This window comes from Molothrus ater, chromosome 6, assembly GCF_012460135.2.
Source record: "Molothrus ater isolate BHLD 08-10-18 breed brown headed cowbird chromosome 6, BPBGC_Mater_1.1, whole genome shotgun sequence".
Taxonomy (NCBI): domain Eukaryota; kingdom Metazoa; phylum Chordata; class Aves; order Passeriformes; family Icteridae; genus Molothrus; species Molothrus ater.
Genome location: NC_050483.2, coordinates 47,050,582 through 47,193,682, shown reverse-complemented (window position 1 = coordinate 47,193,682; position 143,101 = coordinate 47,050,582). Strand labels below are relative to the sequence as shown.

Genomic DNA, 143,101 nt, shown 5'->3' with positions numbered 1-143,101 from the left:
GACACTTCCACTTACTCAGAACTATGAGTATTTTAGCTTAATTGTACACTGCAGCACATTACCATAATCACAAAGCATGTAAATGTTACAAAGTTTAGTTCAATACAAGATCTTCTGCCTTACCTGGAATGGCTGCTACTTGTGTTCCTATGGAAGAACAGGTTTCAGCCACTTACCCTTAGGAATATATGTGTTACCTGTGCTACTTATAGTCAGCTTAAAACCAGCTTTGGTGCATCTGCAAGAAATGCAAACCACTGATGGAGAGATACCATGAGAAGCATGGCAGGGAACCATCCTTCAATTCTGTTTCCACCTCCTGCTACCCTGCTGCCTTACCTTGGGCAAGCATTTCATGTTTGGTGCTCTCCATCTGTGGAATTACAGGAAGGAGTCTCTTGCCTTTCTTTGCAAAGGCCTCCACTGATGTGCACACACAGAACTCAGCATCACTCAGGGAGCCCTGAGTGGTACCAGGCAGGGTCACTGCTGTGAAATGACAAACCTACCAACCATTTTCACCAAACACCTTGGGCAGCTGTAGGAAGCTTGAGGGAAAAAAGCAGCTCTTGGAGCCAGAGCCCTGGGACTACTGGCTGCATTTATCAGCCCAGTTCTATCTGAACTGTGGCTGGTTTAGACTAATAAATAAACACCTTTGCAATTGATGAAGAGCATAAGCTCATTCATACCACACTAACAGCAATGCCTGCAATGACCTGGCTTCTCTCCTTTTCATCTTGCTTTTCTATGCACCACATTCCCCAGAGCTTCCAGTCCCAGGATTAAAGATTCATTTGCAATCAGTAAAGAGAGCTACATGAACACTGAAGTATTTTTAAATGCCTGTGAAATGTAATCATTAGTACTTTTAGGAAGAAATGCTTGAAGTGGACTGAAAATCAAAAAAAAAAGTATTTGCGAAAACCACTTAAATTTTAAGTAGTTCTTAAAGGTAAGTAGTTTCTAAAAATTCTCACCGCTTCAATATAAACATCCCCATATATCTGTTACCTCATTTCATCAAACACAATTGTCAGTGCTTTACTCACATCGCCCGAGTATGTATTATAACCAGGCAATCTTATTACTCATTGTCATAATTTAAGAGGACAAGTACAACAACTTAAATGTAATATCTTACTGATTTATTTAGCATTACTAGGTGACAGAAGGATGATGAAATCAAATACAGGACAAGCAGATACACGGAAATGTTCAAAGCTGATTTTTACAAAAAAAATTCTGCAAAATAGCCTTATTATTCCAAAGGATGCACCCACAGTGTGCAGGATCAAAACTCCTTGTCCAAGTGCCTTGCAGTTACTGGCATTGCTTTTTCTCTGGATTCCAGGAACGCAGGCACATATCCAACACTCATTCAAATCTGTGGGAAACTTTCCACATACACAACTGGGCTTTCACATCAGACTGTTCAACTAAATGACAAAGCTATCATTTCTCGGAAAAAAATAAGTCAGTATTTCTTTAAACAGGATGAATGTTTCCATTCTCATCTGAAAACTTCAGTCATGGTTACAAGGCCGAAGGGAATTCAAGCCATTTATCTGAAAATAATACTTTGGAAGTACAGCAAGTACAACACTTACACATTCACAGCCCTACTTTAGGAATCTGTTTTCATATTAGATATTACAAATGACTTAATGGAATTTTAAATTATATTCTGCTAATACTTAAGCATAACAAAAGGTTGATATTCTGTATTTTCTTGCAAGACAGACTTGAAATTTTTAGAAGACATTCTTTTATAACACATGTAACATGACATAACAAGTATTATTTACTGCACTTTTCTCAAATTTAGTCTAGACTTCAAAGTATTTATCATAGTGATTGCAAATAGCAATCGTGGAGAAACGTCTCAAAAATCTTAATCTAAAAACTGAAAATAAATTTAAATACCTGACAATCATGACCTGCAGAAAAACATTTATCCTGGTGGAAGAGGAACACACCAAAAGAACACATGTAAAGATTAAAGAGAAACTCTCAAGAAAATCGTCCTAAATTCTCAGAGGTTTAGTATGAGATGACGATAATTTTTTTTCTCTGTATATTTTCCCATTTATTTACTTTAAACTTTTGATGGTACCTGTATGTGCTGGTGCAGAAAGGATGCAGGAATAATGACAAAGCCATGGATGAAAGGCAAAGAGTAAACTCATTTTTGTAACCTCACCAACCAGAGAACCACCAAAGCAGCAGCCAGGAAAGGCACACAAATGTGACTGCACAGGTACTGCAAAGCTTGGTCCATGGTGGAGGATCAGCCAACCTGCTGCTTTTTCCTGTATTTCAGGGACTCACACAAGTATAATTTACCATTGTGCTTTAATCTTGCCCACAGGAGGGCAGGATTCTCAAGCATGTTTGGTAGGGTGCCTCTAAGTCTACCACAGGCCTGTGTTTCCTGGACACGGATGTTCTGCTGTCTAAAACACAAGGTCAAACAGCAATCAGGATGATGGATGTGGTTTTCAACAGCCAAACTGAAATACACTGGAGCATGTTTACAGTCCTCCTCCTCCTCCTCGCTCTTCCACTTCTCACAGGTCCCGATGGCAGATCCAGACTGGTCCAAGGCTGCAGGAGATGGCAGAGCAGACCTGCCACTATTTTGTATCATTTCGCCATTGTACATCCGGGTCCAGTTCTACAGTACCTGCAAAAGCTTTCTGGGACCTGGCCCATGGGATGGGTGACAGTGTGGGAACGGGGACTTTCAAGAGAGTCCAAGTTTGGAGTATTACAGTTTATTGGAGCCTTTAGATCTTAATTTTGAAGGGATGTTCTCTATTTCTTTTTATAGCCTGAAAGGTGGCAGAGAAACCATCCGGGTGGTCCAAGAACTGCCAGTGAAAATGCTGAGAATCCAATGATTGTCTCCTAAATTAAAGAAATAAGGTTAAATAAAGCTAAACAAATTGAAATGCTCCCAAACTGATATGTCCATTGCCAAGCAAATTATATGGTATTATTGAACTTCTGCAGCTAAAAATCCAGAGATGTGACAGGCTCTAAAGGAAAAATAATCCACAGAGGATTATTTTATGTGTTTGAACTAAAAGTACTAGCAATCTATGGCAGTTGGAAAGAAAAGTATCTTAGTCCATTCCATGCACCAACATGCTTATACAAGACACATTTAAAACAATAAAAGGAATATTAAAAGATGTTAGGCAAATGTCTTAGTTTCCTACAGATTCAGTACATTTTGTGCCTATTTCTTGAGTTTTTTATAAATAAAATCTTTATAGAAATAGTATTATTGGCTTAATAGTTACAGTAGCACAGTTTACCACTCCACTATTCAGATAGAGGAGCTTTGGGTATTTACCAACACTGGGAGTTGATACAATAATGCAGAGAGTTGCTGCTTAATTTTTAGTTAAATAAATTGAGTTGGTCTTCTATAATCACATGGTGGAATACTTGTGCTGGGGACTATAATCAAAGATTATAAAAGGCACCCCATAGAAATGGATTTTGTGACATGTCTCTGTAGGATGCTATGTCAGCATTCCCTTCCTCTCAGGCACAAATTTCCCTTCTAGGAAGTGGAAGGAGACAAACTTATTTGAGGAGTGGAGGGAGCTCCTGGGCAGAGCTGGCTTCTAGTTGGGAAGAAGAAAACAAATATTTTCTGTATGAAAAAGAACAGCAAGAGAAAGCTCTTCCAAGAAGATAGGCTTGCATGAGAGTAAAAAAAAAAAAAAAAAGGCTCAAACACAACTCACCAGCAGTCCCACTTTGTCCTCAGGTGGGGAGCTGTGGATCCAGCGAGTGCTCCAAGCGGCAGACCTGAAGCAGAAGAGCCGGGACCCAAAATGCTTTACAGGGCTCATTATTTTTATTTTAGCCCGAGGAGGAGAGAGCACAGCTGGGATATCCTGACTAACGAGTGACTACTGCTGCCGGGAATTTCTCAGCCCTCTGTTATCTTCTATTGCTCCAAGCCTGTAGAATGCTGAATCCCCTTCAATGAAGACTGCTTGCCAGTGAAGGCCTTCGTTTTTAAGCTGGGTGCAAGCGGCAGCACCGCAGTCCCTGGGTGATGAGCAGCAGGAGCGTGTCCGTGCCCGCTGCCGGGAGAGCAGCGCGGGGATGGATGGGGCAGCCGCCTCCCACGGCCCCATTGGGTTGTGCTGCTGAGCCCGGGCGCTGGGAGGAGTCTGTCTCTGCTGCTCATGCTGTGAGCAAAATGGAGAAAGCTGTCCGTCTTCCCATCTACAAAAACCTTAAAACTCTTTTTTCCCCCTGTCCGTATATGTCTACACGCAAATTGCTAGCACCCCAATTAAACACTCTCTGGAATTCCTGTTTGCAGATCATTTACTACTTTCATTCAAGAAACTGACCCATCAATGACCAGTACCTTGAATAAAATACTCCCCTGCTCCCACTGTATAGAATATGTCCTTCGTGCACACCCTACCCAAACCATCATTAATCCATGTGCACAGTGGAGCTGTGAGGCTTCCCTGCTGAGAAAGCAGCCTTCCACAGCAGGGAAATGTGAAGCTACCTGCCTGGGCTCTGGATCAAAGCAAAATGTGTGATAGGGTAACAGGCAAAGGCAGAAAAATGTTACCAGCATTTCTGGTAGGAGATGATTTAAGCACACAGTAGCTGGGCAGACACAGAGATGGACATGTCTGCTCCTCTGCATGCAGAACTGGAGCCACAGTGCCATGGCACTAAGCCCAAGCTTAGGAGCTGTTAGCCCAGGAACAAGCACTGTGCTAATTAAGCAACTCCTCTTGCAAACTGGGGCTGGTTTATGGCTAGTCAGCTGTCAGCCACAGCAATCAGACATCTGACACAGCAATCAGCAATCAGGCATCTGCATATCTGTTTAGGATGTGTTACTTGTGCACTCAGAGCTGGAGAGGCAGGGCAGTAAATAATCCTCCCCTCAGCTATGGACTGTGCCATTTCCAGGATGGACATTTCTCATAGATGAAATCTGTGCCCGTTATATGCAGACATGAAGATTTTTACTCAGCTGCAGCAAACAGGTAATTTATTCAATCCCCTACTCACTTCTAAATACATTTTATTAATTTTTGCTGTGCTTTCTCCTGCTTTTAATTATCAAATCCTGAATCAGATAACTATAGCATCCTCCTCTAGGCTATAAGTCAGAGTACACCCTTGAAGCTCACCTCCAAGACAGCTTGCAACACATTGATGGTGGGGAGAGCCTCAGCATAAGGAGCTTTTGACAACGTCCAGAATATGTTAGCAAGGTGTGGAGAGCAAAGAGTTAGAAGTCTACACAAACAAACAGTGCTGGATCAGTAATTAAACAGACATATCTGGCATGTTATCTGCCAGAGCTGTGGTTTGGTTATCTTGGTAAATTTAATTGCTTGATTTTATGGAGGATGAAACAAGGTTTTTTTCCTGTAAATTCTCCCCAAACACTAAATATCCTACCTCTCTGTAACAGATACAGAATTATCCAGAAATAAATATGTCTGAAAGATGTGTCTAAAGTAACCAGAAAGCAAAAGACTGATTTACATTCATCAGCTGAGGCAATAGCAGCTAAGGCACATGGTGGATAACCCTAAGCAACCAAACTTCCTGTGCCAGATCTTCTGACAGCAAGAGATTGTCTTACATACATGATATTTTAAAATAATAGGGTTTGAGTTGTGCTACTTGTTTTCAGGTATTTGCTTTTGTGTCTCATGTTCTCTACATTGACTTTCTTCTCTACAGCTGTGAGGATTGGAAACTTCATAAATTTATGCTGAGATTCTCCTTTCTATCTCCTGCTCAGACTACTTTAGCATTAATTCCTGTATTAAAATGAAATTAAGCACTGTCCTACAATAGCAACAGTGCCTCTAATTAATCTTGCCATGCTTGGCACTTATTTTTCAGCTTTCTGAACAGTCACTTGAAAAGGAGGTATAATCTTATTTTTTGCTCAAATCTTCCGTGGGGATGAAAGGGTTAAAAAGGGTTAAAAATGAAAGGGTTAAAAAAAGGGTTGAAAATGAGGTATAATCTCATTTTTCGATCAAATCTTCCATGGGGATGAAAGGGTTAAAGATGGAAGCTTGGCAAGGAGAGAGAAAAATAAGTTGTTTCTAACACGGGTTTTCACTCAAAGACCAAGCTAGCACCTGGGAGATACTTCTCTCAGTGTGAGAAAATTCATGTATTTGTGTTCAATTTGGGTTGTTTTCTGTCTGCTCTAGAAGAGCTTTCTCACTCAGATAACAAAGTGTTGTTAACAAACATAACAACATTCCTCAGACAGGCTGGCGGCCTTTTCGTAAGGGGGAAGGGAGATAAGAAGTTCAGAGATTGTAAAACACAGCCTGGGGAAGATTTGTGCAGGCCAAACCCCTTTTTTTTTCTGTAACACAGGACTCAGGCCTAGCCACACTTTGCCCCTGATAAAATGAGCATCGTATGTGTCTCTGTTAGATTTTGGAATCCTCCAGCCAGTGAGGTGCTGGAATAAATCTATTTTTTGCACTTCGGCTGTGAGCTGTGGTCATCTTGGTGTTTCCTGCATGTATTTGGTTCACACACCTTGCAGGAACTGTAAATCCAAAGCACTCTTCCCATCACCACAGCCCCTGCTCAGGACAGTGCTGGGCACTGACAGCCAGACCACTGCTATTTCCACATGGCACTGAACAATATTTGTCCAAAGGGTTCCCCAAAAGGCTCAGCTGCTCTTGGCTCAGCACTGGCCCTTTTGTTCATCCCTCTGTCTGTCTCATTCAGTGCCTGGGGATGCTCAGCCTGCTCCAGCCTCCTCCACACTTGCATTGCCAACCCTCCAGATAGCACTTATACACCACTCCTAAACACTAGGAGTTTTCTCACATTAAGTTTAGATTTGAAAAGCCTTTTGCTGTTCCTAGATTTCTTATTGGTCCCTTCAGAATGGCAGGAGGACTTCAAAGCTCTCCTGGCACAGCTTATCCAGGTACTTTCTTCTTATTGGCTGCCAAAAAAATACATTCTGTATTTTTCCCCACATATGTGGAATTTCCCCAAATCCCCCAGGGTGGTCCTTGCTCCTTCACTCTTTCAGAGCCCTGCTTTTAAGAGTATTTGCTCTTTAGACTGCTGTCATTGGAATAACTTGCTGTTGAATTGCTGAGGTCCCTTGTTCATTGGCTGGAACCATTTCCTCACACCTGAGCTGGGAGGGCAGGTCCTAGGGCAGCTTCTCTGATACAGGTAATAACATTCCATTAGTGCCAGTGCAAAGCACTTTCAATTAACATACAGAGACAGCACGACCCCCTGATTTGTAGCTCATTTTCTCCCTCATTTGCTCCTGAGGGAAGATTGTAGATAATAGTGTAAGGCTCTTTCAGCAGTTTGGTTTCTGTGTGAGGCCACTTGTTTATTTTATTTAAAAAGGTGAGTTGAGTGTGAAGGAAGATAATGCTGGGTTATATTTTCCATGGTACTTGGTTTCAGAATATCATCTGAGGAAACCAAGCCTACTGCACAGAGAATTGTTAACTTTCCCTGGACATAAACATTGAAATCCTTACTTTAAAAAGAACAGAACATACACATGTTGAAACTTCTCTAAAACTTATCATTCATTATCACGAATCTTCAGATCCACAGTCCTGATAAAATTACTCCAATGACATTATTGGAGAGAGAATTTTTTACCATTGGTGGTTTTGTGGGTTTTTTTCCCCTGTCTGTCTATAATAATATTCCCACAAATAAATCTCTTGATGTTATATTTGAAAGACTATTTGTGATTGTCTTTGCTTTTTCACAGAAGAAAGCATTTCAGTAGGAATGAACGAGTTTCTAACCTATCACTGCCTTAAAAGATTAAAGATGTATCAAGATACAGAAGAATTCAAAACATGATTCTTACAGCAATATAAATTTAGGACAATTGTACTGATGGTGGTATTTAACCTGTAGAACTATGGTGAAAAGTAAGAATTTAATTTGAAAATTAAGTAACTATAATTACCTTGAAGATTGTTGAAGGTTGGGGTTTATTTTCTTTTAATGAGAAATTTCTAACATTTTAACTTGCCCTGCATAAGTTTCCTATTTAGAAGAAAATAAATTCTATTTCTACTACTTGGACACATTTTTTAAAACTGCCTTCAATAAAATTAAATACATTTGACATCTATAAATGTGCCTGATATCAATAATATTTTCTCCATAAATTGCAACTCAATAATAATTACAGTAGAATAGAGAGGATTTGGTGGCAATTCTACCATGAGCTGCTTCTTTAGATACAGAACAACATGCTTTGCAATAGACACAATCTAGATGAGTTATTACATAAATTCATAACCTTTTCTTTCTGAACCTTAGTAGAACACTTGTTTAAGCTGTATGGAAAGCACCTTTGGAAGAAAAGGTTGGATAATTTTTTTAATGCATCAATGGGATTTGGCCAAGGTGAATGGACCCCCAGTGCAGGGGAACCTGTATGTCCCCGAGTGTAGGGGGATACAATATAAGAAAATAAAGGTAGTATAGAAAGTAATCTCAGCCCTTAAAGAGCTGCAGCTGAGCTAATTATTAGAGCTTGGGAACAGGCCTGAGATTAACAGGCTGCACCTGTAGCCAATAAGAAGAGTGTTATAAAAGAGAGGATTGGTTGGTTGAAGGAACTGGAGTCAGTTGGCTGCTGTGAGGCTAAGGAAGAGTCAGTGCCTAGAGGAGCTGCCTGCAGAGAAACGTCAAGGAGGTACAAAACTCTAGCAATATGGAACCCTTGCAATATAATAACAACACCCAAGCTGCCACCTGGGTGTTTGTGCCTCTCTGGGGAACACACCCCACGTGGGGATAGCAGAGCTCAGCCCCACACCTGTTTTGGAGAGCAAAAGCTTGAGTGGAGTTTCTCCTGAATTTCTGGACTCTATCAGAGAGAAGAATCAAATGCTGGGATCAGATGCTGCATGTTAATAATCTGGAATACGTATTGCTGAAGAGCATTGCCCAAGCGGCCTTAATAACACTGAAGTCATCACTGTGTTTTGAATAAACAAACCATTTACAAGCTAATTATAGATAGCATTTTGCCTTGAGCATTTACTGAGTATTTGATATTGTACAGGTTGCTTCTGAGAAAAACTGAAAGCAGATATTTCTTTAACATAATCCTTCTGAGAAAAACAGCTGATTAATTCTCATGTCCTTGAACACAGACATACAAGGCTTCTTGTTCACAATTCTACAGCTGTTTTGATTTTAAAGGAAAAGATATTAATAGTGTCCTTCCTTTCAGCTCCTGTCTCCAGGGAATTCATCTCCCAGATTTTATTGAGATATCAACGTTAGGAGTGTGGACACCATAAATTCTTCCTATCGTTGTTTTTGATTTCTTCAATTGTGTATATCTCCCTTTTCTAGCAGTGTGCACCTAAAATCTGAATCTACAATGCATATTGCCTTCTTCCTCTATTGACTTTAAGAGAGGCTGTGCTCCTAACAAAGACAACTTGGTTAAGTAGTGACATTTGGTGGCCTGAATCAATGCCTGACTAGTCCTGGGCTCAGAAAATCAAACAAGGTTTTCACAGTTGGTGTGGGCTCTCTGTGTGGATCTGTGAGTATCCATACTAATCAGTGAGAATGGGTATTTCTAAACACTTATGAATTTCCTGGAAAGAAATGGCTGATATATGATATTACTGCAAGTATTGCTTCAACATTTAATAAGTCTGCTATGCATAGTGTGTATAAAAAAAGGAGAAAGTATGTTCTTGAATTTGCCATGTATTACCCTGAGTACCACAGACATAATATCACTGGCATAAGAAAACAATGGATCTATGTGCAAAGACATATAAATACTGAGGGAAAATGGATGCAAAGAGGAAAGGAGAGAGAGGGGAGCAGTGAGGAAGGTTGTGAGGGACCTTGAGATCAGAGCCTGATTCCTCAGTTCCTATTCTCAAATCCATTTGATTTTAGAAATATCAGTTGTGGCAAATGAAGGAGTCAATCGCTATTGGTGATCTCTGGGTGACATTGTTAGAGGTTCCACTTAGGCACTGAGGTGCTGTAGAAATTGGGATGCTGCTCCTGCTTTCATAACCCAATTGCCAATTTGTGTAAGAGTTTAAGATAACTCTACATCCAATTGTCAGAAACTCATTCTCCATCCCAAATTTCATTTATGGCATGTAAAGGCTGAAGAGCAATCAGGCTCAGCCCTCTTGCTGTGAGACTGTTCAAGGGAAGAAAGAAGTGAATCATTCAGTTTATCAAAATAAAATCCCCTGTTTGGTTTACTGCCTGAACAGAGCACATAGGAGATAATGGAGACAACTTCCTAGGTGAATAGGTAAAGCCCAATCAAATGTTCATGTGCCTTGGTCAAGGGCACAGCACTCCAAAAGAGCAATATGCTCTTAGGTTTTGATTAACTACATTAACAAGGAAAAGGACACAATATGGAATTTACTGAGTTCAGAATCTGTCCTCCTGAAGTGTAGGTAAGTAATACCAATGACACCAGAGCACCCAGAGCAGGTTTGACAAACTATTGCATAAAGCTTATTAAGAAGGGCACCAGGTGACATTTTGTCATTTACTTCAAGCTCAGTTAGATCAACAACAGCAAAAATAAACAAGCTGAGAAAAGACATTCTAAACACATGAATACATTGATCTATGCTGGAATCAAGCATATTCAAAGGCAAAACTTTTATTAAACAACGTTAATTTTCTATTGCTATTTCAATACATAGCAAGGTTTTAATTTACTTTCTTCTGGCTTTTTAGCATGTCTTTATTTGTTTTTAAATTGTAAGGTAATTTTTTTGTGCATGCTGTTTTGCTTTGAGTGTAGTTTAAACCTCTGACAGCCTTCCATCTTCAAGACCCATTTCACACTGTAGATGGCACTAATTCATTGTGCAACACCAAGCAGGCACAGTTGGTTGGGTGTACAACGACTTTGCTCTGGTTTTGTTCTGAAGGATGAGATTTTTATCCACTTGTTAAGTAGCAGGAAAAACAATTAAAACTTGCTTGAAACCTGGGATAAAAGACATTCTCTGCTGTGGTTTTGGCTGCTGTATGCAGTATACAACGTTTTTGTTCTGTAAGCTCAAACAGTAGTCAATGGTGTAAGAGTTGGGATGCAGGGATTACTTAACATGACTAGGCTAAGATTTCTCCCACGGTTCTGGCACAGCTAAATCCAGTAAAGTCCCAGCTGAAAGTCTGAGCCTTTGAGTGGCACAGTGCTGTGTGATGGCTGCTCCTGGCTGTGCTGGGGGCTGACAGGCACTCTGACCCACCAGCCACTGCCAGGGGCTTCCTGGGAAGTGCTGGCACAGTAAGGAGGATGCTGCTTCCCATTCTGTTTCACATTCAATACAAAGCAACTGCTTGGAGAAAAACTGAGCATTTTGCAAGTTCTTCCAGCAGATATTTCTGTAGGTGCTTAAGACCCAAACTGGCTGCTGCTTTTATTTGCAATCACAAAAATAATCAATATATTGCTAACACTGGTAGAAGCAATGAAATGCTGAATTCCCCTGAAAGCTGTTTGACTTTCCTAAAGGGCCTTTATGACAATTTGAAGATTTATCCTTCATCCACCAGTCAGTGATAGTGTTGCTACCCATCAGCTTTTTGACCGTTTTCTTGAGACACCAAAATTCGAGTACTTTACCTTGAACAGTATTTAGCTTTTCTCTTCTGTTTAAATGTAATGTAGATGAGACTTTATTTTTTTTTTCCCTGTAAAGAGCAGTAAGAGAGCTAAGTACTATTTATATTTTCCCCTCAGAACCTGATGAATAAGCAAATCATAGTCAGGAGTCCCAGCTGGTATAAACTGGCACTCTACAACTGTGGACAGTGGCACTGGGCCAAGCCAGACAGAGGGAGAGACAACCCATGGTATGATTGTTCAACACACTGGATTTTGGACAATAAAAATTTTATCCCAAGAGCTGATTGTTATCAGCTAGAGGCTTGCAAAAGCAGGCTAGTCAGTACCTCCATTCATCCAATTTGCATATATGTACTGTGCCTACTTTAAAAGTCACCAGAAGTGATCTTTTTTCGTGACGTCTCAAGAAAACATAATCTTTTGGCCTTTTTTCTGCTGTTATGGGTAGGCATAACAAAGTAATTGCCATGTTCACCACTGGAGGATGCTGGAATCTTGGGTCCAGTTCAAAGCCAGGCCATCCATTTCAGTTGGTGGTCTTTGACATTTTTGTCTTCTGCTTGCAACACTGATTTTACAGTTTGCTTGCAGATAATTATCGACTGAATGTGAATACTACCTGTAAGAATCTAAGGGTACATCTCTGTGCAGCAAAGCAATGCCCAATACCTTGCTAAATATCTGTACTGCTCCTGGAATTAGGTTAATATCCCCAAGCAGTGATGTAAGAGCCTGGCTGCATTAGTTCCATTGCTCTAATAAAAGACTTGCTCACTGTGCCTAATCCTGGATTGGTGTCTCCAGAGCACAGGTGTAATTCAACAGGGTATGGATTCCCAGTAAATGTTATGTCACAAGGTTGGGTGCTATTCATACAGCAACACACAAACTACTGTAGGAGCTATGCTAGAATCTAAACAAGTCAAATAAAGCAACTCTTTAGAAAGTGAAGTAGGAGGAGAACCAGACACCTAGGGGAAAAATTTTCAAGATCTGACATGAATTCATTTTTTTCTTCCAATAAAATGAAAGGAATTGGTGGACTCACTGTCCCAACAAAGCCTCAGAGGCCTATCTTTACCCTAAAATACCATTTTCACGGCCAGATTATGCCTTGACATCCTCAGACAGCTGCAAAGGTCTACAGAAGCAGAACTGGTCTTACCAAGGTAATACCTTCTGGCACATTAAGCTCCTTTATTTTGAAAGTGGTGAGTAATGAGGTGAACACCACATGCAGCACAGCAAACAGTAGCAGCTTATCATTGCTTATAAGATTCATAGCAGAAATTAACTTTAAGGAGGGATTTAAAAAAACCTTTCACACAGATCTCCTCCCATATACATGGGATGGCCTAAGGCAGAGGATGAAAGTGCTTGGGAGAAAACAAAGATCACTCTGCAGTGAATGTTAACTTCAAAGGTAAAAAGGGAGACAGAGCCAAAATCTTGAAACGTAAGCAAAACCAGACTTTCAGCACATTATTAATTTAAATCACTGTGATGTGCTATCAATTTCAGTTTGCTGCATTCAGGGCTCACTTTATCTGCTAGGATCTGCACCTACACTCTGCATACAAAAACCCTTGAATCATCAGTCAACACAGAACTACATCTGACGCAGCTTAAACCTGCTTCTGTTTAAAAGGGGCTTCCAAAGCAATCATCTCATTCAGGCCATTGCTGTAACTCTGGCTATTAGCCCCAAGCTTTTCATGGGAGATAGGAGTACTACCCATTCCATATTGTGGGCAGGTAAAGCAAAATCCAATCCTTGGTTGTAATGTTCTAGGGATACCAGTGCATCATCTCCAGCAGTTATCCCATGAATACAATAGGATCCTACTATATTCATACAGGACCTCCTTATCTTAAATTCTTATTTAAAAGACTCATTAGAATCTTAGTGTCAGTATTTGTGTGATTTTCCATGCACTTTTCCTCTTGTAACAAGACACTGCTAACACTCTTAACGTTATCTCAGATTTCATGGTAGGAGTCATAGGTTTTCATTAACTGTTACTTCTGAACCAAAACCTGTCAATAACATTTAATTTATCTCTGAAATGCTTTGTGGCTTGGTGTGGAATTGCAAATCCCCCTGGCACCATCAGTACTATTATTGTCAGGAAGCAAAACAGGTTGGTCCCACCTGTGGAACAGCCAACACTTCTGTCTCACACACCTCTCAGTCTGAAAAGGCAAAATATCTTCAGCCAATGCTTCATGGCTTCTTTCTTCCCAGGACTTGGGTCTTCATGAGATGAGGAAGCCCCACCAGTTTAGTGATTATTTCCTCATGCTCTTCATCCATGTGAGTGCCAAGGATACTGCTATAAGAGAGACTGAAGGGACAGGTAGTACCTGTAAGGTGCAAGAGTGAGGGTGATGCAGCAGGGGAGTCACCTTGAACTCTTTTTTATTCTTCCAGTCGTGATTTAATGGCAAGACAGTGAGAAAGACATCTTGAAAATGAGCATTTGTCTACATAAGTTGTAGCAGCAGAAGAGCTTGGGTTCCTGAAACCTCATTCTACAAATTACTGGGCAGATGTTTAGTCCACCTTGTTAAGAAATAGAGATTGGTATCTTTGCTTTGTATTCATAAGGATCATAAGAAGAACAGTGAGTCAATTCCCTGAACATCCCAGATGTTTGTTTATTAATGCAAGAAACACAGGAAATAAACAAGAAATGCTGGGAATCTTAAATACAATGAACCAGCTACTACTGAAGTTGCACAACTGGGAGAGGAATAATCCATACTGTAATATTAACATAGGCATAATGACAAAGAAGGGAAATGCACAAGGGTGGTGTCACAGAAACACTCAACAGGGCAGATGATGCAGACAAGGCTTTTTGAGACCAGCTAGCAGAATCAGTCAAAGGTACAAATTTGTAAGCCATGGAGATTTAGCATCTGCATATTTATTAAGGAAAAAAATATACAGAACAGATTGTCCAGAAAACTCTTAGAAGATATTTAGCAATGTGCTTATTCTGAATAGGTAGAAGAAAGCTCACTTTCCATTTGATTGCAAGCAGTAGAGAGAAACTGGTTGAGAATGTAGAGAAAAGGTAGCTGAGACTAGGACGTAAGTGTTCTTCATTTTTGTGAGGAGGAACAGCAAAATAGAGACCATAAAGTGCTTTCCTTGCAAATCAGTGAACTCACAGGTCCTAAGGAAAATATGACCAAGAAGAAATGGAGTCTCAGAAAAGTTGTCCTTCCTTAGAAAAACACGAATGACACAGTTGCAGGGTAATGCAAAGTGGAGAAAGAACAGGAGGTGTGTGTAATGAAGCCAACTTGTCTCAGTCACAGGCAATGCAACAAGAACAAGGGAAAATTTAGACAAATCACAAAGGACAGAATATTCTGCACCCAGAATAACTGATCACACAAAATACAAGAAGGTAAAATATTGGGAATATCACCTGTGAAGCATTTGAAAGAGTCCCCTACAGCACATGCTACTGGTATAACCTGTACTGCAATCTGACATCTAGTTTGGGACCTGGCCTTCAAGAACTAATTATAAAGACAACAAAGAAGTGTAAGGAGAACAACCAAGAACCACAATATATCCACAAGGAAAAGCTGAAGAAGTTTGAATTATTTAGTCTAAGTACAGAAGGAGGGGAGAAGGTGACTGTCTTCCAGACTTGTGCAATAAAGGTATTTGAAAAGACCAAGAGAATAACCTGTTTCCTGTGTCTGCTGCTGACAGAACAAAAAGGAGTGAAGTTAAATTGCAGTAAGGAATATTTAGATTTGACATGAGGAAAATTTTTCTGGTTGAGAGCAGTCCATTACCATGCTCAGCTCTGTTTAGGGAGCTTAGATCTCCATCATGTTGACTACTTTCAAGGTTGCCTCCCCCTCTGACCACTGGCTACTCTGCCTGTTGCTCTTACTTGGCCCTCCAAAAACTTCTGGTTTCTTTTAGAAACCAGACTCATTCAGTCTGGTCCAGACATTACTCAGCTTGATAACAGGTTCATCACCCAGGTTTCTTTGTTGAGCCTGTAGAACAAGGATAGCAATAACATTACAAGATTTGTCCACTACTGATCAAGCAGCTTCTCAGGAGGCTTACCAGCACAGTTTAAGCACAAAGAACCAAGGAAGTGGTCACAGCCCAAGACTGACAGAGTTCAAGTAGCATCTGGACAACATTCTCAGGCACATGATGTGAGAATAAACAGGATAATTTAATGGATTATAATCTATTTCTGTTTATTTCTCATGGTGTGAGAAATAAAGAGAAATATGGCACATTCTCAGGGCTGTTCTGTGCAGGACCAGGACTCGGGCTTAGATGATCTGTGTGGATCCCTTCCAGCTCAGGATATTTCAGGATAAATTTCTTCACAGAGAGGGTTGCTAAGCATTGGAATGCCCTAGCGCCCAGGAAGGTGATGGAGTCACCATCCCTGGAAGTGTTGAAGAAATGACTGGACGTGTCACTTAGTGCTCTGGTCTAGTTGACAGAGTGGAGATCAGTCAAAGGTTGGAGTACATAATCTTCAACATAATTTCCAACTTAAGTGGTCCTCTGTGAGATTCTGTGTGTGAATTTCTTCACTGAAATGGTCATCCAGCATTGGAACAGGTTGCCCAGGGCAGTGGTGGAGTCACCATCCCTAGAGGGATTTAAAAGATGCCCAGATGTGGTGCTTAGGAATATGGTTTATTGTGAACTTGGCAGTGCTGAGTTAATAGTGGGACTCAATGATCTTAAAGGTCTTTTCCAACCTAATTGAGTCTATGACTCTATGAACAGGCTTTATATGTATATCATCAGTTCTTGTACCTCCCACTGATCATCTACTGTCATCTTTCTAGCATGAACTTCCCAATCAGTTTGTTATTTGATCCATACATTAAGTACATAGACAAACTCCAGTCAGTGCTACAAATTCAGCTGATGCTATGTAATCAAAAGCTGTACCTAAGTTCCAGTGAAAAACTATTTTTAACATCAGTAACTGCACTTTATGATATCCAGATTCAACTGGGTCACAGCAGGGTCTAAACAGAGAGATGATTTATAGGATGAACCTATTCTGGGTATAAATCAGGGATGCACATTAAAAAAAAAAATGTCCATATGTTAATCTTTGGTCAGCACGCTGCAGAACTTGGAAGGCACAGATGGCACGAGGCAGGAAATTTTAGGAAGAGAAATGACTGTATCCTAGCTAAGTGCTGTCCTGGGAATCCAACCTTGCCTCTGCCAAAGAATAACAGTGTAATAATCAGTTAGTACTTGAACTTCTCATAAGTTGTTGTTAGCTGTTTGTTCTTCATGTTCTGAGTTCTTGACTCGCAATCCTGGAGGCAAGCTTGCAGGAGGGCAGCTCACAGCTGCCACTGAACAGAACAAGACACAAACCCTGAGCACAGCAGGTGCTGCAGCACTGCCCAGAGCCCACAAGGGCCTGGAACCCAACTGAGCCCCCACACCAAGCAGGCTCTCCATCTGAATAATTCTGTGCCTCACATTGTCATCTACAGGGTGGCTATAGCAACTGCTTTTTGAAAATTCATCAGTGTTTGTGAAGGACTCAGGTGCCACAGGAAGGGCTTTAGGAAGGTAGCAACTCTGCATTTAGGCTGAAGTGTGCTGCAAAGTAGGCATAGTGTCACACTGAACTGTGAGGAGAGATCAACGCATTGAGTAACTGCTCATTCCACAAACATCTCACACACTGTGCACACTGCACACAGAAATGGGGGGAAAAAAGCACCATTTGATAAGTACTGCATGGTAGGAAAAGACCAGCAGGGCAGGTTTACACGACCAAGGCAAGCACTTGCCATCATCATCAGTGCTTTGGTTTTGGCATCTTTCTCTGTACTGAGGAATTAAAAAGAGCATTTACCAAGGAATGCAGCCACAGGATGAGTGATTATACCTCACCAAGACCATCAGTAACACTGTAGCACCAGTAACAACAACCAAGCCCCTTATGTACACATAACATATGTGTCCCCTCCTTTTAAGGGCCCAACTAAAGGTTAATCCAAGTGAAATTTGATTTTCAATAATGCATCACTGCTTTTAGGAAGTGCTTTGGTGATCAGAGCTACAGATATTCCCTGTGAATGTGCAGAAGTTAGCTACATAAAGGTTAGCTACACAATCAAGCCAATTAATTTTGTGTGCTTCAATTTGAGATCTTGATTAAACCTCCCAATGTAGGTTTGTCTAAATGTAATGATCATGGGCTGCCCAGAACTGCCAGCCCACAGACTTCAAAGGCCATTAATTCTGTAAGGTTTAACCTCCTGGCATAAATCACCACCAACTTTGTCTTCATTTCTTAAGGTGCTGGCTTGTTCCACAGACAGACACTTATCTCCAGGCCTCCACACTTACCTTGGAATCTGATGCTCCTTCTTTCCCCTGTGCTTCTTCAAAGGCCTCTGATGTACAGGTCTTTTCTGCCATGTGCTTGGGCCAGGGCACAGAAGTTTAACATCTTCAGAGTAATAGCTGGCACTTTTTCCTGCTGGATACAACTATCCCACCTCATTCAATTCACCAGACTCCCCAGAGTGGCTCTGTGCCCTTCAGCTTTCCCCTGCACATACTGAGAGGGAATGCTCTTCATCACAGGAGAGGCAGAGATCTCATAGCAGATCCCATCATGGCAGGCCCCATCACACACGTCCCCGGGCAGCTTCTTTCTCTTCTGCTTGCAGCAAACAAAACACTTTACCCTTACTTTCCCTCCTCAGTTCTCTTGCCAGAACACAGAGCTGTCTTTGTGTGAAGATCTGGTGATTGAAGGAATGAGCAAAACCAGGGCAGAAAGAGCATTTCTGTCACTGCTGTGCTTCCACAGCACCTATTTCACACAAGGAAGCACAGGTCTTGCTCTGCCATCACTGGGTACATAAAATCAATTACTGTGGCTTGCATGTCAGCTGCAGTCTGTTCTTTGAGGGTCTCCCAGCTGATGCATAGTGAGCAATGTGTACATGAGTATGGCAAATAACCATCTACAGAATTTTAAAGTAGGTTTAGACAGCAAGAAAAGCTCAGGTAGTAAGAAAGACAACAGACAAAGAATAAGATTACAGAGCTAGTTATGGTCCAGATCTACATATTCACAGAATCTCCTCAATACCACTGATAAAAATGAAGCCTGTTTAGAAAAATAAGCTTCAGTCTTCAATCTATTTTTCAGCCTTTGAGCATTCAGTTATTGTGGATCAGTTACCAATAAACATAATATTATAAATATTCTGAGCTTTTTTTTAGCCATTATATCCTTCCCTGAGTGCTGTAAAATTGAACAGAAATATACTAATAAAAAAATCAGGATAAACTGGACTTTAAGGATTTTTATCTTCAATGGCAGAAAGTCACACTCGAAATGGTCATGAATAAATGGTGTTATTTACAAGAACAGAACCGTGTTTTCTAGCTAATGAAATTGACATTATTTCTGTAGCAGGCGTGGTTCCTAGAGGTACCTTCTGCAACACATTGTGTGACCCAGCTCTCACTGAAAATTACACACATTTGGTTTTCTCGCTGGCTTGCAGGAGGTACCTTCCATGATCACACCTTCCAGTTAGCAGGTAAATTCTCTAGACCATGTACTGTAATCTGTGTTTGGCAGACCATCCAGCACAGAGGGACCCTGGGGTTGATTACAGCCTCCACAGAACACACCAATACATATGTTACCAATAATCCCAAACAGTACACATTTGGAATTAAAATCAAATGAAACATCTAAAAGTCTAAGAAATTAACCACAGACAAAAAATGAAGCAATGGAAGCGAACTGGTTAGGGTTTTTTTTCAAGTGTATTTTCTCTTCAATAAACTCTGATAAATATCATCCAAAGGGCATTTCAAAGCTTGATCTTCCTAGTGCAAATGAAGGGTAAGTGAACTACAGTAGACATTGGGATTGGTTTTATTTTTAGTAAGTCGTGCCACATACTCAATTTTTCCTAACACTCTTGAGTTTGTAGATAAAATGCAATGTATATGTACAGTGATTATCATCAGTAAGTATTTTATAGAAGTCCCTGCAAAAACATGAATCATTCTGTATGAGCAGAGGTACTGAGAACCTTTGTGCAGCTCAGACAGATTCTCACTCTGCTCTTTGTTCTAAAGAGGAGATGACATTTTACAATATTTAGGGCATATATAAGATGTTACTCATTGGGACATCAAGGGATTACTTTAAATTGATCAAAGCAAACATATCTAAATCCTGATAAAATGGAAGACCAATTCTTCTCAGAATGTGGAGTGAGGATTATAATTAAATGATCAGGGAAGTGATGTGAGTGCACATGCTCTGGGGGTGTTTGTCAGACAGTGTGAATCTCCCATCCTCTCATCTCAGGAAACACATTACCTGCATGTAGATGCAATTAGCTTCCATTCCCACTCCTCCACAGCAAGGTTTGTAACCCAGTGTTTTATAACCTGTCTTCTGCACCGAGATCCCAGGTGGCAGAAGGAGTTAGTCAGCTTACTTTGGTGTGCTTCCCAGCTGTCTGGTCCATGAGAGCACACAATCCTCAAGGACAACGTCAGTGTGCTGCAGTCAAGGGGTGACCTCCATGCTTTAAAGTCCAAAGTAACAGGAAGCACATGGTAGCCATCCTCACTTCCAACCTGCCAAATGTCTCCCCTAAGTTGTTACCCAACACACTGTTTGTCTCTGAGTCATAAGAAAGAAGGTTTATTTTAGCTACTAGAAGGATGACTATTGCAGAGCGAGATCTTTATACTTTAATTTAACCATCCATTTTGACTACATTCTAGTTAATGATATTAGAATGCTAAAAAAGATCACTAACAAAACAAATATTCAGCCTGCAAGTCTTCTTTTCCTTTCTCATTTTCATTACCTAGAAGATTATGAGTTTGCTGGAGAATTGACTGGTCTTTTTCATCTAACAACAGAACTTGGGGAACAAATTCATAAGTGTTTCCTCTCACCTGAAAACTAAGCTGGTGTACTACCTCCCTTCAGTCTAAGAGCTCTGTGACCTGAACCTTACTTATTTAACTTCAACTCATTCTCACTTCTATTGTGCTCTCAGCAAGCCACTGCTATAATTGTAACAATGATATTGTAAATCATGAATGACACAGAGATGCTGGGGTTGTCTCACACTGTTCATATTTAAGAACCTCGTCTGAAACAATTTCTCCTAACAGATACATTTAAATTAATGGTTCCATGTGGTTTAAAACTACTGCAGTTTAATTTTTAAACATTTCTGTCTGTTGGTTGCCTGACTTTGGTGCCTCAGCCTTTCCTGAAGTTGCAGTGTACATAAGGACAGAAATGAGAAATGGATCAATGAGTTTAAAATATTTTAGCACAGAGGCCATAGACCTAAATCCTTATATGTCCAGGCAGGCAATATGAACATATGTAACACAATTCTACAGAAAAACAGGGTAAAATAAAACTCAGGTGAACACTGTGTATACGGTACTCCATGTCAGGATTCCTAATAGCAGGAAATGGAAAGCAGGCTTAGGGCAGGAGCAAGAAAAGAGACAGAAATAGAAGGTGGGATGGCTCTAGCAGACAATAGCTCAGAGGCTGAGCTGTGCCTGCCAGTCAGTTTTATGAGCTCTCATGACAACAGCAACAACAGCTTGCAAAGACATCCCACTTACAAGAAATAACCTCCCTTGAACAGATACAAACATAACCCTGACAGCATGAACTTCACCGATTAAATTCCAATGATAAGAATTCCTTCATCTCTGGTACTGCACAGATATGGAAGTCAAAGGTTGTGATGCTCTCATACTACAATATTAGAGAACATATAAATAACTAAGATGGTTAAAACCCCAAGGAGTACATAATACTGTCTGTAAACCCAGCTGCGTTTCTCCCCTGGTTTTAGGCTGAAACCAGTATGAAAACAGTCTATAGCATGGGCAAATATATTAGAGGCTGTTTTATCCCTAGCTCCTTGGTAAGCTGGTGTGCACTGTGGGATGCTATGCCAAGTGGTAGTTAGGGAGGTCTGCAGCATTCAGGCAAGTTAATTACAGAGATGGAGGACAGCAGGATGCCAAGTGGGAGGAAGGCTTCCCTCCAGGAATGGACTGTCAGCAGAATCAGGAGGGGATGTAATCAGTCATAGCTTGCTTTTACCAACCAGGAATAATCATAGATGTGGCTTACAGCTTGCTGAATATTTTCTAGCATGTGATTTAATCAGATTTTTGGCCCATGCATGGAATTTTTCTTAGACCTTCTGACCTTAGACCTTATAGACACGTGGCATTTCGTTCTTTTAGCAGGCACAAGTTGATCAGTTCACTTAAGAGTTTTTATTGTTCTAATAAAATGCTGACATGTATTTTTGGTCACTTTCACAGATTTAGAAATCAGTGATCTTACAGACATGGTGGCAGACACCTGCCAGTCCTGACTGTATCGACATGCACCCTTCTCTGGAGAAAACGTAGCCGGCATGGTACCAGCAATGGTGGGAACAGCTAGAAGCATTTCTACAGCTGGCACCGACTTTCACCTAGACGAGTGAAATACTAATTTCTCATGCTGAGAGGGGTTATCAGAATTTGGAAAGGTGGTGGGAGTTTATTTCCAGGTGAGCAGTATATATTCCTAGTATGAATAATAAAACTGGAATCTGACTGTGCCCTGCCTCTAACAAGCTCACGGCAGTTTAGCAAAGCAAGGAGACAGACATAGGCTTAATATAAGCAGCTTACGTTAGTCTCAAGGACAAAGAACCCGTGCTGACACACCACTTGCATTGCAGACAGCCCCGCACCTGGGCATGCACCGAGCCTGGGAGATGTGTCACACGCAGCAATACAGGCAGTGCACGCGGCGTTGGAACGGGGATCGCGGGAGGGGCGCACACGCCGAGCTCGCTTTTCCCCACGATCCCTGAGCAGCTGTGCGGGAAAAAGCCCCGAGCTCCCCGACCCACCGGGACCCGGCAGCGCCGCCCACCCCGCGCCTCCCCCTCAGCCCCGGCCTGGCCCCGGCCCGGCCTCCCGGACCACGTGGCTCGCGCGCCGCAGCGCCGCCGCCGCGCAGGCGCCGTGCGCACTCCCGCTGCCCGGCCGAGCCTGGGGCTCGGGAGCAAAATGGCGGCGGCCGGAGCGGGGCCGGGCGGGAGCGGGCGGCGCTGAGCGGGAGGATGGCGGCGGCGAGCGGCTGCCGGAGGTGAGGCACCGCGGGAAGCCCGGCTGGGAGGGGATCGCGGGCTTGGTGTCACGACGGCGGAGGGGAGGGGGCAAGACCGTCGACGCCCCCACGGCGGGACTCGGTGCGCGCCCCGCCGGGCCGGCTGCGGGCGGCTTGTCCCGCTGCGCCGCTGCCAACCCGCAGCTCCGCGGGGCCCCGCCGCGGGAGGGAGCCTTGCTCCCCGTGCCGCTCCCGGCCCGCAGGGTCCGCGCTCCGGAGCGGCGGCGGCGGCGGCCTCGGCTGTGCCTGTCCGCGCTGTCGGGTCCTGCCTCGCCGCCCTTTCGCTCTCTTCTCCTCTCCCTCCTTCTGTGCCCTCCGCCCCGGCGCACTCTCCGCGGAGCTGCAGGGGTGCTCGGACCGTCTCCCCCCGGAGCTGGTGCGGGGCTCGTGCTCCCGCGGCCGCGGAGCTCCGCCCGTGCCGGGCCGGTGAGAGCGCGGCCGCCGTGGCTGCGGAGCTCCCGGCGGGGCCGCTCAGCCCGTGCCGTGCCCGTGCCCGTGCCCGTGCCCGTGCCCGTGCCCCTGGCCTGGGACTGCTGCTGCTGCTGCTGCCCCGGGGTTGGTGGGGTTCTGCCCTGCTCCTCTCTGTACAGGTGTTACCGCGGTGTTCCTGCAGAAACTTGGAGAGCTTTGTAGGTGATGTGTTCGCTCGTGCCTCTGGAATATTCCTGCTGCCCGTGGGATAAGCGCTTTTCTGTTGGTTCGTGTTTCTACTTGCTCTTCCCCGCCATCCCATATGAGACCGTCGGGTGAAAGATGACACACATGTCGAGTACTAACATAAAATACGATAGCAGGATAATAAAATACGTGTTGATGCAATGATAGTTTGTGTGAGAATTTACCTTAGGCAGTGTAGCGTTGCTTGAGGCTTTGCTTCAAACCAATGTAATATAATAACAAATTTAAAGTGTTTGGCAGATATACCATTGGGATGTGATCGCCTCAGGTTTTGCAACATACCGCATGCTCTGTTTTAATTTAGAAATGGAGAAAATAAAAACAGAAGCTGAAATAAAAAATTTTTAAACCTTGTAACTCATGTTGAGACACTGAACAGCTTGAGGAGATAAAGCTTTACCCTCTTTGTCTGAAAGATCTCAGGGAAGAGGATAAGTTTTCTAAGCTTCTCTTTTATTGTTTCAAATACTTCATCCTAGTTCTGTGTTAGTATCCTTCTTCACACAGGGTGGTGCAGGGTGGGGGAATTTCTTCATAGATCCTTCTCCGTTTGAACCTTTTGCTTAAGATTTCAGTGAAAATACTTTTTCCTCCACCCCTTGTTGACTAAGAGTCTGCTACCAATGAAACAAAAATAATTCTGTAGATGTTATTTATGAGGATGTGGAACAGAAGGCTGTTAGTAATGTACAGATTCTGTGGACCGTGATATTTACAAGGCAAGGTCTGAGTGCTTATTATGTAAAATATCTGTGTGAAGATAATGCATTCAGAAGGTATGGGTTGTGATGTTTTCTCCCTTTTTGGAATAATTTATCAACTAGATAACTAGTCTCACTTGATGGACCAAAGCATTATTGAGCCATTTAAGAACTTGCTACTTTGCTGTGTCAATTAGTGTTGTGTAAACAGTACTATCTGTTCGTGCTTATATGTAAACGTGATGAATGTCACAGTAAATCTAGCTTGTATCTTAAGTTACAACACAAAGCTGCCAATTGCTCACTGGTTTGTATTCAGCTCTAAAGTTAGGCTTGCATAGTTGGGCTGCACACAGGTAATCTTGGAAATGGAGCTCAGTGTTTTGTGTCAGATGTACAGCCAGTGTTTGTTTTTGTTCACTGGAGATGAAAACAGCTGTTGAATCCTTTGTATTTCTGCTCAGCTGCACTAAGCATTGTTTCACTTGCTTTCAAACTTTAGCCAATGTATAAATGGGTTTGACATTCTAATCTGACCGTGCTCTTTTATGTTTAAGCATACAAACTAGAAGTTGTCTTGGTTCATTTACTGTGGCATTGTTGCAGTTGTTGCCATTTTAAAAATCCTTACCTCTTACATTAGTAAGTAAATTCTCTTCATATGTCCAGATTCCCTTGCTGAGTCATAGACACAGTGGTGGTGTAGTGCTTATAGCTGGCATGGACTGATTTGCAAAGACTCATACATGAAGGAATAGAATTACTTTTATAAGCTCTCCTGGAAGACTTGCATGGATTTGTCATAGGGATTTTAAATTTTTTTTTCCCCTCTTAGTTTTCAAGCTTGTCTGAGAAGCTGCAAACTTTGTGTTGTGAAGATATGTTGCTCACTGTTAAATTAGAGTAGAATGTGCTGCCTTTGCAGCCAGCTTCTTAAATTTAATTCAGTGAAACTGCCAGAGCTTGATGAATTGACAACAAAATTTTGAGTCTTCATTTTGAAAGCGGCCTTTCAAGTTGCTGCATGTACGTGGTGTCAGGTTTACAGATTGATTGTCACCGATGACAATTAATCTCAAGGTTTGTTGGGGATGAATTTTAGGCTGGGACAATGTCTTCTTCTGTCCTGTTAGTAAGCTGCCTTGGTGATGTGGTGTCTTGGGGTGCTGCAGGTGGCCATAGGAGGAGGTGGGACACTAACCCTGCTTGCTCCTCTGCCACCCTGATGCTTGTTTGCTTGTGATATATCAGACCACATGCAAGAAAAGGGGAGTTTCTTCTGATGTCTTGGGTACACTATGGTGACCGAGGTAGTTGTGGCTGCCTTTCAGAGGCAAACAGATGAATGAAAACATCCTATGGACACATTGATGGGCTGAGTGTAGTTCACATTAATCAATAAATAGATTTATAGGGAAACTGTGAGATTGCACTTAAGAAGAAATAACTCTATTCCTAATGATACTGATGAGAATTACAGCAAATCTTGATAGAGAACTGCAAGTTTTAGTATTAACTCTAAATTTCTTGTTGTTCATTTGCTTTTTCTTAACATATTAGATGGCTTTTGATTTCTGTTACCAGGTGAATGGCTTTTCCCATTTTTTCACACTAGTCTGGAAACCTGATGCACAACTTTACTGTACATGCAGTGGGGACCAGGAATCCTAGTTCAGATATGTTAGTGAGCTTCCAGGGAGTCCTCTAGGTATTGCTTTGTTTAATTTCCCAGGGTCTTTGAAAGATAAGCCTTGTCAGTATCCTTTAATCTTTGAAGAGTAGCTATTTTTTGAATGCTCTTTCCTATATTGGCTTACTAGTATGCCTGAACTATAAGAAGGAACTGCAGATGCCACATTTGATTCTTCTCTTGCATTTTACACCCATCTAGTCTGTCCTGCATGTCTCCCAAGAAGGATACCATCTGTAATGATGCTTTCTATATAATGAATGGACACTAGGAGATTGAAATTGTTATTATAATATGATTATTATATTTTGGTTTATTTAAATTATTAAACTGTACTTATCTCAACCCATGAGTTTTACTGCATTGCTTTTTCTTTGCTTTCTGTTCTGTTCCCTATCCCACTGGCAGGGGGAACCCACAATAATAAGGATGCCTATGAGGTTCTTGATAGATGGTTAGTGGCAAAATTGGTTTAAACACTTTCAGTCACTGCTGCTTTTCCTTACTTCCTGCACTGTCCCTTCAGCTGTGTTGGTAGGGCTGTTTACATGGCTTCACTCTGAAACATTCAGGAAATTGATCTGTATGAAAAATAAACCACTAAAGCACAAAATAACTTCATGTCAGATCCTTCATCTGGGTCATCACATTGCTGTGGAAAGTCTGTTTGCACAGTGTAGAGGTGAGGCCAGGGGGGTAAAGGAGGTTGGGGTGGAACTGTGTTGCCTGCTGTGCTGGATTCAAGTATATACTTAGTTAAATTTAAACCTGATTTGTTTGCTCCATTGTGTGCAGGTGTTGTGCAAGCTTACACCAAACACTACTGAATATGAACTTTCACTACTGGTGGCCTTGCAGACATGTCCAGCCTGTTGGGGATTTTCTATCATCAGTGGGTTTATTTAGATGTTTGAGTGCTTAAGCATGCAAGAAAAAAATTAACAGCAGTCAAAACTGATTAAGAAGAAGCTTTCAGTACTAAGTGTGGAGGTATAGTGTTTTGGGCAACATCTTCCTAAATCACTTTTATGTTTCAGAAGTATCTTCTAAGTGATTTTACTTCGTTTTTCAAACTTGGCATTCAAGTGTGAGCTGTTACCTGTATAACTGACTGATAATTTTCTAAATTCTATTTGATCTTTGTCCTCAGATTTTGTTCTAATTCAGTGATCATTCATACTGTATATTTTTTATGGCATTCAAACGTCATTTTATGTTCAGTTCTTCTTGTATTAAAAAGACTGGACTTCTTGTATTCATCCTGGCTTTCCTGTGCTATCATACCCTGTTTCCAACCCACTGTAGTAAATAGTAAAGAGTAGAATTTAATTTTCTAAAATCTCTTTTAGAGAATATCTTTCTAGTTCTGCAGTTATTGTGATTCCCCATATTGTTAAAGAGCCTTTTTATTTCTACTCTCTCCTCTTTCTTACAGGACCATTTCATTATGGCAACTTGTAGCTTTTAAGATTAATCTCTTTTTCTTCATCACTTCTGAACTTTGACATTATCTAGTGGGAAGTGCTTTGGAGAGAGATCAAGCTAGTTAATGATATGCAAGATTACACTAATTTGGAAACCTTGTCCAAGATCTGTTGAAACCTGGTATCAGGATAACTATCAGGACATTTTACCATTCTGCTGATGGTAACAATGGCTAAACTCAAAGGAGTTGATGTAAACAGTAATGTGGTGAGTGACTGCTGCTTGGTTCTTTAGTTGGGCTTATTATTTTGTGCCCTAGAACTTGCAGAAGCTCTGTGGGATCAGTAGAGCTGTATCTCTGTGTGCTTGCCTGTGTATTTTAAACTGCAGCTAGGCTGAGAGAAGATTGTTCTCATAGTCTGCCACTGAGATTTTAATCAAGGTTTCGTACACAAAGAGCAAGAATACCAAGGTCTTGTCGAGGCATCCAACATGAGTAAAACTTTGTAACTATTTATATGAAAATTGAAGTATTTTTTGAGTGATCAAGTAGATCACATAGCATTAGTGAGAAATTGAAGTGCTGCTTTGCTTATCATCTGCTATTCCAGATCTCTGTACTGCAATGAAGAATATAAAACACTTCTGTAAATGGGTAGGTTATTTTAAGTGCTTTAAAAATAATCAGTATGAGTGACAAAAGTTCCTTTTCTTCTCCTGACCCCAATATTGGAAATGCTGCTTGAGAGCTAATTAAAAGCATTCTAACATAACAAATACAATCAGAATGCAACAAGACAGTATTTTGTGGACTGGTGCTCCCTTATTCTTTGATCTCTTTTGATCTTCTGCTTTAGCTTTTTTCAAATGATGATTCTTGATGTAAAGATGGGGGAGAAGTGGTTCATTGTCTGTTAGAACTGGGTTTGTTGTGGATTTGGTGATTTTTTGACTAGTCTAGGAAGATGTCTTTTTTAAAGCCCTCCTGCTGCTGTGATAATTATACTGTTTATCCACTTAAATTCTGCAGTGTATAAGATGGGGCTGTGCTGAAGTTCTTTTTACATGTGGGGGCATTTAGAGGTTTTTCTCATGTACCCAGATGTATGTCTTAAAATACATAAATGGCTAACAACCTCTGAAGCTGCTTGTGATACTTAACTGAATGACCAGAAGATTTCATCCTGAAGAAGGAAGGAGCATTGGCATACACAGTGGAATTTTGTATTTTCCATTTAAAATACCCCTGGTGAATCCCAGACTAACGAAGCATGTGAATATATTAAAGGCTGATGTCTTGAACCTTGGTTCATCCTGTACTGGACATGCCAATTTCAGACATCTTGAGAGATGAAATGAAATGCATATAAAATGTCTAGAATGCAGGTAGAGAAGATAATGTTAATAGGTTCATGGATTTCTTTACAGTCATTCTAGTAGTGACTGCTGCTCTCTGAAATACATCAAGTTGCTTATACTGTCATTTTAAGTTGAAAATGCCTTTGCCAGTCTATAATGAGGTACTTCTAGGAAGCCTTTGAAATTGTTTTTATTATACCACAGTGACAAGCAAGGTATGAGAATGCTGAGTTGACAAAAAGCACGCTGGAGATGGGAAGCTTGGTGTTACTCAGTGTAGTGATGGCCTTGGTACTGAAGGAGGAATACTCTAAGTTGTGTCAGTACTGAGAGGCAGCAGTTATTACTGGGGAGCTGCATGCAAGCCCCATAATTTCTGCAGAGGAATGTGTGTGACAGCATGAGGAGCTACTCAGTGTCCTTGTGAGGCCCCCCACACTCCCAATGTATCAAGTATCTCCATCTTCTCTGCAGTTTATTTTCATGAGTGATTAGCTTATCTAAATTTTGGATAAGAATGTGTGTTTAAACACACATTTAAATTCTTTAAATTCTCAAATCCCATCTTGGCTGACTGTTTTGGTTTTTGGAGGGATTTTTGTATAGCCAAAGATAATATTTAAGAGAATAATTTGATGTATCCTTTCTTAAAAGTACATTAAAAGGTACATTATTTAGGTCAAAAAGTATCTCTTGCTTCTTATTTGGTCATTAAAATCTCTTTAGGGTTTAGTCCTCCATTAAGCACTTCTAGAAATGTGTATTTGGACCTGAAATGCCAGAATACCCTTCTAACACAGTAAGGTTAACATGCTGTATAAGGCCTGTCTGATTGTATTTTGTAGTTCTAGGCATGGATCTGAAGACCTGGTAGCCTCTGGTAAAGTGACTCTCATAAGTATTTCTGCACTGCATCAAAGCTGCTTGTCTTTAACTGCAGTTGACTACAGTCTTTGATGTTATAGCAGGGGCAATTACTACTTGAAGTTGGTTTTAAAGCTTAAATTACATGTCTTCTGAAAATGATGTTAATCAGAAGTACAGTCTTATTACAAACTTTCTAAAATATCTGTTCGTACTACTCAGGGCTTTTCCACTACAAGTAAAGTAAAATTTGTCGTGTCTTGTTCTGAGTTTCTCAAGACATTTGAATTTCTCTGCTGGGAACATCTGGGGTAATTTTGTTACTGCATAATTTCTCAGTTAATTATTGGCTCCAAGTTTCCCCTTTGGATTAACAGACTTGTGCTGATCTAGGTATTTCCCCACCACTACCTTGGGCATCTGCTGTCCTTTCTCCTCCTTCCCTTCTTCCCTCATTCTGTTTTTTAGCTACCAACTTATTTTTGGATCATTAAATTGAAAAATGCCACATTTTGTGACTGAGTGTTAGCTGCATCAAAGCTCAGTTGTATCAGGCACTAGCAATCTTCAGTAGTAATGAGGGTGCTTTTATTTAAATATCTTGTGGATCTGGAGTTTCATCCTTGTTTTATGTTTGGAAGGAAAGGGAACTTGCCCTTTTTTCCACATATACAAGATTGATGTGTTTCGTTATTGAAACAAACCTTTCATTTTTTGTTAATCTGAAAACTGATCCAGCTAAAAACTCTTCTATTCATTGAACATGAAAGGAGAATTGAGTGGGAATGATCATCTAGGTAGAGAGGGAAGTCAGATTTCTTTTTTTTTTGTTTGTTTGTTTTTGTTTGGTTTTTTTTTTTTTTTGGTGGCAGTGTTGTCTTTTTTTCTTTAAAGTATTGAACTTTTCAACTGATGGAAGAATCAAAGTTGGTTTGAGGAGTAGAGCACAGGCTGGCAAAGTGTCTGCATTTTGCCATTTCTTTGAATGTAAAGGAATTGTGGTATCAAGGACAGTTGTGCATGAAAGACAAGATGAACAAAATGTGATCTAAAATTACATTAGGTGCAGTGGATTTCTTTAATGGGTTTTCCTGTAATTAGTGCAATACAACGACTTTTGCTTCCCTCCTAAAAGTTTTGTTTGATTTCTTTGAAAAATCTAGTTATTTTTTTAGTATTCTGGGACATCTGAAAAGCTTCAGATCTTGTGGGGAGAGAAGGAAGAGTTAAGGCATGTCAGCAGTCTGCTCAAAGGGCAGATTTGCCTTAGCAAATAGTTAAACAAGAAACCACCCCATAAGCTTTTCTAACTCTGCAGCCTTTAAAAGTCTGTGTTCATGAGTTATGTGTAGATGTTGCTGAATTAATGAAATTAAATGTGTACATGATTGGTGCCTCTGTTTTCAGAAACAATGTTATGTCAACATTTGTGATGCTCTTTTGACTGTTCTGTAAAACTTGCATATTCATGTTACAGAACAAAAAAATGCTTTGGAAGTGCAGAGAGAGCTTGTTGCAGGAAATGTGGAAGACATAACTTCCTTTTCTTGCCAAGGGGAAAATGTAAACAAAGCTCCAACTTAATTGTAGGCTAAGTACTAGTCTGGTTTTCTGACTAAGCCTTTCCTTCCTTAATTGATTTCTTTTATCATTGAGAAAGTATGTTTTCTGAAATGAATTCCTGTAGTTTTGGGCAGGACATTCCTTAAAGTTTGTGAGCATTTAGTTCTTGCTCCACTTTTATGGAATCTAAATATAGGTATTAATGAAGATAACTACTGAAACTGAAGTTACTGGTATAACTCTTGAGGGAAAATATTGCAGTATTAATGTATTTTGCTACTATCTTCAAAATGGCTGAAATCTTTGAAGTGTACAGCATAGAAAAATTTCTTGGCATCAGGTGTTATAAGTGTTAGTTGGTAGTATCAGTGTGGCTCTTAAAATTTTCTGCTGAAGTTAATGAATTTAAATTAACTGCAGAAGAGTCCATCCAATGGGGACATCTTTCAAATATGTAAGTTTTTAAGTAACTGATAAAATCTTAGTATATACAGATGTAATTGATTTATAAGAACAGGTATAAGATCGTTGTGTTAGTTGTGGGGGGAGTTTCTTAAAAACCTCTAAATACAAGGAAAATGTTCTGTGGCTTTGACCAGGGATTTCACCCTTGCTCAGGGAGGCAGCAGTACATAACCAGTTTACATGGTCTCAGATAAGTCAACTGTTGTATAAATACCATGTACAATCAATTTTACAAATTGATTTTGTATTGCTTCCTGCAGCAGTGAACAGAATAGACTTGGAAGATGTGAGTGTCACATCTGGTGCCAGCCAGGGTGACTTGAGGAGAGAACAGAAAGCATGGGTATAGTTTGGGGAGTTGTGAGGCAGTCTAATAGGAATAGTCTGCTCTCTTCATATTGAGAGCTGTGAGATCCTGTTCCAGTTTTAGCTGCCTGTCAGACAAACGTGCTGCAGTTCCCTCTTCCTGTCTGTTATCTGCCAGTCTCTCCAGCAGTGGGGTGATGCATCAGCCATTTGAAATGACTTGGTTTGTGATCATATAATCCCTGTATGCAGTGTGAGGGGGAGCAAGAAAACCCCTTGGCAGGATGGAGTGTGAGGGAACAGTACAGTTCCCTGTTAGTTTGACTTTGGTGGTAGTCTCAGATCACCCTGGTGTACCTGTGAAGAGCTGGCAGGCAGTGAGTCCTGCATACACAGTTAGCTTCTCCCTGTCAGAGGACGAGTTCGCTACATTGAGGGGAATATATTTAAAGTACACATAGGCTTGGCTTTGTATTTTTTCTTTTATGAGTAATACCTAGATGCATATATTCTGGCACTGCAAATTTAAAATCATCCAAGCATTCAAAAAAGCAGCAGCTCCCATGGACCTCTTTAGTAGTGATGGCTGCTATGTGAGGTGTTGTTAACCAGGGAGGGAGCAAACTGCACAGATACAGAGGAAAATAAGTTCAGGAAAAGAAGCAGCAATCAGCCACCTGGATACTGGGAGCACTGTCATGGTGAGCCCTAGCAGTAGCTGCTGCTGTCTAAATTGCCTTTTTCTGCTAGGACTGCCCTTGCTTTGCAGGCGATTTTTCCTACTGTTAATTTTTTAGGAGCTCTGGACAAGAAAAGTGCATTGCAAAAGTGGTATTATAGCTGCTCACTTAAAGGAAGATGTTTTCATTGACAGTGGTAGTTGGCTGAGTGAAGATTGAGGCAGTGCTGTACCTGGGCAACAGCTGGAGCAGCCACACCAAAGGATCAGCTGAAAACAAACACGGTCCAGTCAGGACTTGCATGGCTTTCCAAATGTCTGCTACAGTGAAGAGGTACAGCTCTGCAGCAGGAATAGGTGCCTGGGGACTGGGAATGTTTATTTTTTGAAGATTCTGTCTACTGAGTATTAGTCAAACTGAATGTTGTGTTTGATTGTGGGGAGCAAAGTAACCTTTTCTTGCTGTTCTTCCTTCTCTGTGGCATCATCTGGGTTCTTTGAGCCATTTGGTAAACTGGTGCAGGGAGCTAACTACACTGGGGAGATAAAAGTCTCACAGAAGAGAATTCCTGTGTTTAGCTGCTGACACAATGGAGGTGCTTTGGGGAGGTGCTGGTGGTAGCTGTGGTGAGCACTGGCACTGAAGAAATGAGTGTGGGACCAGTGTTGGTGAACCAACTTAGGTTTGTATACACCAAATTATGCATTTTGAATCCAGATTGCAACTGTGGTTTTGTTGGATGTAAAACTTGTCATGGCTTGTGGCTTACTGTTGAAAGTATTCAAACTGTAGCTGTAATGAGTTAATTTTATGGCTGTGACTTAATGCTGTCTTCAATGAGGAAAATCAGTGTTTCTTTAATAAAATTCCTGGTGTCTCATGAAATGACTGGACTAGATTGCTTTTTGAGTTTTTACCACACCTTTTCATGTTCCCCCTTCCAGTTTTTCTATTGTATATAGATGTATCCATTAGTGTTAAATGGGTAAGAAATGATGCTAGCAGCCAATACTTCAAACTTGTTTTATTAAAGAGAAGAGGCTGAATGGGTGAAATTGCTGTTGTGTGATGACAAGAGGACCCACAGAGAAGATGGTGTACAGAAGAAAAGGAATGGTGGTGTATTAAGGCCTGAAGTGTAGAGAAAATTGTTTTGGATACACAGCAATATTGGTAATAGCAGTTTTTAGCCACAGGCAGGGGTTTCAGTGGAAGTAAATGAGCTGTGTATTGTTACCAAGCATCTTGGAGGCTTGAGGATAAAGGAAGAGTGTTGTATAGAAACACTGTAGTCATGAGGAATGATGTTCCAAGCAACAGAAATATCACAAGATGCTGTTATTGATGCAATGACTGGCTGGCAGGATGAAGAGTTGATTGCAGCCAAAGTAAGATAGAAGTAATTTTTCATCTGATCTATTAAAAGAGGCCACCTATATGGGAAGGCTGATCAATATGTGGGTCCAAGACTTTTTAGTTTGCTTTGATGTTGGAGCTATTGTGAAAACCCCAAGCAGTGTCATCACCAGAGATGACTCAGGCTGTGGAAGTTAATAAGGGAGCTAAAGCTGAGTGATCAAAAGGTTGCTTTTTTGAAGGTGAGTTGAAAATAGTAAGTCATAAGATAGGGTGGGTGCTGCTTGCCTGCTGAGGTAGGTACAGAGCAGTGTCTGGGATTGCCCTGTGAGTTACTGTAATGCACTCTCAGAGGCAGAGCATGTTCTCAGAGGAAGTGTGAATGTAACTGTGCACTGAATTTACAGGCACTGCTGTGTACAGGAAACTCCCACGTCCTCATTCAGAGTAAATGACTTTCTGTGAAATAATTGGGCCTGGATAAAAAGGGAAAATAACTCCAGTACAAGGAAAACTGTAGGGTGTATGGATCTTCCATATGATTGGGGTTTGAGCCAGGATTTTCCCATCTCAGTAGATTTGTTAATTGAAAACAGGATTTTGTGTTGTGGTTGGGTCACAGCTTCAGCAAGAGGAGGAATTCCCTTTCTTAATGAGACATAGAGGGATCTTTGGAAGGCACTCTCAGACTAAATGGAATAAAGTTCCTTGGGGATAGAAGACTGTGGAGATGAAAGACTGCTTGCTCTGTTCCAGAAGAAGCAGCAATTCTGTTGACAGATGAACAGTACAGGGATAAGAAGCCCATGAAATAGGCTCTGTAAAGGTGGTAGAGCTTCATGTGGAAGGTTATTACTTCTGCTCCACTTTTGCCTTTTCCAGAGGGGGAAAAAGAACAGGTGACCATGGATATTGCTGCAGTAATGGACAGTCATTATCTGGAGACACTGAGGAGGACAGTGGTCTTACCAGACTAGTGTTGGACCTCAGTAACCAAGGCTGAATGCAGCTGAAATCTCCATGAGTTAGGTAGCTGCCTGACAAGACAAAGTGTTGGCCTGAACTTTGATTGAAAAAAAAAATGCAGGCTACTTTAAAAAAAGAAGAAGAAAAAAAAAAAGTCTGTTCCTTTTTCTGAGGTACTTTTCATGTAATTTGGAAGTTCCTTTTTTTTTGTCTTAACCAACTGATGTGTTCATATATGTAAATCAAAGAATATTTGCTGTTCCTAAAAAAAAACAAGTGGGTAATTTTTGCTCATAAGAGGCCTTTTGAAACACATTTAGACTCCTCAAAATTTATCACAGTATGTCAGACTGTGCTGCAATTATTCTAGACTGGCTAAAATTAATTATCCTCATTTTCCTGTAAATGGATATGTTCATACCTAATTACTCTGTTTAGTGATATTGATAAAGATTTGGTGGATAGGATTTTTCAGATTTTCTTATAAAGTAGATTTAATGATGTTTTTATCTAAATCAGATAATCTTCCTTTCAAGTTAACTTGTGAAAAAATGGAGTCATTGAAGAATACATTCTGTAATTTCACTTCAAGAGAGTCCTAGAGGGCCATAAATGAGCTCTGCTCATTTGGGTGAAAGAAGTGTTTTGAATTCATCTTCAAGAACATTAGTTGAGTCTTTCATATAAATGTTAAAAATCAGAATAGACTTTTAGTATATTAGTGTGGTTTTGCAACTGACTGTAAGAATTGCTAATGTACAGAGATGAAAATTTATTTGCTGGTATATGAAGACATTTAAGTTGCTTGGGAGGAACAGCCTATTCCATGCAGGATGGTACTGCTATAATTCAGTTAGTCTCTGTGTGCTTTGTGTGTTTGAATTTTTTAGCTGCTGGAATTTTTTGTGTGTAGAGGAATATAAATATGTTGATGTCCCCTGCCTCCCCACTGCTATTAGTGATTTGACCTGTCAGTCCCTGTTAATGACATTATTTATTTACTTCTGCGATTTGACATGTTCATATCATACTTGAAATTGCTTTGCTGATCATCAGAAATACTACTTTGAGCACTGTGTGCAAAGACAGCATTGAAAAGAGGGTTTTTTTCCTGTAAGTTCTGTGGGGTTTTTTTTCAAGTGTTGAAATGCTGCTCAGTGTTTTCAATTTCTGAAGTGTGTGTATCTTCAAGACAACACACCTTTGTGCTCTATTCGAGCATAGTTCTTTTAACTTTCACTCTGATTCCTCAGAGAAAATGTTGAAAATCAGTACAGGTTGGTTGTTGGTGGGTTTTCCCCACTAAAATTCAGTCCAGTGATTCTCAACAAATCTAGAAATAAAAAGCTAGGACTGTTGTGGTGTTTTTATCACCTCTATTTTGAAAGAACTTCTTGATGGAGAAGCATACTACTTCATGGAAGAGAAAATGCTGTAAATTTCATGCTTAACTATAAGAAAGGGTTCTTTGTGATAGCTGGAACACATGATTCTCAGCAAAGACTGAGTAATGCAGTCACTTTCATAATCTGGTTATATCTGCTTTTTCTTGCCCTCTTGAGCTGGTAACTGCTGATGTGGCTTAAGTTCTGGTGCTTTTCCTTACTGGATTTTTCTGTCTTTCCAATGCAGTGAATAATGAAATGACACAGATTCATTAGCCCATGTTGTGTAGAACATTAGCCATTTCTTATATTTGTACAGAACTGATCCAAACCACAACCTCTCAGCTGTTGGAGTTGCATTTTACTACTGTATCATCCAGTTAATTTTGAATAATGATAAAGCTTGATTGCTTGACCTGATTATAAAAAGGAGTCAAAATAGGCTTTGTGTGGATTTGCATGTGTGTCAGGCATAATCAACTGAGCCTTCAAATTTCAGTTGTTTCCTTTGAACAGAAAATCACTTGCCAGTTACAGGATTTCTTTAAGGTACACTGTCCCATATGCATTCAGTCCTTTAGCATGTGTGCTTCCAAGACTGGAGACTTGACCTCCACAAAATCTGAGAATGTGCCTGTACCTCTGAGTGTCCCATCCATGGAAAAAGAGGAAGGTCAGGACAGGTAGCACTCAGTTCCTGTAGACTCCTCTTACTTGGAGAACCACTTTCTCCAAGGAAATTGAGGTAGATACTCCATGCACATCTGAACAAGCAGTTGGAGCTCCAGCCACAAGCAACTTTGTCTGCATTTTTAAGAGCTTGTGCCTTTGGATGTTGTTGACTTGTAATTCCAGCAGCGTACTGTATGACAGCCAGCATGGGCTGGCTCTGGAAACTTCTCAGTGGATGGGAACTTGCTTCTGTTCTTCTGAGCATGGGATTGTTCCTGAATCACTTTGTGATGGCTCAGAGATCTCTGCTGGTCACCAGATCACTGTTCTGCTGGAGACAGGTTCAGGATGTTGAGGCTGGTGGGATGTACTTTGGGCATGATAGCAATGGTCCATTCTCACAAGTTCTTTCTGTTTTAGTTGATCTACCTAACTTCTATGGAAATAAGTTTAACCTTGCTGAAATTTAGTTGATGTGTTTCCTTACTAGGGTTGGTGCTTTTTATTGCTGCGTCTTGTCATCTCATCTTGCAGTAAAGTTGTGCTTGTTACTTGAAATGAGCTGTTGGGGCAAAATAGCATAGCATTTTTGGTCTGGATAAAAATCTAAGCAAACATGAATGTTATTCTTATGATGCCTGGGTTGTCATTTACTCATAGTAAATTTAAAACATGTTAGGTAAAATGAAAACCTGAAATACCATGTTGGTACAGGTATGTGCATGTACTTGATATAATTTCCTACTTTGGTTTTAATATTATGCTATTGCATAATCCTATGGCAGCAACTCCAAAAGAAATACAAAGGTCTTAAAATTTTATGGGGGAAAAATCAAATGGTTGTAAAACCTGTTGTAGTACTCTTGACTTTGCTCTTTATATTAACTGGATCCCAGTGATTTACAGGAAATTTTATGAAACATTTGTATTGAGTGATGATATAAACAAAGTGTCACTGTTAGCCAAAGTCCATTCTGTACAGAGACTTTTTGTTAAATCAAAATTCCCAGTCCAGGAATACCTGGCTGTCAGCCCAGATACCTCAGATGCATGTCATCTAGCTCATTAGGTTCAGTGTGACAAATATTGAGAAGACTGAGAAACTTATTTCAGGCTGAAAACTTTAGGCAGACTTGTGCTTATTTTAAATTTTATTCTGAGTATCAGTGTAATCTGAAAGTCACTTTTGTTCTGTTTTGTAGGATTTGGAGTGGTAATTTTGGTTTCTATTAACTTTCTCATTTCACATAACACACTCCATATACTTTTTCTGCAGTACAGGCTTTTCTTAACAAGCTTTGACATAGTTTAACTCTTTTCCTGTGTATGTGTACGTTCAAACACATCTGTACGTGCGTCACTGCTCTCAACAACTGCTTCAGTTGGTCAGCAGATGTTGAATTTAGTTTCATTGTGTGTAATGCTTACAGGGATGCATGCAGACTTTTAATAAAAAGTAAAGAAAAAGCTCACATGATGGTGGTTTTTAAAACAAAATTCCATGGGTGTATTCTGAGGCTAACATGCAATTTAAAAAATCTTCAGTTAAGCTGAAATAAGGGAACTTTTGGTATGCAGGATAACTTCTGCAAGAAAAGACAAAATCTATCTTTCCTTTTGAAGCTAAAGATCTTATTGTTTGTGGTTTGGAGTTTTTCCTCTCCTTTTACAAGTGCCTTTCACTGTGGAGAAGCTGCCTTCTTGACTTGGCATTTTTGTAGTCGCTGAGTTGTATTGACTGGACTCAGCTAGTTATATGCTAGACTAACTGCTGTTCAGGTAGGCTGTGTTTAGTACAGAGGATGAAATGGACAATAGCAAAACAAGCCAAACAAAAAAAGCATCTAAATCCATGAGTAGTTCAAGTACACTTTGCTGTCAAAAGATGCAGTAGTGCAAGTATTCAGGTGATGCCCTGACAGACAAATTGGGTGACTGATACTGTTTCAACTTCTTGTTTAGGTTGGCTCTAATGTCGGTCAGTTTATCTGGTTTACAAACTACTTGGGACAGGGCCAACAAGGTAGGAAAAGAGGTTATGAGAATGAAGAGAGGAAGGCAGGGCTTCCTCCAGGACTGAGTTCATCACTGGTGCTAACTAATTTTTTGGGCAAATGCAACATGGGTTATATAATATTATCTTGTAAAACTTAAGTACTGTATTAAAAAATAAATGTACTTTCAGTCAATACATGAGGTTAAGGACAGTAGTGGAACTAAAGCTATGACTGGTTTTGAGCCACAGGGCCCAATACACTTTATGAACTACAAAATGTTTGAATTCAAGATGCAAAATACTCTTAAGAAATCAGCCTGCACACAAATGACTTAGCAGCGCATGGAAGTTATGTATTCTAAATTTGGTGAACCTGGGACTTGGTTCTGAATATTGAGTGCTTATTTATTAAAAAAAAAAAAAAAAGAAAAGCCCAACACTTCTTTTTTCTTCTCCCTTTTACTTAGCTCCTGGGCTCTTTCCTGTGTCAGGAAGATCTGAAAACTGTTATAGATGTCTAATAGACAAGTTATCACACCACAGCTGAATGCAGAAAAGTGGAACAACAATGGCATTATTTCAGGACTCAAGTCCAAATGAACCAAGTCCAATTTTAGGTGAGAAAAGGGAAATTGTGGGCATATCTGCTCAGGTTGCTAGCCTTTACCTGTAAGCAAGTTAGCATTTAAACTGAAAGGTGACTTTTACCTCCACAAAGTTTGTCCTGGGTGTAACTAATTCCATCTAGAAATTTATGCCACCTTTAAGCAGCATATTCTTGGTGCGTATAGAAATCATTTGGATAATGAATTTATTTTCTACGTGTTTTTTCTTAAGTCAGTGTAGTTTTTCAGAAATGAAGTAGAGATCCACACCATATGGATTCAGTAATCTATGAATAGCTTATTTCTGCACAAGGAAGAAGATGAGTGCATACCATGGCTAACACTGAACTAATCCAACACCTTGTGTTTGCTGAGAAGATTTACTGGTATTTACTGGTGTTATGTTGCCTGTTTTGTGTGTTCTCTGGTTCTGTCTTGATCCTGAGTAAGCTTCTGTTCACGTAGGAGGATATTTTATCTTTGTTTCCTGATGTGTAGCAAGCTGAATCTGCATGGAGAGAAGTTCAAGCTTGTATGCAGTTGAGGTGACCTGGCTGTCTGGCTTGGGGAGGGCAGGCATGGGAGCTCCCTTTGCTCATTTAAAGCCTGTAGGTTGATTGAAAGCTGCTGTGGTGTTTCTATGGTTGTGTCTCCCACCCTAGTAGAACTCCACTAGTGCTCAGCAGGCTGCAGCTGTGTGAGGCCACCCTGGGATATGCACAGGCCAGAGCAGCAATTGTGCCTGATAACCTGGCTTCGCAGACATGGCTTTCAAACTCTTCCCTACTCTTCCTCCTCATGTACCCAGCCCTCAAATCCTGGAGCACTTGTTCCCCTCACCTCTGTGCCTACAGCAATTTGCAGCCGTTTTCTTCCTGGCCTGTCTCTCACTTTCTGCTCCCCAGGATCTGCACTTTGAAACATGCACTTGCATGTCACTTTCTTGGCCAATTTAACATGCTAGAGACTACCAAGAAAGAAAAAAAAATCAGAAACATATAGCATATCCATATGTGTTCACAATATTCAAGGGAATCGAAAAGATTCTTAGCACAGACTTTACCTTTCTATTATTCTTTATCTTCATGTTTGTGTTTTGGAAGGGGGCACAAGTGTTCAGTTGACAGTGGCTCTTCATGTGGTAGCTTTCACTTTTCAGTATTAATATTTTAACACTGCTGATACTGGAATAAATTAAAATTACTTTGTACATTGGCAATGAATCTTTGTTGAAATCGCCTCAGAACTGATTTCTAAGGGTTTTTTTCTAAAAAAAACCTTTAATGAATCCTTAAATGTCTTATTTTTACTATTTTAGATGTGCTTCTAGATGTACTCTTTAGATGTACTTCTCAATTCTAAATTTGAAAAGCAGTACTAAATGAGAACTATGTAAATGTAATGAATAAAAATGCAGCTGAAATAAGTCATGGTGGTATAATCTCCATCAGGACTGGCTTATTTAGCTTTCTCAATCAATATAATTCAATTTGGGATCTTTTAACCATGTGGGAATAAGTATAAACATGCATGAAAACTTGCTTTTGGTATAGTCAAAGAAGAACACCTAGTCTAGACCAAGTTCTCCTTGAAAATTTCTTAGCTAAAAATTTGATAGCCATTCTGTTCCATGTTACAATTGATCATATGATTTGTGAATGGTTTGGAAAATTACAGGTTCTTGTGGGGAAAAAAGTATTTCTGGTCTTCGTTTACTCATTCAAATAAAAGGGTATCTTGAAAGTGTTTGAGGTTTCATTTTATGAAAATACTGTGTGCTGGAAGCTGCGTTTATTTTATCTAAATCATGATAAAATAAGATAATGAAGTTACCTTATTGGTGTTTTTGTTCTTCAGAAATGGAGGAACAGAATGCTGGACCTGGGATTGAAGATTTCTAAAGGATTATGGGATTATACATTGAAGAGCCAGCAGGCGGAATGCCTGAGTGACTGAAGAAAATGGGTGCTAATGCATCAAACTACCCTCACTCGTGTTCCCCAAGGGTAGGGGGAAATTCACAGGCACAACAGACATTCATAGGTAACTCTTTTCAGTTATCTTGTCACTTACATAAATGACTTGGTGGATTGTGAATGCACTGGATTTGATTTGCTTGCAGAAATGTTATGGAGAGCTGCTATTTTCTAGGTCACCAGTTTGAATCCATTCAAGCTCAATCGTGCATGAAATTCGGTACTGTCCATCTGTTTGGCCTCTGTATGCAATGAGCTGATCTGCCTTTTGCCAGCAAACAGTTGCCAGATTATTTAAATAAAATAAGTGGAGGTTTTTTTATAATTAAGCCATGAATGCTAGTTTTCCTGGTTCAAGAGCAGTCACTTTCTGTTAATACTCATACTGTTTTCTACTCTTCCTCAGAAATTCTGTCAAACTGTGTCAGAGCATGTGAAACCCTTGATCATCAGTATTCATTGTAATATTGACATTGTGTCCAAGTGAATTACCTCCCTACTGCTAGAAGGGATATCTCTGGTAATAAACCTGTTAAAGTAACAAACAGGCTTCTCTTCCTTTTCCTGTTTCTGTAAATGGGGAAGGGGGTACTTACTGTCCTAACAGGGTTATTTACTTACAGTCCTTGTTATTTACAAGCCACGACCTTGCTTAGCTGGAGAGATGTGTTGAAGTGCCCTTAAGAAAGTATTTTCTCATCCTAGTCATAACTGGGACAGGCATTACCTTTATGTGTTTTTCAGTATAGTACAAAGAGACCTCAGTGTAGATCTAAGTACTGTCACACTATAAATAATAAACAGCTATGTTATGAATCTGAAAGAAGGCAGTCTCTGAGAAGATAAATATTCCTTAAAAAAAAACCCAACCCTGACAGCCTGAAGAATGATCTTAGCAGTAAATAACATCAATAGTTTATAAATGCTTTTCTCCTTTATGCTTCAGCTTGCAACACTGCATAAGCAGTTATTGATATTCAGTGTTACTTCTCTTTTTAATCACCGTTGAAAGCAGAGTGATATCCTTAGCAGAGGAAAAATTGACTCACTTTGTAAATTTTCTCTTTTTTCTCAGTTTTCATAGCATTCCTGGCTCTGAGGTCTCATTTGAGGACAGATCACAAACTGTTACATTTAAGGATGTGTGTGCTGTCACAGCATGTCAAGGAAGAACTTTTAGTCCTAACATCATGGATATTCATGCTGTAAAGTTCCCCTCGAGGGTTTATGTATTTTCAGTGAATCATACCTAACTAGTAAAAGATTTGCTCCAGTCTGCATATGTGCTTTCTAAAATGTGGCTAAAATGCTTCTCTTACATGTCTTGGTGTTTTTTAATCTGCCCCTATATTGAGTGAAGAGAAACCCTTAGAGGTCTTGAAACAGGCAGATTTTCAGGTTGAAACACCTTTTGAGCAGATTTGGAGAGATTTCCAAAGGCTACGTTAAATTCCCAAGAAACTTTCTACATGTGGAAGGTTTAGTTGATGCTCTTCATTATTAAACTCAAAATAGAAACCTATTATATAGTATGTCACAAGAAATTTACTGACCCCCATTACCTATGGTAAATTGTGGCTGAGACTCTTTGAGAAAAGCCTAAAATCCTGTGCTTGTCTCATCTTAGGGAAGGCAGATGAGCCTTCTGGGTAAAATTCTTGCTGAAAATATCCTGATATTATGTAGTTCCATGAGTGTGCTATCTACATCTACATCTCTTCTTCTCACTTTGTGGCATTTGGCTCTTTCTGATTTTGATTTTTGTTTACATGATTGGTTTTTGTAGCTGTCTCACCAGAAAATAGGTGTATCCTAAAATTGATAGCTGAAGTTTTCATCACTTGCCATAATAATGTTTTAATGTTACATCAGCTTTTACATATTTGGGGTTTAGGTGTTGTGGGGTTTTTGTTTGTTGGGGGGAGAGTGGGGTGGAGTGTCTGTATTTATTGTATTGTGAGGTTTTTTATGTTGAAGGAATTATATCTATTCACTGCCCTAAAGCAGAACTGGGGGATAGAGTTAGAATAGCTGTATAATATGTATTAATTGTCTTATTCCTGGAAACTGGATGTAGGCCTGTGGGTTTGTTTTAGACATGCTACTTTGCCATTACAGCACTGCACCGTGTTTCATGCTAAATGTAGGATGAGTGCTGAAGTCTGAGAACTGATATGGCAAAGCACAGTAGTTTCATAGTGTGAGCTCCTATTGTTAGTTGACTTCATCCTAGTTTGCTCATAGTTTATGAAGAGGAGATAAATCAGTAAAAACAGTGTAGTGCACTTAGTGGAAATAATGCTTTTGTTTTAGCAAAAGCTTAATTAGTCATCTTCTTGCTGTTTTGTCTGCAGCATTCAGGGGGAGGATTTCACACCATTTCCTAGGGTGGTACATCTGTTCAAGATGTTTGCTTTTTTATATAGAGCTCTATAATTAGGTATTATAATGTGTGGGCATGCAAAGGACTTAACAGATCCCATTTTTCATTGTCAAGTTCCCAAGCAGCTCCCCTTGGCAGTCATCTGTTTCTGTAAATATTTGTCTGTCCCAAGCTGGGTATGGTCTAGGGGCATGAAGTAGCAATTGCTTTTGAACAGCATTTAATAGGTTGGTACCTTTCAGTATAGTGCTGAGGAATAATTAATTTTTTTCCTACTTTTAATGCTGCTACCTTATGAAGGAATAAAGGCAGCCCAAAAGCATTCTCTTCCAGATTCTTTCTTTGAGGGATATGGAGCCAGGAGCTGTTGTGAACCGAGAGGCTATGATGGTGCATATCTGTTTCTTACAAAAAGCAGTTGTGTGGTGGTGCTTTTGTAGCAGTGCTTTATCTGTTTGTAAGGGTTAATAGCACTGTTTGCAGTACATCCAGAGTTAAATCTTTTAAGTAGCTCAGGGTACACAAAGGTTTGAATGGCGTTTTAGTATTTTGTGGTGATTCATGTGCAAGTAATACCTCACAGCAGCCTTTAGGAAGAAGGAAATTGAGACTTGCCGTGTCCTAGTTTTCCTTTAGTGGAATGTTAGAGAATGTTCTGCACTCAAATTTGCCATTAGAATCCAACGTACTTCAAATAGAAATGAGCTGGCATGTTCTCTGGCAAGAGAATCTGTCATTATAGAGTGACCAAAGTGTAGTTATACTTCTATTGTGAAATGTACCGCTTTCAGTGAAGGAGGAATTCTACACTTGTCTCTTTCAGCAGGAGGCTGAAGCTCTACTTTTCCATTGTCATATTTAGTATAGCATGTAGAAGGATTTTTTTATGGTGGATTTTGCAACCTCTTTTTTGAAGTTGTCTTGAGTTACTCCTATTATTTTCATTTAAATTGATATTCTTTTCACTTCTTGAAATTTCAATATTATTAATAACATGTTGCCTGATCAAGCAAATTTTAAACTTGGATAAAATGGTTAGATTTCTTTCCTCAAATAAAACCAAGTTCTTTCTCAAAGTTTTTACTAATAGAAGAATCATAAAACCACTGCATTGCATGATTTGTGGGAGTTTTAATTAGCTTGACATAAAAGCCACTGTGTAAGTTATTTAGTTACTGAGGCTTAAACAATAAAACAATTTACAGAACTTTTAGGTTGCTACAGCTGCCTTAGTCTCAAATACAGCTTTGAATTACTCCTGTGTCTTTCAAAGTTCGAGAAATACTTGAAATTACATGGTAACTAAATGCCCTGTGTTTTGTCAGACTGGGCCATAACATCACTGTCAAAACAGCATCTCAAAACAGCATCACAGCAAATCTGCCTCTTACAGGTGGAGCTGTGAGACTGCAGTTCTAGAACACATTGTAAAAGGCCCCAAAAGCTCTGGTTTTAGGATGGGCTTTTTAATCTTTGGCAATAAGTAGTGAAGCTGCACAAGTGTACTAACAGAAACATGAACTATTCCTGAGAGAAAACAGATAAATACTATTTCAGATGAACCTGTGATTGTTATTGATCTGTGTAGCATTTGCAAATCTTTTCTTCTCATTCTTCTTTGGTTCAGAAGTGGGAGCTTGATTTGTGTACTTCCTTTTCTCTTTTCTTGTCACGTCTGAGGTTCTTTGCTGTAGCAAACCCCGTGGAGCTGGGTAAGGCCCCATGGCGAATTGAACAGTAGGAACTGCTGAGACAGCAAAATAAGTTCCTGTCTCTCTGATCTCTGCCCCAAAGCTTATCACTGTAACCCTATAGGCTATGTTACCTAGCCCTTGCTATTGGTCAAGTTTGGATCCCCCTAAACCCTATAAAAGGGGCCTACTTTAGCCCATTTGACAGAAGAGCTGTCATTGGAACCTTCATGGCCTCCCCTGCAGTAAACATCGCTGTGGAACCCAAGGCGCTCCTTCTCCTCTCGACCGTCTGCTGCAGCCTCAAGCCAAGGGCTCCCTACCTAGCAGGCTAAGAGCTGAGATCCTGAGAGAGCTGATACCACTATGGAGCTGGCAATGCTGGCAATCACCAGGCTTGCTGAAGCGTAGCCTGCAGCGATGACCACGAGCTAGCCCAGCTTTGGGTGCCCTGTCTCCCTGAGGACTGCGCTCCTGGGCCATCTTGCACTGCTCGATAATAAGGCCAGAACAGAGGCTTTATTATACTTCACTGTCTGGCTTAGAGTGAAAGCTCTGTAAATAAACTTAAATTAGAAAATAACCCTTAAACAGAAGTGTGACTCTCACATTAAAGCTGTGGTTTTTTAACTCTTTTTTTTTTCCTAAAACGCTACTTTGGTTTTCCATTACTTGTTGAAATGCAGATTCCTTTTTTCCTCACTGAATTTCTATCAGTTTCCGAGTATAATTTCCCTATAAATTATTTTTGAGAAGAAAAATAAATATATGTATACTTTAATTGTATAATGCTCTGTTCACAGGAAATCTTCAATAATACAGTAAAAATTCCATTCTCCATATTCTTTTTGATGGTGTGATGCACAAATGAGTATTTGTAGTTCTGTGGAAAGGAACCCATTTTATGTGTCTGACTTTGGCATTCCTTGATTATTGCATGACAGGATTTCTACTTTTCTTTCTGAATTATCTCTGAAAATAATTCCTGAGTGTTTTGGTACTGTGTTCTCTCTTTTTTTGTTGTGACTGTAGCTATCTGATACCAGGTATGTGTCTGTTGTTTTAGTGATGCTTAATTTCAAACAGAATTTGAAAACACTTTGAAGGGGGGATTGCTAGTATTTCACTGAGATATTAGGTTTAGAAAAGGTCAATACAATTACACTTCTACTGTTACAATTGCAGTATTCTCTTCCTGCTCAGGTAAGTGTACCATATGCTATAGAGCTACATCAACTGGCACTGCTTGGTTCTTAAAATTGAATATGTTTTTTTAAAAACCCAACCAAGCAAAAAAAACCAAACATTAAAAACCAAACCAAAACACCCTGAAACCCAGCAAACTACAAACTTTGTAGATGCAAATAAAAGGCTGTGTTCTTAATGGCCAGAAAAGGCTTCAGTTGTGAAATTATCTGTATAACTTTCAGAATCATTGATGGAGTATTTAGGTGTTATGGACCTTCCTTTTAAATATAAAGAATAAATGTGTTCTATTTTTCTTTTTGCCTTTAGGGACATCATCCTACTCTCATCAAGGTTTTGGCTGTGAATCAAAGCTGTATAGCCTTGACCATGGCCATGAGAAACCTCAAGACAAGAAAAAGAAAACCTCTGGCCTTGCCACCCTCAAAAAGAAATTCATTAAGCGTCGGAAATCGAGCCGATCTGCCGACCATGCCAAGCAGATGCGGGAGCTCCTCTCAGGCTGGGATGTCAGAGATGTTAATGCGTTAGTAGAGGAATACGAAGGAACATCAGCCTTAAAGGAACTTTATCTACAAGCTAATTTGGCAAGACCAGAAGCCAGGACGCTACAAAAAGACATGGCTGAACTTTATCAATACAAATATTGTACCGATGTAGACTTAATATTTCAAGAAACTTGTTTTCCTGTGCATCGTGCGATATTGGCGGCAAGATGTCCATTTTTTAAGACGCTGCTTTCTTCCTCACCAGAGTATGGGGCAGAAATAATAATGGATATTAACACAGCTGGCATAGATATGCCTATGTTTTCTGCTTTGTTACACTACCTTTATACGGGCGAGTTTGGAATGGAGGATTCGAGATTCCAAAACGTTGATATTCTTGTGCAGCTTAGTGAAGAATTTGGAACACCAAATTCCTTAGATGTTGACATGCGTGCCCTGTTCGATTATATGTGCTACTACGATGTGGTTCTTAGCTTTTCATCCAACTCTGACTTGGTTGAAACTTTTGGTGGAAGTCAGAACTGTCTAGATGAAGAGCTCAGAGCTCACAAAGCTATTATTTCGTCACGATCTCCCTTTTTCCGCCACTTGCTGCAGAGAAGGATACGAACTGGTGAAGAAATCACAGACCGAACTCTACGGACTCCAACTAGAATTATATTGGATGAATCTATCATACCAAAAAAATATGCTAAGGTCATTTTGAACTGTATGTATACAGATGTGGTAGACCTCTCCGTTTTGCACTCCAGTCCTTCGGTGGGCAGTTTAAGTGAAGTTCAGGCTCTTGTAGCAGGAAAACTAAACATGACGAGGGCTGAAGAAGCCATGGAGCTTTATCACATAGCACTGTTCTTGGAGTTTAACATGCTTGCACAAGGTATGTAATACTGTCCTCGTAGAATATATGACCTTATTAGAACAATTTTTACTAATTTTGCAGTGTAGGGATGCCCATTGTCAGCTGTCAGTGGCCAGACAGTTCCTTTAGAAATGGAATTTGTTTTCCATCTGTAAGTTGCAATAATGCATCTGTTTTCTAGGTACAGAAGAAATGCCATGCAAGAGATGTAGTTGTATGGTTCATCACTGTTGAAGCATGCAAAGCATGTTAATTTTATCTTTATAATATAGTATAACTGGTCTTGATATTTCTAATGCTTATCTGCTTTCTGTAATCCATTTTCTGGTGTAAACTACAGAGAGATCCTTGCTAAGAGGAGGAAATATTTAGACTTGTTACAAAGTGTCCATATACATAACGGGGCAGTAAATTTGAATTACTATTTCTGTAGTTGGTGTCAAAGACACCAACCCTGCAGTCTTTCTGTTGGAAGGAAAACTTAAACAGCCTAATTGCAGTAATCTTAGGTCTTTAATGTCTGCCTGTCTATAAACAGACCTGAAGGCAGGGTCAGTCAGTATTTTCAGACATAAAGTTTAGGAAGTTTTACTACTTCCATTATTGTTGAAGATCATTCAAATCTTGATTACATACAACCTCCTGAGCTGAATTACTGCAGTCTCAGGTGAGGTGTCCGAGCACTGATCAGTGCACAAAAGGTGCTTCTTGTGGTGGCAGCAGCTTTGCCTGAGGTTTTGCCTGTTGGTGTTTGAGCTATTTGGTGGCCATATGATGTATAATGAAGCTTGAGAATTGCTTCAGGCCTTGCTGATGGGGAATAAGAATTTCACTTTTGAGCTGAGAAAGGGAAAATGGAACTCACTGATATATCAGCAACATAATTTATTTAAATTTGTTTAAATTAGTTTAATTTTTTTAACAAAAGTAACTTTTTACAGTAGGTCTGTACATCCATAACTTCTAGCTGTCAAATTAAGTTTGATAAGATTGAAACCTTATATTGTAAGCTATAAAGTAATCCTGAGTAAAATAGGAAACTTGATAAAGAGTGGACAGGAAAGGGCGGTATAAGCACTGCAGGAAGGGGTCATATTTTTAATGAGTTCTCCTAATAGTTACATGAAACTGAGAGTGATAAGGATATGAGAAACTAATAGAACTACTGTAGTTCCTGTGGAGTTTGACATTAGGAAACTAATTTTCAGATTGCGCTGAAAGTTGAAATAATTGTACTACAATAAAACTGGCACAGATCAAAGGGGCTGTGTTTTCTGAGGCAACATGCTACAGGATGCAATTGGGCTGTTCTTAGGCTCAGAATCATCCAGTCACAGAGCAGCCCAGGTTAGAAAGGGCCTCAAAAGATCATGGGATCCAACCTATCCGAGTGAGAAAGTGAGCTTAGGTGATATTGTCCAGCATTCTGTCCAATCACTTCTTGAAAACCACCAGTGGTGTGTCCCTGGGGAGATTGTCCTGGTGAAGTGACTGTTCCCATTGCAAAAACAGTTTTTGTTGAGATGTTTTCCAGTGAATTTACACCTGCTGCCCCTTCATGTGGCTTCTTTAGAGAAGAGAACCCCTGTCCTCCTTATAGCTGCCCTACAGTAGCTCAGGGTCTGGGAATACTGTGACAAGGTCCCCTAAGCCACCTGTTCTTGAGGGAGAAGAGACCTAACTTCCTTCAGTCTTTCCTTGTAGGCTAAGTTCTCCAGTACTTTGATTAACATCATGGCACTCCTTCAAATCCTCTCTTCTCTATCTGCGTATTTCTTATTTCTGTTGTTTCCTTCTCAGTATGTTTCAGAAGGGACAAGAAGTTTCACTACAGTTGGACTATGGTATTAAGTTAATTTCTATGTGATATGCACAAGCTAATAGTACTTGAAAACAACTCTGTAGATCAGCTGAAAGCCAGAAAGGAAAATGGGTTGAAATTAAAGAGGTGATGGAGTTTATCAATTTTGGTGTGTGCTAAAAGGATTTAACGTGGTCAGGGAATACTAATGAGAGGATTAAATAGTGAATGAAACCCTCAGTGAGGCACTGAATAATTATGCATTGTTTCATAAATGAAGAGGGTGCAATTCTTTTCCTCAGAATGGAAACTTAAACTGGAACAATTGTGATCTGGAGGTGCTCTGATGTAGCAGTGTCAGTTATAGCAAAGCAGAAAAGCAATGACAGATAGAGAACTTGCAAGAGAAACTTAGGTAAACTTAGAAAATAAAAGCCATTTTCCTATCTATATGTTAGTAAATACTGAAAAATGAGCTGATGTTTTATTTGGTGTTGAGTTTGTTTCTGCTCACTTTAAGTTGAGCTCACTTGGATCAGCATGTCCTAAACTGGCACTCTTTTCAGTAATGCACTGCAGAACGGTGCTGCTCTGGAATGTATATCCCATGAGTCAATGGTAACAAGATCTCTGCTTTTTCCTGGAAGTTGTCCCCAGTACTACCTCTAGGAGAATAATAATTCAGGCAGCAGCAGGAGCTGCACTGGGCTTCACTCCAGCAGCACACTTGAGTGGCTGGAGCCCGAGAGTGCAGCAGTGCAGGCTCGTGTTGTGGCCCTCTGGATGAACTGGAGCTGTAGTGTTTTGAGGGTGGTCATAGGGAGCAGGTAGAGGGATGTAGTGGCATTCAGAGGTTTTCTTTTTTTTCCATAGTAAATCCCTTTCTGACTGCAAAAGTAGTGAGATTGAGGGGTGGGGCTGTTGTTACACACAGGGGAGAAATGCAGTAAAATCAGCAAGTGTTGAAATCTATTAAATTATCAAATACTAAAAAATGTAGGTTTGGCACTCCTTCAGATATTGAAATTCTAGATGTTAACTTCACCTAATTAGGATTTTACAAATTGGTGCTGCATTCCCTAGCTGCAGGAGAAAGTAGTAAGCACTGTGTATATGCCAGTGGAATCAGAATCTAATAGTTTCATACTTAATTTGCAGAGTTCATGTTTAGGTCACTGGTACTGTGCAGACATGGAAGAACTGTTCTGGTATAATCTTATAATCAAAATTAAAAGGAAGCTTATTTGGTCAGGGAAAACTATGTGCCTGCACATGACTGAGATCACTTAAAGATGTGCTTTGGTCATGACCACTGTTCTTGTTTCTGACTTAATTGTAGCATCTTGTCCTCATTTATATGATACCTAACATGAGGTAGATGGGAGATCTTAATTTCAGTAGTGTCCATCCTATTCCTGATTTCTAGGAGATTTCTGTGCTGGAAGCTGTCACTCAAACATCTGACTTCTGGGTGTTATGCAGAGTGATGGGGAAGAGGCAGCATTGTGTAGGTGTTGGAGGTCACTGAGCAGGCAGTTCTCCTGACATCTCTTAGCCTGGATCTCTGGCAGTGTTTTTCCACTCTGTGGTGCAGCAGGTGTCCAGTTCTCCCCAAGTACTGACTGATCCCATCAGCTGGCTTTTGCAGTAGCTGATGTCTTAAGTTTCTTCTCTAGATTTCCACACCCTCGGCTGAAGTTTTTTGTTTCAGTTCACTCCTGCTGCCCAGTTGTGAACTTGTGAAGGCTTGTCTCCCTGGTTTCGTGGAAAATCTTTTGGGCTTATGATGTTAAGTCTGGGCTCTCTTTCCAGTTCATTTTTCTCACTTCCACTCAGTTTTGCGTGGGTGTTTGTAACTGAGTGTCAAGTGAAATTGATGTATTTTAAAGCTTCTGATCAGCTGTTTTTATTTTCAACAGATTTTAGTTTGATTTGTCTTCAGGGACCTTTCTAAGTATCCAGATGTTGTAATTTTTCTTCAGTTTCAGCAGATGATTCAGCTTTGACTATTTCCATGGAAATTTTCCCATTCCTAACACAGTGATACTCCTTTTTCTGACTATTGTGATTTAATAGGTAATTCCCTATGGTGAAGACTGTGATGAGTATGTGCAATGAATCTTTACCATGCAAGTAAAGCAGGACAACCTTTATCTAGAATTTCCTCTACCTTCATCTTGATTTGTTTTGGCTGAGGATTCTCACTTATCTTTCAAGAGAAACTGAAATGAATTTTTCAATGAACTAATCAGCAAGCATATCTGGTCAGTAGAGCTGATCGTACTGAAACCCATTTGTACCTAATAGGACTGATGCTGCTCTTAGGGGTGCTCTGGTAATTTTTACTGTCAGAAGTGAAACTCTTCAGGGCTTTCACAGAGGCTGTGAGCAGCAGAGCTCTCTCCAGGAGGTTGGAGCATATCCCTTAGTGGGATGTTTCTGTGCTCTGCCTGCCTGTTTCTGCCCTCTGTTTCTGCAGTTTTTCTGTCTTCATGCTACCTTGCTGCCCTCTCTCAACTGTACTGGTACAATTATTTTAACACATTGATTCACAAAGATTTGGTTTAATATCACTTATCCCTTGCTCTTCTGTGATACAGTTACTAAAATGAAATCAGTTCCCTAGTCCTCTTCATCACACATTGTTAAAATACTCCCCACTTCCAGTCTTACAGGACTGCCCTGCTGTTGCAGGGAAGTTTGATTTCAGGCATATTAGTTTTATTAGATAGCTGTATTACATATATGAATCCTTTACTGCATCTTGGCCCTGTTACCCACTGTCATGAGTAGTCCCACTAAGGTGCAGGTACAGAATGTTTTGCTGTGATACTGGGACCTTATGAAATAGTTTTGCCTGGGAACCTTTTCTGTCACCTGATTCAAAGAAGTTTTCTAAAGTAAGACTTGACAATAAAGCCCTCGATTTCCGACTTTGCTTTACTTTGCTTTTATTTTAGGTGTTGAGTTTACTCTTGACAAGTAGAAGAACTTAGAAGCTTTTTTGGAAGTTCTGCTACATTCAGTAGTATGTTGTTTGATCTAGAAACAGATGTTGCCTGACATCAAAAGTACTCTTGGTTTTAGGAGGGCTGAAATGCCAGGGATCCCATGGTAGCAGTATTAAATACACATTCAAAAACTATGGTTCCTGTGATTGCCAGCATGGTCTCTCCTAATGTGACAAACTTAAAAAACTTCTAGATTTCAGTTCAGTGTTAAGATGAATTCTTACTACTTTTTTTTCATTAGCTCCACTGGTGTGCACAAATTTAGGGGGAAAATCTTCACAACAGAATGAGTTAAATCAAGCTAACAGTTTTCTAGTAAAAGGTTTGCTTAATGCTACTTTTGCTAATTATTGAAGGCAGTTGACTTGTCTTCAGTAGGTCTGTCAACTGTCCTGATCCCAAGCCATTAGCTAGAGTGCTGAACATGGCCTCAAGCTGTTTCTGTCTGGAGGGACTGTGGGGCTGCATTTGGGAGAGAACTGCAGAAGCAGCCAGGACCTGATGGTAGGAAGGCTCCATTGGCATCCAGCAAAAGGAGTGCATGGAATAGCATCATTTGTGCAATGAGACAGTTATCTTTCCCTTTTGTAGATTCTAGGTTGAATCTCTGAAGGATAGTAATGGTCCCAGGAGTTTGTGGGACACAGCAAATGGATCTTGGGCTGGTTGTTGCTGCCTGAGTATTAAAAAATAATATTCACAGGAAAAAATGCTCTGTTCCACTGTGAAGAGCAATATTGTGGCTATTAGATGACTACTTTTTTTGCCAAGTGGCTGATTGTTAAAGCAGAAAAAACCTCTGCCAAAGAAGAAAGGAAGTTGGATTCCCTCCATAGCTAGAATTGTGTTGCCCCAATTTATTTAAAAGCTCAAAAAACACTTTAATTATTACCGTATGCTTACTTCAGAAGAAATACTTTTAATAATCCCACACTTCTGACCCATGGCTAAAATTACTTGGGAAGACAAGTGTTTCATTTGCTAGTCATCCTTAGTGAGCTTTTCACCTGATGTCATATTATTGTTAGTTGTGCAATAATTGAACTTGACAGAAGAATTGAGACTGAGCTTGTGAACTGTTTCTATAAATTGGTGTTGCTCAGATCTTTGGAACTGCATTTCTGGTGTCTTTTCAGGGGGCAGGCATCTTTACTTCAAAAATAAATGTCAGATGAAATATTAGGAATGGCATCAATTTTAAGATAAGTCTCTGCTCTTGTAGTTTGAGTTTCCTGGTGACTGATTTCAGTGTGTGGGTTTACTGCCTTGGAAATGGAGCAGTCCTTATGTGTGATGTGTAGAGTTCAGGGGAATGCAGTTTCTGCTGAAGTCAGCTTGCATGCAAGCAGAATAATTGCATGCAAAAAATTGTGTTAGGGTTTAGCAGGGGAAGGCTGAGTGCAGATGACCCTAAATAATGGTTTCAAACTATTTTGTTTCTTATTCATGGGAGTCAAACTCCTCTCTTAAGCAAATTGCAACTAGTCACCGCTTTCTTTCATGTGCCAGGTTTGCTGCTAACTTAACATTTTCCTTTCTTGAGCCCCAAAAGGAAAGCTGAGAGAGACTCACATGACAAAGTTAAATGCAATGTCAGCCCTTTGCTGTTTGGATAAAAATGGATCCTGAAGTGGAAAGCTTCAGACTTTATTTACTCTATGTTTCTGACATAGGCAGAAGTATTTTGAGCTTTTTTTGATGACAAGTTGGGTTTTGGATGGTTCAGTTGCTTACTGTTTGTTTGTTTAAGGCTGTTTCTCAGATTCTTGACCAGAACTTTTTAAGATTTAAGATTTCATCCTCTAGGAATCTGGGGAATTCCGTCTTCTAGAGGGGGCAGTTTCACTAACCTGTACCTTAGCCCAGGGAATGTATCTCAGAACAGTTCTCATCCTCTCCTCTTACCTGTGCTGGTGATGACTGGAGTGATGTTCCAAGTGACTCCAGCCCAGCTTTGTTACCTGTGCCCTGCTCACTTAAGGCCAGTGCTTCCATGCAGGTTAGAGGTCAGTATCTACAGTGAGGCATCTGTCCTTACTAGCAGTAGTAATGACAGTATGTAACCTCACAGAGATAGGTGGCTCTGAGACGTGCCATACTATTTCAGTATGAAAATGGTGAAGGACAAAGCAGTTGTGTTGAAACCTGACTCACCACTCACCTCTTTTGTCAGGAGGAAATGGAGAGTCTGTCTGGGGATGCACAGTGTAAAGCTGCATGTGCTGCATGGGTCACAAATGTGTGTGCTTTGGGTAGCCCTTCTGTCAGTGGCTGCATTCATTCTTCCTTTTCTTGGGTGAATCACACAGTGAAAAAAAATCATCCAGCTGCTTGTTAAGGAAAGTTTGGTTTAAATATGAACTGGTGTAAAATGCATTACTGTTGGGGGACAGACACTACTCTTATAAATTGGTTTAGAAATTTAATAAAGATTGTGTCCAAAATTGTGTATACATTCAGGCATATTCCTGAAAAGCTTAGAAAATTTTATTGGTAGAGTATTGTTCTTACAATTACCACATTATGGTTGTTCTAGCATTGGGTACAAATATATGTGTCTAATAGAACAGGTAAATTTATAACCAGTCTCATGTTTAAACTGTGCTTTCTACTACCTTCTTAGCCCTCCTGTTTAAATTCCCATTTTAGTGACTTTACTTCTTAAGTAGTAGCTTCTTTGACAAGTTCCCTCCTACTTGAAGAAGCTTGTTCACTTGTTACTACCTACTCCATAGCTTTCACATTATTATGATGGAAATGGAATGAACATATATTCTGTATATATTAATATAGTCTGTATGCTCCCCTATGTAGAAAAGTAAGATTTTTCTATTATTTCTGTGAATTACTGCTAGTGTGTTTTATCTGTATGCAGCCTGTACCAAAATGTATAGCATCAGGAGACCTGTCTTTGTCTTGACTAGGGCTGAGATTACTGTGCTAAACACTTTTTACTCAACATTTTGAGAGCTCAGTAATGCGATACACATCCCTAAAGGAAGTTTAGTTTTTAGGTATCTTTGAAACGGAGAGAAAAATGATGATGTATAAGAAGTAAAATTGCAGTGTAGACATGTAGCTCTGAACTCTCTAGGCTCCTCTTATAGGCATAAACACAACTGTAATTTTGTGGCTGTAGTGGGTTGAGACTGGAATGTATAATTCTGAGAATTTTTTTCTTTAAATTGCTATCTTTGTGCTAAACCAAATGTACAGATGAAATCAGCAAAGTGCTATTGGAAGCTTCAAGTTATCAACGTTGTGGTATCATCTGTCTTAACTCCTTAGTCCCAAGTTCCCATGTTTTCAGCCCTCCCACAGCAAGTCTTTCCTCATTTCTTCCAAACCAGCTCCATTTCCCTTCAGAAATGCTCTCTGTCCTTCAGAAGATGTGTACTTTATGAAAGAGTAAATCCTAACAAAGCAGTGGGTAGGAAGAAACTGTAGCAGACTCTCATACATCTGCCTCCCTTCTTCTTCCATGTCAGAGACTGTGCTCCCTGTCCTGGCACCCTCTGTGCCTTGCTGGATGTTGAGGCCATTGTGGTGGCCTGGAGCAGCCATCCACTGCTTCCTGCCTTTTCTGTGAGTCAGAAAATGATGCTTTGCTGCCCTCATCCTGTACTGAGTAGCTGAGTACCTGCACTGTTACAGCTTGTGTTTCTTCTCCTCTGCATGGTCTGTCTCAGGAGGGTCCATGACCAAAGTGATACAGGCAAAAATCCCACCTTTGTTACACTTCATGGATTTCTGTGAATCTGCTGGGAGCAATAGTGACTCAAATTCTCAATGTTAAAATGTATTAAACACTCAGATAACCAAAGGGGGTTCTGAATGGGTTGAACTAGCTTTCCAGTTGTTTATCCAGGTGTGCCAGCAGCCATGATGCTTCATGTGCCTTAAAAAAGTGAATAACTGTATAGTTGGAATCATAAACTTAAAATGATTGTACTTCTAGTCAAAACACAACCTTGTTTTGTAGGGCACCTGTCTTTACTCTCACTGAGTGTACATAACCCTTTCTACTACAGATTTAGCCACATGTATTGTTCCTTCAGTGGGAAGTGCCTCTGTAACAACACTGTTGATTCCTGCCCTTGTTTGGTAGGTTGTGAAGATATTATTGCTGAGAGCATCTCCCTGGACACCTTGATTGCCATTCTGAAGTGGAGCTCTCAGCCCTACGGTTCCAAGTGGGTGCATCGGCAGGCGCTGCATTTCCTCTGTGAGGAGTTCACCCAGGTCATGACTTCAGAGGTGTTCTACGAGCTCAGCAAGGACCACCTGCTCACAGCCATCCAGTCTGACTATCTGCAGGTAACCTGCAGTGCAGATACAGCTCTCCTGTAGAACTAGCAGGATGTGTTCTACCATTATTGGAAATGCTTGGCAGGAGTTGATTTTAAATTGTAGGCTCAAGAGGGCTTGTACACGCTAAGCACTCCTTCTGTAATATGTCAAAAAATTAAATGGAAATAGTGATTAAGAAAATTGTTTTGTTCTTGGATTGTAACACAACCCAAATGTGGTATATGCTGTTGCTTAGAAGTCTAATAATAGTTTATAAATGCATGGAAATTATTTTAAACAAAGCATTTCTGAATCCAATATTTGCCTTGCCTGTTTAAGAGATTTATAAAATTACATGATGGAAGTAGTTTTGCTGTAACAACACATGCTAATTTGGGGCAGTGGGAGCTAATAAACTAGAAAGTATTGCACAATTTTTTTTTTTTTTGGTCACTTGCCTTCAGTGATTGTGTGGTTTTAGGGAGAGAGAACTGTACTGGCCAACAGATTCTGGATTTTTGCTGCCACTGCTCTTCAGAGGAGATAGCTTTATAATGATGACCACCCCTTAACAGCTTAAAGATTACTAGATTTTTTTAATGCATTCATCTCAATCTTACTTTTTTGTAAAGGATTAAGTGCTAGAGATTATTTAAAGTATTTTTTTAAAACTTTTGTTAACTTAAAGCATTTCAGAAATTACAATTAACAGTACTGTTGATCTTCCATGAGAGCTTATATTACTGAATTTGTAATGTTAAACAAAAGCTTGAAATGCCCAGAGGTAGAACTACCCCTTTTAATTAAATTTAGTAATTCAAACTTTACAGCTGTAAGTTTCCATACTAAATAAAACTTTTCCTTCTGTACAAAACATCCTCTTCATAGGGATTCAGTAAGTAATATGAATCTAGAAATCATGGTGTGATATACCTGTAGTACAGCTTAAAATATTAGGAGAAAGTGGTAAGCAGATCATAAAGTGCAAATACTTCATGCTTAGGTACAATTGTGCTTCTTTAGACCTGTAAAAGACCTGTGATTTATTTTTTTTTTGTGTGTGTGTGGGCATGTGATATTAAGCATACACAGATTACTGACTTCCTCTTTCTACAGGCAAGTGAACAAGATATTCTGAAATATCTGATTAAATGGGGAGAACACCAGTTGATGAAGAGGATAGCAGATCGAGGTGAGGATCCTTTAAACCGTGCAGTACTAAACCAAATAAAACAAAATTTATGGCAGTTCTATTTGGTGAGTCTTAGGGAAAATTAATCTACTTTGTCTATAGTCAAAACAAAGCGAATGCTCTTGCTTTCTTTAAAGGTTTTGTTATCTAAAATGAGAACACAGCATTCTGAGAGAGATGGGATTATTTGCTTGAAGAAGAAAAGGCTTAGAGGGGATCTTAGCAGAGTCTATAAATATTTGATGGCAGGAAGCAAAGAAAATAGAGCAGCACTTTCCTCTTGGCACCCAGGACACGATGAGAGGCAGTGAGGCACCAACTGAAATACAAGAAACTCTGCAGGTGGTCAGACACTGGCACAGGTTGCCCAGCTGGATGCAGTGAAGGGCAATGTGTTGTACCTTACCTGGGAGGTGTGGACATTGGTGGTGACTGATGCAGACTTCTAGAGGTCCTTTCAACCTGTATGACTGTCTGATTTTGAAATCTTGTTGGTTTCCTGTTGTCTCAGAATTATTTTTCTTGTAATTAATTCATCAAATGAAAGCCCCCTGTGGTATCTTGTAATGCAGGCTTCTCACGGTAGTCTTACTCTTAGTTTACTGTGTCAGCCTTTCACTTCAGTTTGAGTGTGTGTCTCTGACAGGAATCTGTGGTTGTGAGAAACAAGCCAACAAGTGGCACCAGTGTTTTCCCTAAAGTAGATATAAATGTATTTTTATGAGCCTAGATGCACATTATTGCTACAGTGGTAACTTCAAGGGCAGTCTTGCACATGTTAGATATGGGAAGTAGGTTAAACATGTATGTCCCAAATAACAAATGCAAGGATCTTGTAGTTCATCTGCACTACCAAGTGTCAATCACATAGCGCCACAAGAGGAGCAGAAAGGGAAGAACCTACCTGAGTGAAAAAAGAGCAGTACTGGTGTAACTACTGCCTTGGGAAGGCTGGCCATGCTTTTGAAATCCACTGTCACTGCTTGCAATACAACTGCTTTGTCATGGACATGTTTTATGAAATGCAACAAAAAGTTACTTAAAGGATGTGTTTTTAGTGTCCTGAGTAAGTATTTACCTATTTCCAAAACAGGATTTCCCCAGTGTTTGTCCCAGGGCACATTGGAACATAATGGAGCCAGTTAAACAGTAACAGACCTGGGCTGGGGCAGAAGCTGCTCCTTTGGGATCACTGCACAGTTTCTTGCTCTGGCATTCATTAAGTAAACAGCTTACATCTCTTATCTGGGATCAAGAGAAAACACAATAAGCAAAAGCAGAAATAATGGTGACGCCAAATTCTGTCAGATTGGGGCCAGATTTAGTCTAGTAATTTAATTTAAATTCCTCAGTGACACTCCTTGTATTGCAGCTCTGAATGTGTGATGGTGTCACAAAGCATTAGAGAATGTAAGGAGCTGTGGCCAAAACTTTAGCTGCATGTACCGAGGCAGGGTGGGTATGTTTGACAGGTTTCCTCAAAGAGGGAAGCTAGTCAGTCACATGCAGGTTGGGTACAATACCTAAAATACACATGTGGGCTGCAAGGTCATCTTGCTGTCTCCAGGAGGATGTCACTTCTGCTACAAATAGGTGTCCTGTGACCATGAGATCAATTTGAGAGGGCTTGACACCATGTTACTGAGGTGGGTTACACAAGAAAGCTAGAATAATGTATCCCTCAGGACTCTTCTTAATTGATAGAAAATGAACTTAATTGATAGAAAGTGTCTTTGAAAACTGCTGGGGAGAGGCAGAGGAGCTACAGGAGAGTCCTTGGGAGAACTGCTAGCAGGGAAGTGCAACTACTTTACTGCTCTCATGGCATAGCTCTTAATAGAGCTTTCCAAATATTTATGGCAAATGCTATGTTTGTGTTTTCTGCCTGGCTTACACTTTGAAGCTGGCAGCTGTGCCAATGACCCGTGCTGGTATAAACTGAACCTGTCTCTGTGGATGCTTCATACAAGATTTTAAGGCATGAGGTAGAATCATAGAATCATTTAGGTTGGAAAAGACCTCCAGGATCATGGAGTCCAACCTTTGACCAATCCACCACCCTGTCAGCTGGACCATAGCACCAAAGTGCCCTGTTCAGTTGTTAGTTTTGTGGAACCGTGCTGATGAGCCCTACAGGTATAAAATGAGAATTTTCCTTCCTTTTCTTTAACCTCCCCTGTAAGGTAAGCCCTGTACCTCCCGCTATCCTCTCTAAACTTTCTGATGAAAACTTAGCATGTCTTGTTCCTTCCCACAGAGCCTAATTTACTCAGTGGTACTGCTCACAGTGTGAATAAAAGAGGTGTGAAGAGGAGAGATCTTGACATTGAAGAGCTGAGGGAGATCCTGTCTCCACTTTTACCTTTTGTCCGCATTGAGCACATCTTACCCATGAACAGTGAAGTACTGAGTGATGCAGTAAGTCAGTAGTCTCATACAAATACATCTCTGCATGTTACAGTGTTCAGGTGTGAGGGTTTTTTCCTTTGGTGGATGTTGGTTTCATTTGTTTATTTTAAGGATGAACTTCTAAAATGTTATCATAGAGAGTAATAGATGTGTAACACTGTTTTTCTGGTTAGGTTTTGTGTTCTTTAAATCTATCAAAAGGCTAAAACTGTAAAGAATGCATTTATTGCAAGTTTTTACCATATTAATATTTAAAAACCCGTAAAACTCTTTCTTGATTCTTAAAGATGAAGAGAGGCCTGATTAGTACTCCTCCTTCAGACATGCTACCAACTTCAGAAGGTGGAAAGTCAAATGCCTGGCTGCGGCAAAAAAATGCTGGAATATATGTGCGGCCAAGACTGTTCTCACCATATGTGGAGGAGGCTAAGGTAATATCAGCAACCCTTGACTGTTCTCAGCTTGGAGTCATCAGGGGGTTCTGTAAACAGGGAAAGATTTTGGGATGTTTTGTCTCTTTACATGTACTGGCCTAAAATACTAACATTTTCAGTTTAACAAGACTTACAAGATTGATCATCAGGCTCAAGTCTCTAGAACTGGTCAGAAAAATTTCAACAAAATTTTTTTTTGTCGAAATTGAAATGTTTGCGAGACAGATCTTGATGAAATTCCACCGGAAACAAAGCAACGTTGTGAGGGAAACCTCCCTGGTTTCCAGCCAGTTTGCCGGCCCAGCTCCTCGGCAGCCCTCCTGGCAGGCGGATGGCAAGGTGAGAGCCTGAGAGTCCCAGTCTGCAGCTAGTCAGCAACCTTGGTGCCAGCTCTTTCAGGCTCCCCAGCTCCCACCAGAGCTGGGTGGGGAACTGCTATTCCACTCGGCAGAGGACTGATATTTCATCACCTTGTTTAAATCAGAACATACCCAAAATCTTGTGATCCTCCGCAAAATGGAATAAATATCCTGTGTCCGATTTGAATGAATTTGTTTCCATCTTTGTTTCCCTCTCAAGCAGTCACTTCCCTATTTAATTTCTTGCATGGGCACTGTCAAGCTGAAGATCTTGTAGCATCTCTGGTGCTGATGTTTGGTGGCAGGGTGGAGGTGGTGTGTGGGGCAGGAATGTGCCACGTTCTGTTGGACAGAATGGGAGCCTTTTGTGTCGCTGACCAATGCCACCACTTCAGGTGACTCTGACTTGAATCGAGAGCTTTGAGTCCCAGCAGTGCAGGTGACAACAGAACAAGAGGGTTCAGTGAAGCTGTGCACATCCACATCACTACAGACTCTGACATCTGCTCTGGTGAATTTGGAGTTCTTGCCCTCTATCTAGGAGAGAAAAGTTTTTTAAAGATACAAGATGTTGTTGATATCCTCTGTGAGGGAAGGGAAGAAAACTGCTTTGCATTTTGGGCACAGCAGTTAGAGAGCACCAAGTGGCACTAAAATAGCAAAAGAAGGCTAGCTGGTTAAAATGTTCTCTTTGTATCTTGGATTGCTAAAACTAACAAAAACATGATAAAGGTTTGATTCTTAGTTTTCAAGTGTATGCTATGGGAGTGCTTTAGTATTTATCCAAAGTAAAAAGTGCATTCTTACAACACCCATACCCCTGTCAGAATTCCTGCTTGTTCGTACTGGTTTCATATTATGCTGTTAGTATTTTAAAATCATTTTAAGGCTTTTTTACCTTAGAGAGAGGACTCTCAAATGTAGTCTCTGGTACTCCTCCTGTAGATAGTTTAATTATTGTAAAATGAAAAAATTGGGAATGAGTAGTGGGTTTTTGGTTTTTTTTTTTTACTCCCCTGCTAACCTACCATTTTTTGAGATAAGTTCATTTGATCTTAATTAAGAATCTTCAAAGTGTAGGCCTAAATCCATTTCTGTTCTTTAGATGTCTGAGAAAAACATGTTTCATTTTCAAGCTAGTGCCTTCTACTCAATGGCACAGAAAGTTGAGACTCATAGGCAGTAATTGTCCTAAGTCCAGAGGGTCTGGTCTCGAGAAGGTCAGTTCTAATCTGACAGGAGAAGTAAACAAAGCATCCTTCCCAAACTATTCTCCTGCCTGCTCTTAGCTCAAACCCAGCTATGATCATGCCTGGAAAATGGAATAGAAAACGCTGTTAAAAAGCCAGAAGTTGTTTGTGGCCTGACAAAGTTCCTCTGGTGTGGACACAGCCAGCCTTGTGTGGCTGGGGCTGTGCTGGCAGCAGTGGCACTGGGTGTGTGCGGTGCCCTCACGGGGCTGTGGTGCTGTCGTTGCAGTCGGTGCTGGATGAGATGATGGTGGAGCAGCCCTTGTGTGGCTGGGGCTGTGCTGGCAGCAGTGGCACTGGGTGTGTGCGGTGCCCTCACGGGGCTGTGGTGCTGTCGTTGCAGTCGGTGCTGGATGAGATGATGGTGGAGCAGCCCTTGTGTGGCTGGGGCTGTGCTGGCAGCAGTGGCACTGGGTGTGTGCAGTGCTCTCATGAGGCTGTGGTGCTGTCGTTGCAGTCGGTGCTGGATGAGATAGATGATGGTGGAGCAGCCCTTGTGTGGCTGGGGCTGTGCTGGCAGCAGTGGCACTGGGTGTGTGCGGTGCCCTCACGGGGCTGTGGTGCTGTCGTTGCAGTCGGTGCTGGATGAGATGATGGTGGAGCAGACGGACCTGGTGCGCCTGCGCATGGTGCGGATGTCCAACGTGCCCGACACGCTGTACATGGTGAACAACGCGGTGCCGCAGTGCTGCCACGTCATCACCCACCAGCAAGTCAGCACCAACCAGAGCAGCCCTCCCTCAGTTATAGCCAACGAGATCCCAGGTGAGCTCCCGATTGTGTCCTGTGCCCAGGCAGCTCCTGGGAGTGTGGGGTGGAGTGAGTGTCAGTTGTTGAATTCATCATTTCCTCGGAGACTAGTTCTGCACCAGGAATAGTCCTTCTGCTTTGGTCTGCCCTAAAGACATTAACTGGTTTTGGATGGCAGAGTAACTAGATGGACACCAAACCCTTGGACGGGTTAAACACGGTAGAACACTTGCTGGTGCATGGCTCTCTATTCTCATAATTTTCTATAGGGTTCTCAGTTTTCTACAAACCAGTTGTCCAATATAGGTAAGATCTTTGAGTCTGGAAAAGTTCTTTCAAAAATCAAAAGCCAGAGAACATAACTTGTAAGGAAATCAGCTGAACTCAGTATGCCAGAAAAGTACTGGAAATGAGAATTCAAAACACATTTACTTCAATTTACCAAATCCACTTTAGCTTTGAAGCCAAACCATCTTAATTCCTTGTGGAAGAATGTGTCAGAGTGCATTTTTATAGGCTCAAGTAAATATGGCTTCTCCTGACTTCAGGATGATTGGTGTGACATTCCCCATAGGCAAGCCAGGAAAATATATACTAAATGTATTTTGTCATTTATGCATATGAACTTTAGGTGTCAGACTGGAAGAATTTATCTAGTGAGGTTCCTAAAGCATCTAGCTCTTCCTGCCTTTCCCCTGTCCCATTTATACTCAGTGTGCATAGAGAAGACACTGTCAAAGCTTGCAACTGATGACAAGTTGGCAGGGTCAGTGGATATTTTGGAGGGCAGGATTAGATAGCTAAATGACCAAGATTACATTTTAATTCAGTGAAGAAAATGCTGTGCCTATGGCATTCCCCGTTTTATAAGCTCTTTATATATCAATTAGGTCTCTCTTCAGTCAGCTATGTTGAAAAGAAGTAGATAAACTATTCTTACAGTCTAGACCCAGGACCAAAGTAATGGATTGAAATTGCTGCAAGAGAATTTAATTTGAAGTGTTAGGAATATTTGAAACACTGTTTAGTTCTAAGATTTCTAGGAAATTTTGTAGAATGGTTTTGATCTGTTTGCTTCTTGTAGTCTAGGAAGAAACTTGATAAAGCTGAAAATGAGCTTCTGAGAACTTATTTTTGACAAATTTGATAAAAGTACCAATTGTTTGTTTAGCAATCTGGAGCCCTCAGCAAAACTGTGGCATCTCAGCAATGCATTATAGTACTTGGACTTCCCTCTCTAGAAAAGTGTAAATATACTTAGCATGAATTGTATGCAAAGTATTTCATATAAGATAGGACTTTGATAACACTTTGCTCAATCCTAATTTCCAAAGAATTTGAGAAAGGCAACAGGTTCTCAGAGGTTTTCAGTGTTTTGCCAAAGTTCTCATGTTCTTAGAAAAACTGGCTCTGTTGGCAAGCATGAGACATCTTGACCAATCTGAAACTCCCCTGTGTCTTGGTTCTGTACAATTTAATAGGTAGGAATTATTGTCAGTTCTTTGATTTGAACATAGATATGAGCTCTGAGCCTGGCCAGTAGTTGGAGATTGTGTCCTGGCAACTGTTTGCTTTGCTTAGTCCTGTAATTAAGCAAAAGAATTGATTGGTTTGCCAGTGCCTTTTTGCTAGAATGGGCAGATGGGACCCATTAATGTGAGGAGATTAAAGCCTGTCCCAGCCTCTGACTTGTACAGGAATCCCTCCTGGAGCATGGATGGGGCACAGGGAGCCCTGGGAGCACAGCTGGGCAGCACCGCCTGCACGGCCACGGGGCTGGGCTCAGAGCAGGGGGTGCTTCTCAGCTCAGCTGCTCCCCTCTGTCCCTGCCTTCTCCTTGGACCCTCTGCCTGAGCACTGTGTTTGCACAAACCTGCTGGCAGTGTGTTTTGGTGCTCTTCCTGCAGCATTATTGTAAAATTAGTTCAGCTGAAGCCTGCTCTAACTTGAGGCCAGGTTCTTCAAGTGGTTGGGTTTCTTTACGCATTTTCCAGTTTCAGTCTAAATTAGAAGTCTTGCAACTGAGATAATTGTATTTTTTTATACACATAATCTTTCTTCCATGTGTTTCACATGAATAGTAGTAAAAAAAACCCAAAAAAGCTAGGGTTTGAAAAGACTGTTTTTTAATGAAAACCCTCTATCATTTTTATGCCTACTAGTTTGGAGGTCTGCTTCAGACTTCTCTTAGATCCTCTTTTTTAAGTATTAGCAAAATACTGGCTGTAGCTAAACATCTGGTTGCTAAACCAGGTTTTTTCAGGAGAATTTAAGTGTATGGAGGGTAGAGCCTTGAAGACTGGTTAGAATGGGTTCCTTCCCTCTGCTCTCAGCACAGGAACTCCATTAAGGAGGGGAATATTTTGCACTATATTTTACATATACTTCTCCTTCATGTACCAATGTAAACTTCATGAAGTTGGTACTAGTTGTAATTGTGTGGTGTTTCTCCTTCTCTGTAATGCAAATGTCTTTTCACACTGTTCTTGCTGTATGATCTGGTTAATTTTTATGAGCTTTCATTACGGACATCTGGTCATGGTAATACATAACACTGGTAAAGCTGGTAAAGGATCAGACACCAGGACTTACACACTCAGAGATCTGGATTTGTCTTCTCTATTTATAGCACATTTTCCTTAGGACAGAAACACCACAGAAAAATATCATTCATCATCAAGCAGCAGTAAGAAGTGGCATGAGAAAGTTTTGCAACAGGATAAATACCCAAAATTATGCATTACTTTCTTTTGGAATGTTTTTTTTTTAAATTATTTCAATATGAGTGCATAAAACAACATAATTTTAACAGGTTTTTGTTGGCTTACACTTTGTGTAACTTTTGTAAAATGCCCTTTCTCTAGTTACATACTGGTGTTATGTTCTTTTGATTATAGGACTACATTAGAAGTATGAAATGTATGCCAAAAAAATCAATGAATTCTTGGCTTGTGCAATTCATGAGGGAACATTCAGTTGTTATTTAAGATATCCTGCCCCCACCTCAAATCATGGAATTCCTGCATCAGGAGGGGTTTATAAAGAAAGCTCTATTTGGGGCTCATTCTAGCAGAAGCTAGAGAGGTGGTGTATGTTTTTATCATTTGTATGATGTGTGTTATCCCATGTGGCTTAATGATGCTCCGTGGAACATGTGTTAAGTTGAACAGTTCTTGGCAGAATGCTTCTATAAAAAAAACAAAAGGCAAGGCAGCCTGATGTTAGATTTTTCCTTCAGAATAAATCTAACCATTGCAATCAAACTTACTGTCTCAGAGTTGAAAGAAAGGCCTCTCTCTTATCCCCTCTGCATTCCCTGTTCCCCCTGCAGTTCCCAGTCTCCTGGTAGTGAAGGAGATGATCAGGCGGCTGCAGGAGCTGCGGCACACGGAGCAGGTGCAGCGCGCCTACGCCCTGAACTGTGGGGAGGGCGCCACCGTCAGCTACGAGATCCAGATCCGCGTGCTGCGGGAATTCGGCCTCTCTGATGCTGCTGCTGAGCTCCTGCAGGTATGGAGGATGGCTGGGTGAGAGCATGAAGGGATGGATTGTGTGCTCTGCAGTAGGAGTACTTGCTGTGTATACACACAAGTGCTTTGAAATGCCTGCGTGACTGTCCAGGTGCAAACACCAGCTGCATTTGATGTATGTGATTTTATAAAGCTGTAAGTGCAATGTATAAATAGTTTTCTCAAAAGTCATTGCCATTCAGGAGGCTCTTATTGACACAAAATTTGGGGACAAAATAAAACTGCTAAAGAGACAGTTGATGAGAACAGTAGAACCATAACTTGAAACCTAGATTATTATTTATTCTTAAAACAGAGAGGAGGAAAAGTGGTAACTTATGCTGTAGGTCTGCACAGTACATGTCAGGACTGGGAAACTGAATATCCCTCTTTTGTTTATACACTGGTGCTAAAGCAAATGCATCTGTTGGTCAACTTACAGTGAATCTGATGCTTCTTGTCTTATTTTAGAAAAGCCCCAATCAGTTTTGCATGGTAGCTGTAGTCACCTTGTAGTGTTGGTGAGCCTGTATGTAGGACAGCCAGGCTGTTACAGTATTAGCATGTTTCTGAGAGTGTTGGGGAGATTTTTCTAGATGTCTTCCTCCTTTGTCTTGTAACATGCTGGGTCTTTTACCTCTGCAGAATCCTCACAAATTCTTTCCTGATGAGCGATTTGGGGATGAGAGCCCACTGCTGGCAGTGAGACAGTCTGGACGATGTCGCGTCAACAGCACTCCCACTGCAGAAACCATGTTTACAGAACTGGACTCTTTCGTGGCCTTCCATCCACCATTGCCCCCTCCTCCACCTCCATACCACCCACCAGCAACTCCAATTCACAACCAGTTCAAAGTGGGCTGGAAGCAAAGGGTGCCAAGTCAACATCCCTCCCGTTCCTTCTCTTACCCGTGTAACCACTCTCTGTTCCACTCGTCGCGCGCCGCCCCCAAGGCCGCCGCTCCCGTTTACCTGCCCGGGAGCGCCAAGGCAGCGCCCCCCGACTGCACCAACACCGCGGCTCTGGGCCGCCAGACCGTGGCAGCAGCAGCTGCAGTCATGGCAGCTGAGAAACAAGTAGTAAGTGTTGGGATTTCTCCTCTTTTGCCTATTTCTGGCTGCTCAAAGTACCTCATTGAAGGAACTGGAGAGAATGCTTATGATGAAATAGCTTGGCTTTGTTAAATAAAGTCAGTGTCTGTGTTGTTTAGGAGGTTTTCTACCAAACTGTCAGCATTCTCTGTCCTAAAGGAATGCCCTAATCCCTAGGAGAATGAACATTCCAGGGCAGGAGCGTTATAGGAGGGGCAGATGGCACTCAGGAATCTTCTGAAATCATAGAATCACAGAATATCCTGAGCTGGAAGGGACCCACAGGGTCTGTTTCAGTGTCCAACCACCCTCTGGGTGAAGAACCTTTCAGTCCTGTCACTGGTCACAAGAGAGATCAGTGTCTGCCCCTCCTCTTCCCCTCACGGGAAGCTGTAACTGCAGAGGGGTCTCCCCTCAGCCTCCTCTAGACTGAACAGACCAAGTGACCTCAGCCACCCCTTGTGTGGCAAATGTAGTTTGCTCTACACTAAAACAAAGCATAAGCCAGCTTCAGTAGTGGACTGCACACTGTAATTCACAGGTAGAAGTAGTGGGGATATTTTGGCTATTTACAGGTAAGTAAGTAAGTCTGAAGCAAACAGGTTGCCTTTATACATGTGTGAAGAGTATGAAAGCTTAACAGCTGAGAAGTATTTGAAAAGGAATTGGCAAGCAGAAATTGGTAATTGCTGATACAAAGGAGATTGTTACAGTATTTAAAAGCAGTCATTATAGTTGCCGAACTGCAATATGATGCAATAAAACCAATGGACTATAAGATATTCAGTAAAGCCATAGCTTTATGAAATACAGGAAGTGCTGAATGAAGATTTTCTTTATTTATTTCTGCAGTGAAAAAACTCTCAGTGCATAGTTGTGCCACATTAGATGCAGATTTGATTCTCAAGTTCTGATTGGAAAAATGGATTTTCTTCCCATTAGCAATTGTCTTAAATATTTTGCACTTCTTTTTTTATTTTAGAATAAAATTTATAACTTCATATTAGAAATGTGTGCCATTGTTTGGTCAAAGGTGGGATTCATAGCATGTCACTCTCCTTTGATCAGTACTGACTTCCCTAAGGAAATATACTGTAACCTTTTTCGTGTCAGAAATATTTCTGCCAGAACATGTCCATAAGTAATGCAAGGGGGAGCATAGGCTTAATGTAGGTGATATTTTTGTTCTGTATTCTTTCTGCAATTTGTGACTTACTTAATCAATGATTACTGAAGTTGCTTTCATAAGAAATGTAAGTAGAAATTCTCACTCTTCTGTCTGGAAGGCTGCAATGTGAGCAATTGTGCGCTGAGGCAAGCATGGGATAGGTGAGAAGAATGCCACACAGCAGCTTCCATGTACTCTGTGGGTCTGGTGAGCCCAGAGAGCCCCCTGTAACTGAGGCTGTCCTGAGCACACATGTCCGCAGGTTACGAACTTTAAAATGGGGGATGCAAGCAGAAGGGTTGTGTCTGTAGTGATGGCACATGTGTTGTGGCTTCCCTGCACTGGAGCTGTGTGCTGTGACAAACCATTTGTTAGGCTCTGCACTGAGTACCTTGTTTGGTTTGATAATTGTAAATGGCTTAGAGCAAGCCTGCCTTTAAGAAGTTCAGCAGTACAGCCAATTGTCCTTTTTCTGCATGTTCAAGGCAAGATGCATTTAAGAGGAGCTGTAATTGTGACTTAACCGCTTCATGAAGGAAAGAAGCAGGAAGGTGAAAGTTGGTGCATAGGTGTGTTCTTTAAACAGTGCAGGAAACTTGCAGGCTGAAGTTGGCAAGACTAAAGTAGATTAAGAAAATGCCATTTTGAATTACAAAAACTATCCTAAACACAGTTTGTGGTTAGCTCTTGTCACGTTTCCATGGACCAGTTTCTTTTCTTTTCCAGTGTACTCAGCCCCTGCTGAACGAGCTGATGCCGGACATCGCAATGGGAGTGTCAGCAATGTCTCTGAAGGACAGAAGGTTGCCAGAGCTCACGGTGGACACGGAGCTGAGCCAGGCGGTTACAGAGGTAGGGCCCGGCCCACCCCAGCACATTTCATGCATTCAGAACAGACACATGCCTACTTCTCGGAAAAAACATGCAATAGAGCAAAAAATAGATGCTCGAGAAAACCCACAGGAATATCCTGACTTCTATGACTTCTCCAATGCTGCATGCAGACCCTCTACTCCAGCACCCAACAGGCACAGTCCTTCACCTTCACAAGGCATTTATTTTGGCCCAGATTTGTACAGCCACAATAAGGCATCACCAAGTGGCTTAAAGTCAGCCTATATACCTTCCCAGATCTCTCCTAAAAAGCAAGAGGATTCTAGGAGGGAGTACCTGCTCTCACAAGATGGGCATCAGCACAGGCAGAAGAATGAGCCAATACACCTCGATGTCTTAGAACAGCCCCCCCAGCGGCTGGACTTGGCACTGGCTACCCAGGAGAGTGCTGGGAATGGCCCTGTTCACGTCAGGGGAAGAACAAAAATGGAAACAGATTTAACCTATGGGCTAACCTCCAACAGACCTCCACTCTCTGCATACAACTCTGACGTGCCAGAAGAGAGACCCAGTAGGAGACTGGCAGATGATGAGCCATTGGAACATGGAGCACAGAGAAATGCAGATTTGGAAAGGGAAGATGGAGTAAGCAGAGGAAGGAGGTCTCCAAACAAACCAGACTTCCTGTACAAAAAATCTGCCCTATGAAAGCAACCTCCACTATTTCTCTGTGCCTAAGAGTTGTAAACATCCCATTCCTTGCAACTTTTGGCCTGACTTCTGTCAGAGAAATTCTTTCATGCCAGCAGAAAAATTCAGCTTAGCTCACTTGTTTTGTACATACATTGCTTTATTAGAGACAGCATGTTATCAGTTTGGTTTTAATGCTGCTTCTGGGTTTATTTTGCTGCAATTTTTTTTTTGGAGCAGATTTAATTAAGCCTTTAAAAAAAACAGAAACTGGTACCTTTTTTCTACAACCTGGTAGCCTTTTGCACCTGTACATCTATTATAGTGTATTAGTTTTGTAGTAATATGTTAAACTTTAATGTCACATTTAAAGGACTGTATTTTCATACTTTTGCATTTACCCTTTCACATGCTGATTCTCTATGTGCATTGGGTTGCACATTATGAAATGTATTTTCTTATGAGATAATAACAGTGCGTTTATTTTTTAATTATAGGAATTCCAAAGAACAGCACATCAAAAAACTACATTTTTAGTTGGATTTTTTGTTTGTTTGTTTAGATTGAAATCTTCCTGATTTTTACGACTACAGCAAGAATCCAATCTAATATTTTGTTTGAAAAGTTCTGGCAGCTGGTCTTATCTTTATATACATAGCAAACCCACTTCAAGAATTATATTTGGGGTTTTAAAAATCCAGAGGGATATTTAGGAATCCAAATTCCTGTGAAATTCACTGGAATATGACAGGATGAGTCTGTTTACTGTTGTTTCGGCTGTGACCATGGAGGACTTCATGATCACCTGGAAGCAGGAAGCACTTACTAGACAGACTAGAATTGCTGATTTGCCCATTTAGAAATAAATCTAGAAATACTGTAAAAATTACAGTAATTACTTGTTCTTCCAGCTGCTCATCCGTGGGTAAGCGAAGACCAGGTGAGCGGATTCCTGCAGACTCCTGGAGTGTCAGGAAGACGAGGCTCGGAACCTTCGCTGTTGCCTGAACACATGGGAGGGTTTCCCTCCCAGGGTGACAGCCCATGGCCTTGCTTTCTCCTGCCTGTGCTTTCTAAAGGGCTTCACTCTCAGTGACAGTGTTCCTCACGTGGTGCTGGCCCCAGAGGTGCAGCTGTTCTGTGAGCAGAATCCAAGGGAAGAGTCACTGCTTCAGCATCACCACGCTTTGGCGCTCTTAAATTACACCTCCATTGCCTGATTTGCTTTTTGAAAGCACAGAAATGAGATTCCCCTGTTAACAGGGTGTGAGGAGGGAAGGATGCTGATCTGGGCTGGCTCCTGCCACTGGGGCAGGGTTCAGCAGAGCACCAGGGGAAAGGTTACAATTATGAATTACATCCTTAATACTCATGGTGCAGTTCTAACCACAAATTCATTGCATTCATTGATCCCTATCTGATGCCACTGCAGAGTAGTGATTGCTGGTAAGGTCCTGTTTGGTGGGAGGTTTAAATGCAGTTTCTGTAATGAATTTCTCTATAGCAGAAAACTATAGTCCCAGGTGTGACCTAAGGACTGCTTTAAGGTTAGGTTGAATTGTTTCCTGCAGCTCAAAGTGCTTAATACTGTTTAACAGAAATCTTGCTGCAACTTTACTTTTGATTTTAGTTGATGGCAAATTCTTACCTAATGTGTTTCATTAAAGTATGGAAGGCCTAGTAACAACACAGTGTTACTAAAATATATTGAATTCTGTGTTTCCAAACTACCAAATAGCTTCTAGATGAATTAAGATATGGGTTCTTTGAACCAATAAACTCTGTGTCTCCTGCAGACACATCTATAGGCCTGCTTCTGTGGTGGTTCTGCAGGTGCTCCTTTTAAGATGCAGCCATGGAAAGCATGGGGTAGGGCTGGAGCAGAAACTTGCCTGAACTCTGCAGGTGATGTGTCTTGTGGGTGACGGGAGATTTTTTTTTTCCTCTGTCAGCTTTTTTTAATCTTGTTTTTTGCCCACAGTCAAGGCACTGGGTGGTCCTGGCTTCATCACCCATCTGTGGGATTTCCATGGGACTGTGGTGTAGAACACTGTTAAATGCAAGAAGGTGTCAGGGGGGGAATGGTGCTGCTGCAGGTTCAGGGGCTGAGGCTCATTGGGTTTCTCCTGCAGAGCTGAACACAGTGCTGTCTGACTGCATAGCTCTAACCACACAAAGGCCTCATCCTCACCAGGATCTTTCAGCACACACCCTGAAAACTCCCTGGACTTGCATCATGTATGTGTTGGTAGCTTAACTACTAAAACATTACAGCTGCCCTCAGAAAACTTATTATTCTCAACATTTTTGCCTAAAACTGGTAGATGTACTTCAGGAAAACTACTTTGATTATCACAGTTTGATGTGGCACTGTGTACTTGGGCAGAGGTGGAACTGAGATCTACAGATAGAACTTTAAGCTTGAAATATGGGTTGGGGGGGTGTGGCTTAGGAAGATGAGAAGTTCTGAGGTTATGGTTTGAGGGAAATCATGAAATGCTTTGGCTTTGGAATAAGCTGGTGAGAAATGCCTCTGGGGAAGACATGTCTGCGTTTTAGAATACAAAATTGTTTCTGAAGTCTCAGGAGCTGTGCAGTATTAAAAAAAGGATGAATTAAGTGTTTAAAAGTAGATGCAGAATGAAAGACAAGTCCTTCTGAGGCCACAAAGACAATCAGGCCATATAGACAATCTGTTTTCACTTGCATATTTTGAATTGAGAAGAAGATGGCAGCTAATGGCAGCTGGTTTGAAGTGGAAAAGAAGGATTTCTTGAATTACTGGAACTTTATTTTTGTACTCCAGAGCAGGATTTCCTACTTGGGATGTGCAGAGGGGTGAGACCATTTTTCATGGCAGCATTATTCACAAGCCAGTGTTCATCCTACATCTCACTTGCACACCACACATACCTGTGCTACCTGCTACTCCTTGTTCTCTGTCTACTGAAACTTTGGTGCAGAAGCTCCTTGTTTACATGAAGCACTTTCTGATTAGGCTGGAAATTGACATCTTTTCCTTCTATAAATTAGATGGAAATGACAGATTATTGACTATTTTGCTTGAGGATAGAGTTATAAACATTGTTTTTTTGAATGAAGGAGACTCATGTTCCTTGTTCTATTAAAGAGAGAGCTCAGACTTGCATTTAGTGAGCAACATGCAAAAAGGTTTTTATTCCCCTTTCCCCAAACCCAGCTCCTCTTTTCCTTAATATATGGATGAATAACTTAATTCCTAAAATACATCCTTCCTTTGAAATGTTTTGTTGTTCCACAGAATTACTGTAGTTGTGTATTAGTTACTGCTGTGTTGATTGGCAGTTTCATGTTGTATTTTCCTGTTCTTAAGGATTTTCACTTATGAAAATTAAGACTGTGGCCACCTGTCCTTGTAAGCCTTGGGTTTTGGTCCCAGAATGTCCCAAATGTATGTCTTTAGGGGTTTCTTTGGTTTGGGTTTGGGAAAGGGGTGGGGGCATGGGGGATTGGGTGTTTTGTATGGGTTTTTGGTTTGGTTGTTTTGGTTGTTTTTCTGGTTTGTTTGGTTTTTTTGGTTTTTTTTTTGAAAGAACACTAATGCTGTTTGAGGCACTGTTCTTCTAATAATTGTATGCTTCTATGGTAGAGGTGGTGCTGAGCCCTGCTGGATGCAGGGAACAGCTTTGAGGGAAACTTGTAAAACCGCATTTGGGGTTTCTGTAATTACCTGTACTGCCAGAAGGCAGCCCTGCCCTCGGCAGTGTTAAGAATTTGTTTCTTGTCCTTGTGTTGTTACTGGTATAAAGTCAAGTGCCTTCAATGCTAAAGGCTCAGAAAACTTTCTTAAACTGACTTCATGTCCTATGCAAGTGTTTTTTCTACAACCTGCATAACCAGTACTTTGTAAAACTTGTTTACGCTTCAATTGTACATAGTGTTTTTTTAAAAAAAATAGTATTTTTATTTAGGTACCTCCAAACTTGAATTCTAGTCTTGTGTGATGCATTGTAAAACAATACATTTCTCTTTTGAGTACCATTACAGTTGTAAAAAGGTTTTCACTGGTTCTATTTTTCTACTGTTGCTGAGAAGCATGTAACACTGACTTTATCCTACGTATAGTTGGCATTTCAAATAAATGGCTTGTATAGAATGTGGTTGTGTGGCTGCTTCCCCTGAGCTGCTGGTCCTGGCTGCACCCAGTACCCTTCCCTGCTCACTCCAGGCTGCAGTGAGCGGGGCCAGGAGAGAGGTGCCCAGCAATAAAGTGAAAAGGCTTTTGGGAAAAAAGGGGTGAAATAATGCTGTGAACACCAAAGACGTGGTATCAACCAGTGTAAAAGAGGGATTTGAAATGAGTCACTCTGATCAGGCAGTTAATACAAGTGAAAAGCATTTCAGTGAAGTAGTTCTGTGAGCTCTGGCTGGGGCCTGCCTGCCTGAGGCCATGCCTTGTGAAAGGCAGTGGGGCCGCTCTGAGCTGGGCCTTGGGCCGCAGCCCTGCGTGCAAGGAAGCGGGTGTTCATTTTCTCATCAGAGCAGCTGGACAGATGTTCCATACCCAGCATTCCCAGGCTGCAGTTTCCCTGCCAACTATTCCAGCTGACAATTCATTACATCTGTGTCTCAGGAACAAGTGCCTCACTGCTTCAGAGCAATGACTGAAGTTCAGAAGTGTCATCTGGCCTGGTCCCACTCTGGTGTACAAGAGCAAAATACTGTGGGCTACATCCTGACACGGAGCACAGGTGGGGTAGGAGAGGGAGAACTGTGTGGTCCCACATGTTAATTACTGACACCTTCACTCCCACACCCAGGAAGACGAGTTCTAGGAGCTTCCTAAATTAGACAATTTTAACATTTTTTCTTACAGGCTCTCACTTTGGAACAGTGCTTCTAAGCCTGCCAGCCTCAGAGGAGGCGAGGATGCCTGATGTCCCTTTGCTTAGGGGAGGCTTTTTGCATTGGAAAGGGAGACTTGGAGCTCGGTCCCCTCAGGTGCACCCTGCTTCCATACAGGCTGATGCCAGGAATGGACAGTTCTCATGTGGCCCTGTGCTCTGCAACTGGAGCCACAGGAATTCTACATTTGAACTCACTCCTTCCATCACTGCTGTATTTTCTTAATCACAGCAAGGCTGGCACTGGGCCATAAAGCATTTCTGTGATCACTGGGGCCTTTCCTGTGGAAGACACAATTGCCTTTGGGTACCCTTCCCCCACTGAGTTACAGAAACTGCAACACAGAGGAAACATGACCCTGTCCTGCTCTAAACTGTACTTGCCAGCAGGCTGCCATCCCTTGTTTCACACCTGGGTCAGGTAGAAACAAAGGTCTAGAAATCTTGGGTTTGATTAGCTCCCATTATGCACCGTGGTGGCTTGGCTAACAAGTCATCACTGGGCTCCCTCTGCCTGGTTCGAGGATGTAACACTACAGCAGCACTGACAGAAAACAAGACAGTACACAGTGAAAAGTTATTTTAATCTTTTTATATTGTAGTTAGATGTGCAGTTATAGCTCCTGTAACAGTTGCTACCAAAAAAAGAGCATGTGCAATACCCAGAGTTAAATTTAAAAGCAAATAGGAAAGGGCCCTGGGGGTCGATGGCACATTGAGCATGAGTCAGCAGTCCCCTGGCAGCCAGGAGGGCCACCCATGTCCTGGGGTGCACCAGGTCCAGCATCACCAGCCAGGCAAGGGACGGGATTGTCCTGCTCTGTTCTGCACTGGGGCAGCCTCACCTTGAGCCCTGGGGGCAGTTCTGGGTACCACAATATAAAATAGATACAAAGCTGTCAAAGAGTGTCCAAAGGAGGGCCAGGAGGACCTTGAAGGGCCTTGAGGGGAAGCCATGTGAGGAGGGGCTGAGGTCACTTGGTCTCTTCAGCCTGGGGGAGACTGAGGCGAGACCCCACTGCAGTTGGAGCTTCCTGTGAGGGGAAGAGGAGGGGCAGACACTGATCTCCTCCCTGTGGTGCCCAGTGACAGGACTGAGGGAATGGCCTGAACTTGTGTCAGGGGAGGTTCAGGTTGGATATCAGAGATGAGTTTTTTACCCAGAGGGTGGTTGGGCACTGAACAGGCTCCCCAGGGCAGTGGTCACAGCACCAGCCTGACAGAGTTCAAGAAGTGTTTGGACACTGCTCTCAGGCACATGATGTGACTCTTGGGGTGTCCTGTGCAGGGCAGGGAGTTGGATGTGATGATCCTGCTGGGTCCCTTCCAACTCAGCATAGTCTATGTTCTATGAAGCTGCTCAGCTGAGCATCTATGCTAAACTACTGTTTGTAAATAAAATGGTCAGAAATAGTTAATAGTGAGAATGATAAAAGTCTACCTTTGCTTTTCAAAAACCATTAACATGGAAAGGCAGAATAGTACCCCATGATATAGAAATCCTCAAAAACTAGAAATTTAATGTATGTTTTGGGGTCTAACTACATTAGGCTCCAAACTTACAAAATCTTAATTTTTAATTGCAGCTACGTGTAGTCTTAAAAGTCAGTGAAACATCTCCTGTCCCATGATTATCACAGTGGTTATAAAAAGAACATTCCATACTGTAGCAACATACCAGGATGCTGCAGTGTTTTCAGCAACATTTATAAAGTAGAAGAATTTGCTGTAGGCTAGTTTTTAAAATCAAAGCATATAACAAACCCCCCCATGCTTAGTTTGTAATTTAGTACCTCCTCCTAGTTCTGATGAGCAAATTAAGATCATCTGAATTTTTTTTTTTTAACCACAGAAATCATCCCTGTCCAATACTAGAAATAAGATTTTTAATGTATAAAACCAGACAGAACACTGTGTTGCATCAAGCCTAAGCTCAGCTTTCCCATTTGCAAGCAGCCCGGGGAACGGGAGCGAGCAGGCAGCAGCGCTGGTTCAGCCCAGCCCGGCCCCCAGCCCCGGAGGGGCCGCGACAGGGCAGGGACAGGCAGCTCCTCGGTGCTGGGCCCTCACCGGAATGGCTGCAGCCCCACGGGAGGAGGCAGAGCCATTCCGGCAGGAGAGCCGGGAGCGAGGGGCAGGGCAGGGCAGGGCGGAGGCCGGGCGGGTTTAGCACAGGCACAGCTCCAGCCCCGGCAGTAACCAGGGGAGCGGCAGCACACGCTGCTCCGGGAGCCGCCCTCCTCCCCTGGAGACACGGCCGGCTTTGCCGGGAATGCCAAGTCCATCGGTACTGAAATCCCTCTACGTGCCATGTAAGGATTTGTTAAGAACATGTTTTAGGTGCTACAAATGAAGGAAGTATAAGACAAAATGATGATATTTCTTGGACAGCTGGATTTTGATGAGAAGCCAAAAACTGAAGATGCCTTTTCTGTTTGCCAGTGAACATTGTTTTGCCAGTTGTCCTTTCAGACCCAAACCCTCTCAGTCTAACTACAGTAGTACTGCATCCTGTTAGTCCGTCGCCTTTTCCGAGACTGAAATTCTTCAAAGAAGTGCTGAATGTCTTCTCTTTTAACCACCTAGGAGAAGCAGCATGAAACCCAAGTTGTGGTGGAAGAGCTTAATTAAAGAATCCTGTTTTATCTCCACACATAATACACAAAGCACAGAAAAGCAAATACTCTGAAATTTCTCTGGAACAGCTTTCGTGTTGCACCTGAAGGAGAGGATTAATGCCCAAATTCTATTGTAGATAATACAAACAGGGAAATGAGCTCCCCAAAGGCAGAGCAAAGACAGGACCAAAGTTCCCAATGGTATTTTAATGACTTTGACCTCTTGCTTTTATCATCAGAAAATTTAACACAAAGCAAGATTTTCATTAGCTTGCTTCAGGGTCATTCCAATGTAACTAAGAATAGCAATACAGCAAGTCAGCCAACAAAATGCAAGTGATATTTAATGATGGCATGCAAATCTCTGCAGGAAAACAACTGGCAAGACTGACAATCATGGTCAGTCCTTATTCTTTTAAGGGTTTAGAGTCAATCTAAGAAAAACCAGAAAGGTTAAAAGCTTTTCTTCCTGAATATCTTACCTAGAGCAACAGAGAGCAACAGAAGTTTCATTTTAATCTAAGAACTGCTCTCAGTACCTTGCAGATAGATTTATGTAAAGTTCCCATTATCTCTCAACAATATCATTAAAGAATTGTTAACCTCAAATCAAATAAGCGATTTCAGATTTCTACTGTAGTACCAGCAACTCAAGAGACAAGAAAAAACATTACAACAGAACATCATGGTATTCACCACCCAGCCCTCAGCAGTTCTTTAAAACACATTTTCTGGCAAACAAATTCTGAAAGTTGCACCTTACCGTTCCCTCATCTGCAAACCGCCTGAGATAGTCAGTCAGTTCTGTCTTTAAATCATTGTATTCTGGATGGCAAAGCAAAGGCAAAGAAAACAACAGTAAGATACTCAGTTTTAGTTTACCACTGGCTCAAGAACACAACTTGTTCTACTTCCTCTTGTCATTTGTTAGGCTTAATTCAGACAAATCTAGGTTTGAATTAGATTATAAATAATAATAATGTAAACATGAGAAGCCTAATCATTTATGAGACTAACCGATGCAGTGTGAGTGTCTGTTTGGGTTGATTTCAGAGAAAGGTACAGAGATCAGTGAGTGAATTAGCACAGGTAACCAACAGACTGGCCCTGCTCCCAGCTTCCCCCACAAAAGCACGTGTGGGGTGTGGTGGGAAGGTGCAGCCTGTAAGTGGGGACTGGGACACTGTCCTTGCCAGAGTGCAGAGCCCTGGCTGGAGCAGAGAAACAGCTCCACGTGTAAAACACCTCAGCACTGCCTTGTCACTGTGCTCTGCAGCAGAGCCACAGGGGACGCCTGGCTGGCACTCCCCAGCCAACAGGAGATTGCCAAACAACAGCATAGAGCAATATAAATCAGCCAGACAGCAGAAGTTCAAATTAATGTTTAAATATTCACATTACAATAAATCACTATCGTTACAGTATCTAAGATTTTAAACAGGGTGAAAGTTCACACACCATCCAGTGTCTCACTGTAAATTACAGTTGTCATGATGGGCCAGAGAGGACCAATCCTGACTGAGGTGTGCAACCTGTCATACAGTTGTCTGCATGTTACTTAAAAAGTAGTTTGACACTACACACTAGACATCAATCTCTTGAGGCAAACTGTTCAGGTAAAGCATGTTCAGGGAGACTCTAAAAATGCAGTTGTATTTACCACAGATGAGTTCCACTTGCTGCACTCTGTTCATACTGTTAAGGGTGTCCATTAAAGGATCTCTCCTCTCTGTCTCTTGGTCACTGGTACCTTTATTTTCATAGGCCAAGACAGTGTCACATTCATCTGTCAGGAACTGGACTTCAAGCTCTGAATACATTTTCTGGAGAATAAAGTGAAATTTATGTGACAAAACTTCTCAGATGGAGGTGCTCTCCCCCAGTCCTCGTTGTATTCAGTATCACAAATAACAACAATAAAAATAATAAGGTGAATCTGTATCCAGTGTTTCAGAATTCTTCTCTTAACAACTTCCAAGCAATACTGGATTAAAGCAGCAAAGAAAATACAAACATTTAGAAACCCTTTCCTGCTATGTTAATCCCACAGGATTCAATGTGAATCTTTAGGTGGAAAGAAGTGAGGTTTCAGCATTAAGAATATTCACACAGATTTTACCTAAAGCTTCTCCTCAATGACAGTCTGGGAGCTCCTCCCTGCCTGTCCCACATCTGTGATGGTAATGAAGAGAACATACATACCAAGCATACATACATATGAAGAGAACATACATACCAAACAGTCTTCACAAGTGCATAATTTGCTCCTCCAGCTGGATGGCCAAAAGGTGGCAGTATCTTTTTTTACAAATGGCTTGCTTTGGAGCTCTTTCAGCTTGCAGATGAGCTCCTCACTCTTAGTAACTACCTGAAATAAAATGAGAGTGTTCAATACTCTGTAACATCACTTCAAAGAGACCCTGTTCTTTTTGGCACATCCTTCTCCTTAGGCAGGAATTTTCTTTTGTCTCAAACACATTTATTTTTATAAACAACCTATATTACCATCCACATGAGAATACTGATGTGGTTTCAGCAATCTCCATGGGAAATTTCTGTATAAATTTTCTGCAAAAACTGTAAATATTTAAGAACTCAGAGCTGGACCATCATGCAAGTGCAGTTACACCGTGTATTGGAACAAAGAGAAGTCACCTCAGTGTACTGGCCAGGTGGCTGAGAAGAAGGGACAGATGAAGCCCATCTGCAAACAGACATTACATCTCTTGACAGCCCTGCTCCACAGCTCACACTGTGCTCCACAGAGACTGCAGGACTGAAGAGGAACATGGGAACAGACTGAACATCCTTCCCTAAGCCTGTACAGAGTGAGGTGGGCTTCACTTCAACTGTCAGCAGCACGAGGATGTGCAGGTCAGAGCAGAAGGCACATTTTACCTCAGTACAGGCAGATCCAGAGCTAGTGGATGGTTCATTAAACTGTTCCAATTGCTTTTCCTCCTTTGTGTCATGGTGTTCCACTCCAGCTTCTTTTTTTATTTCTTTCTTCTGCTCTTCACTTTCCTCTACTTTCAGGACAATCCCTTCATCTTCAAGGGAGCTCGCTTTGGTCAAAGGAGGAACTGGAAGATACATACCCACAAATAAAAATACTGTGCCAGAAAAAGTACAGACCACTACAGACATTCTCTCAGCTTCTCCTATTCTAAAACACTCTGCTTCCCAAAATCTAAGCCCTAGGAGAGAGAAGAGGGAAGAGGTTCTTCACTAAGATGCTTCTCCTTCTTGACACCCCTTGCAAGCTATCACAGCTTCAGTAACTGTCATGTGCTTTTTTTGTCACGTGACTGTGTTGGAGTTTTTCATTTTCTCCAAACACACCTCAAAAACACTACCCCAGATTAACTATGCTAATCTCTTATTTAAAACAAGTTTCTGTTTGATGCCAGTTCAAGAATGTGCCCTGTGACAAAGCTGGTTAGAAGGAGGAAAACCAAAAACAAACACCTTGTTCAGTACTATTCACATTAGAAGGAAAAGAACTTCAGGTAGCCAACCTTAAAAATATCATTGAAATTTTGGGCACACAACAAATCTATCAGCAGCTGACACATGCAGTAATTTGAGGAGACTGTGAGAAACTAGTTCTTTCTACAGAATTCAAGTCACCTATTCTTTTAAGTCCACAGAGCTGGCGTGATCACAGGGAACGTGTGTCCTGAGTACAGCCCCAGCTCTACCCAGATTAATGTTAAACATATTCATTCCAGGTCACTCTGCCATTCACTCTTTGCTGCTCAGAGCGTCTGTAAGAAGTGCTTGTCTCACTGCTTCCCTTAGGATGGCTCTTCAGTTCTTTGATCCAGTTTAGAAATTAAGTTCCTTGAGTCACATACAAAATCTTCACCCATTTTGTGCTAGACATCTTTGATAAAGTAACTAAAAGCAAGCAGCACTGAATCAAGATTTAAGAATGAAAACTGCTGGGTTTTTTTTACACAAATTACTGCCATCCCCCATGTTCCACTGCTGAAGGTGATTGTCCAATATAATTAATGAGTATCATTTCTCCAACCACTTAAAACCAGTATTATGTCATTAACCAACCATGTATGAGAAATACATGCTCACACAGTACTGGCTCAGATCTCTTGACTTTCTTTACCTGCTAATTGGGGTGCATAAGCCCATAGGAAATGGCAACGTTTCATGCAGGCCTGGCACACCATTTCATGGAAATCTCCACTTTCAGGGGGAACTGCTCCAAGATGCTGTCAGAAAGAAGTGAGCACTCAGAAGTGAAGCATCTATATTGATCACATACTGAACTTGAGAAGAATTCAGTCCCAAAGCTGTCCATAAATTGATGATAACTCTTTGGGCAATTAAAAGCACTTAGTGGCTTTCTTTTGAAAATGCATTTCTGCAAAGCTCACAGTATGCAGCACAACATTCTGCATTCACACACTTAATACACAAGAAGTTTATCTACAAGAACCCATCACTGAAGCCAATAGTTTTTTTTTTTTTTACTCTTTGATCTTGAAACTTTAAGCATGGAATTTCACTTGTGCCCTTCAAGGCACAAGAGGCTGAATCCTTAATGCTTACCCATTAAGTAGAGCACCCACTACAGTGCTTGGCTGCTTTCAAAAGACTTCCCCAAAGTTTGAAATCAAGAATGAACAGCACAGTCTGTTCCTTGCTACTTAAAGGAATTAAGAGTTTAAAAGACATTCTTTTGAAGGAAAAACTATTCAGATCGTTGATAATGATGTGCCTCAGTAAGAATCTTTTCCTCACCAACTATGCTGATTAGAGTTTTCTAATTAAGGAGACAGTTATAAAGTTATTACTTTATTCTGCAGTGGTAGCCTTCAAAAAGGTAGGACTCTTCCCAGTATGTTTTAACTGGAGCAGACAGCAGTGCAAGAGTAGATTTTCAATGCTCCTTTACATAAGCTGAAAACAAATGCCTTGGAACTCCTGTATTAATCTCTTTTGAGAACTACAGCACACTTCCCAAGTAAGAATTACCATACAAACCTAGCCACCACCAACTCCATCCTGTGCAAATGGCAGTTCTGCTATTTATAGTTTCCTTACCCTTCCATGGAACCAGTCTTCACAAACTATGCACTGGATCATCTCATCTGGAATCTAGATGAACATTCATATTATTAACATTAATAGCAACCTCCAGAATCTCTCACCAGTCTCAAACTGCAGTACCATGCAAATCCTGCTCAGTGAATTGCACTTCCCTCTTCACCCCTCAAAGAGAGCTGCCATTAATAAGTAGTCAGTGATTTGTTGGTCAGCTTGCTTCCCCCTCAGGTTCAACACATGTCGCCTCTCATATGACTGAGGCTGTGAAATCCCATTTATTACTACAAAACCGGTCTTCCCAGCAGGGCAAGACTTTCTCACAGAAAGCTGATAAAAGTTAATACACTACTGGTATCCTTCTTCCTATAAGCAGAAATGCATGAACAGACAGGTCAGCAGAAAAAAGATACTGATATTCCCATTGTCACCAGGTCAGTGAAAAATGCCAGAACCAAACTTAACTGGTCACCACACAGGACAGTATGAAATGCTTTGTTATTAAACAACTATTAATTATTTCTTCAGAAATGTTTTTAGCTGACTCTGAACTTGAGGGAGGGGAGCTTATAAACTGCCCTTTTTTGTATTTGAAAGACTTGTGGACTTGTGCTTCCCCTGTTCTTTAGAACACCTGATTCCTGTGACTGCAAACAACAGCATGCACGTCCAAATGCAGTGCTGTGTTTTAGTGTTTCAGAGAGACAAAAAGTGTTCTGGCTACCACCTAGGACTGTAGCTAGTGCGACAAGACAGACTCTCCCCACCCCAGAAGCCCTGCCAGAGCAATGCTGCAGGCACAGGGAAGCACATTCTGATCTCTCCTATCACGTGTAATGCATTTATTATGCACATTTCTCAGGTTATGGTAACCCTGTCCCCTAGGGAAACTCTGCAACTTCAGGGAACTGCAGCACCATTGTGTCCAAATGATGACTTGTCTTCCTCCTCTGTCTCTAAGGCATAAACATACTTTACCATTAGAAAAAAATTATCAAGTAATTACTTCACACAACACATGAAAACCAATATGGAACATAAGATTTCTTGAAGTGGGATCTTCCTTGAAAAGCTCAGTGATCACCCTTTACAGTTATCTACCATAAACACCATCTATGTATGATTACTACTGGATTTTGTTTGTCTTACCTCATCTTCAGGATCAGGGTAAGGTCTTTTGCATATACAGTACAATCCATAAAAGTTGTCATTATATTTATTTCCTGGATTCACCTTGCCCTTTTCCTAGGAGAAAAAGGGAAAAAGTCTCAAAAGACAACACAGTAAAAAACAAAAGACAGTAGATGACAAAAGACAGCCATTTCTGTTCCCCCTTAATTCCTAAAACCATCATTATTTTCATCAGCCTGAATATACAAAAAGAAAGATATTCTCCAGACACCTCTGCTTTACAATGAGCAGCAGATAGGGCACATGAGGAATGCTAAAGTTCAAAACTAAAGAGGAAAAACAGTCTGCTCCCCCTTGTAGCAAATGGCAACTGTGGTGTCAGACAGATTAATGGACAGATGCTGAAGCTCACTTAACCTGTACAATTGAATTTTCACTGAACTGAAGCAGAAGGAACAACCACGTGATGTATTTCATTGACTCAAATGAGAAGTGGTAACATCTTCAATTGTCACAGGTGTCTGTAGGGATCACTGCACCGTGACTTTGCTGACTAGCTCTGGATCCATTTCAATTCTCCCAGAACAAAACAAGCATACACAAAGCCACTGTCTGTTTCAATGTTTGGACAGCTATTATCCTGGGAGCACCACTGCAAGCAAACCAAGCAGCATCTTGTTGCTGCCTCCCAGATGAAGACTGCCAGTTACCTGAAAAGTTCAAAATGCCCACCAAGAAGAAAAGTAGAGGCAGCTTAATACAGTAAAAAACCATCCCAGCAGTAGGCACTGGTGACAAACTATTAGGGCACTAATGCCATCACAAAGAAGGAAAGAGAACTGTCCCTCTCATAGCAGCACAGCCTTAAATTTTCTTAATGCAACTACAAAATTGCATCCCAAAAGGTACTGAAACAGCTTAAAGCCAATGAGATATGTGAGTGCAGAAACACCACAACCTGCTCCTGGAGGTCTGCTGACCATGGATGCAGAACTGCTGCCCTCATGGACGGCAAGGACCAAAATGTTCCTTCTGCTCCCAGCATTTCCCTTCGGTTCCTCAACAGTTTTACTCCTTGCTGTAATATTCCCACCCTTTCTAAGTTCCTGGGAGGACTGGAGGTGTCACATGAGTCAGCACTGGCTGAGGCAAGGCACCACCCTCCCAGGACTGTTATTTTGACTCCGAATGCCTGAAACCTGTCTGAAACTTACCGGGAGTAACTTGCACTGCAGATTTTTGAATTTGCTATTTCCACAGTCACAGCGGAAATTCCTGGAAAGATAAATGTAGCGTTTCAGGGTTTATATAAAGTGAGAACACGCTGGGTTTCGTATTCTGAACAATTCCCAGCAGTTTATCGGGAGCCACGGGAGCTGTGAGGCTCCTACACGGCCGCTCCCACCCCCGGCCGGTACCTCTTGGTGTAGAGCTCGAAGAGGCGGTGGGTGCCGTGGCACTCGTAGCTGCAGGCCAGGCAGATCCCCGCGGGCTCGGCGCCGGGCGGTGTGCAGGTGCTGCAGGCGTACAGGGCCTGCCGCTTCACCGCGCCCTGGGGGAGAGACACCGACCGACCGACGGACCGCGGCGTGAGGGGCGCCGGGGGACTGGGGGGGGCTGCGCCGCCCCGCCCCGCCCCGCCCCGCCCCGCGCGCCCAGGCCTCGCCCCGCCCCTCGGCCCCGCCCCCGAGCCACGCCCCGGGCCCAGGCCCCGCCCCCGGGCCCCGAGGCCCCCGGCCCCGCCCCCACCTGTGAGTAACTGCAGCGCTCGTGGTCGCTGCCCCCCAGCACGGCCCGCGCTTCTTTCTCCAGTTCTTCGTTCTCCGCCAGCACCTCCGCCAGGGACACCACGGGTTCTTCCGCGCCGCTCCCGCCGCTTCCCGGCTCGGCGCCCTCCGGAGCCGCCGCCTCCATCGCCGGGCCGCGAAGGCCGAGGAGCGCGAAGCGAGGCGGGAAACGCGGGCCCGAGGAGGCGCCAGGGGGCGCCACAGCGGAAGCGGAATGGCGCGCGCCCCACGTGACTATGGGCGGTGTGTCACGGCGGGGCGGGGCGGCCCGCGCGGCCCGCACGTGACCGGCGGGGCGGGGACATGAGCGGCGGGCGGTGATGGCGGACCTGGCGGCCGAGACGGAGCCCGAGCCGGGCCCGTGCCGGGATCTGGTGGCGGAGCTGCGGGGCCGCGACGGGCGGACGCGGACGGTGCGGGTGCCGTACCCGGCGGCGGCGGAGGGCGAGGCCGCCCAGCTGCGCGGGCTGCGGGCGGCCCTGAGCGAGCTGCAGGAGCGGGTGGTGGAGCTACTGGCGCCACTGGTGCAGGAGGAGCGGGCGGCTGCGGGCGGCGCGCGGCGCGGTGAGTGGCGGGGGGGGCGCGCCGAGGGGGCTCCGCCGGCCCCGGGGCGCCGCCCGCGCCCCGCACCGTTCACCCGCGCCCGCCCCAACTCCGGCAGGTGCTGGCGGGGATGACGACGACGACGACTACAATGACGACGAGGAGGATGAAGGCGAAGACGAAAACAACGTGGACGCGGCAGCGAGCGGCGATGACCCTCCCGTGAAGCGGACGAAGGTGCAGCAGCCGTGAGGGCGGCGCTGGAGGCCGGGCCTGCGCCCGGACAGGCTGTACCGACTGTAAGTGTCCCGGGCCCGCTGCACGGACCCGCTCCCGCGGCGCTGCTGCTCCCGTTTAAATGCGAAATGTCCGTCCCGACACTGGTTTAATACGGAAGCCTTTCTGAAAGGATGCGCCTGGGTGTGAGCAGCGTGTGGCTTACGAGGTGCCAGTGGTATGCTGGCACCAGTTTTTGTAAACTAGTTGGCAGGTACAGACTTTTCTCACAAATTTTCTGATTGGTAGGTTTTTTAATAACTTATTTTGAGTCACAGTATTTCTTCATGTGACACCACTTTTAAAATAAAGCAATAAAACCTGCAAAGAGTTATTTTGTCAAATGTGATCTTTAAAAGACAGCTTGTGTTTGTATGGAGAAAAAGCAATATAAGACCACTATAAGTATCAAAATTAACAAGCATGTATAGGACTGTGCCTGTTCCTGTACAATCCTACTGTGGAAGATTATTTTTGCCTATCATCAACAAGGTTTAGTCACCTGTCAATCAAGCTTCTGTGAGCAGGTATAAAACACTCTTGATAGTCATTCCATAGAGCTTAAGGCCTAAGAGTGTACTCTAGCAGAATTTAACTGCCTGAATTAATACTGTGAAAAGTATTTTGGGAGGTTATTTTCATTTTCTTGTGTTCTCTGGGCACAGTTTGTGTATATGTTATGGGACCTGAGCAAATCTTGGGACTTACATATATAGGACAAAGTGTGGAAATAAATGAACTTTTATGAGGACAAAATTGTCTGCATCCATTTGAAATGCAGGGAAGAGCCAGAAATGAGGTCCAGTAGATGTGTCCTTGACATTTATATACTCAGATACTCTAAGATGCTCTGTTGGCAGATGAGATAGAAGCATAACTGAAAAGACCAACTCAGGTTGTACACATCTTTTCCCTTTTCCTCCAGATAAACCTTCCAGAAATGCTATGAACTGTCTAATGGCTGATTAACAACATTTAACATTAGGCAAGAATTTGTGGCCTTTACCTATAAACCATGTAAACACTCCACTGGCATGCCATGGACTGAAAATGTTTGGTCTAAAGCAACAGACCCTAACTTAGCAGAACTGGAGCTTCAGGAGACCTCATACAATTCTAAGTTGTAGGTTTGCTTGTGGCAACTCTTTTGATGAAATGAAAAAACTTCATTTTTCTGAGAGTTGCTGTGAGGTTACCAGGCTTGGGAAGCTTTAGTGTGATGTGGTTCCTTACCCTCCCATTCCCCTACAGCTGTGTTCTAAACCCTTTCTGGAGAGCCCCGTAGTCATCTGTGGCCCTGAATTTCAGGCAAAGGAGGTAAGCCTCAATGGACAAAAGATGCTGTATTCTTCACCTCAGAGAGAGGCAGTGCTTTTGTACCCAACCAGCCTTCAAGGGGACACAGAACAAGCTCAGCTCACCACATCTGCACTGGTCAGTGCAGTTTGTATGTCTTACTAATAGAACTTGGTTTTACTGGCCCAAGGGAGCTCAATGGATTTCCTCACTAAAATAAAGGGGAGAATGCTGGTGTGTTTGGATGGAATTAAAAGAGCTGATGTGATACTAAATTCTTGGCGGTTAGATGATAACCAACTACTTTTACTAGTTACAAAACATAACAAAAAATGTCAAAACATGTCTCCTTCACAAAGACTGGGATTATATGACGTACTCTATTGTTATTGTTTTGAAATACTGAATTGCTGGCTCAAACAACTTTAAGGCTAAATTCATGAAGGAACTTAACAGGTTGCAGTGTTCCGTGTTAAAAAAAAAGTTTTAAGTCTCAAGTATGCAAGGCACTCAGATAGTTCTGTGAGGGAGAGGAGGTAATCTCATTATGCTCAGTAATTGGGGCATTGTCTAAAAGTGCAGTGCCTTTCCTATCTCCCAGGAGAGGGCTCCACAGTCATCATTTTCATTAAAGGATTTGAGTGCCATTCACCCATGGCAGCCCGTTTGATTCCCACTCACTCCATCTTCAAAGGTAACTTATCCGTAAGCCATTATGAGTATCAGATTCTCTGTGAACTACCCAGTAGTCTGGCAGCTGGGACATCATGGGGCTTAACTCGGTGACTAGGTTAGCACTCAGCACTGTGAACACCTGAGCAATTCTGCACCAGCCACCTGGGCTAGACTTGGGCCCTGAGGACTGAGTTGAGCAGATGCACCTTCTTATGGCTGTAGCATGTTCTTTCTTCCCAAAGAAACCTGCACCATCTTTAAAGAGAGCTAAGATAAATCAGTTCTTAAAATTTAACTACATGATAAAATTATTAAGCTGCTTTTGTGCATTAGGTAATTTCTAGAAAAGTGGTTCTCATCAAAGACTGTGACATAAAAATCAGGATTTTTAAAAAAAACTAGTAAGAGAAACTAGAGAGTGTCCTTTTAAGAAAACAATGGACCAGGAAAGAGAAAATAAGGAGAGTTAATATGTATTCTGCAGCAACTGCAATGTTTTGTTCCAGGGATAGGTCAATCCTCATATTTTTAATTTAAGAAATGAATCAAATTTCCTACTTTGCTGCTGAAGAAACATGTCATAAGGAAGCGATTTTATTGTAACTTACTTTTGTCCAAGTTTGAAGGGCTGCAGCCTCATGTTATGCTCTTGGACCTGCTCCCCCATGGCAGGAATTGAAGGACAGGCTTAGTAGCACCTGTGGCAGACACATTCCTGAGATGGGAAGGGACTGTCAGGTAAAGGTCAAGCAGCTAAAGAAACTAATAAAGATTGAGACTGCTCAAGTGATGTTCAAGCAGCCTGACAGTGCTTTATCTTGTGACACAAATGAAAAAAAAGAAATCTAGGGTAAGTGGCATACAGATGATCATTAATCACCCTCGTGTTACAGCTACTCACTTTGTTGGCAGAACATTAAAGCCTCAGAATGTTGCAAAACTTCAAGCTTGATTATCCCAAAAGTTTGTAGCTGATGTCATTTTCTGTTACAGACAGCTCTTTGGTGACTCAGATAATCAGCCTTGACAATACCTATAAATTTTCAGAATAATCAAGCTGAAAGTTATTTCACTACTTTTTTTTTTTAATACTACAGTAAAAACCAATTTATCATTCATTTTTATAGTCTTTCCTTTATTTACCCTATTGGTAAGATTCCACCTGTTGATGTTCCTCTGGTGTCAAAAATGCTGGAAGCACCCAGCAGAGCTAACTTAGCTCTTCTCCTACTCTCACTGTCTAATATTTGTATATACAATGTTAATAGTTCTCCACTGCTGTTTTCCACTTCAAGCTCAAATGCTTACACACCTAGCATTTGTTTGAATTAGACTGTGTGTTTTTCTGTAGTCAGTTGCAAAGCACATGCCTGTCAACAGCTGGAATCCAAAACTAGGCCTCTGATGGAAAAGTCTACGAACACGAGCCCCCGTTCTGCAAGTCCCCACCCATGCCCAGCACGTGCTCCACATCCAGACAGCTTGGGTCATCCCACCAGGCCTGCCAGTGAACTTGCTAAGGGTCACATGCTTGCATGACAGAAAATGAGGTAGTTCTTCTTATCATCTTCTATTTTTGATGCTTCCTCTTATGCACTTGGCTCTTTAAATAATTCCATCTGCATATAATGTAACTGTTCAGTTTAAAACTACAGTGTGAAGTTAAAAATAGTCCAGCCAGAGGTATCTCTCTTACACAAGAGTAAAGAAACAGGGGGATTCAGTTTCATCCAGCAAGCCCCAAAATTTCAGGCTACAAACAATTAGGGCACAGAGCGTAAGAGGACAACAAAAGATGAATTGAATACACACACTGAGGGAAGGACATGAGCACAGGCTACAGTAACTGACAGCCAGCACTGCTGCCCGGCACCAAAAACACAAAAATACCCCACTAAACCAAAAACAAACAACAAAAATGAAAAGCTATTGATAAATATCTGCATTAATAGACTTGTGTTTATAAACATTGAAAAGTTTTTATTTTATAGATAAATAGCATGGTGATTTTAAAAGTTGAGAAACAACACAACTTAAAAGCTCTGACTCCCCAAGATACTAACTACTCATCAGAGTTTATAATTTACTCTTACTCCAGCACACTAAGATGGCAGCTTCTTCCTTTTCATATTGCACTTAGAACTCAAACCCTTCTTGCAAGGGCTACATTGTTTTCAGGTCCTAGCACCAATGCTGACGATTGAAACCAGTGTCTCAAAGTATTTCCAAGTGCAAACAGAAAGTTTAAGGTATTGGAACTGCCATGCTTAAACACAGCAACAGTGAAAACAGTGTTCTCTTTCCAAAGCAAGAGAAAGACAACTCTCCAGGATTCCCTTAAAGCAGTGAGAAACAGATTAGCATTTGAGATGATTAGATATGGACAATCACATACAGTTGAAATTATAGTTAAGGAGTTTAGCTCATAATTCTTTTGAGCCTACTGCTTCTGAGAAGTGTATTTTGCACTGTTTTCATATTTTTACTTCCATCATGGCTGGGACAAAAATTTAGCTCTCAGAAGAAACAAAAATGGACAGAAAGAACAGATTCAGTCTTATTCAAAATATGCTATTCCAAAATAGCACTGAAAAATAGAGGTTGAAACTATGGCAAAGAAATCTCAATGGAATTTCAGTATGACTGAAGAAATTTACATTCATTACAAGAATGAGAAGGTACCTTACTTCTTTGAATTTCTGGAAGAAACATGATTATCTGTCTTACAATCTGGTAGTAGCATCTCCCAAACAGTTAACTTTCCCAAATTCAAAGTTTTTCCTAATACATCAGTTCTCTTGGAGCACAGTTTCCCATGATGTCTGGAGTGAAACTGGAATGGTCATAAATTTCAGTAATTTGTAATTTTATCAAGCAAGATGATAGGAGAAGGAAACACAAAAGAATTTTTGTGCAGACTACAAGCCAATGCCAGCATAGACTGCTTTGATGTTGTAGGAGCAGTTTAAAACATCAATCTCCAGGCCTATGCCACTCCTCACTGCCTGCCTACTACAGTGTGGGACTGTTGTGACTGAAAAGAAGTAGCCTACCACAGAAAAAAAAGTACTTTTTCCCTTTAAAGGTTTGCACAAACTTTATTCTTTGCTTCCTGTTTTTGTATCTAAACTTATTTTTTAAAAATTCATTTAAAACAGCACTGATGTAGATAATAAAAAAAAAAGAAAAAGCAAAGAATTGCGTTAAGTGCAGCTTTTATAATCACGTTCCTAATTTCTTTTTTCCTTTTACATTTACCACAAAAGAAGTATCTTTTCATTGATTTCACTCCAAGGGAAAACATAGGAAATCACTTTTTTGCACAGAGGAGTAAAGTTGTGGACCAGAAACTTGCTTCCCCACAGGACATTTCAGATGGAGAGTTGCAATTTTGCATCATTAAGGCAAAATGAGGAATACTTCCATCACATGACACACAGGTCTCTCCCACTCTGGCCACTGGATAGATCCACAATTAAAAACCTTTGCAATTACTTGTTTGCTTTAAATAGAAAACAGTCATTCTCTTCATTGCTTATCAGTTTGAAAGAAAAGGCCCCTTCCGGCCTTCACTCAGAACTTCAGTCTTGTGATTAGATCAAGCAAATGCAATTGCTTCAAACCAGCAACAGAAAGTAGCAGTTGAGCTAAGTGTCAATTAGTTGTAATCTACTGATCTGATTAGAGGCCTTCACAAATGTTTGGTGACGATTGCAAATAACAGCCAAGCAGATAGGAATGATGCAATACCCAACAGTTTTGGGGTCAGCTCTCGTACAGGAATAGAGGAACAAGAACATCTGTAAGTACGGTATTAAAAATATTATCGTCCACAGCCAGAAGGGCAGGGATAGCAGTCGTACTTTTAAGGAGTGTGTCCATGTGGTTCCTTCCTGTGGTTCCTTGGGGTGTTGCTGAATGTGCTCCAGTGCCAGTTTGTTGTAAGTCTCATTGATTTCAAAGACATAATAAAAAGCTGCAGCACTTGCTAACAAGTACAGCCCCACGCCAATCCAGCCCATCCTCTGGCGGAAGTTCATCATTCTCCATGCTCTGCACCTGAAACAAAAGGTGACAGAAACGTTCAGTACAGCTTGGAAAGAGAGGCAACAGATGAACCTTGGTTTTCATAAGTTAACTTTCTGTAACTTTTCATTGCACATTAGTTAAAACACACACATCAATTTCTGAAGACCTGAGTTTTCTCTACATCATAGAAAATCATTATTCTGCCAGCAACAGGTTAATGGCAACAACATAAGAAGCTCCACTGATTGCTCTGGGTGGTTTAGGGCTTGCTGGCTATCAGGATATACCTGGCTTAAGCCAGGTACTTAGGGAATAAAAGAAATGCCATCAATTGGGTAAGTTACCTACCCCATCTGCCCTCAATGTCTCTAGACACAGAGATAATGTAAGATTTTCTATAAATAAGTAAAGTTTGGAAAGTTCTTTGATGCCTGCAAGACAGCCAGTAATGGTACCATCACTGCTTGTCTGTGGTGCAGCAACATCCACTTGCATTAAGCTCTAGCTGAGTGCCCATTTATGAACCACAGAAAGGGATGTTTTCAATTTGAACATGAGGTTCAAGGCTTAGGCTGCACTAAAGGGATGTACCTGCACAAATTATTGGAGCCTCACAGCCACTACTGGGCTCAATTTGAGCTACTTCAAATCTCCAGCTGGCCAGATGGGTCTAGGGGACTGGAAACACTCTTCAAAGCAGTCACTAACACTTCAGCTGGAGTGTACCTCCACACAAATGAAGTCTTCACCTCTTCCCCTCCAAACAGCCCTTGCACAGGGCAGGGAGAACCACTGCTTCTCTGCACTTGATTAGGGTTCTCAAAAAAACCCGCTTTTTTGGCCCTCTGGGCTTTTTACCTTTCAGACCTTTTCCTACAGAGGGGTAAAATCCATCTATGTAGTGCTGTTTTAAGAAAATATATCAGGCCTTTAAAATACCATGCAGAAATGCTTATTGAAAAATGCATTATGCATAGAAAACAGTAACAATTCATGGAAGCATTACAGAATTTACCATAAATGATACAAAATCATGACACCATTCTAAATCACCCTTTCTGAGCCAGACCAATCTGCCAGTTTTGTTGGCAATCCTGATTTTACATAACTGAGGGATATTCTCAATCCTGACATGACAGAATGATCAAGACAGCCCTAGAGAAATTGTTCTGGCCCTCAGACTCCTGCATTCATGGTGGCTAAAAGAATCAAACATTCAGGGACATAAATACCTGAGAAGGAACAGTAAATACCTGAAAGAGAACAGTAAACACTTGAGAAGGCTATTGTACACTTAAGTAATGTCAACTTCTCGTTCAGCTGATCCTTGTATATAACTCAGCTGCACATTTCCCTTTATTACCCCGAGTCAATACATTTAGTAGGACAACTGAAAAATTGTTGAAAGGAACTGTTCATCTAGAAGGTAAAAAAACTTGAACGCCAGGTCTGCGTTTACCCGCTAAAGAAGCCGCTGGCTGTTTTTCCCAGCAGTTCGGCATATCCGAGCTGGCTCATGAGTTGTCGCCTTCGAGGAAAATAAACCGTCACAAGGTATGTACATACTGAAAACATAAACACTATCAGAACAGCAGCAGATTTAAGAAGGTAAATATCAGCGCGTTTTGATCCTGCCCTTGAGGAGTAGCCAGAAGAGGAACCTTAGCTCCTGGTTATATCAAAAGAGGCTGAGCTAACAGAGTCTTGTCATTGTTATTCTCTGTTTTCAGACCCAGCTTCAACTTGCAGCTTTTGGGCACACCCGCGATGGTTCTCGGACCCCTTCAGCCCTCAGGTGCTCTCCTCCGGCGACCCCCGCGCACACCGCCCGCCGGACCCGCGCTCCGGGCGAGACGCGCTTCGCCGCCACGGGTCCTTCTGGGCGCCGGCAGCTCCTTACCTTCCTCCGGCCGAGAAGGAGGGAGCGGGAGGGCGGCGGCGGGCGGCCCGCTCCCCTCAGCCCGCGCCGCGGCGCCGGGAGGCGGCGAGTCCCGCGGGCCCGCCCCGCTGCCCGCCCGCCGCCATGGCCGCCCGCCGGCACCGGCACTTCCGGCTCGGGCCGACGGCTGCCGGGGCGCGCGGCCGCATCCGGGGCGGGCGCCTTGGCCGGCGGCCATCTTGGCTCGGGCGCGCGCCCCTCAGCGGCCGAAGTGGCCTCGCCCAAAATGGCGGCGTCGCCCTGAGGCGGCGCTCGGCTCCTCGTGGGGGGCAGATCCAAAGTGTTTTTCCCTCGTGAGCCCGCCGAGGGAAGTAACAACAACGATTACTAAGGAAGTTACAACAGAGACTGAAACAGTCCAGCAAGTGGCAAACGAGTAGTCGATTCCCAGTATATGCTTATACATAAACATGACGTAGTGGCTTATTTCTATTAAATTGAATTATCAGGAGATATTATATGTTTATTATCCCATAGCAACGGGGGTTGGGGATCAGGTGATCTTTAAGGTCCATATGTCTCTATGATCTAGTGGAGAAAAGCTTTTAATGACGCTAAAAGATGGTTTAAATTAACAGCAGAATTACACGCTCAGGTGTGTGCTATGGAATGAGGGCGATGATTTTGGGAGAGTTTGTGAGAACCTGTTCGCCTGAATTCAGGAACTGGGACGTGAGCTCCGTGCCAGTTAACACTGAAATTGCATCGCCTTACGTAGAAGTGAAACCTGTTACTAAATTGTATCCTCAAGTCATGAGAAAACTACCGTTTCTTATTGTGAAAGCAGCAGTGGCCACAATTCACTCTCATCAGTTCTCGTTAAGTTGAAGGAGGCTAAAAAAGGATTTGAAAAGAAATACCCAATAAGAAACAAAAGTCGCTAAAGCAATGACTTTTTTTGTTTATGTCTAAATACATAGGATCTTCTGCCACTTTTCCTGGGGACTTAGCAGGTGCATGTGACACAGTATGTAAGAGCTGCTGCTAAATCAAATCTGTGATGCCTTATCCTGCAACGTTTGGTGTTTCAATGAAAAGCGTTAGAAGCTGGTGTTTTGGATTATAGTCAGGACAGCTGATGAAGAAATGCACGGAGCTGCAGATATCAGTAGAGAAAAGGGGCACTTGAGAGCCCACAAGAGTCAGAAATACAAATCTCATCATACAGCAACTTCAAATTAAGTCATACTGTTTTGGGTTTTGGTTTTTGGGGTTTTTGTTGTTGTTTTGGGGGTTTTTTTTTGTTTGTTTGTTTTGTTTTTGTTTGGTTTTGTGGGTTTTTTTGTTTTGGTGTTTTTGTTTGGTTGGGGGTTTTTTGTTTTGTTTGTTTGTTTGGGGGGTTTTGTTGTTGGTTTTTTAAAAATTATTATTATTGCTTTAATGCTCATTGAAGGCCCAAAAGTGACACAAGATGGCGCCCAGAACCACAGGCAGAACAACCTGAGCAACACCCTGGCTCCAAGGTCAGATATTTTACACTTTACTTCAGTTGAATGAAGATTTCATTATCTTTCCTGAAGTTTAAATATACATAAACCTAAATAAACCACTAAATTAGTGTAGTTCTGAGGACAGATGTAGATATGAATAGCTACATACAGGTTATTACTCCTGGAACACTTCTCTCAACCAAATGCCATTCTTTCCATTCTTACAGGTGGTGAGGTTCCAGTTGATCTAAAAGTGAAAAAAGCTCCTGTATGGCTAACAGACCTTCCACTCAAGCATGGCTATATTGCATTTTCTTATATTGAGGTTAGAGGTAATGATGAACCAGTTTATTTAAAAAAACCCACCTAGATGTCAAAGAGAAGGCTTCCAGTGCAAATTAGTATGTGACTGTGTGAATGTATGGCTTGGCAGTGGATACATGTGCTAAGTGTAAAGCCTGCATTTGCACTTGAGATTCCTAAGAAAAATCAGTGAAATGTGGACCTTATTCCTATTTAAGAAGCCTGTCTTTTCATGGAATGGTTGGAGTTGGAAAGAGGATGGTTTAGGATTTAACCTGCTTGTTAACCAAGTAGGTTAAAAGACTCAACCAAGGGTCCTCTGTGATAAACATAGAGCCTGAGATTGTGGCTATAAAGAGAAGGATCTAAAAAATTTGAAGAGTTATAACAATCACAAGCTGCCTTTGAAGGCTAAGGCATAACACCAGACAGAGTGATTTGTAGTATTTTTGGGCTAGATCTCAATCTATATAAATTCAGTGTTGTGCTTAATCTCTGCCATAGTAGTGGAAGGGACAGAGCAAATAACTGAGGGTTTGTTGGCTGGTTAGTTTTAGCAGCAGCCTCTAAGGGGGGAGGAAACAATACCAAAATTAGTAGAACAAGAAGCAACTGTTCTCAGCTTTAGACAAATTCCAGTCACAAGTGCTGGTAATAATAAGGGGAAAGAACTCATAACTCTGCATATTGAAATGAGAACATACACCTGGTGGGACTCAAAAGGGTAATATTCAGCTTGGGAAACCAGAGAAGATAGAAGTCTGCTGAATCCAAAGGAAATAATATTTCATGAACAGAATCAAAGAATTAATCATGGGATTTTGTAGCATTAAAAAATAAGTGTTTGACCTAGTTTTGACACACAATGTATTTTTATAGAAATATTTGGTTTGTTTTGAAGGTAAACCAGAGAAGCAATGGAGCAGCAAGAGCTGGCTGCTCCATAGAGGGCAGGAGCCAAGTAGAATAACACAGGTGATGGGCCAGAGCCTTGTAGGACACTGATTTGTGATTCATCTAGAACATCACATTCCTGCATCTTTCCTTCTTAATCCTAACTCTAAACCACTCTTTTGGGTAGAGAACTAGCATCCTTACAGACTGCATATATGTTTGGATTCCGAGGAAAAACACTCATGTGAATTTTTATCAGTGAGGGCATGAATGCCCAAGCCCAGTCCCACAGAGCCTGAGCAAGGCAAGCAGGGAACACTGGATTCAGACAGGAGTACAGAGCATCAGGCAAGTAACAAGGTAGGTGCAAGGTCAAGCTGGGAAGGCAGCCCACAGGCTAGGGTCAGATGCAGTGAGAACGAGGGTCAGACATCACCTAGAAATTGCCATGAAGGTCCATACTGATAAGAAAAGACTGAGGTCAAGCTAGGAAGTCAGTCTGTGACTCCAGACCCAGCTAAACATGGCTTGACACAGCCATGGCTGAGCTGGGGACAGGTACTGATACAGGTCAGGCATGAAAGCACAGGGCTTGGCTAAACTGGGGCTCCTGAGCCCATGGCAGGGGTCAGGTGAGGATTGTTGGGGCCATTAAGGCCTGTTAGGATGCTCAGGATCCTGACAAACTACACAGGATAAATGGGGGTTGACAAGAGGGATCAGAAGAGTTAGTTGTAATCTTTAAGTCAAACAAAGTTTTCATAACTCAGTATTAATAGAAATCAGCCTTTCCTAGGCTTAGATTTTGGCCAAAATAGAAAAGCAAAGGTAGAATACCTGAGATGATTACAAAACCAATATTAGCGTCCAAATGGAAGACAGAAGCTGAAGGACAGAATGCATCTCACATCCTTTTGGGTGGATCTTATGTTTATATTAGCAGAGTTGTAGTAGGTTCTCACTGACAAGTAATCAAGAAGTGAGAATCTAATAAGAGAGGCATTTCTGTCAAGATGGCATTTGCCTTCGACTTTGTAGGACACTGATTTGTGATTCATCTAGAACATCACATTCCTGCATCTTTTCCTTCTTAATCCTAACTCTAAACCACACTTTTGGGTAGAGAACTAGGTCCTTACAGACTGCATATATGTTTGGATTCCAAGGAAAAGCTCTCATGTGAATTTTTATCAGTGAGTGCATGAATGCCCGGTGTTTCTGTAGCTTGTAGCAGCTTTATTTATTAGATGTAGTTACAGTGAATTTTGTAGTATCCTGTTGTGGTGCAATAAATTGTTTTGATCAGTTTCTTATAATGTAGTGCGAGTCAAGAACATTTGTTTGCTTCAATTCATATTTTATTTATGAATCTTTTTTTATGAATCTTTCATTTGTGTTTTAGAACTTTTGTTTTTTTTCTGAAAATAAGGCTATAATCTTCTGAGTCTTTTTTTTTTTTTCTTGGGTGGTTGTTTTATCTGTACTGCTGTCTTTCTTTGAATTTTTTTGTTGGTGACACCTGTTTTCTTATAGAGTGTGGCACATTCATTTGGGAACATGCAAGAAACTTTTCGATAGGATTGAATTTTTATATTTTATTTTTTCTCATTTTAAATTGAAATAGTGTATTTGCTTGGTTTGGCTAAATTGACCACATGAAAAAGAGCTATTCAGTGAGGCGAATGGTTATCTTTATCACTTTTGACTTACTTTGTATACTTTGAATTTTTGGGACCTTAAATTACCTTAATCTAAATTCTCAGTTCCTGAAATTCTGCTCCTACTGTTTGTTTTTTGGCAGCAGCCACATCTGAGTTAAGCTTCAGGCAATCGTGTTATCCAGCTTCTTTGAATGCCATCCATACTTTGTTCCTAGTTGTAGAAATATTTATCCTGTTTCCAACAAACTTTTTGATATTTACAAATGGAATAGCTATCTCATTCTCTCAAACATCCACAGTAAATATCTGCCAAAAGAAGAATTACACACTATAACCCTTTGCCAGTGTGCCTATAAAGAACTGAGTCTTTTATGAAGAAGGGCCTTGGTATTTTAGATGAACTCTTCACTGCCCTAGTGCTCCTCTTCATTACTTACCTCTGAATGTACCTCTCATGTCTGCATTGTTCATTATTTACCTCTGAATAATACCTTGCTCATTGTTTACCCGCATGGCTGCATTGTCCGTGCTAAAAGAATTCCGGCCGGAAAGAGATAAAATCTTTGCTTTTACCTTCTCCTTTGCAGCCAATTACAAAGTGCCTTCAAAGTTGAGCAAGAACTGACAAAACATACTGAAAGGATATGGGCAGAGGTGTCTGGTAACTGCCTATTCCTCTCTGTGGCATTTATTCAAACAGAGGACAAACACAATTTTTGCAGAAGCAATGCAAATATTGATCTCACAGCTCTAGTGATATGACCCAGCATTGTACTGGCCTAGGAGGAAAGAGAACTTGCAGAATTTTTGTCAAACCAGTTTACAGTTATAAACTGCATTTGAAAAAAACCATTATTCATTACAATTTATTGTTTTTGATGAAATCCCCACAAATAATATAAAAACCACCCAAGTCCACTTCCAAAGCCACCATTAAACTCCTGAGAATTCTGCTTTTCCATGTTTTCAGCTAAAGTCATCTCATACTACCAGAAAGGAACAGTTATTAAATTTCCATGCTGAGTTGGCTGCTGTCAACATATTTGGTCATATAAACAAGTTAACTGAAAAATGACCCATGTTAAGAAGAAATACAGAATCCTTCTGTCCATATAGATAGGCCAAGAGAAACATCTGACCATCTCAGAGAGTGACTGCTCCATCCTCACAAGAGGAGTGATCTTTTTTTAAATTTCCACTAATTATCTCTCCTTCAGTGGTGCTTTTGTGAAGCAAGTCAGTAATACCATAGAATTATTGTAGAGATTTAGTTATTGCCTCTTCTGAGATTCCCAGTTTCCAGGGTGTACCTATCTTGCTCTAGACTGTAAACTGTATGCAGCAAGGAATATGTATATTTAGATTTTCCAGAAACATAACTTTCTTTCACTAAACAAATAGTGAAAGAATTCAGTTCAGATCAGGCCTTTTCCCAAGGTCAAAGATACCAACTTTTTTGCATAGACCAGGATGGAGGTTTGGAGAAGGTAGACAGCATAGTGTTTAAGATTTGTAGAATCTAATATTTCAAAAACAAAAACAAAGGCCAAAACAACAACAACAAACCAAACCAAAACAAACAAAAAACCAAAGAAGCTTCAAAACCCCAACAAAACCAAACCAACCAAACAAAAAGAACTGTATGTGTGTGTCTTTTAGGAACCTCTTCCCTCTGTCCTGTTAGAGCTTAGGAATTACCCATAGTTACTAACATTAAAATGTACTGCAAGAGGCATATATGTAAGATATCCACCCATATAATATGAGGCTTGAGAGGTTCTTAGTGCCAGAAATGTCTGCATAGATTATAAAAAAATAGAACTTGTCTGAGGCAATGGGAAATTGCTGTCAGAGGCAGGCTGGATGACAGAAATACCTGATGGTTTATCCAAGCTCCAGACCTGCTGAGCACCTTGTTTCTCATGGAAGTGCTCGATATCAGCTCAGCTGAGAGGGCCAGCACCAGAGGAGAGGCTTTCATACAAATGTCATCAACTAGAAGTAAATCTTCATCCTCATCTGTAAGGAGGGCTCCTGTTGTTGTCCTGTTGTTTATCTTTAGTGAAAGATAAAAGTCTGTTCACTGTAGCTGTGAAGCTTTTAAGTACTCACTTACCCTTTTACCTGAATTTGCCTTTTTCTGAAGGCCATGCTAGAGATCTGTACCAGAAATCAGCACAGAGATCCAGAATGACTTGAACATTCATACAGAGATATTAACAGCAGTTGATGGTTACTCTGGTTACTCTCAAAGGGAAAACTTCAATAATTTATCAGTAAGTAAGTATTTGCATTTCATTTAACAAAAGCACATTAAGCAGTATTTGCAAATCTTTAAAGCAAAAGTCATTATGTTTTTTCCTTACTGTGCAGAATTTTTAAGCTGCTGCTCTGTGCTATATAAAAGGAAATTTCAGTAATGCCTACTGTCATGTACTCTGTCATATAATTCCAAGTGAATATTTAAATATCTCCAGCTTAGCACATTTATTACTGCATTTGTTGGCATTCTTAAAGAGGAGAAATGTCCACTTCTCCACACAAATGTATGCTTGATTTGCCTTTCAACCACACAATGTAAACATAATCATCATAAAACCAGGAAGGTACTGGGAGAATAAAGAAATACACTGTTATGAGACTGTTAGAAGTGTAAGTGCATCCAAATCAACACATTCTCCACATGAAAGAGTACCTGGCTTAAATTAGTGTGTCACTGTAAGTGCATTTCTGCACTGCTTTTTTAATAGGACTTAGAGCACCTCCATTCTAAAATGATGCCTCTACACAGTGCAGAACTTATTTGCCAGGAGTTTATAGTGGTCTGGGTAACTGTTACCAGTTGAAGTGCTTCACCAGTGAATCCAGTGCATAAATGGTGATGTTGCAATGGGTTGTGATGCAAACTTAAACCTATCCTGATCTGAGTGTTGAAGCAGAGGTTACCACTTCAAGGTTTTTTCATCTTCTATTCTGTCACTCTTTTTCTCTAGGTAGAAACTATGATTCTCAGGTTGTTGGCAATTTTTTGAAGCGCTAGTTCTAGGTGCTTTGGCAAAACAGCCTCTGAAGCAGTTGAAAGTCTTTAGATTGGTAAAATTAGGCAGCCTGATTCTTTTCTGGAGTGGCTTCACACAGTGAAAATGCTTAGAGACTTGGTTAGCCAGCACTGCACTGGTGGGTGAGAACAGCACCCTAACCCAGGAGGATCAGAAAGAACAGTGGAACAGAAGGTGTAGATGCTCCTTCTCTGAAAATCTGCACAAATAAGGCCCCCAAAACCCCACCAATGTTAGCCAGCAACACAAGAGTTTTGTAACTGTAGAAAAGTCTGTGACAGCTGCAAGTTGTCCTTTCCCCAGCTGTGTGGAGAGATGGAAAACCAGTCTTTTGGGGCTATTGTCATTGATAGCAAGTGGAGATGATTAGCAACAGGTTTGAATTCTCTCAAGATGGAGTAGGTGAGATCCTTTGACAAGATGCACATGCCTATTATTTTCCCTCACCCCAATCCAGGCTTCATCATCTTCAGATGCCCTACAAATTGTGGTCAGTCCTTCTGGCAGGCTCTTTTGGTTTGCAGAGTAGCCAAAATCTACCCTGAAACCACTATCAGCTTTACCTTCAAGACATCTGGGCTAACTTCTAATTCTCTGGCTTATAAAACCATTTTCTTGAGAGAACTCTATAGTCCAAGTAACTGAAAAATTACCTAAGTGCTTGAAACACTTTTATGACAGCTCCTTAGCATATCCTGAGGCCTCTGCCATCTAAGTGGTGGCATGAGGGCTTTCCTCTGGTTTAGGGTGTTCCTCAACCTGTCTGACTTCTCCTAGCCGGCCTCCATGTAAAAAAGAATCCCACTTCATAGGCTTGGTGCAAATGGAGCAGAAATAACCACTACACAAAGTTCTGAGAGTTCAAGAAGAACATTCCTCTAACTTGTCCTCCATCTGATTTGTTTAGCTTGTTTTCCAAGTAAATAAAAGAGGGAGTGTGTATGTATCTGTGTTTATTGCACAATTTCAGAAACAAGTATATAGATCTCTTTTGGACATTGAGCTTCTGTATGTATTGGGACAGTTGCCACTTGGGTAATGGAAATTGGGTTCTGATGAAGGGAATAGGTACAATGTTAGTTCATTCCTTATCAAACAATGGGAATCTTCATAGGCACAGGTTAGGACAAACTTTTCATCCATGTGAAAAGCTTTCTTCAGAGGTCACACCAGAAAACTGAGGCTCAAGGCAAGCAGTCTTCATCCCTTCAGTCACTAACATTCCTTCCCTTCTCCAGAAGCTCTGAAAGAAGGGAAAATCCCAAATTGACATTGACATTGTATGTTCAACTCTAAAGGCTGCTCTTGTACATGTGGTACATTCATATGAAGCACAGAATTGGCCTGTTCAGAACCACTAGGAATATTTGCTGTGATCCTGCCTATAGAAGTGTCCCTTTTAGTTGTCAGAAAAGTGACTGGGAAGCAATACCTGTGCAGGCAGCTCCAAAATGACACCCTGGGATTGTAACAAGTCCTGCATTCAGATGTGCTCATTGCCTAAGCTTCATTTACAGACTGTCAGGCACTGAGTATGTGAGATAATAAATTTAATAGCACAGTGATACAACAAGTATTAATGGAATTTATCATCTATGCAGCTACAAGTGTCTTACAGGATCTAGGCAATCTAAAATGTCTGGAAGTTTGTGATTCTAAATGAGCTATCTATTTCACTTTACAAGCCTGAGCATCTAGTAAATGCTCAGAGCTACAAGCAAATTGTAGTCTCAGTTGATTTATTGTTGATGGTGGTTTGGCTTGGTTTTTTTTTTCCCCTTTTTCCTTTTACATTACAGTTGATTAGCTCCTGTTTTCTAAAACTTGTCTCCTGAACTTCCAGTTGTTTTCTACATGAAAGAACTGTAGAAAGTTCTTTCTACAGAAAGAACTTCTGTAGTAAGTTCTTCTTTCAGAAGAGTTGCATGTAGTAGGAGGCAGAACTGGGATGTTACAGGACAGAGTGTTGGTAATGTGGAGGAGATATATATGTATAGTTTAATCTTTGTTTATGAGACTGGTACTTGAGCAAAGGGGGGAAAAAGCCTCTTTTGGTTATTGAGCATGGGGATTAGATAATGTTTTGGAATGCACTCTGAGTGGGAAAAAGCCAAGGATGGGGGATGACTGGTGGAACAAGACAGGTTGTATTCCTGCCTCTAGGAGAGTAGTCAGTAGGAGTCAAGTCAGTGCACCATTGGTGTGTAAGTATGAAAGGTTTGTTAGCACAAGAGGAACAGCACCTGACTCAAAGCAGGGCTTTCCCACTGTGCTTCTAGATTATCATCCAGAAGCATCTTTAGTTAACTTCAGGATAGTTGTGGCATGTCTGAAAGGACTCTTGTCTGTGCAAGAGAAGCTCATTTTGGTTAGGATTGGGGTTGTTTCCAAAAGCTTTTCTACATCTTGTTGATGAAGCTTGAATTTCCTCTGTGTGTCACTGGCAAAAATGAGGTGTTTCTTTGTGCAACATCCTCATATACTGGGGATACTATCAGATGGATTTGGTTTGTTTGTTTTTTTTTTCTTTAATGCACTAAAGTTAGTTGGCTTTGGAATACTGCTGGCATGGGCTTTGGAATTGCTTTTCTCCATCTATTCTTTTTGCACTTGTAAGACTGGACATTGTGGTAGCTTTTGAAAAAGATGGAAATTGCTGCCCTTCCCACAGAGGAAAGCCAGTATCTCCTGATGGGACTGCACAAAATCAGCAAGCACAATGGCCTGTGAACTGTTGGTGAACTCTAAGCATTTAAACAAAACAGGAAAAGGGTCCTCAGTCACTGGAGCCATGAGAAGAAAGTGCAAGTGATGGTGTAGCCCACACCGGACTTGTATCTTTCCTGTTTTCTCAGTTTTAGCAGTTTAAAAGGTCCAACTGTAGCCCCAAACAACTCATGGAAATGGAGAACCACTGGAGTGAGGACATGTTCTTTAGGTCACCTTGAACATGTCCTCACCAGGAGAAGCAAAGACAGATGTAAGCCAGCAAAATATGGGACAATAGTGGTAGGATTCATATATGTCCAGGTTACTTTATATGAATTTATATACATGAGGTATGTGTCCATGTCACTCTGATTTCCATTCATTATATTAAAATAGCTACATTTTTAAAAAAATAATAAATTACAGCAATGCAAAATATGTGGTAAGATGGCTCATTTTGCTGTAAGCATGCTCCCAGAATTGTTATAGGTACTTAAAACCACCTGATTAAAAAAATCACTAACAGCTATAAGCAGAATAACTCTCTTAGCATGAAACTGTAGCTGGAGAAAACCTCACTGCAGCTTAGCCTGTATTCAAGTCTCAGTGCAAACCTTAATAAACTGTGAGGTCACCCAAATCCTTCAGAGAACAACATTTCAGAATTTCCTTGCACATGAAGTTTGAATCATTTTAACTACACTGAAGCAACCACCAAAGTATATCTCCCCATATGTCTGCATTGACAGAGTTTGCATGAGCATTATTTCCACAGAGCTTCTTGCCATAGTAAAAGGCAAGACAGCTACACTAATGTAGCTGTGTGTCTGTGTCCACAGTTGGGTTTGGACTAGCAGAAGTTATTCAGTTTAAAAAAATCTGCTCCAACTGCCATAATTATACTGGCACAGGACTTTGTCATCTTTTGTCTTGGCCACATAGATTTTTTTGTGGCTTTAAATTCTTTATTCATTGATGAAATGCTTTCCTTGGCTTATGAGCTTATACAGAGTCTGTCCCCAGCATGCTACATGACAAGCAAGCAAACTTGGCAGCCAGACCTTTTCTTACTTTCCTGCAGTATACACATTCATCAGAGCTCAGGATAGAAAACTTTTTGAGCTGTATATAAAGTAAGATGTACCTTCTCAAAAAGGTGATTTCCTTGGACTTTCAAAAAACCCCTTAGTTATCCTGTTTTCATGGTTGGAACAGAAGAGCTTGCTGTGCTCTCAGTGTGACAGGTAGCCATCTAAGCAGCACTGGGCTGGTCATCTGCCAGACATTGTTAATCTCTTTTGTAAGGTTTTTGAGCTTTTCTAGCTGAATTTCTTCTTCTGATCTCTAAAAGATCAGAAATACCAAAGAGCCTCAGGCAGTACTCATTAATCCTTCTTTTCTTTATAAAATCAGAATACTGAAGCATAAACTGCATAGGTTGTCAGGTGAGTGGGGGAGTAGAGGTGAACCACTCCTTCCCCATCCCTGCTGCTGCTGTAAAGTAGGATTGCCACCAAAAGAGGCAGTTTGATGCCTTCTCTTCCTGGCTTCTTTTTTCCAACCCATTCACTGCCTTGTGCCACTATAACTAGGTAGGAAAAAGAATGGTGATACAGACTAAGGAATTGGTTTAGGCTAAGACTTAAGTACTGTTGGCAACTTCTGGGTTTGTTTAAATCCATCTAAGTTCCTGGCTCCCTTATTCTGTTCTTGCACAGCCACATAAGCACATGGACTGTCATGAAGGAGGGTGTGGCAGAAAGTGAGAATAAATGTCAATTTCTGGAGGGACTGTGGCTCTGAACAGCAACACCTGATTTAGCTGTCTGTACAAGAACTGTCTGATTTCCAGCTGTGCTCTCTCCATAGGCACCCAGTCCCTCAGAGCAGAGCAGCTGGGCAGCATCAGGTGCTAGAGGGGTCCCTCCTGGGAGCCATGACCAGAGCCCCACAATGGGCAGGTGTCGTGTGGCCCTTGGCAAGGGATAGCCGTGGCATGTTTGAATTCAGACATCAGAAATGAGCTTTCACCCCCAGGACTAACGTTCACTGATTTATCATTTAAAAGCTGCTGGCCAAGAGCACAGTCAGAAAGTTTCCAGACAATAGCAGCAGGTTTGTGTTTTGCCAGAAATTAGGCAAAAAGCAAACATAAATTGTAGAAACTCAGCTTCTGTCATGCACATCCTCTAGTGAACCACTGTGAAAGAAGTCTTATCTGTCCTTTTGATGAATCATGCAATGATCAAACAGTTGTAGATATAGCAGAGAGCTGAGGAAATGGCAGCCCACCATGCTTCTCATACATTTCTCTCTGGCTGCCTCACTGGTGATGACAAGTTCCACATGCTGTGTGGCACCTGGAATACTCTTTGAGTCTCTCTCTCTCAGGGCCCAGAAGCTGCAGTGCAGCACATGCAGAGTGTTCCTTGTGTTCCTTCCTACCTACAACCTCACTCCAGCAGTGCTGTGTTAGCACATGGTCTGACTTGGTGGTTTGGCTGACTGGAGAAAGGGGAGACCTGTTCTGATACAGAAGGCTCAGCCCGCCCTCCTGTCCACCACAGCAGAGTAACAACTGTCTTGTAATAATAAAAAATGCAAATAAAAGTAAAAACCCTAAACTGCAGGCAATGTAAATCACCACCTTCTTTCTGCTCATTGCAAAAGATCCTATTGTGACTTCTGCCAGGTGCTGAAAAATAATTCAAAAAATACTGAGAAAATATACTTTGATAACTAATTAAATGGAGATGTGTCATATTATCCTAAAATGAATTTCCATGGAATTTCACTAACTTGTGCCACATTGCAAGTATCCAGCTTTGTCAGAGCCCCTGTATTTGTTGAAAGGGTTAGAAGACAAGGTGTGAGAGGTTCCAGCTAAACAAGGGAAACCTGCTTTGGCCTGTAGCTGAAGCTAAGATGAAGAGGAAGATAGTTCTGATTGCTGGAGGGCTCAAGATCCTAATCAACCCTCACCCCTTTAATTAGCATGAAGCAGCTCATGAGCTGCAGCTTACAGAGTTGGGCCACAGAAAGTCACAGGAATAGTCAGCTTGTTCCTGATCAGGAATTGCATAAATATTACCCTGGGGCTTCCTGTGGTCACAGGTTTGGCATTGCCTGAACAGGCTCTGCAATGTAAACAGAGGACTATAATTTATTTAGCAAAATTGTACAGCAAGATGCAGTACAGAGGCACATCAGGTGAAATGTTTCCCACATCTGCAGTTGTTCAAGGGTTAAGATTCAAAAAGTATAGTTTAAAATGAAGGCATTTACCAGCTTTCTCCTTCCTAAGATAGAATCTGGTCTTTGAGATATGTCATACAAGTTTGTCTGTATTGGAACAAAGCAAATTCCTCCTTTTTAGTGCATGTGCTTCATTTCCACAGGAGTTAGGAATGCACAACACCTCTAAAAACCTGCTCTCCTGCATCTGGAAAAAAGTACATAAATATTTCTGTCTCTGCAGACTGTGTTGTAGATTGGTCTGAAGCCATGATATTTCTTAATATAATAGAAATAAATAATTTTGGAAGTTGGCTTCAATAATTTCATATGTCGATATATTCATATTCCACTCTGATACAAATATAAATTTTCAGCTTAACATACTGATGTGAATTTTAATAAAGTCTAAAATAAGTCCAGTGAAATGATAGCTGAAATAAAGCACTGATATTGGCAAGACAAAACACTTCATAACAAGAAACCCAAGTCAATTTGTTTCAGGATTCTTATATTAATATGATAATGTTTGATAAAGTCTTGTATTTTTGAGTTACAATTTTTTTCCAAAATTACCATGGTCCCATAAAATGTTTAAATACCAGTGAAGCATTCTGCAACAGGAATCATGCTATCAAAATACATTTACTAATTCTAATTACATTAATTAATAAACTGAAAAAATGCGTGAATATGATTAAGATAAAAAGTGTTCTGTAAAATAAAGATTAGAACATAGCAGTGGCAAATAAGATGAAAGAGAAAAAGAAAGCTATTTATTCCTCAAAGCAACCACAAATGGAGAAAACATATTATGATACAAATTGTAAAAAACTATTGGTTTGTTCGCAGGTGGTTCCATTCCTTGCCTATTTTCCAATATACCCTTGGGTCAAGATGACTGAACTGTTCATGTGAGTAATGACAGGAACGTAAAATGCTTTCTACCAACTCCCTAAATCAATTACCCCTTTCATATTTCTTAGGGCTTTCACCCTTTCCTTTGCATGGATACTTCTACCAGTACTTTTTTTATTTTCCAGTTCTCTGCTGAAGTTATAAAACTGCATTTGTTGTGGCACTGTGAGTCAGCAGAACTTGCTGAGCAGTTCCCACTGCACAGGGCTCCAGGGCTGGTTTCACAGAAAGCATCATCACAGAAGCATCATCTGCACCTCAGCTCAGGATTGCAGGTACTGCAATCCAACCCCTCTGTGAAGGACATCGTTATTGTAAAGGCCATGCTTTCCATTCCTGGAGAGACAGAGAAAAATGTTCAGACTGAAATCGTGATCGTTTCAGATGAAGGGGAAAAACAAAAACGGGGAAATTATACTTTGCTAGGAGACAGCACAGTAATTCAGACTGAAAGATTCTTCCTCTAAAATGAAGCACAGAACAGCTGCCTCATATGAGTATTTAAGGATCCACAACCCAAAAATTAGAATGCCAGTCCATGCTTGCATTGCCTGCCTTCGGTCTCTTGCAAAAGAAAGTTAAATATCAGATAGCCATTATTGCAAACTCTGTTTAATCCCTGCAGATACTTGCAAATTCTGGAAGAAGGCTCTGCAATGAAGACTCATGTTTACTTGGAACATTTTTTCTGTGAAAGATGTACTGACCAAGTACTTTCAGGAGCACCCATAGGAAGTGTAAGTACCGTGTAGAATGCTCCTCCCTAGGAAACCAAAATCCCTGGGGGCATCCGCGGGCCACGCCCCCGGGCCCCGGCCGGGCCAGGCCCAGAAAGGGGCGCTGTCTCTTTAAGGCGGCGGCGCGCGCGCCCCCTGGTGGCGGCGGAGCGGAGTCCGGGGGGCGGGCGCGGCCCCGCGGTGCTGCGGCGGGGCGGGAGCGTCCCGGTGCCGCCCCGCGAGGTGGGTGGGAGCGGAGCGGAGGGGACGGCCCGGAGGAGGAGGAAGTGGAGGCGGCTCTGAATAGCGGGCAAATGGGGAGCTGAGCGGCTGCAGCAGCAGCAGTAGCACCGCGGCCGCGCAGCAGCAGCAGCAGCAGCGGCGGCGGCGGCAGCGGCGGCGGGCGGGCACGGAGGCGAGCTCGGCGGCGGGGTCCGTGCGTGCGGGCGCTGCGGGCGTGCCGCGGGGCGGGCGGCAGCGGCGGCGTGCCTGCTCGCCTGGGCGCTCCGGGGCTGGTGCAGGGAGCGGCTTCTCTGTGCTTCGGCGAGCTGCCCGCCGGTGCGGGGAAGGGCCTATCGGGGCTGCCCGCCTGCCGGGGGCTGCCCCTGGCGCGGCTCGGCGGTTCAGCGGGGCGGGCGGGGAGCAGCGGCCGCCGCGGGGAAGCGGCTGATCCTCCTTTCTCCGCTTCTCTTCCAGCCGTCGTTTGGCAGGCGCCGAGTGCGAGCGGCAGCTGCGCTGCCCCGCCGCCCCGGACTGGTCGCCTGCTCGCGGGGCGGCACCATGCAGACCTTCCTGAAGGGGAAGCGGGTGGGATACTGGCTGAGCGAGAAGAAGATCAGGAAACTGAATTTCCAGGCCTTCGCCGAGCTGTGCCGGTAAGGAGGCGGCCCTCGCCGCGGGGAGCGCCGGGGCGGCCCCGGGATGGGGCTGGGGACGCTCCGTGCTCGGCAGTGGTCCGCGCCGCCCTCGGGCGTACCGCACTCGCTGCGTGGCTCCGCGGAGCCGCCTCTGCCCGCCGGCACCGGGGCCGGGGCCGCAGCGCTCGCAGTGCCCCGGGCACCCCGCCCCGCTGCCGCCGGGCCAGGCTAAGCGCTCCTGCTTCCCGCTCACCTGGGCGCTGCCGGGCGCTCCAGGGAAACACTATCCGGCATGGTGCGGCGTTCCCGTGGGTGTGCCAGGGCCCGGCACAGCACCGCCTTACTGCCCGCCTGGGTGCACTTCTGCCCTCTGCTTCTAGAGAGGTCTCTGGCATTCCCGTTGAAATAGGGTAATTTGGGATCTTTGCGGACCCTCTTCCAATGACGAGTTATTATAGAAGAGTCAAACGTTTGGGAAGAACTTTCCTTCAAGTTCTGTGAAAGCACATAAAATTAGGGTCTGCAAACCCATGAGTAAGCTTGTATTCATTTGGGATGTGGATGAGACATCTGAAGATGGTATAACTGTCCGAGTTATGCATCTATTTTGTGCTGTCCCAGAGGTAAAGGTTAGTTTGATAAGCTGTAATTAGACTTTATCTGAATAGCTTAGAGGATAATTTTTGCTGTATATTACACAATTTTATTATTTAATTGGTAGTTTAAACTCCATGTGTGGGTCCAAGGTCTTGTGATACATACATTACAGCTATGGGTACTGAATAATAGCTTTTTATTACTTCATTCTAATACTACATTTATAACGAGGACACTAAATCAGTTTTGATAATTGAAAAATATGCTGCAAACCGTACAGAATATATTGTATGAGACTTCAAATACACTTTATTTAAAGCATATCATGCTAAAAACACCAGTCCCTGTGAAATTTCTGTTGACAGCACTTACTTCTTTCTGTAAAGATGAAGGAGGCAGAACAGAAAACTGTTTCAAGAAAGTGACAAACTTTTACATCCGTTTTTGTATTTGGCATTCTGTATTCCCTCTGTCAAACTTCAGCAAAACTTTATAGATTTTTTAAAGTATAGAAAGGGCCAAAAGTTCTGGTTTAATGTCTAATTTCATGTGGTTCTCCAAGCAAAATTCTTGTCGATGAATAATACTAAATTTTGCCCTTGTATGAGATTTTAGGTTAGTTTTGTGGTGCTCAAAAATACACTTTTACCTCTATTAGGCATACAAAAAGTTTTTTAGGGCCTTGAGGTGTGATATAGGCTGTTTTTCATGCCTGGAAACTATAGTGAATCTCAGAAAATTCATTAAAAACTTCTTGGTATTATGTTCTGTACATTGTTATATTTAGCAATCTCCAAAAGAGACTTCTTCTCCTCTGTTGTCCTTGTTTCTCTTTCTGACTAAGTGCTTTGCTTCCTTTCTCTCTACCTTAGAAATTCCTTACACGTGTGTTATGTAACATGGATCTACAATTTCTTTGTGTACTGTACAAACTTATTAATAGTTTTGGGTCATCATGCTGCTGTGAAAATTGACCCCAAAGTGTCTCTCTTGCTACACTTTACTAATTTCTTGGTGCAAATTAGGCTACCTCATCCTGTACAGGCTAAGCTCAATTTGAATAGCATTTACAGACACTGGATAGAGATGGCTGTTCATACATGCTTTGATACTTTTAAAAGCATTATTAGCATTTCTGTACAAGCAGAGATAAATGTTTGGTTTAAGTATCAGTATAGTCCTTGGAGCACATTCTGCTGATATCTTGGATGCTCTGTTTTCATTTGACACCAAAGGGAAGCTGCATTCATTTAGGCAAAGATTTCAAGTATTTTATGGATAAAATCTACTTGATAACTTATGTGCTTGTAAGCTTTTTTTGCTGTAGAAGAAGTCATGCCAAGCTCAACATACATCTTACTAGAAATCTTGTGTATGGTAAAAAACAAGACAAGCATTCTCATTCCTGTACAGTGATTCATGTGTTAGAGTGGACTATGTATCTGTCTGTCTACTCTATGTGCTTTATGGTGACTGCTACTTGGAATTTATTTGCCTGTTGCCTAGGGATATACTTTCTGGATGACTACAAAGTTCAGATTTGTTTGTATGAGTTTGTAATGAAGAAGTTATATAGTCCAGGAAAGTCAGAGGAGCCTCCTATGAACTCCTGAAGCATACTGGGTTTAAATCAGGGGAATTATTGGGATAAGGAGAATCTTTATTTCTTTACAGTTAGCCAGGGCAGCCACTTCTTGTGCAAAGCACTGCCATCCTAAAGAGGCATGGACAGACATTTCAAAATCTGTTCAAAGCATTGTCTGAGAGACAGGCTCTAAGTGCTAGAGTGCTTTCTTGAGCGTGGCTCCAGGTTTTAGGTTAGATTGTCTGAGCTGAAATGAGGCACTAGCCAGGGTGAGTGGACCAGAAGAGAAGGTGTAGCTTTGGGGTGTAGCCAGTCATGGCTTCAGCTTTCTGCTCCACGTATATTGGGTGGGAACCTTAAATACTTCCCTTGTGTTTGTATCTGTCTTGAAACTTCTGTATAACTAACAGGAGAGCTGTTCTGTGTGAACAGTGTCTTGGGACTTTTGCATAATCTTTTTATCCACAAGGGAATCTTCCTCTTGCCAAAGGCGTTTGAGTTCACCTGCATGTTTGGTCCTCACTGTGACAGACTGGATATGTCCTACTTGAGCTGTATTCTTTGTAGAGATAAAGGTAGTGCCTGTGGTTGTATCTACCTTCACATTTATAGCCCAGACCAGTGATCCCAAATTGCTGAGTTGCACCCCAGTGCAGACATTAATGCTTCTGCATCTCCTTGGGAGTTCTGAGCAGAGTGATGAGCAAAAAGGCAGTGTGTTTTCACAGGCCTGTTGCAGAGAGTCAGTGATTACTGAATAGTGTCTGAAGAGCTGTTGACCTGGAGGACAGAACACTTGGCCTGTCACCTGGGAAGCCTGGTTTCAAGCCCGTAGCTGATGTCTGTCAAGGCAGACTGAAGATGGGCCAAGCTCGCTCTGATCCTCTGGCTGAACCTGCCACTGTGTATAGAGAGGGATGTGACTTTGCTCCCCAGTGCCAGGTTAGTCATTCTCCCAGCTATGTCTGAAGCACTATGGCAAAGGCATTCCTTTGGGATGAGGTGTGTCCTCAGGTTCTGGTCTGTTTCCTGAGGTGGTTTTTGGTTTTTCCCAGCAGCTCTTTTCTATATAAGCTGCTTTGTAAGTTGACATTGGAGTAAGACTTTTATGTTCCGTTCCATGCGTCAGTACAGTTTCAGTGGTGAGAAGAGAGTTTCTGTCTCAATCTTTCTGATATGAAGGCATTCTTGTTTGAGTTATGATACAGGGTTGAGCTCTTCTGTGTGGAACAGGGCACTTGGTACATGTTTCATATACTGTCAGGCAATTTATTACTATTGCCAAGTTGTCCTGTGCTTTTAGTAAAGCTGCTAGAACACCATGCTTTGTGTTGCACTTGGAATTGTGTGCATTCCAGCATACATGCTGCAGCTGCTGTTCCCTGAGTGTAGGGTCCTTGTGGGACTGCAACATGCAAATGTCTGGTTGGTGCATCTCAAATAGACTTTCTTGTGAACCTTTATGTTCTGCTCCTCCAAGATGGCACAGTCTGAGACTTTAGGTTGCTGTCTGTTGTCAAAATATAGAGTATCTATGCCCTGCTGAAAAGTAATGCAAGGTTTTTAGGCATTCCTAACAGAGAATTTAAGAGCCTTGATATAAGTGTGTAGTTGGGATGTTGTCGTGTTTCTCTGCTGCTGCGGAAAGGAGCAGTTCCTCCTTTCTCTAGCTGCTTAGTCTCATCTTCTGTCTCAAGCTGGGTTTAATGGTTATGCAGTTGGCAAAGGCTCTCAATCCAATCAGTTCCACGCTCATCACATTGACCTTGGTATGGCTGTCACTGTGCAGGTGCATGAACACTAATATGAGGTTAGGGAAATGGAGATGCCACATTCCATTATAGAGATGGGAGAGCTGTTGTGTGTCAGATGGTGGTAAGGACTTCTGGATGCCCATGTAATCAATTTGTAAAATATGCCTGCTGCTGGGTCTCTGTGGACATTGTGAATTAAGAGACTCCTGTTTATGCCATATGAGGAGTGGCATATATGTGTAAAAATGCACATATATAGTCAGAAAATGAGGTGTGTTTGGCACCAGTTAAGATTAGTGAGGTGCAGCCATTTACAAATGTTTCTTTGCTCTGTAAAAGCCTCCATTTCCTTGGTAGTTGTTCTGCTTGTCAGCTGTTACTATGGGCTCTTCTGGGAGCTCTGGAGATACGAGGCAGTAAGGTCACAGCAATATGAATAAGTTATAGTGATGTGAAGTGAAATACACTTCACCCAAGAGGAGACAATTTAAAGTCACCCAATTCTAAATGATAAGCTACTTCTCAGTTATTTTGGATAAAAGCATTCATCAGTGAAGCTTGTAAGTTTGCATGGTAATGTGGTAGCTTTTCTGTCTATCTATATACATAAAAAGTCAGAATTTTCTTTTAATGGCATGTAAAAAACAAGTAGAAAAGGAGTTGAAGAGTTGCCTGAAGATGTAATTTGTGTCATAATAAATCCCACAATTAGACTGATAGAAGAACTGTGCTTGTACACTCTAATGATCAGATTATTTATGGTAGGATTTTACTCTGCTGTGGATTTTTTTGCTGTTGTTTTTTTTTTCATAAAACAGGGTAAGCATCTGGGAGGAAGAAGTTCCTCAGGAAATTATAGACATGCTGAGAAACTCTGCCCACAGAAGGCAGTGGAAGCAGGTTGATTGAGTTATGCCTTCTAGTAAAGGCCAGTTGTCTTGGTTTTTAGTGAGCAAACCCAATTGTCATTTTCCCTCCTTGTGAGATCATCTGTGACAAACTGATGGCATCCCCTGACACAGGAAATTGAGTTGTTTGGGTCCAGTTTGGATTTCCAGGTGCTGTGAAGACTCTTGAAACTTGAGGCTGTGTTCTTGAATTGTAGCTGCATCAGTTCAGCAGGCCTAGGATTTAGCACAGAATTTTGGCTATGTAGCTCCAACAGAGCATCTGTCACTGTGCTGAAGACAATTTGCTTATGAGACGTCACTGTGGTGTGTTGCTTTGTTGGGCTTTTTTCATTGAGTTATGATGAAGCTATTTTGAGGCTGATACTAGGTCAATCTGCTGAACATAGCAACCAATGATTTTTTTCCTACCAAAATATTAGTATGCCTAATTTAAATTTCTGTGTGGCTTGAACTTGTTTCGTTCCTTTCTGCTTTTCTTTAGGCTAAATTGATTCTTCAGCTTCTGTCCATTTAATTTTTGTGATATAGTTAAGTCTTATTTTAGCACATGAGAAATCACACTATCTAGTAATGTACCATAAAATGGTAAGCACTGTTGTCAGTGCTGTAGATCTGTATGGTTCTCTTTTTCTCTTCTAAACTTGATTTGTGGTCCCTCGTGTGCCATGGCCTGTGCACAAGAACCTAAACATGAATTTTAAGACAGATTTAAGAATAATGCTGGTTTGAGGGTATTAAATTAATCTGTTTCTTTATATAGCAGGCAGGAAGTATATTACATATTTTTTCCAGGAAGAACTCAGGGGATTTTCTTTAACCCCAATTCCCCACAAAAAAACCTAAATACTACTTTTGTTGAATCTCTGGCTTGTGCCAGTTAGCTTTTACAACCTTAAAATCCATAAAAATAAAATGTATGTGTGTTGATCAATAGCTCCCATTGTTGGTTGTGTTAGTCTGAAATTCTATATCATGAGAAGTAACTGGGGGCTAGATGGGTGGGTAAGTTTCTTTGACATCAATTCTTGACAAAGACAACTGGGCTAATGGTAGAAATTATACTAAGCCATGAGAAAGTGTTGAACGGTAGCAAAGAAGGGTGTATTTCTTGGAGGAGAAGCTTACTCCATTTCTGGTTCCTGCTCCTTCTCCTGTAATGCATAGAGACTTCACATTCCAGAAGAGCTGGATATGTGTACATTTTCTTAATCTCTGAGAGCACCTCCTGACAGGCATTCTTCTCACACAAAGCTTACGGTGTTATGCTTGCAGAACCATTTCATGGGAACACAGCACAGCTGCTGGACAACACAAGTGGCTGTAACAATCACCCTTTCATAGCAACTCAGTTTTGTGGATCTAGCAATCATTTACCTCAGGTTCAGGAAGTTTGTGTATTCCTTATGGCACATCCCTTCACCACAACCTGTTGGAACTGATATGCAGCAAGGAACAATAATAAGCCTGGTCAGGTGGCAGGTTTCCTGAGAAAGATCTGCATTCTTTTGCAGATCACAGGCTGAATACAAATTGACAGTGTTGCCAAAAAAAAAGCCCTAAAAACCCAAGCAAATGTCATCTTGGGGTGCATAAGCTGGAGCAGAGCCTGCAAGGCATATGAAGTAATGTGTCCATTCTGCACAGCACTGATAACGCTGCTTCTGCAGCAGCCTCACCTACTGCCATTGGTCTAGGGCATGGCATTTCAGAGAAAAGGGCAATCAGCTGGGAAATGCCCTAAAGTGAGAAGAATCCTAATGCCCTAAAGTGAGAATCTAATGCCCTAAAGTGAGAACAATCAGAGGTTTTGTAAATACAGTGTATTGTACTGTGCTGTTCAGCATAAAGAAGAGGCTGGAGATCATCTTGACCATAAAAAGCTGTTGTAGGAAAGGAAAAAACCAACACATGATCCCCCTCTCTTCTGCCGAGCATATTCCCCAGTTCTGTTGTAGGTAGAAGAAAAAGTAGTGACCTTCCACTGTGGCCAGGAGGGATGATAGGTAAGTGAAAAAGATAAAGTATAATTGTGCAGGTAGGCAGTGGAATTTTTTTCTTGAGACCTATACAACTGCCTTGGACAAATATGCTGGGAATGATAGAGGTGCTGTTTCAGAGAAGAGATGTTGACCTCTCCTGAGGTCAGTGCTGTCCTGGTTTGGTTCAATCTCTAATAGTGTAGAAGGTACCTTAGAAACCATTCTGAGTGTGCGTTAAGTAGCTTGAAGTCCCTTTATTATTTTGGGAGTCATGACTTGGGAAGTCTAATCTAAATGTGTGCAGATCTCTTGAATATAGAGGCTTAGTGTGAGTAGGGTGTCAGAGATGACAGAAAGTGTTTCCTGTGCCTTAAGGTGCTGCACCTGGGAGTTGATAGCATATCTCCTGATACTGACCAGATAAAGTGCTATTCATCTCAACAGCTGACACGTTTTGGTGAGATGACTTTTCTTGAACGTGTTCCAAAGAAAGGAGGAAGAAGTGCATGTGAAACACACTGAAATAAGTGTGATAATAGATAAAATACGCACCTGGGCTGGTCACATCCGTGGCACAGTGTTGTAGAACAAACCCTCTCTTGTTTGATTATCTTCCATTTTCTCATTTTTGGGTTCAGTGTTCAGTCCTTGAAACAATGGCTTGTTTTGTACTGATGGAATTTAGCTCTGCTCAGAAGGAGTTATGTGCTTTATATGATCCAGGCAAAAGCTGCTGATACTTCCATACTGTCCAAATCCTACAGAAATGCTAGTTAGTATTCTGTCTCTCTGCAGCAAGAAATCCTGTTTGGAGGACAACCATTGCTCTTTAGGAATGGCTTTCAAAATGACTGAGTTTCACTGAAGGAGGTGTTCTTTATTTCCAAGCAGAATGTTTTTACTTGTAGTTCCTTCCTCCCAGCTTCAGTGCTTGGGCTAATTTGACTGGGGTGTGATTGCCACTCATGTAAAATAATTCCTGTGAATTGGGAACCAAAGCACAAGTCTGCTCTTTCCCCCAGTCGGAGTACGACCTACGCAGGCAGCAGGGTGTAGACACATTGAGAGGTTGCTCTGATCTGTAGAGTAGAGAAAGTCATGTTTCCAGATCTAATGGCACTTCTAGGGAAGTAATTGGCAGAGTCAGGCACAGGACTTGGAAGCAGATTCGGTTCACATCGAGCTGTTTAATCTGCTCCCCTCTGATGCCAGTTAGTGAAGATTTGTAATATGTCTTGTCTTATATTGGTGAGTCAATTTTCCTTGCTTAGAAAAATTTGAAGTTGGTCCTTCGTCCTCAGAAACAGGCTTACTTTTGCTCTTCATCATATCCCTCACAGACTTGTCTTACTTGTTGTCAAAAAGGCATCTTTGGTTGTTTCCCTCTGTTCCCACTGGCTCTGTGTGTCCAGGCTGGGTCCTGAGGCACTGCCTCCTGAAACTGAATTCTCCATAATGCCACTGGCAAAGGAGAAAAAAAAAAAAGTGAATGAGGCATGTCTGTAGCAAAATACAGAATACTAAATCTTGAACTGTGAAGTCATAATGCTCCTGCCTGTTGTTCTGAAGCCCCATGGTTGTCTCATCAGACTACACCACAAACATTCATGGGTACTGAGTGTCCCTCCTCAGAGAGCAGTAATGAGCTAAAAATCAGTGTTTCAAGAGACCTGGTTTGAGTTGAATGTTTTGGCCATAAGCAACATAGATGTCCTTTTTTGAAATCTATGTGTTTTAACATGCTGGTGATTCTTTGTACTTTCTGTAATTTTCTCCCTGGTGTTAGGTATGGATAAATACATGTAATACTGCAATGTGCTTTGTTACAACAGGAAGAAATACTTCAGAGGATTCTCTGAAAACTGGGCCCTTTGCACTGTGTGTTGTAGGGCTTGGTAATGACTCTTGCTGCCTAACTTTGATAAAGTTATCTTCATGTTGGGGTTGGGGTAACTGGGTAATAGCTGATAGAACAAGTGATGTCTGGGATGATTAATGGTGCTGGAAGAAAATGATACCATAAAGGTTCACTTACAAAATGCCACACCTAACCTGTTGGCAGCCATAGTGCTGCAGTCCTTCCTCCCTGCCATTCTGAAATGACTTTTGTCATTTGGTTAAAAAAATTGGTGGGATGACTAGGCTTATTCCTTATCTTGTCACCCTGCTTTCCCTACAAGGATGATAACTGTCATCATTTGTACCTGTGGGCTGGGAAATGCTGCCTGCTTCAGCAGTGTGGTATGTTTTAGTGAGTCCAGCAGTGACCACTTAAACCCAATAGGGTATGTATGTTTCAAGGAGAAACTTGGTTATTTCCTTGTAGTTAAAATACAGTCCACAGAGATGAACTTAATACAGAACCCTGTTGTTCTTTAGCTCTGCGTGCCGTGCAGCTGCGTGTAGATGCCGCTTTGTTCAGGAACATGCTGTTCCTTTGATTACAAAATCTCATCTCAGTTTTGGGAATTTACAGGCTGAGGATCCAGCCCCCTGTGCCTGCTGCCCCTGGAGTGTGGTACCAGTGCAGATGGAATGGGCTCTCCTTGCTGCAGTTTGAAGGATGAGAGGGTGGCAGTGGTAATGGTGAGGGTACTTCCACCCAAGTTCATTGATATGTTTTGCTTTGTAGCAGAGGCTGGAATTGCTTGGAGCTGTTTGGGGTGACAGGCCAGCTGAAGAGTGTGAGGACAGCCAGACAGACCTGGACTCAGCCAGCCAGGACCTGAAGGGATAGTTACAGCAGATGCTTAGGGAAAATGTGAGGCACAGAGCAAATGTGTTCATCTTCCCCTTGGCAGACCCTCTTCTGTCAGTCACTTTTAGAGACTTTGGTGGCAGCAGTTGTGTCCATGGTACCACATTTAGCTCCCATAGATGGATCTGCTCCATGTGTACCTCTTAATGCATTTTTGAACTCACTTTCATTTCTGCCATCACAGGAACATAGAGAGGCTATTGGCATTTGTTGGCAGCTCTCTAGTTTGGCTGTGAGTAGAAAGATAAGCAAATACAAAGTTGAATTTGCTGTGATGTTGGTTTTTTGGTTTTTTTTTTTTTTTTTTTTGGTTTTGGTTTTGTGTGTTTGTTTTTAAGCCTGTAAAAGAGTAGGTATTACTTATTTTTAAGTGTGTGTGTTGGTATTCACTTTACAAAAACAACCTATCTCTTGACTAATTAAAAAAAATTCAGTCAAGTTGTCTTGCAAAGTTCAGATGTCAAAAGTTCTTCCCCAAAAAGAAAACACTTTCCTGCTAAAAATAAAAAGCTTCTAGAAGAGGGAGGAGGAACTAAGATTTGGTTCAGTTTAGAATCCATCTTCTAACTTAATCTAGTGCATAGTAATCTGTGACTTGAAACCAACAGTGGAGGGGTTTGTGGAACCTAACAGCCCCTTGTAACTGAAGATAGAAGAGTGTCCAGATCCTTGTTTGCTGCCTGATGAGGTTAAATGCTAACATAGCAGAGGGGCACTCAGAAAGTGAAGCACTGTATTAGTACTGCAATAGTAACAGAAGCCCTGTCTTTTGTAGCATTTATGCCAAATGTGAAATTCATTTTTTAACAAAATCTGCACCTGACTTTGATCTTATATTGAGAGCATCAAGCTTTCTGGTCTTCCTGTTGATTTTTTCAGCTAAAATTGCCTTTCTCTGGTCTCAAGTATGACTTTAGGAGTTGCTTCAACTCTGCATTCTTTCACCCTGTTACCTAAAATGGAATTTTCTTTGCCAGACAGTCTTTAAGCACAGATGTGCATGCCCTCAGCCCAGCCTCATGGTTTTAGAGTTACTGTGCTGTCTGGAACAGGTATATGCTGATAATGTTGAGTCATGGTGTTTCCAGCATGTGTAGCTTTAACATAAGTGTCCTTTGAGATAGGCTGGGTAAACTGTGTTATCAGAGGCTCTGTACAAGGCACCCTGGCATGACAGAGCTGTGTGTGAAGCTCAGCATTCAGATACACTTGCTAGTTGGAAGGGTGGGAAGAGAAGGATAGAGGGAGCTTGTTCTGAGGTTGCCTGTGGTGCTGCTCTTGTTTTGCTGACAAAGAGGGAGCTTCATTCACTGGAGCTGTCAATCTGGTAGTTTTCAAGCCTTGAAAGAAAACTCCTGTAAAATTGTGTGTAAGAGGGAGGAAAGGGAAAAAGAAATAAGCAAGACTACTATTTTGATGAAAGATTAATGATATAAAAATCCCCCCACCATTGTAGTTGCTGACCTCTGCACTGTATCTAGTAGAAAAGGGGAAAGCATAAGAGTAAAAGGGAAGCATTATTGCTGGCATATTGGGTTGGAGCACTGTGTGCTGGGGAAAAAGTACATGATGATAGAATTGAACAGCACCCTTTGTTCCTTGCTAGAAGTTTTATTTTTCAGAACCTTATAAAGCTTGTTTAATCTGTGGAGAAAACTGTGGAGAAAAATAGTTTGTGCTACACCTTTAGTTGTTGCTGGTTGTGTGAACTGCAGGTGGGAACTGGGGCTATAGGAGGAGAAAAGATCTATTTGCAAGTGAACAAGCACTGGATGGGGTTATATTTTTTGACTTTGTGGCTTGATGTTTTGGTGTAACCTTTCCTTCTGCCTCAAGAAATAGGTCAAAGTCCAGGGACTTTGTCCAGCTTGAAGTGAATTTTGAAAAGAGTAGGTCTTTTTTTGACGTTTTTCCTGATCCAAAATTTTAACGCACTTTAAATACAAAGTATCAGCTTGCTATTAGATAGGGGATTGCAACTCCATTTTGTTTTGCTTTCTCTTTCCAATGCTATTTTAGGCCCTCAGTTTGCAGCATCTGGGAGGATGTGTGCTTCAAATTTTGGTTTCTGGTTTTTTGGGTTTTTTTTTCTATGATTCAGTAGACTGAAAAATCTTTGGTCACAGGCATCCACCAGTCTAAATTACTTTTGTTTGGGGCTAGCTTAGTTTCAAGAACTCTCCAGCTAGTTTCCTTTCTGATTCCTTTTTTAGTGCAGTGTGACTAGCTTTACTCTTTATGTATGCTATAGGGCATTGATCTTCATAATTTTTGTTGCTTACTAGTGATGGATTGCCCATTTTCAGCTGGTATTGTACCTCAGGGTAGAGCATTCTTGTGGATCAGAACTTGCTTTTTTCAGTAAAAATAGTGGATCTGGGTATTATCTGGTCTAAATATAATTTAAAGGATCTCTTAGATATCCTCAGGTATCTGACAGGTTGTCATTGCTTCTGAGTATTGTAATGAAACCACGTGGATCTTTAGTGTATAGCTCATGTCTCCCTGAGAAGGCTCTGGAGAGTAGAGAAGACTTTGCTTGATTGTTGCTGGTCAGCTGCTGTGTTTTAATTGTGAATAATTTTCTAAGAGACTGGTGGGATGTAAATGCTCATTTGAGTCAAATAGGAGTGGAGCCCACAATGTGAGGAGTGAGAAGTGGTTGAATGAGCAAGGCATAGGGTCATTGGGGAATTCTGTCTTTTTCTCCATGTAAAATAAGCTCAAGTGCATAGCAGAGAATTAGGATTACAGCAGACTGTCACTTCCAGGTGTGCTGTGCTGACCACCACCTCTTGTATTAAAAGTCTTTCCTCATTTTTGTGCTACTGTGTTCAGTGGTTTCCTGATCAGTGAAGGCCTGCATCTTGGCTCACAATAGCTATTGTTTGGGTGGGGGTTGGCACAATATTTTTGTGCTGTGATTTGATCCCTAGTTTGTCTTGAATAATCTATTAAAATGTAATGCTTAATCCCTTTCCTTTTTGGCAGGTTTTCCTTTAGTATTTTTGCTGTAGTAATGAAACAGTGTAGCTTTGCTTGCAAGAGAATCAATGAAGAAAAACTGTATTTTGGGATGTTTCTTTTGTGTCTTTGGCTTAGAACAGAAAGAACAGCCAGAGGCAGAGCAGGTTAGACTTTCAGTCTGACGTACTGTGTCTGTTCATATGTTAACAAATAACTTCCCCGATTTTCCCTGGTTCCTAGTTTGTCCTTAAAAAAAATTCTGTAGAAACAGATATTGGGAAGTTTCTTCAAAAAGGAAACGTTTCTGAAATCACACAACATGGTTAGAACATTCACTACTGCTAATGTGTGTTTTTAAAGTCACTTTGGTAGCGCCAGACTGTGGAAAAGCATGTTTCTTCCCTGCCCCCTACCCCAAATTACACTAACTGCAATTAGGAGGCCTTAATTAAAATGCTGGGTTCGTAGCTTGGGCAAGACTTTGGAAACAAAGTAATTTATTCTAAGACAGCTCTACCAAAGATTTCTTCTGGTGCAAAGCTGTTTCCTGATGTGTAAGATCAAGATCTCTAAATCTTGCTCCTTAGCTGAATTAGATGGTGTACAAGTTCTTTGTGCAACTGCTTATTCCTGAAACAGTAATCCTTGCATATGAATTAGGCTGAGATTCAGAAAAGCTCCTACTTTTTAAGGTGTTGTTGGTGGGAACTGATCATGTTTGCAGATCTTGGCCTAATCCAGCTCCATCTGAAGCTGTGAGGAGTCTCTGTAGTTGGATTCCTTGGGAACTGGATATTCTGAACTGGTGTTCAGATTTTTTTTTTAAATGGAAATCCTGAGAGACTTGGAATGGAAATTGAATTTGTTCACATTGGCACAAATTTGATGGCAAACCTGGATCACCACGTGGATTTCTTTCACTGTCTTACTCTTGCCTTCTTGTAGCATAGCTACTGGCAGCAGGCACTTAGAAGATGTCATAGCTTGATAACAATTGATGGCCAAGAATCAAAAAGGTGGTAGGCAGTAATCAAAACATGCAACCATGGTGCCATTGAAAGTACACTAAACACCTGCTTGGCCCAGGGAAGTATCCAGTAGTGTAATTTGAAATTTGTTTTTGTAGGATCAAGTGTAGTATTTGAGTTTCCTGTTACTTGTTAGTGCTGTTGTCACCTTTTCTTACGTTGACCGATACGTGGGTGTGAAAGCTCCCTGGCAGAATAGACTTTTTAGCACACTTGCTTCTGGTGGTGAAACCTAAAACACAAAATGTTTGTTTCTGAAAATGTGCATGGTCCATGTGAAACCTCCCAGTTCCCTCTACCTTTAACCAGAAGTAGATTGCCAGTTGTTCAGGGCTGATTAGGCAGAATGGAGCAGCCTAGAAGTGCTGTTAATATTATAGTAAAAGGTTTGTGCTGGAGAATGTTTCTGGTTTTATATTTTTTGGTCTTTGAAACAGTAATGTCTGTGTGGGGCTGTTTTCAGCAGCTGCCTTGGCTTTGAGAGGATAATTGTTGGAGCCTTCCATAAGAGCAGGGATGAAGGTTCTCTTTCATTAAAACTTGACCTCCTTTTGATAAAATAAAAGCTATTAAAAGGTTAACTTTTTCTCATTCTTTGTACGTCTTTGAAAGTGATTTTTTTTTCCCTTGGATTTTTTCTTCCTGTCCAACACTTCAGGAAATTAAATTATTTATTTTAAATGGCTGTTGTTGGTGTTGGATGGCTACAAGAACTCAGAGGTATTTCTGCAAGGCCAATCCCCAAAAAACCTGAGTGATGGCTTTTTCCTGCTGTACTGGAAATGTGTAGTTTGACTATGAGTTGTTTTTGAAGCGTGCTGCCCGGATAGTTCTGAAATATGAGCAGAGTGCCAGGTGTATGCAGATGAGCTGGGAACAATTGAAATGTGTTCAAATCTTGATGTCTTCCAATCTTGATGTCTTCCATGTATTCCCTAGGATGGGGGTTGTGCAGGGAGTTTCCAGATGCAAGAGACTGAAGACCCTTGAATCAGACACAGGCCTGGCAGCCAGGACAGGGTTGGCTTTTGGCTCAGTCACAGGCTTCACTGTAACTTAAGTAAATTAGTGAATTTTCTAATATACTTTTTCTGAAAAAAGTATATTAGAAAATTCTGTCTGAAATAGTACAAACCAGTTTGAATGCTGTCCAGTGGCTGAACATTGCATGTGCATTGCTCATAGATCACTGGATCTCAAAGAAGAGCCAATGTGTGTATTACTTTCTCGTTGTTTTTCAGCAGCTCTTGATTCACATTTAGCTGTTCCAACACATGGTTCAAAATTAAAAATTAGCATTATTAAAATTTGTCTCCTTCTCATTGATTTCTGTGAAGAAATATCATTGGACCTTGTTGAGATCACCAAGATGTTTTAACAATTTTAATTCATTCAGCTGCTGTTCTCTTTCAGACCTGTTTAGCTTATGAATATTTTCAGTTCATATGCAGAGTAAGTAACTCGGTTTTTGCCAAGCTAAGATTTCATCTTCTTGCATTGACTTTCCTAACTTGGTACCTTTAAGCTGTGGTGAAAATAAAGCTATGGTTTGAAAAGCAAAGAGGAGAGGAGGAATCAGGAGGCAATGTATCAATCCAGTGCAGAAGAGACAGTGATGTTGATAAGGATTGTTTCCTTGCTTACATTTTGCTATACTTCTTTTGTGGTTGTCTGAGTTCCAAGGAGGCCCTTGAAATTCTGTGGAGCAAGTAGTTTTCATTTTCCAAGTGTACATGAAACCTGCACAGCAAAATGAAAACTCTGGAAGCTGCAAATAAATTTGAGCTTGAACATAAACCTGCTGAGGCTAATGGGAAGCTTTACCTAACACAGGAAATTTGGGAAAAAAGTCCTCCAAAGCAGGAGTCGCTTATTCTTCTTACAGCAGCTTATCTATGGAGGTGCTAAAAAACTTACCTAGCTTTGAACTAAAAAAAAAAAGAGAAATAATGAGTTATCAGAAATTATTCATTTTCTTTCACATCTGTATGTTGTTTACTGGGACCAGCTCTTCAGGAAGTCTGCACTCCTCTTTGTTTATTCTACATGGTTTTACTTGTATTAAACATTTGAAAGGCTCAAATGATTGGTTGCTTGAGGGTTGTATCAGCCATGGTAACAGCTTGGTTTTGTCATGCTTATTTAAAAATGAAAAGATAGGTATGGTCTGCAGCTTTTTTTTCTAGAAGAAGCTGCTGTTCACCATTGTACCAAGAAACTATTTTTTCCCTTCTAAATGAGGCCTGGATCTCCTAGGAGATTTGAAGACTGCATAGTTATTTTCTGAAATATAGGATCATTTGATGCATCTTCTGAAATGATATTTGAGAAATAGCACCATAGCTCTTTTCCAGTGGCCAGCAAGCAGCACACTGCAGTGTTTCAGTCTTCCTTTACAGGTGAAGATGTAGCTGTGTGACCCTCTGGCCTCAGATCCCATCCTAACAGAGCAGTTTAATCTAAACACTCCCAAGTGGAAAAAAGGAGCAGTTAATTTGCTTTAGAAGAAGGTCAGTATTTTAAGGTGAGCTCTTGTATGGTTGGTTGTGTCAGTCACAGCACTGAAAACAGTATGTCTGCAGAACACAGTGTGTTCAGGTAATCTCTAGGTATGTGGAGGTTTCAAGGAGTGCTCCCATGGGAAAGAATAAAATGCCAAACTAGAATGAAACTTTTATAGACTACAAGGCCCTGTGCCTCCTCTTCTGGCTGCTTTTCAAATGGACAGCTGTGAGCCATATCCAGGAAAGAAGATGGATATGGCAATCAGAGTGGGCTGCCTGCTGTGATGCTCTGAGCTGGTCTGAGCACCCTTTCTGATCCAATACAAGGGTCATGCATGAACTTAAGCTGGGACGCTGTTTCTAATTCTTCTGAAGAAAGTTCATGTTGTGGAGTTGCCCTGGTTGTGAGACTATTTTCATTTTACCATGATTTTGTGGATTATTTGTGGACAAGTACTGCCTTCTGAAGCTGCATGTTTGCATCAGGGGATGGAGATCCTTACTGCGTGTGTTCTTATTTTATACTCAGACTGGCAGCATGCCATAGATTTCCCATGCTGTTGATTTGTTGGAAAGTGCATTTCTGGTCTCTCTCTCTTGCTTCTCTAAGGTATGATTTTTTTTTTTTGTCATTTATTTGTTGGGTTTTTGCAGGGGTTTTTTGGTTTTTTTGTTGTTTCTTCAAGGAGGAGATTTAAATATGGTCTTTATCTTTTTGGCTTTGTAAATCCTTTGGAAGAATTTCTGTATGGTCTCACTTGTGTTGAAGAAATTATGTTAAGCAAAGCTGTGACTGTGTGCCAAGGGAATTTTAAGTTAGGCATTAGGAAGAAATTCTTCACAGAAATGGTGATTAGATACTGCAGTGGGCTGCCCAGGGAGGTAGTGGAGTCATCATCCTTGGAGGTCTTTAAAGAAATAGTGGACATGGCCCTTGCTGTCATGGTCTAGTTGATGTGGTGGTCTTCAGTCATAGGTTGGACTTGATCTCAGAGACCTTTTCCAACCTAATTGACGCTGTGGTTCTGTGTGTGCTTTGTCCATTCTGCAGCTGTGTGGAAAGTGGTAAAGGGCTGCTAGAGTAGTTTCCATTCTGGATGGAGTACTTGGGGATGGTACTGGCCCACTGTCCAGCTAATCCAACTGTGTCTTAGCATATGAACAGAAGTGATGAAATTCATTGTTGTAATGCAGGTACCAGTTTATGGCAATGTCCAAAGTGCTCATTGATGTTCAAAAACTTGCTGCTGCTTGCTTGGGGTATGAAAGATATGATGGTCCCTAGCAAGTGGTTTTCTCTTTCCCCCAAGACCACCATGCTGTGGAGGATGGAAAGGGCAACACCACAGCTGTCACCTTGTCTTGTGTCACTGGTGTGAGAGAGCAGCAGGGATGGTTGCAGCATTGCAGTGCCCTCCCAGGCAGGGGCTGCCAAGGCTGAGGACTCTTTAAGCTGTTTTTGGGTCCCAGAGTGCACAGGTGTCACAGTCAGGGTTTCTGATAACAGCAAATGAAGGCTGTGGGTACTGCAGGATGAACATAGAAGGACTCAAGAGGAGTTCCTTCCTTTTGTGTGGAGTACAGGATAGATGGGCCTTTGGAGGGACCTGCAGACATAGCCAGGGTAACTGCTGAGCCTGTGGGATGCAGCTGGTGGAAGCCTTGGTGTGATCCAGGTGAGAGCAGTGAGGTGGGTGAGAGAGTCAACAGCACCATCAGTAAAAGTGAGGGACAGCATGAGGCAGAGGTTACAGTCCCTGAAATGGGTTTTGATTGAGACACTGATGGGATTCAGTACATCCTCCTCAGAGGCTGCAGTTTTAAAACCTATTTCATGTAAAACCTCTCCACTGAAAAACTGAATTCTAACTTTAGCTCTTTAAAAACACCTTTTAATCTGGGTTTATAGAAGAAATACAGACTTCTGTTAAGTGTGTGAAGTGTCTGTAATGGCAAGCTTCACATCCACAGCTTCTGTTGCCTGTATTTTCTGAGCATGTTCATAATCAGTGGAGGTATTTGGTACTTGACAGCATAAGCATGCTCTGCCTACTTACACTACTAGAAAGGTGCAAGACCAGTGATGTTGGGCTTGGTGCCATTAAATTAGAGCACAAGAACTGTATGGCTGTAGGTAAACAGAGACATTAGTTCTTGAGCAAGCCTATTGCCAAGGAAGTGGTAAACTTTCAGGAAGAAATTAGAAGAAACTTGCTCCAAAGATGGTGTTCTCTCTACTTCCCTCTTGTGTATGAGCAGAGGGAGAAATTTAATAGCAAGTTTAGCACACAGATTATCTTTGGAATCATCTATAAGCAGTTTACTGTAAGATAGGATGCAAGACTTTGTGGGTTAGGGCCTTAGTTATAGTGACATATTTTACAGACAATTACTTGCAAAAGAGAAATATTCCTGCTTTTAACAATATTAAAATTCTGGTTTGTTTTCACATAAAGGTTTTTTCGTTCTTTCTCAGTGCATAGCCTTAAATGGCCAAAAATGCAGTTTTACATTTTTTTCTTTCATTTTCCAATTGTTTGTCTGTAGGCTTTTTTTTCAGTACTGATGTGAGTAGAGAAGTTAATTTTTACCAGGGAAAGTTTTCTGTAAAAAGTCTAGGTGTGACTTTACCAGGATTTTTCTAAGGAGAACACAACAATATGAAAAGAGTGGAATCATAATTAAATGATGTTTTTTCCAGTGTCACTTCTGACTGAATATGCTGCAGACAGACAGGGACATAAATGAAGCTGTAGTGTACCTCTGTGAGCAGGGTCTGTGGTTTAAAAGTGCCCTGGAGCACTTGGCTGCTGCTGTAAACTCCATTGGAAATTAGTAATTGGAGCTGTAGGTATTATGTCTGGCCAATATGTAGGTCAGCGCTTTTGTCAGTTCAGAAAATTTGCACTTTAGTGCTTTACACTGGAACTGGCCTTCTCTTAAAGCCAGGCCTTGAGAGAGGGTCCTGCTGCAAAATCAAGACTGGCTGTGGTGCTGCTGGACTGCCCTGGTGGGCTGTTGTCAGCTGTGCTGCTGGTCTGCAGCCTTCAGCTCTGAGAGCTGTTTGTGGGATTGGGGGATGTTTGGCTGGTGTCTGCCTTGGGGCAGTGGTGTGGAGAAATGCAGGCCAGGCTGGAGAAAGGTCTTTTTATGCAACATGGATGTTGATGCTGGAATTCAGATGGAGGGAAAAATGCAGGTGTTCAAGTTATTCTTGCAAAAATATGAGTAGCCTGGCAATTAAAAAAAAATCTAGAAACCAGAGAAGATAATTAGGAATGATGTAGTGTTTCATTGAGATGTGAGGGAGTAGTCCAAATAATATGACAGTTTGCATCTCTTAAGTGCAACTTTTGCAAGGTTTTGATTCTCATTTTATAGCCATCATGACAATATTATGGTCAACTGGGATGATTTTGAAGAGGAATGTTTTTTGCTAAATTGGATTAGCTTTTGCCCTTGTTTAAGGTGATGCCTGTGTATTTGGCACCTTGGACTGTGTGCTGATCAAGAACAAAACCCTGCCAGTGCATCTAGGCAGATAATACCCAGCCAGTGCAAGAGTGAAGTCAGCAAGGCTGAGCAAGGGGGTTATGTAAAGCTGGGTGTGGAGCAGCCTCCTTTGCCATGAAACACAGCTGACTGTGGGGATCTGATGTGCAAGGAGCTGTGAAAACATGCTGCCAGGGAAAAAGGCTTCATGGAATAAGAAATCCTGCTGTTGCAGATAGATGTGCTAGGAGAGTGTAAAAGCAGACACTTGTTCAAGGATTTTCTTGTGTCCTCACAAACAAGAATTCATGAAAATATTCTGAGCAATTTTTCTTTATTTACTAAGATATTTGGAGGTAAATGTGTACATTTGCAAATTTTACTAGTATAATATAGTTCAGTCATTTTAATTAACTGCTACTTTATAACTTAACTAATGGCAAATTGGATGAACAAAAGTCATATTACTTATAGTTCAAAGCTCTAAGACATTCAGAATCTTTGACATCATTAGACGCTGTTAAAAAATCTGCATTAAGTCTTATGTGTAGTGATTTTTCAAGTTCTTGTACATGTTTTGGAATCACAACAGTTTTAAAGTTGTAACAAGTCCTTTTCTTTTATATTGATTGTATCTCCAGTTAACCTGTGATGTAATTCTGGCAGTGTCTTTGAGCTGATCCTGTGTATAACGTGTTGAATGTGAAAACCCTGAAGAGAGAACATGGGGTGCAGCAGTGTGCATCCAATAAAAAGCAATGTGAAATCAGTCTGAAACAGCAGAGGAGTGGGAAGCCTCTCCTTGCCTTGTGTTGTGCAGTCACCCATAGGTTTGAAATCCCAGTGCATGGTACAACAGCATCTCCACAGTGCTTATCTCTGTGTCTACAAACAAAAGAAGTGAGCAAGAGAAAATGACTATGCTTGTCCAAGGGAGATTGGTTCTGTGATCATGTGTAATCAAACATGAAATCAAACTTTTAATAAACTACTTGTATTTTTCCTTCTAATTAGTTGCTGCCAATTACTGGGATTGAAGGGTGAGTTTCAGGGCGGAGATGAACAAATATAACCCAGAGAAAAACAACTAACTGCTACTGTGCCTTTGTGTGACTGCCTCTCCAAATCCCTCTCAAAAGCTGCATCAGCTGTTTATATGTCCACCCCCTAAGTGATAAGGACAATGGTAATTTGGTAGATTAGAATAGAAATGCAGCTTTTCCTTTTCCTGTAAGAGGAATTTAGGTTATCTTTTAAAGTCATCGGCATGTTGTGATCGCAGCAGTCTTGTAGTGGGGAGGGGCAGGTACCAGAGAATCTAGAGAAGTCCATAAAGGGAAGCAAATGTAAAAGATGCAGCTGAACTATTGGCCTAAGGCTTTTTTTCTTGAGAGGGAGAAGTAGGATATGAGTAACAGAGCTCAGGTATGAGGTAGGATTTAGCTCATTGACGCAGCTTGTAGAAAATTTGAGAAGGCTCAAGAAATTGTCTGGCTCTCCCAGTTCTGGGGTGTAGCAGACCTCCCAGCAGATCTGAATCTGGATTAAAGCAGAGTCTGGTTAGAAAATGTAATAGCATTTGCAGGGTTGTATATCAGCTCCTGCATGCCCTGGCCAAATTTGGCAAAGTTGTCATCTCAAAACACATGTGTTCAGTCACTGATGGAAGCGATGGGTGTAACAGCTGCTGTCTAGGCTAAGGCAAGAAAAAAAAGCAAGGCCAGGAGTAATTAGGGAGCCCTGTGTGTTTGTGTGTACCCCAGCACCAGTGTGGGAGAGAGGAGCAGCAGCATGTGCCATGGAAGGTCAGGGGTGTGGGGGACAGCAGGGCACGTGCTGTGGGTACTGGCTCATGGCAGAGCTCTGAAGGCACCCCTTGGGCAAAAGTCATGCCTGGAGAAGGGCTGAAGCTGATCAGAAAAAGAATGTTTGGTTCACAGAGATGGCATGCTCTGAATTTCTTGCAAGCAAACAGGATTTGTGTTGAACTTCTGTCTTTATCATTCACTTCACCTATCAGACAGATGTATGTTTTTGTAACAGCTTGGATAAAAACCAGGCAGTATTTGTGTTTTGTGATTTATCAGAGGGTTGGGTTTTTTCCTCTTACTGCATTGTTAACAATCCACTGAAGCAAACAAGAAAATGGGTGTTCTGGCAAACCTATACATATGCTATTGCTTAAAGCAAGAACCCTGTGGACTGAAAGAAACTGAGAGAATTTTAATATTTCTCTAACAGCAAACTTCAATATAATCTAGAATAGATAAAATGCATGATGAAATAGATGTATTTATAGCACATACATAGATGTGCTTCCCTGAAGTGGTCTAGTCACCATGATGGAATTTTCACCAGCTAGGGTGGAGATTTCTTGAAGATACTATGTTGTGCTTTTCAGGTGCAGAAACTGTGGTAAACAAGGGAGACTTTTCATCCCACTGTCTGACCTCTGGTCCAACTTCAAGTTTGTACTTTCTGACCTTGGCTGATCCTGTGCATAACAATCCTATGCCTATCTCTGCTCAGAGCTTTTGGTGTATTTCTGTGAATCTTAATGGTCTATATTGCCTTGATATTAAGAAGCTGGCAGTAGTACCTTCTTCTGTAGGTTGGATTTCCAACTCCTCAGACTTCAGCCCTATCCAATGAGATCAGTGGAAAACTCTGTTCTCTTACCTCAATGCTTTTGCTCAGGGTGTGTGTGTGTGTTGGGTTTTTTTTTTAATATATTCTTTTTGATCCCACCCCAATTTTCACATTAGCTATTAAAAATATTCTGTATGCTTTATAATAAAGAACATTTATTAAATTGCTGTCTCTCCATTTAAATGTAAGGCCATACTCAAATATTGCATGTTGCAGAAATTTTATTTAATTTTCAGGATCATGTGCAGACCATGAAGAATATTCACTGCAGCACTGCCAAATGCTCTATCCTATTGCTTCTCAAGGAAGTTAGCCACATGTCAATAAATGGAATATTTTCAAACAATGTGATCATCACTTGTTGGAAGCCAAGCTTTCATTTTGTGAACCTGTCTAGTGAGGCTTCCAAATAAAGTAAAATCATTTTTCTTTGATCTATATTGATGTAAAATGGAGCAGAAGAATCAGTTACAGTGGAGGAAATTCCCATTATTGGTATTGGCATCTGCATCTGTTCAAATGGAGAAAAGCAATTCAATTCACATTCCTTTAATTTGTACTATGTATTTTTTGCTGAACATCATTTTCCTCTCAAATTGAGTAGCAGACTCAAGAGAAGTGCACTTCTCACCTTCTAAGTGCTTGTCTCTTTTCCACTAATGTGGTTCATACAGTGGCAGCTGCTTTGGGGGGCTGCATAGTGAAATAAAGGTGAAACCTAGTTTCTGATGCTACTGAACTGCTTTTAACCAGCTTTTGATTTGGGGCTTAACCAACCAGTCCTCTTTAATAAACAGCTGTTATTTGTAAGTGCCCTGAAATAAAGGATGAGGCTTGAAATGCATCTCAAAGGAACAAACAAAATAGGAGCTTACTGAGTGAGTTATGTGAGCCTGAACTGATGCAGAGTTTGAAGGGGAAAGCTTTCTAGGAATGCTAAACCTTTTCATGGATGTCCTTTTAACCTGATTGTTATTTGTGCCGGTGCATATTTATCTGGTCACAGTAATTTCCCTGCATAGACTTCTGTTGTTGCTTATGTCTGTGAATCTATGGCTAATTCCAGTTCCATAGATGAAAATTTGTTCCTTGCATATGCAAACAGTGGTCACTTGGTGAGTGTAAAAGACAAGAAATCACAAGGGTTTCAAAGGTGATGAAACTTGAGGGAGGCTTGGTGTCTGACTTGTACAGTGCCAAAACACAGTTCCTTATGGAGAGGAAAAAAGGAGTTGCAATCAGGTTTCTTCAATGCAAGGAAGAAGTTAGACATGCTAACTTTCTCTTGTTTGCATAATGAAGTTTTGCATAAAGAAAAAAGCTCCAGACACCTATATATCTTACTTGAAGCCTGGCTGGAGATGAATAGTCATTTTTGCATGGCAAGTTGCTGAACCTAAATACGTCTGTAATTTCTGCCAAAAAAAATGCCCAATCTCTTTTAGAGATCCAAGAAATGAAAAAACATTTTGCATATTGCACATTTCTCATGCATGTCTCAGTGGGTGTCTGCCCTCTAAAAACTCCCAAAACATTTATTCAAGGCTGTTTGCCAAAGTCTTGGAAAGTTGCAGAGGATATACAGCCTTTGGTTTCAGAGTTAGTAGATTAAAAGCCCTTTCTAGGTGAAAGCTGGCTTGGCAGACATGCCTTTCTCTCTGTACCCCTTGGCTTTAGCAGAGTGGAGGTTTGCATTTGTTTTGTCTTGTGGTGTGCAGGAGATCTGCAGAACCTGCAGTACCATCCTGGGCTCTGGCAGAGCCTCGTCTCACTGGCCATACTGAACTGGTGGTCTTTGTGCAGGGAAGACGAGAGCAGCTGAAGCTTCTTTTCAGAACACCAAGGCACATGTCCAGTTTAGAGATAAAGATGTCATGTGGGGCAGTGTCAAATGCTTTGCACAAGTCCAGGTCAGTGTCATCAGTTGCTCCTTAGCCACCAAATCTGGCACAGGCACAATTTGCTAGCTGTCCCCAGTCACCTCTGTATTTGCCAAGAGTCCTACTATTGTTTCTAGGAGGATCTATTCCATGATCTTGCTGGGAAGTCCCCTGTGAGCTTCAGGTGTTGTGAATGTGAGGTGGTTCCTGTTTGTGTACACAGGGCCTCATCTGCTTGTTCTCCTTGGTCAGGTGTTCTGTGTCACCTGTCCTGAGCCAAAAGCTCTCGGTGTGTTCCTCATCCAGTCCCAGGCACAGCTCCTTGCACTCCAGCTGCCTATTGACATAGAGAGGGTGACTCCCTTGCCTGTCCTTCCTAAAGAGCTGGAATCTCCATTCCAATTCTCCAGTCATAGGAACCTTTGCCACCATGCTCATGTTTCTAGAAGCCTCTAGTAGCTTCTGCAAGAAGAGTGGTTTTTTTTTTTAATGTAAAGATGAATACCATGTCTGTCCCTGGAAGGGATATTGTCTTTTGTCTCATGATTCTGCTGCCTCTTTTCAGGTCTCTTTGAGCCATCACTGATGTCTCATGACCTTAGAAAGACTTCTGAAAGGGATGGGTCATGTGTTTGCTTTCTGCATGCTAAGGGTCATATTAACATTGGGGTGACTGGGGTCATGAGGAGACAAAGGGAACTGGGAGCAGGGAGGACGTGTGTGCTCTTTGCAGTGCTTAAGGAAGCAAGCAGTTTATTGAAGCCAAAGGATGGTGCTAGAGCAATTTAGCCTGCAAATTTGAAGGACTCTGACCTTTGGGAGATGAATGTCTTGTAATGGAAGATACAGTTCCAAAACAGCTTGGTTTGAAGGTGGTTTTTAATAAGGTTATAAAGAGATCACGTGGTGTGGCTGCTTGCCATAGCTGGGAACTGGATCTGATAATGTCTGGTGGGATAAGCCTATGGCTAAAGGCTGAACCCTGCCCAGTTGCTTATAATTGTCATCAGGTACTAAATCTGTCTCTGAATGTCTGGTAGGATGAATAACTCATTGCCTTTAATAAATTTTCTCTGCAGCTGTTAATCACTCCTTCTTCCCACTGATGATTTTTCAGGCTTTTTTTTCTCTTAAAAAGACTGTGGTTAAAGGTTTTCTATCCTGCTGGGAAAGTAGCAAGTAGAGGCTCCCAGAACCTGAGGTCACTAGTTCCAAGAAAAGAGTCTGGCAGAGCTCAGCAGCACTGATCCATCTTAAATGCCTAGTTTAAAAAGAAAACAGATTCTTTTGAGTTTGTATTTACTGGCTTTTTGGTTTTTATAACTTGGGATACACAGATTTTATTTCCACACAAGTGGGTTTTTTTAGTGCTGAAATTAGGAGCCTTGTAATGTTTCATTAAACAGACTGAAACTTTGTCTTAATATTTAGTGACTAAAGGCAGTTTATTTCCTTTAGTTACTGCTTGCAGTGCCTGTTTTCTTTCTTTCATGGCTTTTTCTGCCCTTTTGCTTGAATGTCTGAAGCATTAATGTTGGATGCTTCACTTTGTCATTGCTCTTTCAGGATAAAGGGTTAGTGAGTTTCCAGCTGTATCTTTGCTGTGAAATGCTGGTGACTGTGTGTGTTGTGGGAATTTATGGCACTGCGGGTGAGTACCAGAGCGATGCTGCTGCTGCTCTACCAAGATCCTCTCTTATTTTCTAGTCCCTTTCAGGGCACTTTGTTCTGATACAGCACTCTTAAGAAGCATTTTTATGGCTGTAAATGGGATGATACAATGCTTTGAGGATGTGGAGAACATCAGATGGTTCTATCAAATGTCATGTGTGAATGGGGTGGTGGTGTGAAAACCACTTACGGCGTTGTAGCGTCTGATGTATGAGGGCTTCTATTAGTTGGACCATTCCCTGTTTATACAAACAAGGAAGAAATGCACAATGTGGCTGCCTTCTGTGGGGTTTTATCCTACTTGAAAGGTCTTCCTTGACAGCTCAAAGTCTTGGGGTTTTTTCAGCCCACCTAAAGAGCGCTTAGAGTTTGAAGTGAGATGTTTGCTCTCCTGTACTGCATGAGCTGTACCTACCAGACTGTAAAGGTGCACCCTATTGCCATTCTACTTCGGATCTGTGATGCTTTACAGACTGAGGAAATTGAGAACTACCTCCCCCAAATGCCAACTTTTGATCCATTTCAGACATAAAACTTTCCAGAATACAGATTAGTGGGGAAAAGCTTGCTAAAAGGTAAGTGTAGTTGGATAAAAATTAGTAACAATAACTGATGAATTGCCTGCTTGATAATCTGTGTGCAAAGAACCAAGCCACAAAAGGTCCTCCCCTGTTACAGCTGAGTCTGGCCATGTTTCAGATACCCTGTCCATGTGCACTGATGGCTGTGGCTGTGAGCTGGAGCCTCTGGACAGTGAGCACCCCAATATTGAGTTGCTGCTTGGTTTTTTCCCTGATAGACAATAAGTTGGCATCTATCAGTGATGAAAAATAATAAAAGCAAGGATTGTCACGAATATTTAATTTAAAAAATGCAAAGTATTCTGCTGATGGAAAAGCTAAGGGAATTGAGCTGAGCTTGCCTTTATGCCAGGAGGGGAAATGGACTGTCCAGAAGGTTGTGGCTGTCCAGTATTGGCTGGTTTTCAGTGTGGTGGAAAGTCTTAGTGGCTACAGGTTTTTGCTCTGATGCATTAATATTTATAAGCTCCTTTGATGCCACTGTATTGCTTTTCTGTGAAAATGCTTTTTTTTTAATATTAAAGCAATACATTATTATTCTTATTTGCTATTTCTTTACATAGGAAATTTTCAAAGTGTTATCTGAAAAAATTAACTTCACTGCATGTATGATAGAAAGATTGGCTTTTACTTTTAAAATTGTAAATTCCATTTGGCATTTTTCAGTCTGTCACTCAGACCATACAGCAAAATCAATTTACTTAATTTAACCATGACTATGATATACAACCTGATAGTAATTTTTTCTTTTTTAACTATCATTCACTATGATATTCAGGTCCTAGATGCTGTGGGGAATTAGTCCAAAGTGTTTACTTTGGGTGTTTAAAAAAACCCAAGCCAGCTATTCTACATAGTTTGAGGCTCTGGTAAAACATCAATTTCAAGACATTGATTAATGTGCTTTTAGTAACTTGATATTGAATTCTTCTTTAAATCCATACATCATTCCAACTTAAACATGAAGTCAACTAGCATGGTAATTATTTTAATTGCTAATGAACAAAGGGAGGCTTGCATTATCCAGTAGAGTTATTCACTGGTTTCAGGTATAGAACTAATAAGTTGGAACAGGCTTTAGGGATTTATTTGCTATTGCAGACTAATGCAGCAGTTACTTAAATTTCTGGTTTTCCTGTAAATGTTGCAGTGTGTAGATGATATTTGAAATTAGAAGTATTTTAAAATTAATGACCTCTGGGAATGTAGTTTAGAACTGACCATTTTTCAAATGTCTATTCAATGAAAGTAGACAGACACAGTCTCTCTTTGACACAGCTGAGAAGGGAAATACAGCTAATAATGACCTTTCTTTTCTCCTCAGAAAAAGAGATTTGTCAGGACGCAGCTAGGCCAGCTGGGAATGGGAGCCCTTCCCCTGGTAGGCAGTGGCTCACTTTCAGACTGCATGGGAAGCTAGAAAGTCATGGACAACACTATTCTTGAGGGACACAAGAATAGTGGTCAGCACACCAGGTGAAATAGTCATCCCATCATGCCCTGCCTGTCCTGTCCTAAAGAAACAGCCCAAAAGAATGTGCATGAGAATTGTAGGATGTATTTTTCTTACTGGCTTTTTAAAGCACAATAGGAAGAAGTGGTAACTGGCCCATGGCTCTGTCAGACTCCCAGCACAGTTCATTCAGCAACTGTCTTGTCTCCATTGTGTGTCCTGCACAGGCAACCCCTTGTTGGGGAATTATGGCTTCATTCTCTCTGTTTACTCTGTTTTTTGAAGGTCCTAGAGTTTCTTGTGCATAGGATCAGCTTTCTTTCCATGCCTGACCCCAAACCCTTTCCCAGGTGACGTAAGGCAGTGTGTGTGGTTAGATGGTATTGCATGCTTGGTTGCATCAGGGATATCTTCTGCCCTGAGCCTGCTGCTGTGACCTGCCTGGCTGAAAAGCCTGAAGTCACTGGCTTAGGAAATCTTCTGGGCAGAGAATCAGCTAATTACAAAACAGAGGTGCATTGTGGCTTGACATCCTGATTGTTTGGATACTTTTGTTTTTAAAATAACTTATTTTGAAATTATGATATTTTGGTTGAGGATTTTTTCCCAAATTAACTAGTCCTCAAAATGCTTTTATGGTTTCTCGTCTCCTGGGTTTAAGTAGGAAAGGTTCATCATATTTCAGGTAACAAAAAGGACATGCTCCCTCTGAAAAGGGGAAGACCAGCCTACAAGCCAGCCTTGGTAATTGCTTCCTTCTTCCTGTACCTTTTTAAGCACGTGTGGCATTGTACCTAAGAGCAGGCACCCGTCCTCCCCCTGCCTGTGTGCTGTTCTGGCTTCTTCCCTCCTGCTGGGACAGTGCAGTTGGTTCCAGTAAGTCCCAGAACATTTGCAAAGTTCATTCTGGTGGGATTACAGCAACCATTTGGACTGATTCTCTCTCAAATGTGTTTGGCACCCAGCTCACGAATATTTATCTTCCTCAAAGTAGAATAAAGCCTATTCAGTGTGTATGTAGGCATGACAAGAAATGCAGCTTTTGCCATCAGTCACTGTCTTTCCAGGGACTGTGGTGCAGTTTTGTCTGAAGCTTGGTGTATTTCCATGGTAGTTTTGAGTTGTTTTGTTTACTTCAGGGCACACACAGCAAAAATGTTTGATTATTTTAAGTTTTAGCTTAAAATACTTGGAATGCTTCTGAGTAGTCTGCTGCCCTAATTTATGAAATAGCATTCTCCACCTAATTTTTCCTATTTTCTTTGCTTAGCTCTGTGAAAATCACGGTTTCAACAATTTGGCTGTTAACTCTTCTCTACAAGATTCGTATTTTCTTCTCACCACAGAGCTGGAACACATCTGTCCAGCCTCAGGTGATGATCTACAGTAGGGCTTCCCACACCATAATGGCAGTATATTAATCACCCACCACTTACAGCTACTGTTATCTGCAAGAGGGCTTTGAAATTCTTTGCAAGAGGTGCTTGGTTTCATTTTTTCTTTCATTTCCTTGCTGAGCCCTCACAACAGGCTCTCTCCTGTGTGTGTGCATTGAATGCTGCTTCTAGGCCAGAGACACTCCAGACTGGTAAAGTGGAAGAGGGGGCAATTTGTGTCATAGATGCTGATTGATCGCCTGTCCCTTTGGGCAGCCTTGTAATGGCCTCTCAAAAGAAAGACCTACTGTCTTGGGTGGAAAACTGGAGGAGCCATTGTGTATTCAGCAGTGTGCAGCATTTGTGACTGTGGACAACAACACAGACACTCTTAGATAGAAAAGCATTGAGGGCAGAGTTAGGCGGTCCAGTTCTATGACCTCCCCAAAAAAAGGGACTTTGATTTTCACATATGGCGCTAGTGGGCACAAGGAAGAGAGATTCCTGTCTTGTGCTCACTGAGGCTTTTCATTTTTAGGTTAAATTTCCTATGTCTTCAAAGTCAGAAGATTCTAACTTATTTAAATAGCCTGCATGTACAGGGAGGAGGGCATGGAGCAGGAGTGGCTGGGCTTTGTGCCAGGGATTCAGTTCTGCTCTCAAGCCCAGTGCAGAAATGGTTTGTTTTGCTTGATAACTTGTCAAAGGCGGTGACTGGGCATTGTCTGCCTGCATGTACCTGAATCTCAATTCTCATACCATCAGAGTAGACAACTGTCTCTACAGATCTGCCTAAGTTGGCTCTACCAATTGCAGCTCTCAGCATTTTGGTGTATAATTCATAGGCCTCTCCAGTCTCTCATTCCTGGAGATTCAGGATCACTGGAGCAATTCTCCATATGGCCAAAGGCTTGGTCCTTTCTGATAAACCTCAAGTATTTGAACTGTGCTCTTGAAGGAATCAGACTGACTGCAAGTCTTTGAACCTGAAGTCCTGGGTAGCATCCTGTGTACCAAGATGATGGGGGTAGAATAAGGCTGTAAATAAGAGGATAAATGGCTGCAAGGTGCTGTGTTAATTCTCCTTGACATTTATACATGTATCCTTGATTGAAAAGAAAAGATCTGTCAAGCATGCAGAATGTGCTGTGGTGCAATTTGCACTCTCTGAGGGCAGATGAGAAATGAAAACCAAACTAGATCTAATTAAAACTGAGATGCTTCCTCCTTAATATCAGCCACTTCCTACCTGTGCTCACCTGACAGCCCTATCAGTCCCAGCACTGCAGCTGCTTAGTATTCATCTTGGATTACTTCTGGGGACATGAGTCAGAATCTGCCAGAGTGCTTCCTAGACAGGGAATGAACTGAACAAGTGCTTTCCTGAATTTGAATCAGCTTATTAGTGCAGATTTTTATTGTTTGCATTCTAGTATGAAGCAGTGCTTTTCCATTAGTTTTTGTTTTTACATTTTCCCCACATTTCCAACACTAACATTTCCTTTTTTTTTCTTTTTTTCAGGAAAAGAGGCGTAGAAGTAGTGCAGGTGAGTAAAGATTCTATTTCCTTGTAAAGAAGGCTTACGGATTTTAAATGCTGTCATTTGAATGCCAGTATGACCTTGGCTTAATGATTTTTCTTTCCGTTTAGTTCTTTATGACAGATACTGCTTTTGGATAGACAGGATTCCCCTTTTATGAAGCATGTGTTGAACCTACATGTAGTCCAGCTTAATAGGTGCCCTAGTGAATGTGGGAATGCAGTTAGGCTTTTCCTGTGTCTGTCAATTAGTAAGTTCTGGTAGTTGATTAGGTGATGTTACTCTTAATTGCATTCACAGAATGCAATTAACAGAAACAGGATCTGCCCTTTGGAAAAAAAAAAAAAAAGCTATGGCAGAAGGAATGTTCTTGTAACTGAGTGAGCAGAGAAATGATACTAAAGGGCTTTCAAGTTGTGGCCCATCTACAGATAAGTTCAGGTGTTGGCTACATTGGTTCTTTCCCAGCTCTGAATGGTCATATTTCACACAAGATGTTACTTAAAGGATGGTGTCAGCTTATGAAAGGAATTATGTTACATGTCAGTTGTAACACAGAGCACTATAAGCTCTAAAAGATGAAAGGGAAGCATGCTCTTTCTTTCTGGCTTATTTTGTGTACTTAGAAGAGCTGTATGTCATAGGTTTCACTCTTGCTGATACTTACCTGGTGCTCATTTTGAACTCTGAAGTGGTGAGTTCCTCACTGCCCCAATAGAGGTGACAGAAGAGAGAGAAGGAAAATGGTGTGTTAACCTTGCGTAATTAAGGTTGCTCTGAAATCCATGTGGAAGGTGCTTCCCAACACCAGCAGGGAGCAGGAGAAAAGCACTTAACAAAAAATAAATTGAAATATCAGGCCATGTTATTTTAAAGAATCCACTGTCAGAAAAGACTTAAAAAGTCTCATTGCTAGTTAAAATGGAGAGTATATCTTTCAGTTATGAGTAGTTGTCAGAGAACTGCATTGTGTTACAAGGACAAAGGGCATATACTTTGCTGGCTGTATTTAACCTCTCACCACTACAGCATCATCTTCCTTTCCTGTATCCTCCTATTGCTCAGAGCTAAAGGGCAGTTTCTTTCATCAGTTTTGATAATGGCATTACCAGATTGATAAAAACAAACCAACATTTACAAAGCACAGCTTGATCAGGAGCACAGGGAGAAAGCTAGCCCATATTTGTAGGGGACATTATTATTTAATACCTCAGTGTATTACAGTCCAATGCCTGCATGTCATATGTGCCTTGCACCTGCACTGTACATTTATGCTGCAAGGGGCTCATATGAGATG

The 143,101-nt window shown here is 41.5% G+C and overlaps 5 protein-coding genes and 1 long non-coding RNA gene across 7 annotated transcripts in view; 3 read left to right on the top strand and 3 right to left on the bottom strand.

Moving 5' to 3' along the window:
- Nucleotides 1-1,126: 1,126 nt before the first annotated feature.
- LOC118687443 (uncharacterized) lies at nucleotides 1,127-4,068 on the bottom strand. The gene is made up of 2 exons (XR_004980328.1): nucleotides 3,762-4,068; nucleotides 1,127-2,910 (listed from the first exon to the last, which is right to left on the bottom strand). It is a non-coding gene; the product is annotated as an uncharacterized LOC118687443 (long non-coding RNA).
- Nucleotides 4,069-22,826: 18,758 nt separating this feature from the next.
- On the top strand, nucleotides 22,827-75,188 carry BTBD7 (BTB domain containing 7). Of its 2 annotated transcripts, XM_036384416.2 has the most exons (12): nucleotides 22,827-22,905; nucleotides 41,495-41,680; nucleotides 47,203-48,282; nucleotides 57,185-57,393; nucleotides 58,483-58,558; nucleotides 60,816-60,976; nucleotides 61,255-61,398; nucleotides 61,627-61,740; nucleotides 63,586-63,775; nucleotides 67,092-67,270; nucleotides 67,915-68,349; nucleotides 70,256-75,188. In XM_036384416.2, the coding sequence occupies exons 2-12, from the start codon at nucleotides 41,599-41,601 to the stop codon at nucleotides 71,069-71,071; spliced, it is 3,486 nt and encodes a 1,161-aa protein (XP_036240309.1). In that variant the 5' UTR covers nucleotides 22,827-22,905; nucleotides 41,495-41,598; the 3' UTR covers nucleotides 71,072-75,188. The 2 variants fall into 2 exon arrangements, with proteins under 2 accessions (XP_036240309.1, XP_036240310.1); XM_036384417.2 differs by lacking the exon at nucleotides 61,627-61,740.
- A 1,325-nt stretch (nucleotides 75,189-76,513) lies between these two features.
- UBR7 (ubiquitin protein ligase E3 component n-recognin 7) lies at nucleotides 76,514-86,719 on the bottom strand. The gene is made up of 11 exons (XM_036383596.2): nucleotides 86,502-86,719; nucleotides 86,171-86,304; nucleotides 85,967-86,027; nucleotides 84,771-84,866; nucleotides 83,622-83,675; nucleotides 82,681-82,786; nucleotides 81,453-81,637; nucleotides 80,791-80,922; nucleotides 80,215-80,377; nucleotides 79,318-79,379; nucleotides 76,514-78,518 (listed from the first exon to the last, which is right to left on the bottom strand). Exons 1-11 carry the CDS (start codon nucleotides 86,664-86,666, stop codon nucleotides 78,426-78,428), a joined length of 1,251 nt encoding a protein of 416 aa, XP_036239489.1. The 5' UTR covers nucleotides 86,667-86,719; the 3' UTR covers nucleotides 76,514-78,425.
- Nucleotides 86,629-87,692, top strand: GON7 (GON7 subunit of KEOPS complex). Its single transcript, XM_036383599.2, has 2 exons — nucleotides 86,629-87,103; nucleotides 87,201-87,692. The coding sequence occupies exons 1-2, from the start codon at nucleotides 86,860-86,862 to the stop codon at nucleotides 87,332-87,334; spliced, it is 378 nt and encodes a 125-aa protein (XP_036239492.1). The 5' UTR covers nucleotides 86,629-86,859; the 3' UTR covers nucleotides 87,335-87,692.
- Nucleotides 87,693-91,283: 3,591 nt separating this feature from the next.
- LYSET (lysosomal enzyme trafficking factor) lies at nucleotides 91,284-95,373 on the bottom strand. Its single transcript, XM_036383598.2, has 2 exons — nucleotides 95,259-95,373; nucleotides 91,284-93,388 (listed from the first exon to the last, which is right to left on the bottom strand). The coding sequence occupies exon 2, from the start codon at nucleotides 93,370-93,372 to the stop codon at nucleotides 92,977-92,979; it is 396 nt and encodes a 131-aa protein (XP_036239491.1). The 5' UTR covers nucleotides 93,373-93,388; nucleotides 95,259-95,373; the 3' UTR covers nucleotides 91,284-92,976.
- Nucleotides 95,374-110,592: 15,219 nt separating this feature from the next.
- ITPK1 (inositol-tetrakisphosphate 1-kinase) overlaps nucleotides 110,593-143,101 on the top strand; it is a 140,666-nt gene continuing 108,157 nt past the window's right edge. The window contains exons 1-3 of the mRNA XM_036384428.2: nucleotides 110,593-110,653; nucleotides 110,918-111,096; nucleotides 141,786-141,810. Coding sequence (XP_036240321.1) covers nucleotides 111,002-111,096; nucleotides 141,786-141,810 — 120 coding nt within the window. The 5' untranslated portion in view covers nucleotides 110,593-110,653; nucleotides 110,918-111,001. The remainder of the gene's footprint in view (nucleotides 110,654-110,917; nucleotides 111,097-141,785; nucleotides 141,811-143,101) is intronic.

Bases quoted from the DNA above. Each gene is read 5' to 3' on its own strand.
- BTBD7 (XM_036384416.2), top strand. From the start codon at position 41,599: ATGGGTGCTAATGCATCAAACTACCCTCACTCGTGTTCCCCAAGGGTA. The intron at 41,681-47,202 runs GTAACTCTTTTC...TTTTGCCTTTAG, and splicing joins GGCACAACAGACATTCATAG to GGACATCATCCTACTCTCAT. The intron at 60,977-61,254 runs GTAAGTCAGTAG...TGATTCTTAAAG, and splicing joins GTGAAGTACTGAGTGATGCA to ATGAAGAGAGGCCTGATTAG.
- LYSET (XM_036383598.2), bottom strand. From the start codon at position 93,372: ATGATGAACTTCCGCCAGAGGATGGGCTGGATTGGCGTGGGGCTGTAC.
- GON7 (XM_036383599.2), top strand. From the start codon at position 86,860: ATGGCGGACCTGGCGGCCGAGACGGAGCCCGAGCCGGGCCCGTGCCGG. The intron at 87,104-87,200 runs GTGAGTGGCGGG...CAACTCCGGCAG, and splicing joins TGCGGGCGGCGCGCGGCGCG to GTGCTGGCGGGGATGACGAC.
- UBR7 (XM_036383596.2), bottom strand. From the start codon at position 86,666: ATGGAGGCGGCGGCTCCGGAGGGCGCCGAGCCGGGAAGCGGCGGGAGC. The intron at 83,676-84,770 runs GTAAGACAAACA...ATGTTCATCTAG, and splicing joins ACCCTGATCCTGAAGATGAG to ATTCCAGATGAGATGATCCA. The intron at 80,923-81,452 runs GTAAAATGTGCC...ATTTTATTTCAG, and splicing joins CTGGATCTGCCTGTACTGAG to GTAGTTACTAAGAGTGAGGA.